The sequence below is a fragment of the Ptychodera flava genome (genome assembly GCF_041260155.1).
Source record: "Ptychodera flava strain L36383 chromosome 3 unlocalized genomic scaffold, AS_Pfla_20210202 Scaffold_26__1_contigs__length_13983176_pilon, whole genome shotgun sequence".
Lineage (NCBI taxonomy): Eukaryota > Metazoa > Hemichordata > Enteropneusta > Ptychoderidae > Ptychodera > Ptychodera flava.
The window spans coordinates 12,793,058-12,937,236 of NW_027248280.1; positions in this window are offsets into that span (position 1 = coordinate 12,793,058).

Genomic DNA, 144,179 nt, shown 5'->3' on the forward strand with positions numbered 1-144,179 from the left:
GTCCTTCGTTATAAAGACCGCGAAAAATATTTCGTTTTAGCCAATGCCGCGGCGCCACCCCACGAACATGCTGTAGAATTTTCCGAACTTAAAGACATTGATGAAACTGTAATTGACGCCACAAAGGCTTCGAATGATCCAACTCCTTTTGCTCTGACATGGGATTCGGATAGTCAGAAATTCATGCCTTATAATGTACCGCGTAACATCTTAGATATATTGGATAGTGAAATTGCAGGAGGTGTTGCTGAACCACCAGGAACTCCGAATGTGATTTATTTTGATAGCAATGTTAACAAGTACAAGTTGTTAGATTTTCGTAGTTGGCTTACTCCTACGAATCCATACATTGCACTTCTTGGTATACCGATTCACCTCAAGATCAAACCTCTTTCAACAATAATGTCATCAGATAATACACTAAGAAGGTGGATAAACGAGGGGGAGAATTATTGCTCGTATACAGCTAGCGGAGTTCCAGTTAGATTATTTTGGGACACAACTTTAAAGAAACTGGGTCTGAAAAGTGTCGGTGATGAGGCAGCTGAATTAACTTTACAGACTGTAAATCAACAGATGACTGATAATATGAAAATACTTCAACATGGTACAGTTCTCATTAGATGTGTAAAGTTAGCTACTGGAGACGAGTTTGACGATTTGGTTGGATATTATGCTATGAAAACAGATAACAGAACAACTTGTGATATTATCATAAGTATTGATAAAGATCGGGGAGGGGAAATGAGTATTGAATGTTTTGTTGGTGGGAATAGAATAGAGAACGACTTAGGAACTACATTTGTACGTAAAGATAAAAGAGTGAACACTTTAGATATCAGTACCATTCACTGAAACGTCTCATATTATTTGAAGTAATGGTCTTCCGTCACATTTTAATTCAGAGGAAATTACTAAAATTTTATCTATCAGGTGAACAAGTTCGCCCCGATAGGAACTCTCGTGTTCAACATCAGCTAGACTCCGCGACCGGCCGACCGGACTGACAACGGGGGTCCTTTATATAGGCTAGTTTGATGGTGATGACTCACACGGAATTTCCCGTACATGTATAAACATGCTCAGCAGGGAATTTCCCCGCTTAGTTCAGGACAATGCACTGCTGCGCGTGCGTGAGTTCATATATAGGTCAGGGTCACACTTTAGTTACATGGATGGTTAATTTTTCCTTCGCTTCATGTAGATAAATGAATAAAATGGGGTGTAAAATTCTTACTTCATCCCAGTTGTCCACGTTTACTTTACTACTCCTGCGATCGTAGAAAGATACCAATATTTATGGACAAGTGTAGAAGGTCCCATTATTACCAATGGGGGACGAGGACCGACGACTTATGCAAATCAGACGGCAGAAAAGTGCATTTAATCTCTTTTTTCTTAATTTTCCAAAACAAAGTCATATTTTTGGACAATCTAGGTGAAACATTTATCCCATAACATATTATGAACAATATGTTGTTCTCATGAAATGTCGCAGACAACTTACCACGGGGATGAAGCTTTGCTAAATTTGGTGTAAAACGAAATTACAGTACAACTTTCAAAAATTAGTCCGTTTAAAATTTTTGTGAAATCAAAGATATTAGATATTAGAACTTATCATTGTACCAGGATCAGAGTAATATTTTGAAAGTTGAACTTGCAGTAATGAGCACATTTCCTCATTACTTAAATAGAAACGTTGTCCCCATGGATATTTAAATGAGATAACCGTAGTGTCCTAATATACATAAAAAGATCGTACTTGTACGATACATAGATACATACATAGATACATACATACATAGATACATACAAACATACATACATACAAACATACATACATACATACATACATACATACATACATACATACATACATACATATATATATATATATATATATATATATATATATATAATATAATATATGTTCTAGCTTTCTGTCTGTCTATACTTTTTATATGTGTGCTGTTTGTGTTGTTTGTACTGCAATAGACCAGAAAGCGTAACCTAGAAATTATTATACTATAACCGATAAATGTGTTAAACATTAAACATTCCACATATGTATTCATCACAGAAATATGCAATACAGAATAAACTCGCCGCCTACCAGGGTGAGATTATGCGGGCATTCAGCAATAGACCTGTAAACCCTAGTGTTGCTCGGTTTTAATACCGTGTAGAAATAGCAATGATTGTGTTTTTAACAGAGGTTTCCTGTTTAGTATTTGAAACGAGAGAGAGAGAGAGAGAGAGAGAGAGAGAGAGAGAGAGAGAGAGAGAGTGCTTAATTGATTAAGGACATACAGAGCATGCGTATGAACCATTTCAATAATATTTGTTGACAAATTTCTCAACTGATTCGTTAATAAATGTATGCATAGGTGGTTACACAGAGAACGCCCTTTAAGAAAACAAAGCAGCCATTGGATTTCTGTTTGCGATAGCACATTTTAAGCAGTTCGTTACTCGTTTTTTTGTTAGGCAGAGTAGGTGTTCATTGGTCAAACAGTAAACAAGGTGTATTGTCGCAATGCTATTTATAAGCACGTTTGTGACCAGCATCTCGAAAATTACCTAATTTGAAATTCTATTCGTTCATAGACGCGGTAAACAATCGCTTTTACGGTTTTATTGAATACATTGACATCGTAAAGTTATATTTATATTATCGTCATTTGAAGTCGGGAAAAGCAGTCAATTGTTCTGCATTTGAAGCGAATTGTCCTCATAAAACCTCGGATGAATTATTTTTCTGGGGCGAAAGTCTTCGAATCATGTAAGCGATAACGTGGAATAGCTTGAAATGTTGTAGTCACATTGTACTACTGCAATGTGAAACAGCAAGAACATTGCAACACACGTTTTGTTCCGCTGTTTCCTATCAACTTGTACGTAGAATATCTAACGATATGAAAGGTAGGAGTGCGGCTGGGGGTGGTGTCTTTCTGCAGAGAAAAAAATCAGAAAATCTTAACAAAAAGCTGTGAAAGCTGGCATTTTGCTGGCCATGATGATACGAGGTGTGTGTAGGCTCAGCGCCCATAAAACTAGTAGGAAACCATTTACTCAATGTGGCTAGCTTGCAAAATTAAAATAAGTATGTAAATATTATGACAGAGTTACATCGTCTACTTGGAACGAGGTGACTACAACGATTATATTCCCTGGCCATAACGTAAACAAACATTGTGCAAATTGGATTTTTCAAAAACAATTCAATGAGAGAGAGAGAGAGAGAGAGAGAGAGAGAGAGAGAGAGAGAGAGAGAGAGAGAGAGAGAGAGAGAGAGAGAGAGAGAGAGAGAGAGAGAGACAGACAGACAGACAGACAGACAGACAGACAGATGGAAGGACGGACAGACTGACAAACAGACAGAGTCAGATAGACATACACTGTGCCAAATGTTCCGTATCTATCAAAATCCACCAGGATATAGTTCGGTTGATTCTATCAGTATACAACGGAATCCATAAGCGAATCCATTGCTATCCAGTTTAGAGAATATAGTTGTAGAATACACAATGGATTCCCTTAGTATCTAGTTAATCATTCTCTAAAGTTGATTTTAGGAATACATTTCGTAATCCTTTATGGATATTGCTGGATTCCCTAACCATAATGCATTGCAGATCTGCGGGGGTGTAAGAAGTGCAGGTATAGAAAATACACCTCTATATCCATTATGGATACTGTTGAATTCTATTATAATGATTAATGCACTGCATATAAAAATATGTTATCGGGTCCCAAACTTGACAAAATGAGAGTGGATGTTGTCAAAGCCAGGAATTGCGACAATCAGAGTGTGAAAAAGCATAGCCTACACAGTTGTTGTATTATAACTACGAGCGTGCACTCTGACAACAATGCAACAAATGCTACTGACTAGGTAACTCCTCATGATATCGATCCCACTAAATACTCCTAATACGTGCCCGGGGACTACGGGGAGACCGCCCGATGCAGAAATAAGCCCAACTGCAACTATTTGAGTATTTCGGCCCAAATCCACTCAATCCGACTGAAGTGAAGCACCACTGGGAAAAATGTGAGATGTTTCATAAGGTAAAACAAACAGCTGTTTGTTATTAAAACATAGGAGAAAGTGCCAGATCGAGATAAAACTATACTGTGAGTTGTCAAAGTGTACCGCGTCACGTCAGGCCCAGACAATTCAGCTAAATCATGGTCATGTTGTTATCGGCTAAATGTCTTCCTCAAATGTGCTGGCTAGCCATTGACTTTTGAGTGTTGACAAAATCTTCCTTACCGTAAACAAAATATATAGATTTATTTCAATTTCAGTAGAATTCCCTATCGAAAATGGCCACTGATCTTATCCTTCGAACGGTTAAAAAAACGTGAGCATGTGGTGCATGGAGACCTGCAAAAGTACAGAACTTGGCTTGTATGATTGTTGGGTACTTTAGAATGGGTATATGGGGTGTCACAACCAATTTCACTTCATTTTTTTCATGTGCTAACTGCGCATTACTTATTATACAACATAACGAGCACTTTTGTCTGCAAAATAGAGGAGTGTTTGGCTTAAAAAATGCTTACTAATGACAGTCGCCTGCAAATTGACATACAGTAAAAATACTAGTGTTTGGAATCCCCCTTTGTGCAACTCATATCCAGAACTGAGCATTTATTATTTCATGGTCATCGCTACGTCCACAAAACTTTCTCACCCCCTTTAAAATTAAAATTTCATTTAATTATTTGCAGCCAACAATTACAAACTCGACAACACTGTAAATATAGAAAAGCCGACCCGGGGCCAGAACTAAGTCCCTGTATCACGTGATACAGCGAATGAAACGTCATGTCATGTGAGTGGCTCGCTCTCCAAATGCTACGGTGTTGTTTACTTTTCCGGTGCTCTCAGAATGTACAGCAAGAGTTATCTGTATCATGCTGTCCCAGTTAAAATAAGAAAAAGCAAGACCTAATATTGTGAATCAGAGCTCCAAAAGGTTTTATCACGGGATTATGTACGCAGGAATGTTTGACATGGCCTTGCCGTGTGTAGTGTTTATGTTTATTTGCATGTACCTTTTACCCGGGGGGTAACTCCATGGCTAATAGTACGGGGGGGGGGCGCTCCTCATGAACATGGAAACCCAAACTGTTGTGATACCAGTTTTGAGCAAAAAACCTACCCTTTCTGATACCATACAATAAAATACAAATGGAACGTTTATCTTACGTATACAGATACGACTTACTCGCATTGCGTACCAGGGGTACCAACAGTCCAACCGACAGATCGGAAATTTTGATAGTATATCTGGGATGTAGATACATGGGTTTCCAGTGTTGACAGCATGATTTTTTAACGTCAGTTTGTGTTTAAAACCGGACCCTTTCTCATACCAGCACCTCGTGAAAAGTATACCCTTTCTGATACCAAACAGTGCAAAAAAAACGACCCCTTTCGCGCGGACCCTCGCCGTATAGCCATCTATGGGAGTTACCCTCCGGGTCCTATTATGGATGAGTGGCCATAAAGTAGCCAAATGTTCGCAAGCCACTTATCTTTAAACTGATTTTTCACCATTAAAATGAATTTATACACCCGACATGCAGTATAGTTTGGTAGCTCATCAATTGAAGACACTAAAATTGTGAGAATGTTTCAAAACTTGCGTGCGTGCGTTTGTTTTGCTCAAAAATGTGTGTTTTGAGATCTTTCACTCAAGTACGAGGGAGTGATGACCATGGGTGAGCTGTTTACGGCAATCGACAGGAGAGTAAAGTGTAAAAAAACGTGTCTTGGATTTTTGATACTTTTTTTGGACAATTAGCCTTGAAAGCGATAATAGGTAGATTCTGAATAAATTAACGGCTTTTGTTTACGTTTTTCACCGTATCTTTTGTTTTCGGAACATTATTGGAATTTTGTTACGCCTTTTTGTAGAAATAGTCACTGAACACTACCTATGCAAAGATAACGCTAATCCGTCAACGTGGCGCCAAGTTACACTCTCCTCGTTTTTTGCGAAGCCCTGTCCCCTGACAATCAACCGATATTTCAGCCTTGCCCGACAAAAAAGACTAAAATTTTCTCCCCTGCAACCTAAAAATATGTCCCCTGCCCATGCAAAATTAATATCTCCCCTGCCCTCGAAAATTGCTCCTGGAATAGCTTTTCAATGAATGGCTCCGTTGGATGCACCTGAATAAACTCTGTTGGGCCAGCTGCAGGTTATAGAGCCCATCGTAAGGCTAAACTACAGGGCTTTGCAGGCTTCCTTCCCGTTTCAATGTCTGGTATGCACACATTGTGTGCACAGAACGCATGGGTTCCCTATGTTACACAAACCACAGGGTACCGTACAAAAAGGTGGTGTATTCACTAGTCCTTACATTTTAGTCACTACCGATTCCATCAACAGCCTACTCGATCAACAAACACAGCCACATACTCTAATGACTCTAATGTAATCTGAGGAGAAATCAGATCCAGAAAAGAGACCCTGTTGTTTGTGTTAGATACAAACATCATGTGCTCTGTGCACACAATGTGTGCATACCTGACATCCAAACGGGAAGGTAAGCTGCAAAGCCCTGTAAATATAACACCAGACAATAGCTAATATGATCTAAAACGATTTTCTACGTAAACAGAATGAGTAGCGGTCGATGAAAAACTGCAATAAACCGATTCAGGCACGAACCTCAAACAATTATGCCTATAAAAGTAATTTGTTTTGGCTTTACAAGTATGTAAAACAGTGATACATTTTTTGTAATAGAATGCGTCGTTCTATACATGTCACGTTCTATACATTGACCGGCTGGAGACCCTTTCAACCCGTGAAAATCTCGGGTAACCAGCTTATTTGATAAGCATTTATGCATGAATTTTTGATGACGTCGTTGAGATTTGATGCAAATAGGCAAACAACAAGCTGTCACTCATGTGAGTGACTATATACTTTGATGACTACAGAAGACAAGTATCAGTGATATCCGAATAGGTAGTTGTATACACATGCAGGGGAATTGTTGACTTATCTATTTCTGATTTGCCCTTGCACACATTATGTTTTTACATCCCTCCCCCCCCCCCCCGTTTCAGATTCGTGATTATTCATCAAAGTTTGGGATGACGTGGGGAATCAATGTGATAAGTAGTTTTCTTTTTGGAGGAGGGATTGCCATGAAAATTGCCGTTCATTCGATCTCAGAGAAAACATTGGAAGTGGACCATACAAATGTATTTGCGATCGGAACTGCCGATTCTTTTTTATCCGTGTCTTAGAAGTCCACGAGGGTGTAGTTGTATTTTGCCAAGGTTGTGCCATTATGAAAACTATATCCGAAAGTGACATAACCATTCAGTCAAATGAGATAAAGTCTTCGACTGCAGCTTGTTTCTTTTGATTTGCAAATTCCTACGTGTGACTACTACATACGTGATTGTGATGTTGGCGACTACAAGATCGTGTTGAAAATGTGCAACAATGGGCGGGGACGTTATGACCGAAATAATGAGAAAACGCAAAATGCCTTCGCTCAAAACTCTATGGCTTGCCTACGAACCGGACATAGTTCGACAACGCTGCGAACCGGACCTAGTTCGACAACGCTGCACGAAAACAACGTTTTCAACGCAAGCCTTTTTTCCGTGATTACCCAACCTTGCCACACCGGGAATGTTTCTCGGTTGATCTTCGGCATTGTTCGGTAATATTCGGTTACCCATAGGCACAAGGTATTATTCATGCTCGAATAGACACGATTCAAACGTCGGGGAAAATCGGACAGGGATCGTGGCTTCTCAGTTACACTGTCACTTGTTAATGCTGGTAAAATTGTTATATCGGATGATATTTCAATTCACAAAAGATGAAACAGCCCTGAAAAACTAGAGTCAAATTTAATAAGTAGCCATAACGGTCAATTTTACTTGTGGTCAGCTAATCATAAGCCTGCCGCGCCGGACACCGTTGTCGGCACGATGGCTTTGCTCCACGTCGTCTATTTTGCATCGGTCGATCTCTCATTCACATTTTAGAAATTGCATAGTCACTGCGTCAATCGCTCAAACAGCGAACACTGGCTGCTCTATTAAAATACAACTCGGATCATGGATGTACCTCCGTGATACGATGTCACTTGTTTTTAGTACAAAAGACACTGACGTTCGAATACAAAAACAAGGACGGACGTACAAACTTGAGTGACTGGAGTTCTTGATAGGCTATCGTATATATTATCGGGTTGATTAATCAAATATCGGCAAAAAGAAAACTGTTTCGGGCCCTATACGCAAAACATTCCTTTCAAAGAACATTGCATACAAACTGTCGGTAGAAGGGCTTCGTATCTTGGCTAATCTAACAACAGGCAAACATTTCAATAAATGCCGGTCCGGGGGGTTTACTGCAAGAAAAAATCGTTTTAACTTTGAATAGTATCCCAGTCTCCCCATCAGCGTGCGAAATTCAGGCTAACCCGATGGCCCGAGATCAACAGTTTTCATGCCAGATCAGTAACTCTTGAAATATGTCCTGCTGTTCCTAAATGTTTTGCTAAGCTAAATACCTGACAAAAAATATTCAAAGATACGAAATTTATTCTGTCAAGAAATTTGCATAACATGAAATTCGCAAATGAAAAGTGAACAGACTGATAGGTACTGCATCAAAGCGAAATACCTCACGTTTCCTCGCGAGAGTAGTGGCACTGTTCAATAATGCTCCCCATTTGTTAATTAGAATTATAGAGATCTCGTGGCTGACTCGCAGCGTGTTTGCAAGGTTTTATCTGATTGGTCGATTGTCACTATTCACAGCAACTTAGGGAATTTATTTGTATTGTTTTAATTATATTGGTAAGATTCAGCCAACCAATAGGATAACAGCTTAGAAATCGCTGCAAGTCGCCCCAGATCTCGTCTTGGTCATGAAAGAGTAATAGTTTAGCGTATCGACAGTATTGCATGTGTCGAGGTAAACTTGCTTTCGAGGACACTTCAACATTGCACTTTTGTATGATATCGGATATGCATAGCTGGACAACACAGTATCGACTCGGAAATTAGAATAGTTTGGTCAGATCATAGACCCTCGACAAAAAATATGGTCAAAAATGTGAGATGGCGAAATCTCCGATATTGGACAGGGGTTTCATAAAGTTTTGAAGTAGGGGCCATGATGGAAAAGTAGGAGGCTTGCAGCGGCCAGACCACAAAGCGGTCGTCGTCGGGGGAGGGTCCGGGAGGGGGTGTTCCCCCTCCCGGCCGAAGGCCAGAAACCCTGATGAATGAACTAAAATTCACTTTTTACAGCTCACAGTCACTTGAATTTCTAGGTTTTTTTCAGGAGAATTATCAGCAGTGTTCCAGGGCAATTTGTGTTCATATCATAAAAGCCATTTTACCTGGGAGATTAGGCCTAAATATGATAATTCATAATTAAAAATGATAAAATGTGGTAATGTTGACGATATTTTGAACAAAGAAAACTGACGTTTTTAGAGCCTCTATGCTTTTAGGACGTAAACTATAATAATTCATAATTATTAATGATATAAATTTGATATGTAAATGATAATACACAGTGTTACATCTAGACAGGGGGATAGGGGATTCCCCCTTGCTCTGTTGAAATGTTGGCACCCCCAACTTATTTGTCAAGGGGGACCACTCCCCCAATGAAATGGTGCCAGTCACACCATAGAGGTACAAGTAGAACACATGAACTGGTGAAATGCCCCCCGAAATTTTCTGGTAAAGGGGGAAAACCCCCCTTGTTGATGCCATCCTGGATGAAAAACTCATATTTTAAGCACAGTAAATAAGAAACTTTTCATTAATGTATAATAATGTTATGCTTAATACCACTTTAATAACCTGGATGTTTGGTATGGAAATCTGCAGATGAAAAACTTTTAATACCACTTTAATACCACTGGGGAGGTAAAAAGGATAATTTATATAACAATAATGATAAAAACGGACAATCATTACCATATTTCGCAAATAGAATCAAAGACTCTCAAGGTTATTTGACTATATGGGTATGCAAAGTAAGAACCTTGATATAGGATATGGAAATTTGGACGTTCAGAAGCTCATATATGGATTTAACCAGACGATCATTTTTGAAGTTAATTTAAAGGTCTGGTCGTATTTTAACCACTCTGGGCGACATTCTTATTGGCATCGATAGACCAAAAAGCAGTACATATCATACATCCAGCTGGTTATATACCTTCACATCTAAGCCTACCGCAGTGCAACGCACGTCGGCTTATTACAATTCGAACTGTCATCGGGAAGTTTTTTCGTGAGAAGAAAATCAGATCATTGCCTTCGAAAACAGTATAAATCCACGTAGTTATCCTTCTCTTGTTTCTTGATCCATTTCAAAACCGAGGATCGTACAGCGAAGCCTGACCTTGCGATCGCTTCTGTCTTCATTTGTTCATCGACCATTTTGAGTTGAGCTAAAAACGGCCGACAGGTGTAGTATGCCCGTTTTCATTGGCGTAGATCAAGGTCACCACATAGCAATCAGCAATTCAGGTAGCCAATAGAATCGTCCGTTGAAATTCCGATTTTTATCGAGGCAGTATACACAAGACCGTGCTGCATCGTAGTACAAGGCGATCGCGGTAGTCGCTCGTCTTCCGATTTTATTTCACATAAAAGCCATTAAAAAGTTTGATTACACAGCCTGTGAAACTTGTCCGTATCATTTCAGAAGGTAAAAATATTTTAGCTATGAAAGAGTTCAAATTTCCGAAAAAGTAGCCGGCGAAATCGTGAGAGTAACCGGTCAATTTCGCCGGCTGCCGGCTTTTAATGAAACCCCTGTTGGATATTTACCCATCGTTTTAGGCAAGTCTAGTATCGTATAATTTAAGTTAGAGTCGAACTACGGAAGTCGGGCTTGGCTAAAGACCGCGTGGCCAAACCTGTAATGTAGTGATCTCCCAGATATACGTCTATATTTGCTCGCGATTTGACAAGTATAGAGTATAGTATCGTCTAGTATCGAAGTTAGAGCCGAAATAATGAAGTCAGGCTTGGCAAGATCTTTGAGGTGGCAAATCTCCGATATTTAAATCAGGCATTTGCCCCGAAATCGCGTTAAACATCGGTGATTTTACATAGATCAGACGTGTCGGGGACACAAGGCGAGTCATTCTAGTGACGATATTAGAGTCCCAATCGCCGATAATATCGAGTAAATATCTGTGATTTCATAGATCCGGCGTGTCGAGACGCAAGGCAAGACATTTGCCTTGTATCGTTTACTATGAAGAGTCCCAAAATCGCCGATATATATATATATATATATATATATATATATATATATATATATATATATATATATATATATATATATAATATAATTATATATATATATATATGTGTGTGTGTCTGTGTATAAATATATATATATATATGTGTGTGTCTGTGTGTGTGTGTCTGTGTGTGTCTGTGTGTGTATGTGTGATTTGTGGATTAGCAGAAATACATGACACAAAAGCTAAAAAGCAAGACTGCCATATGAGGACCCCCAATTCCCTGGAAGCCAATGTTGGATATGCAAAAATTGGTTATGCATAAGTATGAATATATGCGGCAACTGTCACTCCCATTATTATGCAATCAAAGAAGGCAAAAGTATTGGTCTCTTGATTCTCTATAAATTAGAGAATCCAGCAGTATCCTGAAATATATACAGTGGATTACACATGAGAATCCAGCAGTATCCTGAAATATATATATATATATATATATATATATATATATATATATATATATATATATATATAATGGATTACACTGGTATCCATCAGAATCCTTCGATGGATTTAACAATGGATTATGTTCCGTATCCGACAGAATCCATTGCTTGTTGGCCAGTGGATTCCTGTGGAATACATAATGTATATTGTAGTATTCTGGTGGATTCTTGAAGTATCCAGAACAAAATACAGAAGAATCCTCAATGGATTCTCCACTTTTTGCACAGTGTTATAAACGTAAGAGGATGTCGGGATTCTCTGAAGAGATAATAAGTCCTTGAATATCTTAAAAATGAAGTTCGTCAGATATTCATCTCCTTCAAGAAACCCATACCTTGCCTGGTGATGAGAACATTTGGAATCTTCTTTGGAAAGGTTCTTTCCTTCTTTCTCACAATTCTGCTAATCAGGGAGGAGTTGCAATTCTTTTCCCCAACAATCTCAGAGTAGTTGTTCTGTCCAAAAAAGAGTTAGTAAACGGCCACCTTCTTCATACTTACGTTACAATTGATGATTTCCCAGTGCAAATTATCAACGTTTATGCACCTGCTAATGACTCGGATCGCCTTCAGTGCTTTAAAGTTCTTAAAAATCATTTGATTACTCTAAATGAAGATCCCATTTTTCTTGGTGGAGATTTTAATAATACAGTTAACGAGATCGATCGTATTGGTAGTGAACCTGATCCTCGTACTTCTCTCTTTCTTGACAAGATTTTTCACCGTTTTGAACTAGTTGATGCCTGGCGTAATCAATATAAGTCTGAACGTAATTATACCTGGTCTCGTAACAACACACATGTTAGCCTTGATCGCATTTATGTTAACAAACATTTTTCAACTCGTATTCGTTCTTGTGCCATCATAAATTCTTCTCTTTGTTTCTCTGATCATTCAGCTGTCAAATTGGTTATTTCTCAGAGAAACACTGACAATCACAATCCAGTCTGGCACATGAACACTGATGTTCTGAAAGAAGACAATTATATTGAGCTTATCTCGTTATTTTGATCAAAATGGCAACAACAAAAACCAAATTATACAACGATCCAACTCTGGTGGAATGCTGGTAAAAATAAGATCAAACTGTTGACTCAGCAGTATTCCTCCAACAGACAAGCTGAAAAGAATCATGTGAAACGTAGTCTCGAAAAAGCAATTCTTCAGCTTGAAAATAATCTTCATCGAAATCCGTCTCTCGTTGAGATTTACAACACTAAAAAACTCCTTCTAAAAGAAATCATCGATCATGAATCGAAAGGAGCTGCCATTCGTGCAAAACACAAAATTATTAACACGGTCGATGCACCGAATACTTTCTTTACAAATATTGAATCTCGCAATGGAAAAAGAAAGCCTATTATCCATCTTGAAAAAATGAATGGCTCCCTCTCAGAAGATCAAAAGGAAATTCGTAATTTAACCAGTTCTTTCTATCAAAATCTTTTTTCTCCTGACCCAACTGACAACAATGATGAAAGACGTCTTCATTAAAATTTACCACAACTTAAAGATACTGACAGAGAATTCTTAGATAGCCCTCTTACTTTCGATGAAATTTCTTTTACTGTTAAAAATCTCCCGATAGGTCGTTCCCCTGGTATAGACGGTCTCCCAAATGAATTCTATACTACTTTCTGGTCGATCATTGGCAATGATCTGTACGAAGTGCTTCTCAACTCTATCAGTGATGGTGAACTGCCATTGTCCTGTAGACGGGCAGTTGTTTGCCTTTTACCAAAGTCAGGTGATTCTACGAAGTTAAAAAAATGGCGTCCAGTAAGTCTTCTTTGTAGCGACTATAAAATTCTGACCAAAACACTCTCTTTTCGTCTTCGCAATGTTCTTAGTTCTATCATTCACGAAGATCAGACCTGTAGCATTCCTGGTCGGCAGATTCATGATAATATCGGCTTTCTGAGAGATAGTCTTCATTTAGCAAATTCAAATAATATTCCGCTTGCTATCGTTGCTCTTGATCAAGAGAAGGCTTTCGACAGAATTAATCATGGTTATTTGTTAAATACTTTAAAAGCCTTTGGGTTCGGCCATAATTTCATTAATTACATCACTCTTTTGTATTCTAATGTCCAAAGCCTAATTCGTGTTAACAACACTCTCACTTCCCCAGTACCCTTTGGAAGGGGTATTCGTCAAGGCTGTTCTCTGTCTGCTCAGCTGTATGTTATTGCAATTGAACCCTTGCTTCATAAAATACGCACAAAAAGCGGTATCAAAGGCTTAACTATTCCTCACACTAATAAAGCCCACTGTAATCTTTCCGCCTATGCTGATGATGTAGATTTTCTTATTACCCGAGACAAGAATTTCAATAAACTCCGCCATTGGCTGAATATCTACAATGCAGCGTCCAATGCAAAGACGAACTTTGCTAAAACTGATGGTCTTTGGGCAGGTTGCTGGCGAGGCCGTAGGTGTGAACCACTCAACATAAAATGGAACAGTACCGGTCTAAAAAGTCTCGGCGTTTATCTCGGCAATGATGATCTTTTTGTTAAGAAAAACTGGACAGATTTGGTCGATTCTCTTTCAAATAAACTTGAATTTTGGAATCGGTATACTCCAAATATTTCGTATAGGGGTAGAGTTCTTATAATCAACAGCTTATTGACCAGTAAATTCTTATTTTATTTCCTTATGTCCCCCAACTAGTACTATAATGTTCGTCCAGTCACTCATCTTGGATTTCTTTTGGCAAGGCAGGCACTGGATTCCTGCAGAGAAATTATACTTGCCAGTGCACAAAGGTGGTCAAGGACTTGTCCACTTACCATACCGTATTAAATCTTTCCGACTGCAATTTATTCAGAGATATCTTTACTCTGAAAACAAACATCCCGTTTTCAGCTTTGTTGACTATTACTTCAAACAAGTCCATAATCTGTCTTATTCCACTGAGCTCCTCGCTGTCGACATTGACACTCCTTTCATCTGTTCGTCAAAATTTCACAATGATCTGCTTTCATGCTGGCAATCTGTTTCGAAAATTCGCAAAACCAGTTCAAATATTCATGAAATTTTTAATGAACCCCTTTTTTACAACAAGGAAATTCTCCATCCAGTAACGCAAGAGCGGTTGAAAAATAGCTGTTATATAGACGCAGGTTTCACCAAAATCAAAGACCTCATTCACTTTTGCCAAAGTAATCTACAGTGATATTCTCAAAGCAATCCCTGTAAAGTGGACAGATAGTATTAATTCTTATCTTAGAGGTGAAATTTCAAACGATGTTGCTCCTTTTCATTATTCATTTGAATTGCATTTTTCTAATGACCTCAACTTTCCCTTGTACAAATTCGAAAAGGGTGCCATTTACAAATATTTAGTCAATATTCTGCAAAAAGAACGCCTTCCAAATACTGCTGATACTATCTGGCGCTCCATTCTTAATCTTCCAAATTCAATTGTTCCAAATTTTAAAGCCTGTTATAGTCCTCCGTCATCATCGAGAGAAGATGATTATCTGTGGCGGATCATGCATGGCGCGTTCTCCACGGAGAGAGTTTTGTTCAAAATGGGGTTCACTACAAGCTCTTGTTCAAATTTTTCTGGAATGTCATCGACTAACCTCTTTGTTCAAATTACTGCGTAAATTATCTCGTCAAATACTTGGACCCAACTGCAGGATTTTGTACTGGTGGTTTGTAATGGCCCCAACTTTTATTAAAACTGTTATGGATAAAAATATCCACCCCCTTTTAAACTATATTTTCAACACTGCAAAACTTGTAATTCACATGACTCGTCGTAAAGCCATCACTGAAAATGATCCGCACCTGTCTGGTGACCTTATTACCGCCTTTAAATCTCGTCTACGTTCGCGTATACTAAATGAATACGCTTACCATGGTTTCTCCCGCGAGAACACGAATGTTGATAGATTTTGGTGTGTGAACAATGTTTTAGCTTCTGTTAGTGAAGGAAAACTGAGCATGTTACAGAAATGTAAAGAAAAATAGACGTGAGGTTTAGATGAACATTTTACCTTCAATAGATTTTGATATAATCGGAGTGATTCCAACGAGTTGCAAGTAGCGGCGAAACCGCTGATCATTCAAACCTGTCTTCATTTTTTACTGTGATTCAGATTATGATGATGACATGAAATATATCTACTTACCTATGGATGCCACCCTGCCTTCAAGCCTTAAAGATAAGTGGCGCCATACCATATTGCGCCCTTATTTGTATGATAAGAGGGGACACACTAACAATGTACTATGATGTTTACCGACAGTGCTCCATGTAACAAAGAAAAGGTGTACACCATACACATCAAAAACTAATTATAAAATTCTCTCAATTATCATATCTCGATAGAACATGTATTAATGGACAAAATGTTTTGCTCATTGTATTTTCCGTTATAAGTTTTGGACGTTGAAGGGTAAGTATGTGTTGCTTTTGTTCAAATGTGTTCGTAAGGATGATGATGATAGTGGTGATGATGATGATGACTATGATGATGATGATGATGATGATGATGATGATGATGATGATGATTACACTTCATATCTTCACTGAAGCCGAAAAGCCCCTAATTTTTTACAATATAGCTTCCAAACTTTTCACCACACATACGCGAAGTACGCGTACAGAGGGTCAAATCAACCTTCCATGTCATGTTAAAAATTACGCCGAATTTCCTGGCTCCAAAGGTAAATATTTATGAAAAAGTTGCATTTTCCATTTCCCTGACATGTTGCACCTTCCATTATAGTATTTACGCACGAATTTCAAGGGAGAATTCCAAAAATACCCGAGCGATAATAGTCATGTGCAAAAATAGGTGAAAACTCAGTCAACAGCCAAACGATAGTTGACTCGCCATTTCCTAAAAATAAGAGAGAAACTCAAAAAAGTAAAAAGATAGACTTGAGATGTTTAATCTCAAATATTGTAAGAAATAACAGCGATATGAAACAGTTAATTATATTATATCATGCTACCATGCGCCATTCTGATTGGACGAGAGCTCATTCCACCGATGCTAAAATACTGTTTTAGCACTGATAGCAGTGCTAAAACGGGCCCCCTAAATCAGCATTTTCGAAAATTGCCCGGTCGGTGCATTTGAACGTACCTATCTAAACCATAGGCCCTCGAGAAAGACCGAAACAGTCCACTTTGTTTCAAAGACCGAAGACCGAATTTTGATACACAGATAACGTGTGGGTCTGTAACTCACCTCTTGGTGTAAATTAGTTGGGATCAATGATGAAAGACATCTCTGAAGCAGCACGTTTAGGGTATGATGCACACAAATATTAGAGCGACAGCGCACCGTGCACTTTGGTTGATATTGCGGGAGTCGAGACGCGATATATCCCAGTACCGCTCGTTCATACACAAATAAATTGACACTTCTTCACAGTAACGGTATGTCAGATATTATTTACCAAAGTTTGGGCTATAACAGATCGGAAAATCCTAACGATGTAGACCATGAAGTTTAAAATAACCATTGGATGACTCCTGGCGACTGCGACGATATTTGTCATTTGTATGCAACGAGCAGTGTCAGCGTCCGGCTCTCCCTGCATCGGGCAACACACTCAGAATCTACACAAATGTTCATCACAGTTGCAATCATCGCAAGTCTGGATTATGGTACAATTAACGTCCAAATTTTCCATCAAAAATAGATCCTGTAACTTCACTGAGCCACCACTGTATGTCGCGACGGTATGCGGTACAGAATGAGACAAATCTATTTTAGTATGCCAAAAAAGCCAGGACAATTGTTCTTATGTAAATTTACGAAAAAAAAATTTACTTTTTTCTTTTGATTTGAACTCTTGACCCATTTTCTCTGTGAGTGCAGCAGGTAGTTTTGACAATTATCGTTCGTGTTACATGCGAATAAAATGCAATGTCGCGTATTTATCGTAGGATACTGTGTGCCTGTACGGAATCCCAACTTATAAAAACGCTCGGTCTCGGGCGCAGAATTTTCGACGTTCGATCTCTCAGACGTCCGTTTTAGATCTGCATTTGGCGCTTAGAGTGATGAAAATACCCGAGTAAGACAACAAATAGAAGCAAGTTGATATAATATAATGGCAATAACCCCCTTCGCAGTCGGCTATACACTCGATTTTGGTACAATTCGCTCCATATAGCACTCGCCTATCGGCTCGTGCTATATGTCGCGCATTGTACCAAAATCTCGTGTATACCCTCCTGCGGCGGGGGTTATTGCTTAAATCAACGGCATTTTAGATGTATTTTTCATTTTACAATGTTTCGAACAGACTCGATTTCCCATAGAAAACAATAGCGTCTAATGTAACGAACAGGTTGCACACTTCTCGCTGGTTCAAATTTTTCAATTCTGAACCAATGATGGTGAAAAGAGGCACAGCGATCCTTTGATTGATAGACAAAATTCGTTTGGTCATAGGTTTATGAATTTCTTCATGAAACTGGTTTTATTTGCATTTTATTTATTCCGATCACTGATATATACTCTTGCCCGCAATAACATGGCAATCTGACTTCGTTTACATACACAGAACAACGGTCTCAAATTGACAAGTTGTATCAGTAAGCGTCTCTTAAGTTGTACAGACCAAATACCAGTAAAGTTTCGTACTTTACAAACAATTTTGGCTAATAAGAACGATTAAAATTTCAGTAAACGGAAAAAAAAATAACACAGAACGGAGGCAAACGAACGCAGGGTGTCCACTGTAATCGTGCATTGAACTAGTCCTAAACGTTATGAATCGATATTCTACTGTCGGAAACTGATACATTGTTGTGTTGCATTTGCGCAGGTCGTTGCCAACTCATAGAGGCGCTAAACTAGGCCAAAGCGCGCCAAAATATACTAAAACGTTAAATTATCACAAAAACTGAAAAAAAGTGTCATCAATTTAATTAAAGTACCAGAAACCAACAGAAGTCAAAATATACGGGTTATTGAGGAAATATACATGGCAAGACCTGAATAAACGAGCGGCACCCTAGCAGATTTCGACCGATAATCTTTTGAAAATAGATTGATACAATGTTCGCCGTTGTCAATAGCGACTGGCTGATAGTGCTGTGCGGTAGCAATTATGCTTCGCGGAATACTGTACACTCAGGCATGCTTTAGGACCGCAGTGGTAATCGTCATGTGCTAACATTATTCAAGTGACATAGCGATGTTTCCTGCTTTCGACACTTTCGAGCTGTGACGGCACATTTTTGCGCACGTAACACATTGTTTTGGACTGATTGCATTGGCTTGCGCTCCATGAAACTTACTTTCATTAACACCATTGCTTCAGCACGCTATAAATTTAGAGCCAGACCTTCTTACTATGTGGTACTATTTTAAGAGGAACATAAAGGGCGTGTGAAAAAGTATAGTCTGACGTTTTTGGTAAAAACACAGACAAATAGAGAAACAGACTAGCAACGCCGCTTGCCTTTTGTCCCATGGTCGTCTGGGTAGACTATGGCCTTTTCATATTAAAATGAGCTTCAAAGGTGTTATTTTTTGGGAGACTTTGTTTGTGGTTGATACATACACGGGATTATGCGAAAAACACGACGAGATGTCATCGTGCTGCAAGTCACGGGCCAACCATAGTTACTTTGTGAGCTCTTAGGGCAGAAACACTGCTTCACGCCAATCAAAACATAACACGCCAGCAGTTTTCATAAACATGTCCTTTCTTGACGAACATGAAAAAGACGGTATGACTGACCGTAAAACCAGATGAGTAAAACCAGATAGTATCGACAGAAGACTTGCAAATTTGGTCCAAACACACACATTATATATTAATAAAAAATATGAGAGGAATTTTTAAAATTGTAAAACTCACTTTCCTGAAGCTCAAAACCACACGCTCAGCACCACACGACAACAACAACACACACTTTGCCGAACATACATTTGCTTAACAATTGATGAAAATCCGAAAATTGCCTGAGGATGCATGGTCGGCACTCTTCGGAAAAGAGAGGCGAGAGCTACCTGAGGCGAGGCGAACATGGACGGGTTACGTAACTGCTTCACGCCTTCAACAATACCCGTTGCTACTCTTTGTCTGTGGTAAAAATGAGAGGATGTGTGTTCATTTTCATTATGTTTGCCGTAATTCACAGTTTGATGTAATGGACGTAACAAAAAGATTGGTATTGAACTGTGAATAAATTGACTGTGTTATTTAGGTCATTTTCCCCAACACTCATGACATGTGTTTAATTAGTCTAGAAAATTCATAAGGTCACTGTCCTTCACGGCCTCACAACCTTGAATTCAATTAGTCGTGTTTGGAATGTTCTTGAAGTTTAATTAGTGTGTAAGGGAGATACATTTAGAGCAGTAATTAGCATATCAATACAAGTTTTAGATTGTTCTTAACTCTTATGTAACCACATGAATATAAATAGGGGACCGGCACAGCTTGAAGGCAGACATTTTGGGATATTGTCTCTTGCGTATTACTTCAAGTCTTTGAAAACTCCAGCAGTATTATTTTCAAGGATTTTCAAGACCTTTACTGCCACGCTAGATTTATACTGTGGACGTTGTGCAACTTCAAGCTTGCAAGCCAAAGGGCTGTTCATTCACCCGACTGACTGTTACAACTCTGAAACTGAAGCTTTGCCATCCATGCTGAGATAAGTAGCCTGTACACTTTTACAGTTTGTATTCTATCCTTTGACGTAGGATCGTCTATCCTGTCATAGTGGGTTGCATTGTTTTGATGTTAATATAGATTCATACATATATAATTACTGAAACATTATACCGGAAAGCAGGAAGCGAACCAAAGAACACGCTGTGAACCCCAATATTCACTGTATGAAATTTATCCTTACACTTTCAGAACCAGTTTCGTCGTTATATTTTATTACGCACATTAATTTTTGCGATTGCTCTAGACCATCGCATGCAGTCAAAATATTGCTTCATAATTTTTTTCTTATTAGTTGACAATTGTGTCAAGCTGTTCATAGATACGTTTCAAGCAAGCGCATCTCAGCCGTCTTCTTTTAATGTTAATGGTGTCTGAAGTACTGCCATTGCTTGTCCGCTATAATGCCGGACTTGTACCTGGATACGAGAGCTGTGACATCATTCGCAGGTCAGCAATTACCAACGCATGTCCGTTGACCCCAGGAGATGTGGAAGCATCTCTGGAGTACTTGATCTAGTGTTACTGTCAAATTTCCCTACGGGACTCAACGCGTATACTATTGTGAAAAAAACACCACTTATGAGGCGAGCAGACTCATGCCGACAAAGGTGTCTAGAACCAATTGGAGAGAGTGCACTTTAAAGGTATACTGTTACCTGTTTGAATTTCGCTACAGTTATCATGGAAGGAGAACATCTAACCAATCACAGATTTCAAGCGGGTAGCCGCTTATTTAAAACAGCACCCTCCCATGGGCATTTTGAATACCAAGGAACGGGCAAGGAATGGTCATATTTAGATAATAGGTGACTGTATACCTTAAAGGTGGAATGCGCCTTGAGCAAAGCTCTTCAGAGTAGTCTTGGACTTGCTGAGTCCAACTTTAAAGCTCAATTTCCGGAATAAGTACGTCGTTTATGCTCTATTTAAAAAATTACAGCATAATAACAAAGTCTGGCTAACAATTTATTGCGTACCCAAGCAATGGTGTTCATGAAAGTAAGTTTCATGGAGCGCAAGCTAAGGCAACAAGTCCAAGACAATGTGTTACGCGTGCACAAATGTGCCGTCATAGCTCAAAAGGGTCCACAGCGAGAAACATCGCTGTGTCACATGGATAAATGTCAGCAAATGACGAAAACCACATAATATATGAGTGTCATCATCAATATCATCATCATCATCATCATCATCATCATCATCATCAACGTCATCATTATCATCATCATCATCATCATCATCATCATCATCACCATCCCTACAAAAACATTTCAATAACAGGAACACGCACTTATCCTTCAACGTCCAAAACCTACAACGGAGAATACAATGAGCAAAAGAGTTTGTTCATCAATACATGTTATATCAAGATTTAGTCATCAAGAGAAAATTCGTTTTTTGATGTGTATGGTGTACACCTTTTCTTTGTATCATGGTGCATCGTCTTCTCTTATCATACCGAAACGGGCGTCATATGGTATGGCGCCACTTAGCTTTAAGACTGGAAGGCAGGGTGGCATCCATAGATGACTAGATATATTTCATGTCATCATCATAATCTGAATCGCAGGGTTGCATCCACAGATGGGTAGATATCTTTAATGTCGTCATCGTGATGAGAATCACAGTAGAAAATGAAGACAGGCTGGAATGAACAACGTTTTCGCCGCTACCTGCAACTCATTGGAATAACTCTGATCATTTTAGAATTTATTGGAGGTAAAATAGTCATCTAAACCTCGCATCTACTTTTTTACATTTCTTTGACACGCTCATCTCAAAAAGTGGGCATGGGAGTTATTGCTGTACATCTAGTGTGTTCTTAGTCCTCCCTTTCATGACGCCATTTTATTTGTGGCAACGACAAATTTAGGTCCTCCCACTCGTATGTGTCAGTGTGCTTGTTGCATGTCTTAAGTCTAGCTTTCGTTTGAAACCTACGTCTTTCACGTTTAGCGGTCTAACGTCTGTGTGTGGATATTAATTGCCTTGAAAGCAAAATTAGAATGAGTTGATGTTTTGTCTACATTAATTGCAACCTATTCAACAACGAACATCCGATTCGACCCACTATCAATTGTCAAACCATTTCCTGTGCACATCTTCATCTGCTATTGCCTGAAATACAATGCCCTTCTGCGGTTTTCAAACCTGTTGTATGGAAATGAATCCTCGCTAATAATTTTTCCTGGGAAACTAAAATGCATACGTACGTTCTAACGTTTATGTACTAAAGACTATCAATTTACAAAAATATAGTAGTCCCTCTGTGTAACATGTGAAATGAAATAGAGGAACTTTAATAGCGCGTAGCACACAATTTTTTCCTTGAAGATACTAAAGTATTACATCGTTTTCTTGCAACAATTCTAAAAAAGCATACATTATAGTCTGTGTATTTAGCATATCTGTATAACTTGGAAAGTTATTCTATTTTTACTTTTATCTCGACAAAGAACTAACGGCTTTCTCGTACAGCCTTTTTTTTCTCTATGAAGATAACTATTGAGAATTTGAACTTAAATGCAATAATCCTTTTTACTCTCAAGAAGGCCAAAACAAACATATTTATAGAAATAAATCATGCAAAAACTAATAGAGAATTGAAAGACAGTTAAATTATACAAACTATGATAAAACTTTTGATTGAAAAACAATTGCAGATGGTAAATGAAAGTTGTGAGTGTCGACATACTTCTTTATTCATTACATGAACAGGTTTAAAGCTTTAGATTTTATCAGTTGCAGGTAAACAAAGATGGCGGGACGACAATCTTTGTGGAATACGTTCCCCCCTCTCTGATGGTACCATATCACAATGTGATCCTAAGGGGATTAATCCGTGCTGTTCACCAGTTGGTGTATGCGGCGACAGCGAAGCCCATTGTAGATGTAAGAATTGCGTCGACTATAGCGGTGAGTAGGCCATAAAGCATGTAATATTTTAAAAGGGCAAATCAATACATTCTTAAAGGGTGAGCATAAACATCTGACAGGGATAAGACAGAGTAATTTATTCGGGTAAATCTAGAGATTTTGAATAATCCTGCACGAAGGAGATACTTGCTAGGCAATCCTCGGGGACGGATGCCTCTCTTTTAATCAAATACATAAGTATGTCCAAATTGTACTCTAACATTATTATTGTATAATTCATTTCCGAATAATTATACAGAACGTTAAGGGCTGCCCTTATAGTGCCTGTAATGAAGATTTGGAAAAACATTTCAATCGCAAACATTTGAGACATGTACATTTTCTTTGTATTAATGTGAATATACAACATTTGAACATCTGCAAGCACTTTTTGCTTTTAAATTACAAACATTCATAAGTCACTCAATAAATCCCTGAATTACGTTTCACATATCAAAATCATTGTGGCATGTGCACTATACGATATTTTGCAATGAAGTAACTTTCTACAGAAGTCGTTTGCTAAGCGTTGCGAGTAGGTTATGACAGCTATATATACTTACAAGTTTCTTATCAAAGGATCACTAATATCAAACAGCTGGCATTGTAATGTTAATGTATGTTAATCCCGTCATAGACTGGTCAGATTATACTGCAAGTGTCTCTAGTCTTTGCTTGAATCACGTGTGTGATTTGTCTTTGTTTTGAATTTAGGCCTAGGTTAATGAAAAGTCAGTAGTTTTGACTGCTCGGTTTGGCACAAACTTGCGCACCCCCATGCACCCTCTCTGCTACCTCCTGAATAAACTGTTGTAATTCTTCCAGCAGTATTTCTCATCTTTGATTGAATCACTTGTATGATGGCACTGTAGATTGAATATTGGCCTTGACAAGTGAAATGTCTGTCGAAAGGTTGGTAAAAAATAGAAGGCCACAAGAGAGTAGTTTTTATTTGAAGGGGAATTGAATTTTATCGGAGGTACCGTTAGAGACTTTTTTAAAGTGGTACCTTATTGAAAAGAGTAAACTATGGAAAGCCTCTCGCTGGCGTGATTATAACTTGCTGAATTTACAATCTATTCGTGTTGGTCTACCCAGTCTCTTGTGGCAGCTTTGATTGTGTTGGAAGTAAGGTCAGTGTAATGCATATTGCTGCACCAGTGACTTTATCCGTGTGACATAATGCACTATCTTTGTACATGGGTACATATTTCATGTAATTCTTTATTTTTTTTCAGGTAGATTCGTTCGACTTGAGAATGAAAGAGGAACGTACAGACTTTTCTCCTTCCAAACTACTTGGACTCACGCGAAAGAAGTCTGTGAAAGTCATAATGCTCATTTGCCAAGATTTTATGACCAGGAAGTGTTAAGGAGTGTTTCGTCATTAGCATTCAATTTTTATAGTCTAAATCAAGGTGAAAATTTGTAATTTTTTAACAATGATATTATCTATACATTATTGCCACGAACTTTATAAACAATAGGCGATCCAAGCTGCACTTTATACTTATCTAACGTCCTAGGTTTGTGTTGATATTTCCCGCCGTGAATGCGTATGTGAATGTATTCAACAGATTCAGTGTCACTCTCTGATATCAGAGACTAATGTCTCTTTTACTGCTTATACTTCCGACGACTACATGGCCAAAGTTAAAATACATTTATATAATAATATATGGTCAATGATCAACAGAGACACGTGAATCTTAAGTTAGTTTACTTAACCATTATAGAATTTATCAAAATCGATTCGGAAATGCATTTCCCAAAGTAAAGGAAGCTCAAATGATCAATCAATTGAGAGATTACGTCTTCTTTTGAAACCTTATACAAGTTATTCTTGTCCTCCTATTAGCATATGCTAAACATTCTTCGTTTAGGGACTTCTGGGTAAAGAAATTGAGAAAAGGCAGAGAGCTTTGAGTCATAAAATTACCTGAACCTTAAAAGCTCCATAAGCTGTATCCTATCGCTATTTCTTCAGAACCTTTGTTTCGTGGTTTCTCTACACTTTCTGCATTGAATCCCTAAACTGTAGTTTAATGCCAAGTATTTAGCATATCAACACAACATATATGAGCATAATCTACATTGTTATTGTTGAAAATTGTATTCAAGTCCGGACTAGAATTCATTTGTAAACAATAAACAATGATCACTACACACATACAAGCTGTGTTTACGAAAAGAATACTCAAAATTTCAGCACAATAAACGGGTAAGGGTCAGAGACGGTAGTTTACACACAGAGGCAGAATATTGAAAAACTTGCCACAAGTTACAGCTTATGTCCCTTTAATTATTTGGAATACACCTTGGCAGACTGTCGCGTTGCACAGGCTCTTGCAAAGTTGGTGAGCGGGTGGGTGGTTTATGGCCTGCCTGCATTTCAAGCGGCTACCGAAGTCAAGCAATGGGGGGGGAGGGGGAGGGATGGCTCGGTGTATGTCGTAGAGCACATATTCAAGTTACGGGAGGCCTATTACATTGAGATGAAGTGAGGAAGACTCCTAGAGTATGAAAGACAGCTATAAATTATAACATGTTAACAATCCAATATTTACTGCTCTGCATTCTGTCTGAATCACAGCCCGGCTAAGCACAGCAGCTGCTGCAGTACACAGCATCCAATATGGCTTGCGATATTTAGTCTCGAAGCGTAATTACGGTAGAATGTACCTCGAGGGCAGATATTCGGTTTCTCAAACTTAGATTGCCAATAGTCCCTCGAGCATTCAGAGTTTAAAACACTAATATAACGCTTCCGCTGTAGCAAGGGCCGTATAATGCGCTTACCAAAACAACCGCAGTTATATTGGTTATGGAGTGTCACCGAGAGATTGCAATGATAAGCTTACTTGTGTCACTAAAATATGTACGCTTATTTTAAGTATTAAATACAATGTAAATTTACAAAAAGGAATGATAGGGTGTAATCTTTGAAGAGCTCAGATCTAGAATTAAGATGTCTCGATTGGCATGTAGTTCACATACATGTTTTTCTACCGTTTTATTTTCGAAAACGATATCTTAGACTCTGTGTGGATTGATGCCAACGACAGAGAAACCGAAGGTCACTTCAAACATTCCGATGGTTCTGAATTGTGCGTACAACTGTGGATCATTGATGAACCAAACGACTACAAAGGCGGCGAAGACTGTGCAGTATTAACATGGTAAATTTATACTTTTGCCAGCCTGTTAATCAGGGTTGTTTTTTACAATGTCATTATTTAGGGCGGCCAACCTACTTCGCTACATTACATCTATATTTATCTTCGATTTATATATATTTTTGCTCACCGAAATACATCTCGGATATAGTTCTGTTGACGGTTCCAAATAAGCGGCATTTTCACAAGTCATTTTGCCTGAACACTGCAGGCCTACTACCGTCCCTCTATGGACAGTGACTTTACTCATGGTTTTACAAAATATTGCCCGTTCCCCTAAAAGGGTACCGTCTCCGACAAAGTCTCCTCAGAAATGTCGCCATTTAAATGTTTCACTTCTGCATTTTTCGATTTCAATCTGACGCATGACAAATGTACGTCTAAATCACTTTTCTCTTCGTTTGCACGTAGCATTAGACAGTTCCAATTTGATATCACAAATAACTACTATATTTCACAGTTGGAAACATTAAAGCTAAGCTTATCGTTGCATCAGCAAGAAACTGGCATAGTTGGATTTCTCAAATGAAAATGTATTGGCTTTAACATTTTAAATGAATACATCAACATTGACGTCGTCCAATTGAAGATGCAAAGATTCACAATCGATCATATACCCTTTCCAAATTTTATTTAATGAGATAGTTGCTAGAGTGTTACGATAATAGGGGTCTGTGATACGAGCTCTTAAAAAGTATCGAATTGCAGCCATCAAATAAGTACGTAATCACATATTATTTCTATATACTTATATTATAAATTATACAGCAGTTAGCAGAAATTCTCTTTGTAAATCACAAGCAATTATGTGTAGAATGACGCTGATTCAGTGACAATTTACAATCTTTTTTCCGTAGTCAATATTAAGCTCGGCGTGTCTCTTTGTGTACGGTGCTTTTCTTCTCAAATAAGCATTATTCACCGCTTGGGCGTCGTTCAAGATCAATCCAATCTCAATTTTGCAATGAGTTGTGATGTGAAATATCACTTATCAATCTAGGCACGACATAGTGTGTTATTACTGTTATGAGAATGTCTCTCCGTATCAACAAGGGATACTATTGGATAACAGCAGGTATATAACAGCAGGTATATTTAACATGTGTAAAGTCACCATTTTACCCCAGCTATATCTTCTTTCATATAGTTTCTCAAACGATAATGTTAGGCCGGGGTTCTCCCCTTTTTCGGGGAAGTTAACATCGGTGTTTTACACGTAACTGTGCGTGTATTGAAAAGAACACCGTTCCACAAAGTTGATTTTGCGAAGAGCCTCCAGCAGAAGGGCTTTTACGATAACCTCGACTTTTTTTTGTCGTTATGGGCGGTTTTATTAGACCATTTTCGCGTACGCTTAGATTAGTCTCACGTCCTATTCCTAAAGTTGCCCAGTGCGGTCATACGCGTTGTCTCAATCATGTTCAATGCCGCCATTTGACATTGATAGCCAACGTATTGTTAAACATGTTTGCGCAAAAAGTCACTTATCAGCCAGTTTTATACCCAGTCCCGAAAGCAAACGTGATATGTATAAAAGTAAAAATTCCATCTTGATAATAAGGTATGCGCTCAAATGTTAGTACGGCGCATCGTCCTCTTCACGTCGGACAATATGTAGGCTGCGCTAACTTCATAAAATACTACAATATCTAGATAAACCTGTTAATTTTTAATGAATATTAATGAGCAATAACTGGATTAATATTCAGGCATGAAATTATAGGTACAATTTTCTCACATATAATTTGAAATCTATCAAGAAATTTAGCCGGTGTTGATAAATCTGAATCATGATATTCTTAATAAGTAACTCTGTAGGCCGTATCTGATAAACAGTACGTAGAGGACATTATAGATTCTGTAAAACTCGTGGTAATTAGGATCTATCACGTTTACTTTTCGTTCGTTTTATACAGGACCGACCTGGCATGGAACGATATAAGCTGTGAAAGTATATTTCCTTTCTTCTGCCAATACGAAGAAGGTTTTGGCGTACCTAAATGTATGTAAATATTTCAATTTTTTCCTGACGTCCATTCTTTCTATTTTAAGGGATATATTTTGGAAAACCAATGGGTCTTGGGAACAATGATATTCGAATTGAGTCATGTATATCAAATGGCGTCAAGTGACAAAAACGCATTAAGAGTGTGTGATTTGTTGCTGAAGTGGTTAAAAGGCTGGAAATTGTTTATGGCAAAAACCTTATTATTGCAACTGTTACAAGACTTGGTAAAATTGCGTGCAATAGACTGTCGCATTCAGGTTGTAATGCCCATGTTATGTCCTCAATCCCATAGTATCCAGCTGTGATCAAATTGTTAATACTCTAATAAATGTTAATATGAATAACTGTGGAAGGTTTAAACCTTATTTACGTCGAGTTCCTATTAATATTTTGGACAACAGATGACCTGATTGACCTTGGTGGTAACTTGCATTTCTCCGAAACGGTTTCAACTTCAAACTATGCTTATGATTATTGTTCGAGATATGGAGGGGTCCTATTGAGAATACCCGATTATGAGACAGGAATATATGTTTCAAACCTCATGGAAACCTATTTTCTATCTAAGGATGTTAGCAAAGATGGTGAGTAAAGTACTTATTTGCAAAATATAGATGATATAGGAGAATGTTCCGTCATTTATTTGACATTTAGTTACATCGATAATGTCATTTCTATGAACATCTTGACAAAAGGAATAACATCAAGAGATTTATCTATCGCAGCAAGTGATTAAAGAAATTACATAGTTGCCTTCCCGAGCTTCGCCTAGATATTTTAAATCTCTGTTCCTGAAGCATGACAAATGGGATGATTTTATATCGTCGCATATTTTAGAACTCGCCTCGCGGACATATATTCCAACTCTCAAATTTTTACAATCTTTTTCTAATCTACATCTGATTGGCGATTATTTTATAAGCTCATAAAGTAAAAAAAAATCACCATTTTAGCTCTTCGAAAATTCGAAAATGATATTTTCCCGGGGAAAGAGCTCAACAGGAATAATAGGCAATTTTATATTTTAAACACAGGTAGATGTCCAATAATTTTTTTTCTGTGGTGTTACAATTTACATGGTGACCCCTGATGTTTTGAATTCTTGATTTGTCCAGAGTACAGTTAAAAGTTTAATTGAGGAAAATGTAAGCAAATGTTTAAAGAGGCACTCCCACTTGGTAACATTTTAAAAACATATATATTTTTAATGCCAACGGTCGATATTTGACGTGGCGACAGCGCGCGGATCGCGAGATATAGATAAAAAAGTGTCATTTCCCGAGCGTATTTTTCACATCCCGAAGTTTTACGATCGTTCCTGATTTTTGACCCGAAATCCCCCGAAGGTTTGTTGTTGTGCTAATTGACGATATTTTAGGGAGTCTACAATAAGTCCGAACGACGCAATTAATTTACTTCCCACTCAAAAAACTTTATATACAGCATTATGCCTTTACCTCAGGTAAATGTTTGAAAACTCATCCTTAGTTTTTGTAGTTTTCATTATTCTAAATCAGTTGTATCGTATTTTAAACCAATACCACATAAACATTATTTTTTACATGTCAAATATTAGCCGCCTCCGATGACTACATTTTGTCGTCTGCCACACAGTACGCCGTGTGCGTGCACTATAGGGAAAAGGCGCAAGACTAGAGCGAGAAACTGACGCTTTCTCGCAATCGGTGAGAATCTGTTCTTATTCTCACCGCTGTCGATGAGAATTTTAATCTCCACTGGAGATTGGTGACAAATGCACTCCTTGGCGAGAATCAAGTGTGAGAACAAATTCTCACCTGTGAGAATGAAAATTCTCACTAAGTACAGCAAGAATTGAAATTCACTGGCGAGAATGATCAAGACTAGCCGTTCGGAGTCTTTATGATTCTCGCCTATGAACATACATACATGCATACATACATACATACATACATACATACATACATACATACATACATACATACATACATACATACATACATACATACATACATACATACATACATACATACACCCATCCACCCATCCATCCACCCACCCACCCACCCACCCACAAACCCACCCACCCACACAGACATACAGACAACAGCCAGACAGTTGACAGACATGTTTCTAGCCTGTAATGATAGCGTCTATAGGCATAATTACTCGTGCTACTAACACACTAACACAATAATGCAGACCCCACGGTCATAGGATCGCTCAGATTTTCTGTTTGAAAAATTGAAGCTCTGGAACTAAGGAAATTAAGAACGATATTTGGTTACTACGGATGTCTTTCTTTCGGGTAGGTTAAGACTATTTAAGTATACTTATTTTCTAAAACAATAAAGTTAAAGCTATCCCTATCATTTCCGCCGAGTGTCATGGACGTAAATAGGCGAGCGCCCAAGTAATCCGATACTATCATACTCCATTAGATCCTTAAAACATAAAGTAATATTTAAGGCCTAATCACTTCAACTCATTGGTATTGCCTATTTTATGAAGGATTGGATAGGATGCGAGTTTCGTTGCTTCACACCTAACACAACGTATTCCTTTACTAAAACATACTAGTCTACAATAAAATATCAATCTCCAAATCGTTATTCTTCCACTCATCAATTCTCCTCACACTCACATCAATTTAAAAACAAAGAACATGAAAAACCATTTCAAAAAACTTTCAAGAAATTATACTCTACTCCTATTTATATAACCTCCGGTATCAATCTGTCATAGATAGCGGATGGATGAACTTGCCGAATTATTTGCATGACAAATTCTTCTGACGTGTCACAGGAGATGGTGATAGGTGGTTGTAACACTCCCCTCTAAACATGTCCTTGCACAGAGTTCCGTACTCCGATACCTTTACCCCTTCGAAGAGCCAAAGGTAAAATGGGATTACCTGACCGATTTTAAGTCAACAAATGCTAAGCTCTTAATGGTTAGTACTTCTCCTGCAATGAACACTTTTAAGTTAAAGTTAAAATGGTATTACCTGGCAGATTTTCAGTCAACAAATGCTCAGCTGCAAAGGGCTATGTACTTCTCCTGCAATGAACACTTTAAGGTTTCTGAAGGTCAAGTCGTCAGGGGAGACTTACTCCTTCCTGCCAAAAGTGCTTCTATATACGAACACGCGGGTTCGATCCATGTTGTAGGGCGCCCTGTAGCTTACCCAGTTAAAGGTTATCCGACGCTGAACACTGATCAACTGTATAATACATCTTCCTGTTTGGAATGCCAAACTGGGCAAAGAGCCCTTGTAAAATCTACAGAAGGCACCCCAGACAGGATCCTGCAACTGGCAGGCAGCCATAAGGCCAGGGCTTTTGGTAGTTGCCCCCTCCCCCCCTGTCTAAGGGAACCACTGCTGAGAAACGACAACCTATTTTGCATTTACACTTTAATGATTCTCTGCAAACTGAAAGCACAACACAATTCCCTAAGGAATAAACACAACAGATAAAGCACTTGAAAACTGTCTCTTAGATGTACCAGCAGACTTCTCCAACTCGTCGTTTTTTTCTGTAACTCCGACAGTTGCAGCCGCATGTATAAGCACATGCCCAGAAAGGGAATCTCAAAAATAACACACCTCAAATGTCTACGTTTCCTCATGCATAACCTTACTACACATTCAATCCTCACAGGGAGAACTTCGTCCCCATTTAGCCGTGGCCGCGACCACGGTCACTACATTTTCCGTTCTTTCGCAGGGAAGACAGGGTTGGCAACGCATGCAGCCACCTTATTATACATTCCGCCCCCAACAGGGATTACATAATTCACTCACAGGGAAGACAGGGTGGCAACGCATGCAACCAGCTGAATATACATTCCAGTTCTCACGACTAAAAAATTGTGTACGGTGTAAAAAATCATGTAAGAAACGCTTAGACTGTATTAATTAACTTTAATTATATGCATAATCGCAATCATACCAATCCATAATCCAATAACACTAGGTCAAAATTTGTAAGACAATAGTTGTAAACATAGACACAAAACAGCACAGAACAGACAGTAAATAGACGGTACACAAACAAAGTCATATTCATGAAAGAAAGATATATGGACCTCTGGCCAGAAGACCAAGAAGTGATGTCAGGTGTTTCGAAAATAGTAAGCGCATCCTGCCCCACATGTGGCACCCGCCATATATCAATCTGTAAGTCAGATAGGTAGTGGTCACTTACTAAGGCCCCATGTCACCGATGCCATCAGTGATCATTTGTCGAAGAGAGATATCGTATTTATCAACCAGCTTGCGATACCTGCCAAAAAAGCGTTTGAATGTAGAGACAAGTCTTGCTCTGGTGTAACCTTGATTTAACAGTTTGAAGAGAGATGGCCATGTCTCTCTACAAAATCACATATGAACTGCATGCTCTTGCATATCGAATTAGCTGGGAAATGTATACCCCATAAGCAGGTGAGAGTGGAATATTACTGATGAGGTGTGGAAAATCAATTATACGAAAGTTGAAATCATCTCTCTTGTCATATAGCCTAGTAGAAAGGTGACCATTAGAGTCAAATTCAAGTAAAATGTCCAGATATGAAGCAGAAGAGGCCGTTTCTGTAGTCTCTTTAATCTCCAATTCTGGAGGATAAATCATAGCGAGATATTTACTGAATTCAGAGTTATTCAATGAAATAACATCGTCTATGTATCTAAATGTAAGGTTGAAATTACGAGCTACAGAGACCTTTTTCTGCTTGATAAGGTTCTGGATAAATTCTGCCTCGTATGAGAACAGAAATAAGTCGGCAAGTAAGGGAGCACAGTTAGTGCCCATGGGAATTCCTATACACTGTTGGAAAATGTGTCCTCCAAATTCAACAAATATGTTGTCAATGAGGAAATCAAGCATACTGATAATGTCTTTCTCGTATAAAACACTTTAGCGTTAGTTGTATTTTTAATAAAATATGTAGAATTATACCCTAATACCACATATTTGTAACGGCGTGAACCGTTTTTGTAGAAAATGCTTGGTTGATGATGTTTTTCAAGCGCTCTTTCAATTTATCATGTGGTATTGTGGTATACAATGTGCAAAAATCGAAAGTTTTAATAGATGTTATTTTTGAAACAGATCTTGATTTCAAATTTTCAAAGAGTTCTTTCGAATTTTTTAATATCCACATTTGATTTATACCACTCCGAGAAAAGACAACATCACAGTATGATTGAAGTCCCCGTTTAACAGTACAAAGAACAGAAGTCAGTATCTTCGATAACTCTGTTGTTGAACATTTTGAAGATCCTGCGATAAACCTAGCTTTGTAAGGTGTTTTGTGGAGCTTTGGTATCCAGTATAAGTTAGGCAACTTATTATGGTCATCCTTTGTTGTAATATTAAAATTATCCATGAATGACTTATGGTTTGCCAAAATTTCAGATTTGTTGAACATTGATTGTCTGTAAGTGGAGTTGGTGGAGGTCTTAGTTACACCAAGTTCGTCTATAAGACATTCAAAATAATACTTCTTACAGACAAATACAATGTTATAGGCAGCTTTATCAGCAGGGACGACAACATATTTGTCATGGATATCATTCAAACACTTGACAGCATCAGGATCTTTAAATACAGAATAGGGTCTTCTGCAAACATGTGATCTTAGTCGACCAATACGGCCACGCACTATTTTCCTCACAGATTTGACCCATTCTGACAGTGTGCCCAGCTCTACATCCTCCCTTTTAGCCCATTCCTGGCATATTCCTCAACTGAGTCCATAATGATCTTAAAATTATGGTTCCAGTTGATCCTGCGAGGTTCTCTGAACTTGGGTCCACAAGATAATATCTTACGAAGGTGGTGATGTTCAACCAAGTTCAGATCACCAGTGATGACATGGCCAACTGGAGTATATTTGAAGGGAGATGTAGAGCAGTCACAGGATGCTGGTGTTTGAAGGAATTCATCAATTTTTAAGTGCCGCAATGCCTTATTGTAATTGAGTATTTTATTGGAGATTGTCTTGGTGTATTGATATGACAGAATAGGTACAGACTGGTTCTTAAAGTATACAGGTATAGTTGATGTAACCTTTTTGTTGTGAAGTATATTGCTGATATTAATGGCATCAATTCCTTTGTTAGTAAATGGAAGATGTATGAAATGACGATGATCATCAATCATAGGTTCAGCACGAACAGGCTTGTATAGTCTGTATAGTGCAATGTCAGCAATAATACTGACGGTCTGTACGGTTGTTTGTTCGGATCTGTCAAAGACAATCCCAATGCATAGACATGCAACCTTCTCAAGTCCTTGATGGAAAGAGCATATAATGAAGTACGAATGTGATGGAGACCTAAAGGCTTCTGCAATAAAAGAAGCAGTTCATGAAATTTGTCATGGCAATTGAGGTAGCTGATGTATCCAATTTAGGCCGATGGTAACGCCTATGTCCATGACTACGTCTTCTACGGACAGAAGACTCAAATAGGCCCATCACATTCACTTCTGAACAACCAGGACTCGAGAGATTGCCTATATCATTTTCATTTCTGTCACAGAAAAATAATGGGACAATAATGGTGCCCTCTATTGACTAAACATGTAACAGTATAGTTTGCTGTACATCTACAATAAGGAGCCCACTGTCAAACACAAATTGTAATGATGAAGAGCTATGACACTGTCATCATGGATGTACATCGATGCTGTCATGGTGTCTGTTATATCTTACACAAAATCCATCCAAAATACGCAGCTCAGTCTAAAAATAAACGTACCTGAACGCTTTGTTTACCTGAGGGTTGGACATCCCTTTCAATGTAGGTGAACGCCGTACCAGCAAACGCACGTGGCACAGTAGGGGGAGCTGAGTGTCCGGCATGTGCGGCCATAAACGTAGCGACTGCTGGAGCTGGTTGTGGAGTATTGACTTCTGCATTCGCTGAAATGCCTGGGCAGTCGCCGAGGTTGCACTGCTGGTATGAAGGGTGGAAGCTGAAACCTTCCTGTGCTTGTTGTCGTCGGCGCCCTGGCTGTTTTTTTGAGGAATGACACCTTGTGTTCCCTAGGGGACTACTTTATACTTTGTTGTATTCATGAATATTTATGAGTCACACCTGCCGGAATTTTTCGCTATGTGCTTAGGCTTTGAATATTGGCGTAAATATCTATGGCCAATCCATGCCTCCTCATATGAATGTCAAGTCCCAAAGAAGGAGACTGATATAGCCAGTACTTACGCGTTTTTTGTGGAAGTAGCATGGGGTTACGACGAGACAGCAAGTCAGTGAACTGGTCCGGCTTTTGCCGTTTCCAAAGTACAACGATGATACTCCACACTGAAGTACGGCAACATTTGGAACTGTTTGACTGCATAGTCACGCTCATTGCAATCCAATAGGAAAGTACTTCTATTTGCGTTATCGCATGTCATGAACAAGTGCAATTTTGTTAATGTAGATACGAATTTGCAAGCGATAAAGCCAATCGTTTGGGAGCAGCTTTGAAGACTTGCGTCAGGCATCACCGACAAACCTGCTCTCGACTCACTACCTGCTCTCATCTAGCTGGCATACAGGTGCCTGGAAATGCCAGTATACTACACTGACAATTTCAGGCACCTGCGAGCTGTTGTATGAGCTGACGTACGCATAGCTAGTAAGGCCATAAACACATGCGGTGATAGAGACTGCATATCTTTTAACGTATTTTAACGAAACTTTCAATTTGTATAAACAGTTTCCAATCCTCTTCTGTGCAGCTGCTCAGCCCTAATGATATATCAATTGTCTTCATGTATATTAATAATCACCATGAAATGTTCTATTCTATCTTATGCAAACATCAATCAAGACTATCTCATACGCCTTTCAAGGACATGGCTTGATGGGGTTTCGCCGTACCGGGAGAGTTCTTGGACTCACTATGATGGAACACCACTAAGATACCTACCATGGAAAATTGGAAATCCAGCGCACGATGCGACAAATGCACGATGCATAAGGATCAGCTGGTGAGTTGTCCATCAACCCTTGTTTTAACAATTGCTCGATCAATTTCTACAATTGAATACCCATGGAAAATGGAATGTTCGGTGGTTTTCTACTGACTTTCACTGTGTCATGGGGTAACATTATACAATAATTACGGTGAAAATGTGAATATCTTTTGACATCATTTTGGTTAGATTTGTTTTGTGTGACCAACTATTCTGTTGGTCTGCTCACCGAAACATGCCAATTTTCCCTGCCAGGTCTCTACTCTCTCCTTACTTAAATAATATCATATGCTTTGATGATGCAATTGAAAAGTAGATACCACAAAAGTACATCATAAGCATACTTTCAGCTAATTTGTAAATGCAAGCTGTGAGTGGACCCCTTGAGGTTGATAATCATGTTTCAGTAATCATAACAACGTATTAGATGTCTCACATGAAATAGAGATAACCGAAATACAGATGGCGACTTGACCGTGTAGTCAACAATATAACCTATCTTATCAAATAGCCTCTCAGTTTTGCATATGACTCACGACGCCTTATCAGGGCACTGCAAGAAACGGGACCCGTCGAAAATCTACAACGAATTAATATTTTATTATACTGATTTCTATCTAGCAGGCTAACGCCATATGAGTTCGATGATATCTACTGTGGATACCAAACATTTTTCATATGTCAGTTCAGTAAGTGATCAACTTCAAAGTTAGCTATTTCTGACTCACAAGCATTGTCTTGATGTTTTTGTTGCTTCTAACACACAAAAACTGACATGTTCATTTCGCTCTTCAGCACTCGATGACAAGTGTAAGCAGTGTATATGTGCATTTTAGTGGTTGGCTTGTGAAATTCAGAAGTACATCGTAACAACTACAAATCTCCTATTTTCAGACTCATCGTATGAACCTCAAGTGCCTTCACTGAGTTCAGTTGTACACGACTTAGTGCATGCTGATTCCCAAGGATGCCCAAGAGATGTCAATGTGACACACTCTTCAACAGAGAAGACAGAACCTGAAGGAAAGTCATCACTGGCCCAAAAGAACAGTATAGAAATGGTTAAATCAGATGACAGCACTGCGATATTTAATTCGAAAGACAGCACTAGAACAGTTGGTTCGGACGGCGTCACGAGGACAGTTAATTTGGACGACACCACTACAACAGTAAATTTTGACGACACCACTAGAAGGGTACTTGAACTTACGTCAATGGCGAAGACGAAGAGTAATGTAGAAAGTACATTTGACGCAGAAGTTCTATCGAATTTTTCTCTATTCGATGCTGAAGGTGTGTCCAGTACTTTACATTTCATTCACAACCGCACAGAAGGTTTCACATTTGGTATAAGTGATGCTTCAAGCTCCATAAATTGTATCTTTTGGCTATTGTTTTTCAGAACTTTTATTTTATGATTTTCTTACACTTTCTGCATTGAATCCCTAAATTGTAATTTAATGACAAATGTTTAGCATATCAACACAACCTTTATGAGTATAATCTACATTGTTATTGATGAAAATCGTATTAAACTCTGGACTAGAATTCATTTGTAAACAACAAACAATGATCACTACATACATACAAGCTGTTTTGACAAAAAATAATACTCGCAAATTCCAGCATAACAAATGAATTAGGGCCAGACACCGTAGCTGATAAACAAAAGCAGAATACTGAAAAAAAAACTTGCCAGAAGTTACAGCTTATGTCCCTTTTAAAAACGTCCGAGTCATCCTACAAAATTTACCCCAAATCGGAATCATTTTCAGTTTGCAAGCTCTACCATTCAACCTTAATCAGATATTATGACAACTAGTTAGCGCCTCGCTTGTACTTCTTTAGAAGTTCAAGTTACCTTATGGAGAGAGATAAGCATAGAGGATACAACCGAAGACAAGTACCAATCATCCCCGCAGCAGTAAGAATGTTTTTGCAAGCAACATTTACGGGGATCACGATCAATGCTGCCGCGGTAGTCAACGAGTCGATCCCTCGGGTCGAGCAGCGGAATCGAAAAGCGTCCATCATTTCAGACAGCAATGACGATACTCAGGACTTGAGACAAATCAGATGAAATGCTATTCATTTTTTTCAAGAGCAACGAGTTCACAAGGTTATCAGTGCATTAGAAGGTGCAAGTCATTGTTCTGTCCAAGCATTTTGTGCACGTTTCCTGTATTGCACATTGTTGGTGAATTTCCGTCTTCTCGCGTCTAAGCTCAGAAAGACAGGTTTCGTACAGTGTTACCTATGGCGTCTGTGCCGAACATTGTTCTTCATTTTATTCAAACAAGGTCATTTTATTAGTAAAATATTAAACATACAATAGATAATTCCGTAAAACATAATAATTGTACTTTTGAAAATTTCCTACAAACTTTGTAAAGCAGAACTCTTTGAATGATCTTCGATTATTGACAAAAAAAAACCAGTTCTTGATAGCCGCGGCTGAGTGTCGCGATGTCCCGCTTGCACGTCCAATAATTTTGTGAATGAATAATCGCAATCATACCAATCCACAATCCAATAACACTAGATCAGAATTCGTAAGACAATACTTGTAAACAGAGACACAAAACAGCACAGAACAGATTGTAAATAGACGGTACACAAACACAGTCAAATTCATAAAAGATAGATATATGGAACTCTGGCCAAAGGACCAAGATGTGATGTCAGGTGTTTCTAAAATAGTAAGCGCATCCTGCCCCACATGTCGCACCCGCCATATATCAATCTGTAAGTCAGATAGGTAGCGGGCACTAATTAAGGCCGAATGTCACCGATACCATGAGCGATCATTTGTCGAAGAGAGATATTGTATTTATCATTAGGGAAAGACTGCATTAAAATGCATGGTACCTGAAACCCGAGTCGTTGCCTGACCAACTCGGGTGACAAACAGAAGACTTTGAATCCCCCAAGATTTGAATGTTCCATTGCTTTGTTCTAATCAGGCTGGTGCCATTGTAGGACAGGCAGGTCTGTGAAATTGATCCTCTGATAACTAAGTAGGGAAGTAGGGTATACCTGCAAAAAAGCGTTTGAATGTAGAGACAAGTCTTGCTCTGGTGTAACCTTGACTTAACAGTTTGTAAGAGAGATGGCCATGTCTCTCTACAAAATCACCGTATGAACTGCATGCTCTTGCATATCGAATAAGCTGGGAAATATATACCCCATAAGCTGGTGAGAATGGAATATTACTGATGAGGTGTGGAAAGTTGAAATCATCTCTCTTGTCATATAGACCAGTAGAAAGGTGACCATTACAGTCAAATTCAAGAATAAAATGTCCAGATATGAAACAGAAGAGGCCGTTTCTGTAGTTTCTTCAATGTCAAATTCTAGAGGATAAATCATAGCGAGATAGTCACTGAATTCAGATTTATTGATTGAAATAATTAAATTATAACACATGAGAGCGAGGGCATTATCACGATTTATAGCCTTCCCAAGGGATGGTGGTCATGATCGAAATACTGATGATGCCAGAGCCGTAGGCGAGAGCATCATCAGTATTCGATCATGGCCACCGGTCCGAGGGCAGGCAAAAAATCGTGATGTTGCCCAAGCTCTCATGTGTTATTATTTTTATTACACCGAACAAGCAAACATGCAAAGAAACAAAAACACAAAGACTTCGAGTACAGTTCGCCTTCTGAGTCCGGATCTCAGCGTAAAATGTTGTCAGTGCCGAGGTGCCGATCTCCTCGGTGGCGTATCCAAATTTGTTGCTTGTATAGTCGCTGAACACAGAAATTGCACTCCTTGTTGCCATTTTCGTTCGTTTGCTGTTTACTTGCATGAAAATATCGTCTAACTGTGCTGGTGACAGGTCTGCATGACATTTCGCAGCCATGAGCTGCCAACTTCTAAGTACAACAAGCGAACGACAATTTGTTCTGCGCAGAAAGGATGCGCAATATGTTAAATGACGTCATCCATTTAATATCAAATGCACAGGGCATCGTCAAGTTCGCAGAGGGCATCATCACATTCGGAGAGGGCATCATCACGTTCTTTTACATGTCACATGAGTCGTGTTTAACCAATGGCAGTGCACGCTGATGAGTGAGGTGTAATAACATAGTCTATGTATCTAAACGTTCGGTTTAAAGTTCTAGCTACAGAGACCTTTTTCTGTTTTATTACGTTGCGGATAAATTCTGCCTCGTATGAGAACAGAAAAAGGTCGCCAAGCAAGGGAGCACAGTTAGTGCCCATAGGAATCCCTATACACTGTTGGAAAATGTGTCCTCCGAATTTAACAAATATGTTGTCAATGAGGAAATCAAGCATACTGATAATGTCTTTCTCGGTGTTCACTCATGTTGATGTTATAGTAAGTACCAAATAAATAGCTTGCATTACGAATCCACAGTCTCTCTTGTCCATTATTTCTTAAGTTCCATACAAATCTGTATGGAACTTAAGAAATAAGGGACAAGACTTTGACATTTCATGGTCAATCATTGATAAAGCATTGAGCTACTCTAACATGAACAAGCGATGTAATCTTTGTATACCAGAAAAGCTGCACATTATCAATGCTGACAAATCTACACTGTTAAACAAACGCTCTGACTTGGTTTCAAAATGTCGCCACCAAAACAAATGTTATTTATCGAATTTTAACACTACCTACAAATAGAATGGTTCGTCCCAATCATATATGTAAGAGTGTCGAGCTAGTAATCCTTTCACTCTATCTGAAGATTGCAAGATGCATGAAAATTAAGTAATAGATGTCATTACTTTGTACTTGAAGTAATATGTTTATATATATATATATATATATATATATATATATATATATATATATATATATATACAATGACTCATTACTTTATTTGTGGTTTTTCGATACTACAATTTATCTACAAAAAAAAACAAACACACACACTTTTAACATTTTGATTTACTTCTCCGTCATTATAAATGAAACAATTATTCTTTGTATTGCCTTCTTTTTGACAGATGGAGAAAACAACTCATTTGGTAAACAAGAACAGTACGCTCTGATAGGCAGCTTATTAGGAGTTTTAAGTTTAACGGTGGCCATTATCTTAGCACCTTGCAGAAAACGCAGTATACTACATGGTACCCATTCCATCCATGGCACCTTCACTGTGCCTAGTCTTGATTGACTAGTTTTGCTCTCTGAAACAAGCAAAGGGTCGAAGATACCAAGCGGCAAGCTATGTTTGTGATATGTGTTTAGAAAAGCAGTGTAATATAAGAAAAATTGTTGGTTCAATGATTGAATCCCTGCAATGTATTTTTCTTTACAACATAGCATAGCCCTGCTGATCGGAATAAGTCATCATAAATGACACCCTTGACAGTCTCAAAGATGCAATTGTTCGTTGTGTGACAAAGCTTTGTAAAATCGTATCGAAACAAATTGTATAACAGTTTCGCGTACGCTAATGCAAAAGGTCGACTTTCTGTAAGTCAGTATAAAAGCCAAGTAATTCAGTTGTAGTTTTCGAGTATGCTTTTTATTACATTTTGTGGAAATCCTCATTTATGACACACCTTGCTAGACAGTTTTTAAATCTCGTTTTATGTATCGCACAATTGCAAGCCTTACAGTTAATTAGGATTAGACAAACTATATTCTTATTGCTCCTCATGAATACTTTAGTAAAGATGATTTTATTGACATTCACTCATGTAAGATCAGAGAGGAAAATTATGTACATTACCTTACCTTGGAATTCATATAGACCATCACCTATCCTTGAAATTACGTATTAAAAAATTAATTGCAACAAGATTAGTCCTAAAATTGGTCTCTTTTTTAAACTCCTTCTTTTGTCCCTAAACATATTCTTATACTCTCGTTCAACACCCTTATTCTACCTCATTATTCTTACTGTCTCGAGGTTTGAAGTAATGCCTACCCTTCCACTCTTCTTCCTGTTCATAAGCTGTTAAAAAACTTGTTAGAATCGTCACGTTCATCCCCGCGCAAGCCTGAAGTGCACCCCTTTTCGGAGAATATGTTGATCATTTATGAACAAGTTAGTTTCCAGACAGGAAGTATGGCGGACTCCGCACAATTTCTCAGACCACTTTTCCCACATCTGTCATCAGTATTATACCAGATCTTTGGCCATTTCCCTCTTATTTGTTCCAAAAAGAACACTGCGTCTAGGCCAATTTTCATCTAGTTACCAAGGAGCAAAGTTTTGGAACAGTTTACCAGCTACTCTAAAAAAACATAAACGATAGAAATCAGTTTATACAAGCTCTTAAATCTTCGATTTTAAACCATGATTGCTCGTCTTGTTCTTAATTTACCCTCAATCTTCGTATAGTTTAGAGTTCTTGTTTATTTAATTCTCAGTTACAACGCGTCAGAAAGTAGACACTCATTAGCTTTGCATAAGCTATTTTCTAGCTTCTTATCACATTCATTCCTCTTTCAAAAAAGATAACATATTCCTTTTAATAATAGTTAATTTGTAACAGCGTTTCATTATTGACTTATTTATTTATTATATGTAAGTTTTTGTTTCTATTTATTTATATACTAAGATATTTTATGTTATATTTACTTTTGTAATACACAGTGAGAGTTTATAATGAGATCTTTATACCTCATAAGAATAGCAGCCTTTGTAACTTGCAACCATAGATTGTGATGCAATTACAGTTCTTGTAATTATCGAAATGAATGAATGAATGAATAAATAAATAAAATATACCCTCGTAACAGTTCATGGCCGACATGGACCACATCTTCAAAATCGCAGTCAAACAATAAAGCTACGTCTATTTATGCAATAACTGAGTGTGACCGAGAGACAAGACTGGGCCTAGTCGCATGACTTTTCTCGACAATTAATTAAGGCAGTATGCGCCTCTAAAGAGAGAGACTAAATTATTTCATCAAATATCCTAAACGATTTCAACTCTCCGCCACGCTCTTACGAAATCAAGAATAAAAATCAAGGGTCATCGGGCAAAACTCGGTACTAGAATGTAAATTCACAGTGTTGTCGGAATTATAAAATTAACAAAATATAGACCAGTATTACATATATGAGTCAGTAACCTATAAAGTTTCATCGTGTAGTGATTTTTCGGTATCCGGGGACACGGTGTACGGTAACTTTAGGTCTTACTAGACGCCATTTGACCTTCGACCTCATTAAACCTTTACGTCAATACGGAGAAAAAAAATATTTTACATTTTATCAAAACATACACATACAAAAATTTAGAACTTCATAAAGTGAATAATGGTCAGTCCAAAATCTGTTACTTTGAGTTAAATTATGCTATTGAACTACTATTTCTACAATGTACACTGTGCTTCGAGGGTCAAAATTACGTTCTGTGCGCTTAACGGACAACTTGAAGATGAAATCCTTCCCAGTTTGCTTGCGAGCGTTTTGATTTATAAACTGGACTAAAATGGTGTATAATAATTTGTTATTCAAAACTTACCGCGATTTATGTCCCAGTATAAAGTGCACGCCTCTGTACTTTCTGAGGCGTGTTGCGCCAGGGTCATTAACTGCCGGCACTGCACGATAAACCAGGACATAAATATTTCGTTCACAATGATAGCAATATCAGTTATTATATACTTCATATAGAGCATTAAGTTTTTAATGGTGTCATTGGTCAGCTGTTAATGTTCTTGTTTTGTCAACATTTTCTACAAAATGTAAATGTAAAACTGCGACAATGTATGAATATATAGAATAAAATATTATATATGTATCAAGCAATGAAATGTTCGGTTTACTTTTTTCCTTCCCTAATAAGGTTTCAGCAATAAAATAGAGTGGCAATAGTAAAATGTTATAACAAGGTTCCCGATCGGTCAGCCATACTCATTATTCTGTTCAAGTGTACCGCTCAACGAAAGAGTAATGTCACACCTACAGACAAGTACACATCATTAAATAAAGGTGCGACTGAGCTTGCAAGGCACGCATGCACATGCTTTCCACATGACCTTCGCAAATTTCACCATTGATTTACTTCAAATATTGCCTTAAGGGTTTTTGTACGGTCTCTTCTATAACCTAGTCCAAAAATTTCACCGAACGGTGAAAAATGAAAAGTGGAGACAAGCTGCTTGAACAGGATTACGATCTCAATTATCACGACAGATTTCAAAAAGAGACGCTGTTTTTAACTTACCACAAATTATGACTTTTCAATAACCTGCTTGTCAAGATCGATGACGTATATAAAACACATCTTAGTACATGACATTTCAACAAGCACTTGCATGTCAAATCAGGAATCTATTATCAATGAAAGTGACGAGGCGGTGAGAGAAAGGGGTGACTACTTGATAACTTAACAATGAGTTTGTCATCGTGATAAACTACCATGCTTTCAATACACTTCTTGTTCAAACCGATGTGCCTTGTACCAAATGTTTGTAACGTGTTGAACGAATCCCAACTGTATCGTCCAGATTAACGCTGACCATCACCTTGGAACTTATTCGCTATCGTTTCGTTGAATGTCGGTGATCAAATCAACACTCATGATGCACTAATTTTTACAACGATGAGTGTTGACTTCCGATGCTGTGTGCCACGTAAAAACACTGACGCTAGTCAACTAGTCAATAGTCATTCTGCCTGTACTCCGTATAAAGTATAATTCGAAGTCCTAGCTAGAGGTAAGATTGCTAATGGCTGAAGACTGTGACAAAATGAAGTACAATTAGCATGACAAAAAAACTATATTGCCACGGTGGTTTACGGGCAAACAATATTTTAGAGGCGAAAATGATGGTACCTCCATGGTCGTCATCACAAGAAAGGATGTGATGTCATTTTGCGCCCTTCTCTCGTCCAATTTATCCGGCGTCTCGTACTTTGGCATTGGTTACATGAAGGAGATCGGAGACTTTGTAAAATGTTTATATATCGGATATTTACTGTATCGAAGTATTACGTCCAACACATTTCCGCCATTCATCTAATATTGATACTTGGCAATGTAAAAGAAGACTTTTTAGCCAGCAACCTTTTTTAGCCAATTTAGTTAAGCCAACACAACAACTTTTAAGATCAATCTGCATGCCCTGGAAAAAAGTTCTACCTATTTCACACATTGAGTGCTGCATGCTTTAGATGGTTATGAGCACAGTGCCCGTGGTTGAAGGGTGTAGCAAGTAAGCAAGTAAGCAAGTAAAACTTGCAGAAGGGTGCCCCAAATCAAAGTCGGTTGTGACGTGCAGAGAAAACGAACAAAAGGGTGAACTCGGCAGTTTCCGTTTAAACAAAATTTATTACGAAAATAAAACTAATTGCTAAGTCAGGGATAGAGTACAAAATTTAAAAGTGTACAGACTACTTATCTCAGCTGGGATGACAAAGCTCCAGTCTCAGAGTTGTAACAGTCTGTCGGATGAATGAACAGTCCTTTGGCTTGCAGGCTTGAAGTTGCACAAAGTCCACAGTATAAATCCAGCGTTGGCAGTGAAGGTCTTTAAAAGTCTTGAGAATGACTACTGCTGCAGTTTCCAAAGACTTGAAGTAACACACAATCCCAAACGTCTGACTGCGAGCCTGCTGTCTCAGTATTTATACTTGTGTGTTTATGTAAGCATATAAGAACAATTTAGAACTTTTATTGACATGCTAATTACTGTTCTAAAATTCTCTCTTTTACACAGCTAAATTTCCAGAACATTCCAAACATGACTAATTGAATTCAAGGTTGGGAGGTCATTAAGGGAAGTGACCTTGAGAGTGTTCTAGACTAATTGAACTCTAGTCATGATGAGAGTGGGGGAAATGACCTACATAACACACCCCCTCTTCAAAAAAGAACATTTTTCAAAGAAAAATCTTTCTTTTACAAATGTAATCTTAAAAATGTGAACAACAATTAACTCTTAATACGAGAGAGACAGTCTGCAATCAAATTGTCTCTGCCTTTGATATGTCTAATGTCAAGATAAAACTCCTGTAACATTGAACTCCATCTTAGCAATCTCTGATTTTTACCTTTAAATTTCTGCAGAAAAACAAGAGGGTTTTGATCAATATAAACCATTATTGCCTGAGTTGAAGAAGTAACATAAACTTCAAAATGCTGTGACGCTAAGATCAAAAATAAACACTCTTTTTCAATTGTAGAGTAGTTTCTCTGGGATTTGTTAAATTTGTGTGAAAAATAGCAAACAGAATGATCTATCCCGTGACTATCCTCTAGCAATAAAACAGCACCAGCAGCCGTATCACTAGCATCTACAGCTAATTTGAATGGCAAAGTGAAATCTGGTGCAGACAACACTGGAGCACTTTGCAGTATGGCGTTAAGTGTATCAAATGCCTGTTGGCATTGCTCTGACCAAACAGACGTAACTTTCTTTTTAAGTAAGTTTGTCAAAGGCTCAGTAATTGTGGAGAAGTTTGGACAGAATTTTCTGTAGTAACCAGCCATACCTAGAAAGGGCATCAGTTGTCGTTTGCAGTTTGGTATGGGAAAACTTGAAATGGCACTGATTTTGGCATCAACAGGTTTTACCTCACCCTGTCCTGCAGTATGTCCAAGGTAAGTCACCCTCGCCCAACCAAACTCAGATTTGGCAAGGTTCACAGTCAACATTGCTTTACTCAGTCTCTCGAAGAACTTCCGCATGAGCTTGATGTGTTCCTCCCAGGTGTCACTATACAGGACGACGTCGTCGACGTGAGCTCCGCATCTGTCTAGCCCGGATATCACATCGTTGATCATCCGTTGGAATGTTGCCTGAGAGTTCTCCATTCCGAATGGCATCACCTTGTACTGGAACAATCCGTCTGCTGTAACAAAGGCGGATATTTCACGAGCCCGATCCGTCAGAGGGACTTGCCAAAATCCCTTCGGTAAGTCAAATTTCGTCACATACTTTTCCCACTCGATCGATGCAATCATCAATCCTCGGGATTGGGAAAGTGTCTGTCTTTGTTAAAGTGTTCAGTTTCCTGTAGTTCGTGCACATACGATAACTGTGATCTGATTTGGGAACAAGTATGCACGGCCAACTCCGGTTACTTTTACTGGGTCCAATAAAGTCATTGTCCAGCAGGTATTTGACTTCTTCCCATATTTTGCTTTCGTTGGATTCAGTCTGTATGGATGTTGTTTCACAGGCTTACTGTCCCCAACATCAACGCCGTGACAGATAGCGTTTGTCCTCGTTGGAACATCTTGAAACAAGTATTTATATTCATGGAGCAGTTCTTTCACCTGTTGCTGTTGTTCTGGGTGGAGGTGTGCCAACTTTGTGGACTACAGCCTCTCCAGGATGCCTGAGTTCTGAAGCTTGACCTAGCCCAGATTTGAATTTAGAGTATTTTCACTCAAGTCAGTTTCAGTATCACTATCTCTGTAATGGCAAGAACTGACTGCACTGACAGGCTGTGTTCTAGTGGGATAATCCCTATCCAAATATGGCTTAAGCATATTTATATGACATAGCTGTTTTTGTTTTCGCCTGTCAGGTGTTTTTTATGATGTAATTTAAATCGCTCAATTTTTTATCAATTAGGTATGGCCTAAAGTAATGAGCATGGAGTGGTTTGCCAGGAACCGGAAGTAGAACAAGAACTTTCTGACCTGGTTCAAACCTCCGTTTTGAGGTTTTTTATCATATTTGATTCTCATTGACTGCTGAGATGACTCAAGATTTTCTCTGGCTAATTCACATGCTTTAGAGAGTTTTGTACGAACATATGACACATATTGTAAAATATACAGACAATCATCGTCGTCTGATAGGAATTTCTCTTTAACGAGCTTAAGTGGGCCAAGGACTGTATGTCCAAATACAAGCTAAAACGGGCTAAAACCAAGAGACTCCTGAATTGACTCTCTGACAGCAAAGAGCAGAAAATGAATTCCTTCATCCCACTGCTTCTCTGTGTCAAAACAGTAGGTCCTAATCATGTTTTTCAAAGTTTGATGAAATCGCTCAAGAGCAGCCTGACTTTCTTGATGATAGGCGGATGACCTATACTGTTTAATGCCTAGCTGATCCATTACTTGTTGAAAAATACCAGACATAAAGTTGGAGCCTTGATCAGACTGGACACATTTAGGGAGGCCGAATAAGGTGAAAATTTTGACTAAAGCTGTCACTATAGTCTTTGTCTTTATATTTCTCAGTGGTATGGCTTCTGGGAACCTAGTTAATGTACACATTATTGTCAGCATGTACTCATTTCCTGATCTTGTTTTTGGTAGGGGCCCAACACAGGAATTGGCTGTAAAGGGGCCTTTGGAATGGTCTAATTTGGCTTTCCTAACATTTGACATGCGTGACAAGTTTTACAAAAATGTGCTACATCCTGCCTGAGATTCGGCCAAAAAAAGTGACTGAGAATTTTGTGATAAGTTTTCCTTACACCTAAATGACCGACCCAGGGGGTTTCAGGGGCTAGGCGCAATATTTCAGCATGATAGGGCTTTAGAAACACAATTTGGTGTTTTATAGCCCAATTGGCATTAACCAAGACATCTGGAGGTCTCCATTTACGCACGAGAATACCAGATTTTAAATAATATGAAACAGAGCTCTCTGAAGTTTTACCTTCATCATCTACCCTGTCAAACAAACACAAAATATATGGGGTTTTGTGTTGTTCTGCAATGAGATTTGATCTAGAAAATGTCTGACATTGGCCCGCAGAAGTTTTACTGGAAGTTTCAAATCCAGGAGGGATAACGGAATGATCCATGTCATACACCTGACTGAGAAAGGTGTCATTTAAGTCAACATCTGTGACATTATTTTTGAGAATATTTTGTTTCTCAGAAGTTTTCTTTGACATGGCTCGAGTAATAGCATAATGAAGGGACAAGGCGCGGAATTTCATCCTCTATTGGCTCTGGATTCTGATCTAAACTAGGATTATCAGTCACAAGTGGATTTGTAATGACCTTGTCCCCAGCAAGGTCGTTTCCAAGAAGAAGGTGAATCCCTTCAAAAGGCAAAAAAGACCTAATACCTAAAGTCACAGGTCCAGAAACAAAGTCCGAAGACAAATAGACATTATGGAGAGGAACAGAAATGTAGTCATTGCAATCTATCCCCTTAATAAAAACTTTAGAACCTGAAAATGTCTTTTCAGCAAACGGCAGGGTATCTGCCAGACAAAGAGACTGGGACGCCCCTGTATCTCTTAAAATTTTGACAGGGGTAGCAGAAGACAAATCACTTGAAAGTGATATAAAACATGGTGAATAAATGGTTCAAAATACCCATAATGCTATCTTGAGAAGAATTGACCTTGACCTCATTAATTGGGGATAAGAGGGGTTTAATCTAAGAGAATATGTTACACACAATATTAGACTCTTATTGAGTTGATAAAGAAATAAAGCCGGTTGGCTTAGATCCACTTTGACCACTTTGACCTTCACGGTTTCTGTTCAATTTGAAACAATCTGACACTAAATGGCCGTCTTTCTTACAATAATTACAAGAAAGTGTACCAAACTGTTTGTCCGAAGGAGATTGAGACTTGGGATCTGCTGATGTGGGAGTGTTACTTGAATTTTGTGAACTGTTGTCATTTGATTTCCTACTCTCCTTTGAAAAATTCTTGGATGAAAAGGAGGACTTAAATTTACCTGCATTGTTTCTGTATGAAAAGGACTGGGATGGTTTGCTGAGAAATGAAGATTTGTCAGAAGGAGATTGAGACTTGGGATCTGATGATGAGGGAGTGTTACTTAAATTTTGTGAACTGTTGTCATTTGATTTCCTACTCTCCTTTGAAAAATTCTTGGATGAAAAGGAGAAGTTAAATTTACCTGCATTGTTTCTGTATGAAAAGGACTGGGATGGTTTGCTGAGAAATGAAGATTGTGGGTCAATGAATAATCATCGGCCCAACGTGCAGCAATCTCTGATGTATCTGCCTTTTGTTCATTGATAAACGTCTTGATGTCACTTCTGATGCACCTTTCAAATTCCTCAATCAAAACAAGTCGTCGTAATTTGTCATAATTCTGACTGACCTTTTCAGAAGAACACCAACGATGAAACAGTTTTGTTCGAGCAAATTCAACATAAGTTTAATCTTTCATCTTCTCACAATCCCTAAATTTCTGACGGTAAGCTTCAGGCACCAACTCATAGCCCTTGAGCATGAATTCCTTCACAAAATCATAATTTGAAGCCTGCTCTACTGACAACTGATCATAAATTCCTCTGGCTTTACCACCAAAGCACTCTGCAAAAGCATAGACCAGGAATGCCAAGGCGAATTCAGACTTTGAGCAATTTTCTCAAAATGAAGGATATTTATCAATATCCTTTTCTTGGAAAGGGGGAACTAACCTGAAATGCGTAGTGATGTTAAAAACCGTCTGAAGGGAAGAATTTTCCTGACTTTCCAAGCTCTAAACGTCTCATTTCTAACTGCAGTCGGTGTTCTGCTAATTCTCTTTCCTTTTTTCCTCTCTTTCTTTCTTCCTTTTGTCTTTCTTTCATTTGCAATTCTTTTTCATTCATTTCCAATTCCCTCTCTTTCTGTCTTTCTTCCATTTCTAACTGCATTTGTATTTTTTCTTTTTATAATGCCTGTCTCTCTTTTTCCATTTGTAATTCTTTTTGTTTCATTTGTAATTCTTTTTCTTTTTCTAATGCAAATTTTTTTAAGCTCGAAATCTGCCTGTATATCCAATTCCAATTTTCTAAGCTCAAAGGAAGTCTCAGGCTCATAATCATGCAAGACGGATTCCTCAAATTTGCCTACACTGACTAAATATTTGACAATATTGAACTGAATTTCCTTTTTGCGCATATATCTCTTGACTTCTACTTTAAGGCAATCGGCCAGTGCAATTAGGTTGTCTTTTTTGAGGGAATGAAATGCGTCCTGATCAAGGTCCTCCATTAATTCGTCTGGCTTGCATTCCGCCATGATTGAATTTCGCTAAGTTCACAGTATACAGTATTTTTAAAGAGTTGGCAAAATGTTGCCAAAAGGCTCAAAATATTATTCTCCCGGACGAGCCCCCATTTTGTTGCGTGCAGAGAAAACGAACAAAAGGGTGAACTCAGCAGTTTCCATTTAAACAAAATTAATTATGAAAATAAAACTAATTGCTAAGTCAGGGAAAGAGTACAAGCTTTAAAAGTGTACAGACTAATTATCTCAGCTGGGACGGCAAAGCTCCAGTCTCAGAGTTGTAACAGTCTGTCGGATGAATGAACAGTCCTTTGCCTTGCGGGCTTGAAGTTGCACAAAGTCCACAGTATAAATCCAGCATTGGCAGTAAAGGTCTTGAAAAGCCTTGAGAAAGACTACTGCTGCAGTTTCCAAAGACTTGAAGTAACACACAAGAAACACAATCCCAAACGTCTGACTGCTAGCCTGCTGTCCCAGTATTTATACTTGTGTGCTTGTATTAGCATATAAGAACAATCTAGAACTTTTATTGACATGCTAATTACTCTTCTAAAATTATCTCTCTTACACAGCTAACTAAATTTCCAGGACATTCCTAACATGACTAATTAAATTTGAGGTTGGGAGGTCATTTAGGGCAGTGACCTTGAGAGTGTTCTAGACTAATTGAACTCTAGTCATGATAAGTGTGGGGGAAATGACCTACATAACATCGGTCGAATGTTTTTCACTGTTTAATGTTTTTTAATGTTTAATATATTTCTATAGCGCTTTTTCTACAATAAAATATTCAAAAGCGCTTTACATCAAGTAAAACAATAAAAAGTATTGCATTCAATAAAAATACAAAACAAGATTTAAACAAAAATCTCATAAAATGTCCAATAATATTAAAATTAATCAGTGCAGTTGATAAAATTGTTTAAAAAGAAAAGTTTTTAACTTTGATTTAAAAGGTTGAATTTCTGTTATGCACTTTAATTCAAGTGGGAGTGAGTTCCATAACCTTGGACCACAGACTGCAAATGCACGATCATTATACTTGTTGAAAGATCTTGGTACTACAAGATTCATACCGAAATTTATCCGCAGATTATACCTATTAACGCTGACTTTTTATACCAAGTCACAAATATACTGTGGTGCCATACCATTTAGAGCCTTAAAGACCTGCAAGATAATTTTGAAATTAACCCTGGCCTTTACTGGAAGCCAGTGTAGTTGGATCAGTGAGTCAGTCACACCATCATACTTTCTCAGATGCATTACCACTCTTGCTGCATCATTTTGGACACGCTGTAATTTATTAAAATGCTGATTTGGCATGCCATATAAGATTGAATTGGCGTAGTCGAGGTGGGAGCTAATGAGAGCGTGAACAAGAATTTCAGTAGTGTCTTGATTCAAATAATGACGAATACGTCGGAGGTTGTATAAGCTGTGACTGGCTTTTACAAATCTGGTTGACATGGTGCTCCATCGACAAGGTCGAATCAAGATATCCTCCTAAATTACGAACCTTGTTAACAATTTTGATTCTGTCATTACCAATTTGAACATAGTCACAAGTTAATTTGGCGAGCTGTTGTTTGGTACCAAAAATCACAACTTCTGTTTTGTTGTCATTAAGTTTCAACCTATGTTCCAACATCCAATTTTGAATATCACAAACACAGTTTTGTACACATTCAAGTGCTGTGGTCTCATCATCAGCTCTCGGTGCAAACACTTTCAGGAGCTGTGTATCGTCTGCATAACCATGACTGTATAATAAATGTTTGTTAATGACGTGGAACAATGTACTTGAATAAGCTGTAAACAGAACCGGTCCAAGGCAAGATCCCTGTGGAACACCAAATCTGATATTGTTCCTGAGTTGACATGACGGTTTATTGAATATGGAGCTAGAAACAGACTAGCTCCGTGATCTAAGTGTTTCATAGATCTCTACAGTTCTCCTTGAAAATAACAGTGAATTGCTCGAGGAATTATAGGATAGGATAGGATATTTTATTTCCCAATAGAACAGAAAAGAAAAAGAAAAATACAGACACATTAAGGATTAGTAAATTGGGTAGGGACTAGAAAATAGTATCATACCAATCGAGTCGAGCCCCCTACCATTCACAATTGCTGAATCTATCATTTTGCCATAGGGCGTCATGTTGAACATTGTGACCTATCCTCGATATTTGAAATAAATTCTATGTCAATGTAAGTACATAAATTATAAAACTTTGTCGTAGATAAATATACATGAAAGTAAAGAAACCTGTCAGATAAACAAGAGATGACGTTTCAGGTCTCTTTTAACTTTTGACTTAGATCTCAAAGATCTTATACTTTCTGGGATTTGGTTCCAGAGTGTAACACCAGAGTATTTCATTGAACGCTGTCCTATATTAGTGGTACATTTAGGGATGAGAAGTTTCACCTTGTCTTTCGACCGAGTAGGATACAGATGTTGAATGCTTGAAAAGTAACAAGGAATGTCTGAAGGAAAATTTCCACTTATATTATCATAAACAAAAAGTACAGTTTGATAAGTATATTGCTTAAAGACATCAAGAATTTCCAACTCATGAAACAATGGTTGTGTGTGCTCAAATCTGTTGGAGTTTGTAAGAGTACGTACAATTCGTTTTTGGGTAAAATATATCGGCTTAAGGTAAGCTGTGTACGTATTCCCCCATACTTCTAACGAATAAGAGATATGTGGTAAAATGAAACAATTATAAAGTAGTAACAATATTGGTTGGGGGACAATGTACTTAATTTTATATAATATACCTGCCTTAGAACTTATTATTTTGTTAACTTTATTTGTATGTTCTTTCCAGGTAAGTTTATTATCTAGGTCAACCCCAATGTATTGAGTGCTTTGAACTTCATAAATCTGTTCCCCTTTAATACTGATTATGCCTTGTCATTGTAGTAATCTATTTTTACCCCGGAATATTACATACTCAGTCTTTTTTGTATTTATTGTAAGTTTGTTATTACTACACCAGTCAACTACATGCTGTAACTTTTCATTAACATAATGTACATTATGTAACATTATGTTTATACAATGGATGTACCTCCATGGTGAACACATAATGACTATACCGCTGTATCATTTCTCCATGACCATGGTTAAAGCATGGACATGCCAGTATGGCCATGGTTAAAGACTGTGTTTGTTTTGTGGATGCGAGAACAAAGGTGGTTCGGGGATGAATTTTACCGCACTAGCTTTACCTAACTTGATGTCCCCCACAATTGAGAGATTTCTGTCCGGCAGTGATGTAATTTGTTTTTCGAGTCAGATTTACGCTTTTTTCAACTTTCTACCAGGAAGATAAACGTTCCTTACATCCATGCAACTCCATAGTAGGCAACTAGACGCAACGTTCGTCTATGAATACATATATGTTCGTCGAGTAGCAGTAATACACGTGCACATCGTCGTCACCTCATAAACCTTCAACAAGCCCGCCTCCGTTTATTTTCCGGTCAGCCAGATGCAACAACTCGTGAGCAATCTGAACATTTTCAATTTTATCAAATGAATGCGATTTCAAATCGTTTATGTACGTTCCATAATCTAACGTCGACATCTATCTAGTCAACTGCTACTTTATTTCGTTCCTGTGATAAAATATATGAAGGTGCACGTGTTCTTTTCGGAGGATATTAGAGTACGGGCCCTAAACCCTTTAATTTTTGCCGATATCGTATCAACAAACCCGACAACCTATCCGATATCTTATGAAATTGTGCCTTGAAACTGTCACTTGAAAAGGACGAAACATTAAAAATCCTTTTCCCTGAACCCAAAAATAACAACCTACAAAAGGAATAAAAACATAAAAGACACACTTGTCAAAAACAAAATTCGCAAAAAATTCTCAACACAAGATAAAAATATGGAAATATTGACTTTATTTTTTGAAGCCAATAGCATATTAAAACGACAACAAGAACAAACATATATAAATCAAAATATCTAACACAACAACTTATGAAAGGCCGGACTTTGCGACTGAGGAGAAACCACACACTTGGGTTTTGAAACATTAAAATTTTATCAAACACGAATGATGCAACCTTATAATGCAAAGGGATAAAACAGAAAAAAATAACGCCACAGGACATAAATCTTCTCCTTATATACATCACTTTTGACAAAGATCAATAATGGAGCCGACACTACTGCAGTACCGCCATAAACAGTCAGATGTGCAACCTCTTTCCCCCCTTATACACAATAGATGGTGACCAAATACTTAAAAAACTCCAGACACCGACAAATATCACTATGAGTGGCAAGAGGGTATTATTTTATACTCTTCATGACTTTAATTAGACTTCTGATATAGAGAATTTGTGTTTTATATTGTCTGTTAAAACTGATAAGAAGTTGCCCATTTAAGCATTCAAATGTGTAGTGTCCGCGACGCTACTGAAATACATATTACAATAATGTGTCTGACACCAAATGTTCAGTAAATCATTTATTGTTCACTTTATAGTTTTACTAGGGCAGTTTGGCATTTTATAGCATTTTCTAAATACCAGTTGTCATTGTCTACATACCAGTGATCCCAAGAATTTTCGTATTCATTGTTGTATTTCTGATAAAATTTTTGGTTATTGAAAAATACCTGTACTACAAATATTCTTTATGTCAAACTTCTTTAATAATATGTTTTTGATTTATTTGTAATCAATTCTTGTCATAATTTTAATATTTTTACAGGTTTACTGGTTATAATAAACAATAGTTTGTTTCACACACATATATTCCTGAATGTGTAGTGTCCGTGACGCTTTTACCGTACTGCAAAAATGACTAGAGAAATAACAAAAAAAGCAAACTTTTGCTGCAAATACTATTAATGTTTTCCAAAGACTTCAACAATTGCAGTAAAAAATAACTTAAATGTACTAAAGGGCAGATGTGTAAACTAGAGGAATCATAAGCTCATGGGGAGAAAAAAATGAAAAATTTGTACGACCCATTAAGTGCCCAAATATTCACAGGAAGAATTTGCTTAGAAGTTATCATTGATTATGTTCAATTACGACAAAATGCAATTTTTGTCACTCTCGTAAGACAAAAATATTACACAGTGCAACATATATTTGTGATTCAGCAGATTAATTAAGTAACAAGCTCGACCTTATTTACAAGGAAAAGGCTAGTTGGTCATTTTTTATATACAGACATGCCTGTCTCGTCCGTTTAATTACATATTCACTGACTCGTTCTTTCTCTTAGGGTCAATCGATAAAAGTTTTGTTCATCTTCAATATTCCGTGTTAATTTGACCGCTGTAATATCCTAAATTACTGTGGCGGGTTGCTTGTGAAAGTACACAGATGTGTCAGATGCAATAAACCGGAAAGTTGACGAGATCTCTGAAAGAACAACATTGTGTTGGTCTGAGTGAGTAATACGGCGGTGGCTAAAACCTTCATACTGACTGAGAACAGATAATTCACACATTGACATAGAGATGTCAAGGTAAAGCAGAGTTTACTTTTAGAAGAATAAAACGTATATTCCCGTTATGTCAGTCAATAAATCGATATATTTTCGTTCCCTCTTTGATGAAATCCTAGAAGTCTCACGTCTTGGGGCGGCCGATTGTGATTAGATATTTGACACATGCTTTCTTGATGAAAAATATTTTTATCTTCAATATTATATTCTTATTTGACCGGAATAATATCCAAATCTAACATCACAAAAACGTAGCCCGTTCTTCAAAGTTCATAACTGGCAAGATGTTTTGCAAAGCGGCGACGAAATGGTGTATTTGTAAGCACGGTCGCGCCCTGAGCCAGGTCTATCTGTTATGCGTGTGCACAGACAAGGAGAAGTATCTGTGCGTGAGAGAGAAACAGATTTCACGACAAGCATGTGTGTCTCGGCAAATGCTATAAATCAGTTCAGTTGAATAGAACAAAACTGTTTTTGGTCGGGAAAGATGAACTATACATTCATGATTTATGCAATCCATCATCGTGACACAGCCTCGCCTTTACATGAATGAGTAAGCTAGTAATTCTTGACCACTTGACGTGCGATTCGATTGAGAAACTAGTAAAATAAAATGTCTTGCGCCACTGTTGGACTCAGTCGCGATGTCTTTGAGTTTTTTGAATGAACACTTTTACGGTGATAAACGTAGAACCCCTAAGTTTATATGTTTGATTCGACGAACGAGTGCAATTTACACTGTCGGATGAACGGATATATCAGACGTATTATATGTCCTCAAAACCAATATAAAGTCTACCACAGACACGTCACTTGTGTCTCTTCCTGAACGTTCTTCGAATTCGACCCGTGACTGCGACCCTTGTGTTTGATGCATTCGGTAGTTGAGTATTATAACTGATTAATTTACAGACTCACGTGACTGAACGATCCTTTTGATGTGTAGGAGCGAGACGGTAAAAGACCATGCCTAAAGGGGTCAGTAAGTAATACATCGCATGTTTTCTGAGAAAACCACCGGTTTCCATAGCTACCATGCAAAATCAGGGCTTGATCAATGTTACTATCCTGTTTCCGACAACAACTTTCGAGCGTACTGTTGTTAGTTTTGACATAGACACTCGAGAAATGTCAGGAGGGTCTATGGTTTTGAGGACTAAACAAGCCTCAAGGTTGTTAAAATTTCTGCAACTAACTATCGCCTGCTGTTGCAATTTAAAAAAATCGAATTCTACTGGCTTTCAAGACTAAAGACGCAATGTTACCAGCTTTGTTCCTGTTCTGAGTGTCTGATATTGAACACGGCAGGAATACCCGTTCAGTAATGGACATCAACATTGAGTCATGACTGCGAACCCGAAATAAATCAAAACATCTAACGGCTAGACTGAGAGAGAGAGAGAGAGAGAGAGAGAGAGAGAGAGAGATTGAGATTGAGATTTTACGCTTCCACGAAATCGCCGTCGGGTTGCACGATTACGCTGTACGATTACGAAAATGTACGGATACTGTCCTGAATTTTGACTGACATTAAAACATGTAGAACACAGCAAAAGAGTTATAGTCTTGTGTTGTTGGTTTTGCAAGTTTTTGCAAACTTAGAATACTCACAGGAAAATGGTCGCCATTGTCTTTTCAGACTGTTAAAATATTATTTTCTTACGACAGACGATGTCAATTAATATGATTAAATCGACGTAGATAATGCACCATACGTCTCGATCATAATACCTGCCTGCCACAAGTTACTATTTATTTTCTATTTTCTATTTATTTTCAAAGGCCGACAAAACTTACGCGACGTCCATCGATCGGCCAGTCGCAACATGTCTTGAAACAGCGGCCACTTTGATTTTGACATGACCGTGTATCCAAATTGTTTTGGTTTGTGGCGCAGAGCATAGAAATACTGAATGACGACCATTTGCCGATGTCGTGGCACCAAAAAATTAACTCATCCTTTCAAGCAATTTCCATGTAAACACATGTTTCATGTAAATTTCACAATCATCTTGTCTATTAATTCGACCATTTATTTCGGCGGTGTTTACTATGATCCGACGATTTACAATCATAATCATTTTAAAGCTCGAATTACATGGGCTTTTACGGTGATATTAAGATCCCATACACATTGACAATGCTAGGTTTTTACCCGCAATTTGGCAAGTAAGTGAACAACTGAAGTGCATCAAGCACATGCCTAATTTTTAGTCTTAAGACAGGAAGCTGAACAAGCGTACGGTCGGACAAACAAAACTGGCATGAAATGGCTGTGCATGTGGCTTTGAAACCTGCCTTTATCACGACTTCACACTCCCTGCGGACTAACCGCCGTGTGCTAACAACATCGAAACCACAATTTGTATATTGCGTTGATTTGGGTCACCTTAGCCTTAAGAGTGGACGGTGTGAGGGTAATACCACCAAACTCATGACCTGTGACAGTTTTGCCAGGGGCGTTAATATAAGTTTGGTTGGATACTGGTGTCTATGAAGTGGGTTGGTGTTGACCTGGTTTGTTAGGCAAAACAATTAATTGTGCTGTTCCGATAACATGATTTTCAAAAATAGGGTAGGTAGGTCGGCAGGATTTTTTTTCCAAAACATTTTTATTTTTAAATATGCATTTTTCAGGGGTTCGGGACGGTCAAAAACTGGCCACAACATTTCCAGAAAAATGTATCATACATATAAAAAGAAAACGAAACATAAAAACATCTTAGTTCAAGCAAACATCAAATGCCAAGTAACGAATGCGTGATTTTATGGACTTTTTCTTTTCTTTTTTGCTTCCGTGTTTACGTAGCTCTAAAAAGTTTAGGGTCGGCAGGTAAAAAAAAAGTGGGTCGGGTTATCGGAACAGTACACTTTTTGTTTGGCCTCAATCCACTGACAGAGGTTGTTAGTGCGAGGGCCTGTACGGAGGCTGTGGGTTTCTCAAACACCAACTAGTGTCAACAGATCCGTCAATTAGCGGGCGCTTATCTAACAGGTAGCTGTTGAATAAAAAGCAATGCATTGATTATTATAGGAAGAATGGTAAATTAGGTGGCAAGGTGGTTTTCCCACAGAGCACAGACCCGTGATGGAGGGACAATACACTCAGTGCAGACTGCATGTCTGGAGGAATATCAAAATATGGTCTGAGGTTGACATAGTATAAAACACATTACAGCAATAGACGGTACAAATCAGTACTGGGAAATGTGTATTTTGTTTCCAATAAAGCGTTAGAACATTTCTGGTCAGCGTGATCTCTTTTAACCTCCATACACACGGGACCGTGACATACACTCAGTGTATCGTGCCCGGTTGAACAATTTCGCTGGACTGCCAGGTAATATCTGTCCTGCCAAACAAATATATTCACTTCGTTTTTTAATGAAACAATGCTGTCAGTACATGTGGAAATATGGTGAAATAATTTGACAAAGTGAATAGATTGTGGCATAGTCCTAATGGCGTTACATTTCTCATTCATAATACCGACAACGGCTCTGTAAAAATGTAAAAACTATGAAGGTATAAACCTATGAAACTAATATGAAACTATGAAAGCCAATGATGGTCACAGAAGCAAGGCTTGGTTACCGTCCGTTGGTGGATTGACTGTGGCTTGGTACATTGGTTTCGGACAAAGTGACCAAGCCACAGTCATCTCGACCCCAAACATCTCTTCTTTACACCCATGCCCAAGTCAACCCTCATTTATTAAGTCCGTGATCAGATATCCATTCACTGAATAGATTATCTGCTACTCTTTCCATGTTCAAATATACCTCATTCTGCCGATCTATGCCCTAAATTCCGAGACGGACTTGCTCAAAAATAGTATGTGATGATCATGAACTATGCAAGCTATGAGTCTCCATTGTGTAAAAAGACGGCTGGCATGCATCCGGACACAGTTCCTCTATCCACAGTGATAGAGGGACTGTGATCCGGACGTACCCCCAAACAGTGATTACGAGTGAAGCCAATTTATGGCTTCTGTATTGCAGTTTAGCAACACCATGGAGGTCTGCCTATGCCTTGCTGGCTACATTAAGCCTAAGAAAAGTGAATAAAATTGTACATTTCACCAAAACGACAAAGTTTCAAAGAACATAATATATTATACAATTACTGTACATGAAACAATCACTTCCTTGCAGAACACAGATCAAGCTGCATACCAGCAGCACACTAGCATGATTGCCGCTGCTGTTTAAAATGTGATAATAACCAGGAAAAGATAACTGATAACAGAATTTTGATAGTTTACTGACAACTGTAACTAAGGAAAGATTAGTATGATGTAACAAAAAATCACAGTCATTACTCCCGTGTCAGAACACAATAATCGATGTTTACCACGGCAGAAAACACCAACCGTCAACTTCCGATCTATTGCGAACCTTTTGAATTTGAGGTTTAATTCAAAATCAACTAATTAAAATGCTATCTAAAACAAACTTTTGAAAAATTGTTCTCGACAAATTTCATAGATCAAATCACTCACTACAATTGTACATAAGCTTTTTCCAATTTCTTTCGGCAACTCTCCGTTTACGAGAACAGTTCATTCTTCTTCCAGCTATTTTCATATTACAACCTGGCACTTATCTGAAATTAGCTCCATTTATCTGAAACCTACTCCATTCCTAAAAAGACAGCTTGTATTTCCCTTTTCAGCAATTTGATAATCAGTTATCAATTTTATGTTATATATGTTCGTTTTTGTCTCAAGGCTTTTGGCAAGATAAATCTACGCACGCCTTGTGATTGTTCAATTCTGCAATGCGTCAAACCATTTAGCCAAACGGTTCACTCAGGTTCCTTTGAGGCTAAGAAATTCATGGCAAATCTAGGCATAATACATGGTAAATTCAAGTCATGGAAATACATCCCAAATACAGGAATGAATATAGATGAATTTAAAACATACAAATTCTTGGCAAATACATAATTGATACAGACTGTATTTATAATCTGTATTAACCTTTATTTACCTGTTTTTAAAATGTATTTGTAAGAGTGCATATACAGGTAAATACAGGCAAACATACAAGGCCTGTATTTGTGTTTCCTGTTTTACTCTGCATTGCAGTTTATTTACATGCATTTACAATTGAGAGTGGTTCCGATATTTGTTAATTGATCTCTCTGTCAAATGCATGAAAGGGGCAATAGCTGTAACATTTCACAACTTTTTACAGAGTCTATTCATCAAAGCATGTACATGTCTTTATTGTTCCCAATAATTTATGTTGAAGTGACATTTACTAACGCAACGATAACAAGTTGCATGTTATTGCTAATAAAAGAATTCTATTTCAGATTGAATTTCATTTCTTAACCATAAAAATTGATATACATGATGATGTATTGAAAAGTTGAATGCTAAGCATTTCGACGAGACATGTGGTGTATATCACCTTATTGCATTTTTCAGATTAAAAAACTTGAATTTCATCAATGGTCACCGGTAATGCAGCCTCGTATTCATCAGACCAGGCAATTAACCAGGCTATTGCATATTGCTGACAGGGATATGAGTATGTGAAGACCTTCGAATCACTAAGTCAGGTAGAGTTACCATCTAAGATCAAATGCATTTACAAGAGAATAAGTCAATGCTTAATAATCTAGAGATGTATGGTTTCCTAGTTCTGTGACAGACCTTTTCCAAACTTTTACAGAACCATGCTTGTAATACAAATATATGTGATATTACAATAAGGCTGAGCCAGTAATCTTGGTAAGTGTTTTAATTTCAATGAATTTCAATGAACAGTTCATTGTTCGTATTAGATGCCAGGGTTATTGCTTTTTGTGACGTCTCTCAGTCAAAGGTGTCAGTAGCTTCACTGTCTAGGCGTTGGGCAGCTCGCTGCGTACCTTTGCCTGGGTGTTGACCTTAATATTTATTACACATGCCAGCTCCATCGAACTGTGTATTATGTTTCATCGCGAAAGGAAATATATTGATGCGTTTGAATTTCAAATTCAAAACTTTTCTTTGTTCTACACGATTAGTGACATAAGAAGTAAATATATGCTGCTTTGGGGACTTAAGTAAACCGACACACGACCACAGATTAAGAATGTATTATAAATGGTGCGTTCTTTGGTTGGCTAACAAAACGTGTGGAGACTAAGCAAGCATAAGACAGGTCTATCAACAACATAAAGAATAATAATAGACCACGTGTGTATCACAGTCAATATTTATTGTAAGTATATATTTCGGAATATAATATTAGAGTAAAATTACAGAACATTTGCACAAATATTGCTATTCATTTGATTATTCATTCCCTAGTTATTTCTTGTTAGTACAGAACTGATTTCCATCCAAGTGGTCCAGGATTCGGCTTTCCCCAAATGTCCAAAGCCCGTTGGTACAATGAAGCTTAAAAGGTTCCGCAACGAGAAACTAATCAGTTCTTGGAATGGATCAAAGACGATCCCACTCCACATATTCTAGACCAGCTGCTGCCGATACGTATACATTCAGATTTAGGAACAAGACTACTATTTTTTTCCAGAGGGAAAAAAATTACAATTCGATGTTTCTCACATTGTAGTTCTTTTGCAAACTGATGTGACGCCAGACGCTTTTGAGCGACCAACGTCCCATTAACAATGCGCAAACAGAACAAAAAAGCAGAAATAGTTGTCTTGTACTCATGACGTTTATCTATGCACTTTTCTCACAGTTAATCATATAAGTCGATAACTAGAAAAGCTTTACAGGTGGATCACAGATTTTCAAGCATCTCTTATGTACATTTGTTCTAATTGTTACCAGAGAGGTATGCATTGAGAAACCTGAATTTTGCATTCTCCCCTGCTCGACATTATGACCTACCTTTTTTACACCGGGAACATATGATACACTAACTCCAGCTTCTATTTAATATCATAACTTACTCGTAATGTATTTATTTAGTAATATATTTATTTATTTATGTAGTTGTTCTTATTCACTTAGTTAGTTACTTAGCACTTTCAAGTCTTCTCTTACACGATTAGTGTTTAAAGTGCTGAAGTGTTTTATTCAATTTTACATATATGTATATCATATTTAAATATATATATATATATATATATATATATATATATATATATATATATATATATATATATATATATATATATATATACATATACAGACCCGCCAGAAAGTATTTACGCACCTAGCTTCAGCAGTGAAAAAGTTTCGAAAGTAATAAATAGCACACACTGTACAAGGTTTTCAGGAAAAATTAAACTATATTTCGTAAATAGGTGACAAATGAAAGACAAAAATCGTAAAATCTTTGATCTTAGAACAACGCAAGGCAAGAAAATCACGGCATGAAAAGAGCTGTATCTGACAGTCTGAAAATCGTTCGATTCTCTATGGGAACAGCAACGCTAAAGAACACGAATATTAATGAGGTCAATCGAACGTTCGTACCAACTGTCAATAATGGGTATGTCCACCCCTTCGCTGGATGACCTCTCGTAGCTGGCTTTGCATAGTATCGACAAGTTTCCGGCAAATGTCTTGCTGAAAGTGTTCCCACGAAGTGACAATACCGTTATACAGGTCGTCAACGCTGTGTATTGGACTAGAATGCACTTCCAAATCCATCAATTCCCATAGATTTTCGATCGAATTCAAATCTGAGACTGGGCCGGCCAATCCAAAGTTGTAAAATCGCCAAAAGGATAGCCGTAATCCTGGGTTTTTGTAGAAATGCTTTCACATCCAAAGCAGTATGTACGGGAGCATTATCCTGTTGAAATATGAAATCAGGCCCAACAAGTCCGAGTGCCGACGGTAGCATTTCGTTTTGGAGTATGTCTAAATACTTCAAGCGATTCATGGTGTTCTCTACACGAACAACCGAGCCAACACCAGCAGACGAGAAACACCCCCAACCATGACGCTGCCACCACCAAACTTGACAGTTGGACTGATGCAGTTTATTTCATACTCTTCGCCAGGTCGCCGTCGTACGTATACTCTCCCGCGGCTTTGAAATACCGTAAATTTCGACTCGTCGGTCCATATAACACGGGACCACTGAGCCGGTGTCCAGTTCACATGACGTCTGGCGAATCGTAATCGTGCTGCGATGTGCCGGGGTTGCAATTTCGGCTTTTTCTTGGCAACACATCCACGAAGGCTTGCTCCTCTGTAAAGCCGTGATTTCACTGTACTCAAACTCAAGAGTTTCCCGGTGTCCTCATGAAATTTTGCACGGAGTTCGCGGGCCGTCTCGAACCTGTCAGCCAGACTGGACCTCACCAACATTCTGTCTTCCCATTCAGTTTGTTAACCTCGGGAGTCCAGACAGTCGTAGGTTGGCCATGGTACAATGCTGCGAAAGTTTTTTCATGTTGTATCTTACACTGCCTTCGGATATGCCCAGCTGCCTTGCGATTTCCCGGTTTTTGACACCTTGAGTATAAAGTGCCTCTATTTGTCCTTTCATATATTCCGGAAGTTCGCGAACTTTTGGCATGTTTCAGTCACGCAATGTTTACAAACAGAAATTATACAGTAACCTCCGACGACCTCTATCAGAATATTCATAAGCAAGTCTGGCAGATTTTCCCGCCCCAAAATTTAATCAGAATTATATTAAAAAACCCTGATTGGTCGATATTTGAATATGAATAGGAAGAAATTTAACCGCATGGACTTTGGCGCCAAAGTTAATTATATGCAAATGATATGCAAATGAGTACGTCGCCATTGAAATTTCCATAGGAAATTTCGCTATCTTGAAAACACTCGCCGTACGTCTGTATTCAACGTCCAACAACAGGTCTGCATTGATTAAAATGGGTTAAACCTTCTGCAGATCAATTATTTTTGGAAATAAGTCACATTGGTGCGATTTTTTGAGTTATTTTTTTGCCAAATGTTTATTTTTGAGGTGCGTAAATACTTTCTGGCGGGTCTGATATATATATATATATATATATATATATATATATATATATATATATATGTATATATATATATATATATATATATTCTATATGTTCTTTATGTTTTTTGTTTTGTTTTGTTTTGTTTGTTTTTTTCACGTATTTCTACTTACTCGTAACGTATACTTCTCTCGATATACTTCAGATTTTCTTGTTTTTTTTTTCTTTTTCTTGTTTTAAAATCAAGTGGCTTTGGAAACGGACAAGACTAGCATTTTTTTTCTATTTTCCGCTTCCGTTTCCCCTTTATCAAAGCACAACTTAGATATACAGTAATTACTGAATTGTAATAATAATATGATTAAGGGCAATAAAGATAATTATTATTCCTTAAATGCCCCTAATGAACCTTCCTAAACTTAAATAACTTTACTCAATTTCTTCTCAAGTTTAAATCAACATCACTTGTCTCAACGTCATTTGATACACATTATCCCTTTGAAAACCGCTGCTTTGGTGGAAAAACATGTTTGACTTTTGGACTAATAGCTTTCTAACCAGAACTGTAAACACCAAATTCTGGCTTGTCCAGATCCCAGTGAAGATAAGTCGCTGAGCATTTTTTTTCCTTGGGCCAAAACACTAAGGAAGCCGTAACTATTTACGACCTGGTGGTCTACCAAAAAATTAATATCAAAGGTACACGGGGAATCCTCAAAAATGTGGACAGAAAGAAGGGTTTACTCTATTTTTGATGAAAAAATAGATTGCATTTCTCAAAATGTTTGATGCAAGAGGGGGACACCCCCTCTCACTGTGAATCACTTGGGGCGTTCTAACAGTTTTACTTATTTTAAAACAGTAGAAAATACCAATCGGATTGCACAAGCCTGCACCACTGCACTCATCATTTTCTTAAAATTGTCCATGCAAGACAGGGGAATTTTCAAATTTTGCCCTGTTAAATATCCTAGCTGAAATACTGTCACAATACCGATCCGAATTAAACAATACTATATAGTTGGATATTGATTTATATCATGAGATTTTATATCTATATTCTGTTGTGAATTTGAATTTATTTTTTCACCTTTTTCAACCGTCAGGAAAATAACCGATAATACTCTTAGCGTACACCAAGATTTAAAATGTCTGTATTAACATTTTACAAATACATGTATTATATTCAACTTTTCTAAGTGTTGGGGTCCAGTCAAAATTTCTGTGTTTGAGTGGCGAGGGGTTACTAAAATTCATCATGGTTTGTATCAGGGTTACTAGAAATTTCAGGGTTTCTGATGAATTCCTTCAATCCCAAGTCCGTAAATAATGATGGATCCCTTACAGTCTCTGAAAGGACAGCAAGTCGTTTGTCGCATCCCGATATTTATTTAATTTACTTTAAAATTTGCTACGAACATAGAGCTTTAGGTTTAGATTAATTCAATGACTGTGCAAATTTCCAAGTACGAATAGAAATGTGTACAGGAAGTTCTTATAATTTAATCTATTTACGCGCCTACTAGAACTTAGAATTTCCAAATAAGACTGTCATGGTACTATAAGTGTACTTAACAACATTTTCGTAAAATATGCAACTTAGGACACACTGTCAAAGGTAACCTGAATTGCCTTCATTTCTTTGATATGCCACAACCATTAGCACGATTTACAAGATATGAATTTATGAGTAATATTGTCATGTGCCCAACCAAAATTGCCAGGACAATGGTAATTGACAGATAAAGAATGACACCGTCTCCATTACCTGTCAAGAAATAAATAAAATAGAGATTAGACCCAGAAGTATAAAACCTGCTGACAGCACAGAAGTAGATACCTGCACTTTTGTAAGACACCCATAAAATAGAAACTCAAGGGTGTAAGTGACCAGGAACAATAGTTTTATTATATCTACAAGTAATCGACAGAGAACAAGATTTTTATTAATTTTCTACAACTTGTTTGCTGTCTGAGATATGTGGATATCGATTAATATTAGTTGTAGACTACCACTGTGCAACCTCATAAACCATAGTCTAAATGTAACCTTAAGATTTAATTTCAAGAACACTTCTTTCCTGGTCAGGTGTTTGCAATCATACTGAGCAATAAAATAGTACATTGAACATGCTTTTTTTCGATTATGGCGCTTTCAAAGATAGCAAAGGCAGCGAAATTGTTCATAGCTATGGAGTGGCATCAAATATTTTCATCATAATCAGTAATGCTAATGCACTGGAAACATGATTGGAACTAGTTTGGGATAATTAGATCTTCATATTTTGAAGATTTTTTCTCAAAAGCGTTCGGTGCCATACAGTTGAATGTTGCAATATCGCAAAATACTCACAAAAAAAAGTGCGTAATATATAAAGAAAAGCAGATAAGATAACCTTTGTAGATTAATTCGACATTACTTCACCATCAAATTATCGCAAACTAGTACCAATCGTGTTTGGAATAATTCGTGTTTGATGTTGTTGTTATTTTTGTAAATCCATTATTTCCATGATTCAAGAGAGATCTGATATCCCAGCACGGCAATATTCTTGGGGAGTGATTTAATGGGATACTCATATTTATTACAATTTTTATGTTGATGATTTTGTTTCAGTAATTATGAACCATATACTTACAAGGTTTATATCTGGTAACCACAAGCTGCGAGTATAACAGCTTTACATCCACCTTGCTTACATAAGCTTGGGTTCTGTATTTGGTGCTAGCTTCTTTTGTTGTTTCATTGTTATATATTGTGTTTTTCATTCTCCGGCTTTCGTGTTGATTCATCCTGTACCACATTCTTGTCAATGTGTAAGGCTGGTTGGTAACGGTATCATTAGAACCATTGTATATGCCTGTCGCTGATAATGATGTCTTCTGTCGAGCTTTAGAAGAAAAAAGCTGGCTTGTCATATTTCCATCATGCACACCGCGGGTTACATCATCCACAGTGCCAGTAGCATCTTCCTGAAATACTATCTGCTGTTTACTCTCTGTTGAATACTGCCGTCTACTGTCTGTTGAATCCACGGTGTTAGTAGCATCTTCCTGAAATACTGTCTGCTGACCACTGTGTGTTGAATACTGCTGTCTACTATCTGTTGAATCCACGGTGTTAGTAGCATCTCCCGGATATACTGTTTGCTGTATACTGTCTGTTGAATAATTTCTAGATTTGACAGTATCAGTCGGTCTTGTAATACTCTTCCCTCGCAGAACTGCCGGGCACGATGTTCGGTCAGCGTTCTTACATGTCGGAGTATCAGAATAGTACACGCAATCATGCCAAAGTGACGTATCTTGGGGCATTTTCGGCTCATAGGACACATCTAATATACACAAAAGAGCGCAAGATAAATTTTCATTGACGTTAAATGTATGCATCTAAATATCTATTGAAGGGTATGGTAAAGTAAGTCTTGCGAAAGACCCACGGAGAACGTTAACGTCGATTATAATTTTCTTTCATATGGATGAACTATTCCTAAAACTTACACATTTCAAAGTCGATATTGAAATAGACTATTGTATACTAGGAGGCACTTGTTGTCATCAGTTATTCAACAACTGACTGCTGAAGAAAAGGGGCTTCTTTTAAAATTCCATTTTATATAAAAGTGATTAAACATGGCAGCTTCTCTTATGTAACTGAATAGATTCTAGAAGATGATTGTGCAGTTTGCTTGAAAAACGAGACAATTGTTAACTTTTTCAGGTTAAATAATAAGACTCGACGACAGTTGGAATCAATGATAATATTGTTCAAAACATCAAGATGTTACTTAGATTAAACATTATTGACTTGATAGGCGTTAAAGAGTGAAACACAATTTGTTCAATGGGAGTGGAGCCGTTACTTTCGCATTATTTTCATTATTTTTCAATATAATTTCAGTTGATGGGCAAAGGAAAAAAAACCTTTACTATGTTTTATAGGGTGCGCGTCAGAAAATACTGTACTGGCCTAAGAGATGTAAGTCGATACGAAATGCTTCATCCACCGCACCATGTAAAGCGTATGCAGATGAATATATCAATGACAGTAATACTTAAACGCTGATTCAGCTTGGAAAATAAACTGTGGTAGTTCACGTGATAACTGGATATTGTATACGTTTAGTTCATTTTCGCAAAAGAATGATACTTACTGTACTGACACGCGAACCTTGACAGATATCCACAATAGTCATCCCAGAACACATGCGGAGCGTATCTGCAAGGTACAAAGGATAGGAATAGGATATACGTGCAGTAACGAATAATTCCTTCATGGCCAATAATAGGCGAAACGTACTAGCTCTTTGAGCGGTGTTTAAATCGCGCTATCTCAGATGGTCACATGACCACTTGCAACCAATCAGCTGTGTTCTCAGTATCACCACATGGCTTGCCGCCTTTTCAATGACATTCACTCTGTTTTGTCATAGCTGAGACTGCGGGTGTCTTTTGCCGTTTTTCCCTCGCCACAGATCGCCAGATTCAACGCGAACCCTTGAGCCACCTCCACATATCACAGTTGTGGCAAACATGGATAAGCCTGGCGATAACAACACGGCTTCACCGCAAGTTTTACCTGATAAGATGAGCGCTATTGAAGGACTCACACCTAATATGGAAGTCCAACTCTTGGGTGAGAGGAGCGGCTTATCTTTGGATACATTGTCCGTCCTTGGCTTGAACGGGTTTGTCACCATGGCTGCTGTCAAAAGTATGAAATTGGAAGACTTGGTAAGCATGGGAGTCGGTCCTTTAGGCCAATTTAGTCTATTGGAAACTGCCTTAAGTGCGCTTGCACTCAAGCCTGCCCAAACTAATAATGTTCCCGCCAAAATTGGCTCAAAGATGGCGGCCTCCACTACTGCAGATAACGCAATCTCACCGCAGGAGTCTGCTCATACAACTGGCACTACTGACGACCCAGGTCAGAAAGTTGGCAATTCTTTGGGTTCTGCTTCTACCGTATCTTGCGATAAAAAGGACGTGATGTCTCCCACAAGCTTTAACTTGGATTCTCTCTTGAAAGGGCTCTCACCGGATGACGTCAAGCCATCAAGTAATGGTACGACCAGCAGTGACACAAGCAGCGGTTCAACACAATGTTCTACACCCGATCGCATGGATCTAGACCCCTTGATCTACCTCAAACCGAAGACAAAAGGTCAGAAATACTCAGACATAGTCGACTTCGTCCCTGGATCATTCACGACGAGAGTGGAGGAGCAAGTGCTGTCTGTCGGCGATCATGACAGCAAAGTAGTACTTGAGTCCGGCCCTGCTAAACCGAAACTGAACTCCATCACACCACAGCAATGGACAGCTGCTAATGCCCGCATTCTATATGAACTTATTCTTACTCAGTCTTATAGTTTAAGTCAAATTAAGCAGTATCTTGCCTATACAGTCAAAGTTGCTCAAATGGCTGATCGATATGAATGGTCTTCTATTTTGGTGTATGACAGGGAATATCGTATGTTGCAGGCTGCGTATAATTTCCCTTGGGGGACTGAGTCCAAGCATTTATCCACAGTGTATTTGAGAGAAAAAATCCATAAAATTGCCAATAAATGGGGCTCTAATACAAATACAAGTGGCAAGGGTAAACCAAATGTGGCTGCACCAGTTGACGAGAGTTCGAGGAGGCCAATATGCATAGGGTACAACAAGGGCAATTGTACATTTGGTAGTAAGTGCACATATGCTCATGTATGTTTGCAATGCCGTAAGCCGCACCCAAAGCTATCTCATCTATCTGAGAAACCTGGTTCTCTGAATGAAACAAATGAGACAAAAAAGTAACTAAGCCTAGTTCGCTGCCTGACCCGCCACTCTTCCCCCACTCTTTAAATTATGCTGCATGGCTCTCCGAGATTTCGCCTACTGACCCTGACAGGGATTTTGTTCTTGATGGTATCAAGAATGGCTTTCATATAACTGATTGTGATAGGGAGGTTGCCCATGTAGAGGTAGGGAACTATCGTTCCGCCACTAACCATGTAAATAATAAAACAGTTGAGAAACAAACTTTGACTGAAATTCGTGAAGGACGCTATATTGTAACGGCTGATAAATCTCACATTATTAGTGCTTTAGGAGCGGTCCCAAAACCCAACTCTCCTGAGGTCCGTTTAATACATGATTGTAGTAGGCCACCTGGCTCAGCCGTTAATGATTTTGCTGAAGCCCCTTCTTTTACATACCAGACTCTGCAGGACGCCATCAAATTAATAAAACCTGATTCTTTTATGGCCAAAGTTGACTTGAAGTCTGCGTATAGGTCAGTTCGCATCCACCCATCTAGTTTCATGTTTACTGGTCTAAAATGGACCTTTAGCAATTCTAAGGGGCCAACATACATGTATGACACCAGGTTACATTTTGGAGCCAAAAGAGCGCCTATGATTTTTCACTGTATCACTCAAGCAGTTAGGCGGATGCTTGCAAAGAAGGGCATCCGCAGTGTGGTTGTTTACTTAGATGACGTCTTAATTGTTGCAGATTCATATCAGGAGTGTCAGCAGGCTTTGAACATTCTTATAAACCTCCTACGTAAGCTTGGGTTTGCCATTGCATGGCAAAAAGTGGAGGGCCCAACTCAGCTTTAGTCTTTCTTGGAGTATTAATTGACACCACTAATCTTACCCTTTCTCTGCCGCAAGCCAAATTGCATGAATTATTTCACCTGCTCTTGAAGTTTCAGCATAAGAAACGTGCTTCTCGCCGCCAATTGCAATCCCTAGCTTGGAAACTCAACTGGGCCTGCCAAGTTATTTACGGGGGTAGAACTTTCCTCCGGAGAATAATGGACAATATAGGCAAGTTAACCAAGCCAACGCACAAGATTCTATTATCCAGTGAATTTTTTGCCGATGTAAAGTGGTGGATTAAATTCCTTCCACTGTTTAATGGTACAGTGAAGTTTTTAGATTCTGTGCCTATCACTGATGTCCATACTGATTCATCAAACAAAGCTGCTGGTGCCTTCTTTAATAATGACTGGTTCTATTTCCCTTGGTCAGAGTGGCCGGGGTGCTCAAATTTGCATATTAACCACAAAGAAGCACTGGTCCTCATTTTAGCAGCTCACAGATGGGCCCCATACTGGGCCAATCATAAGGTTGTTCTTCACACAGATAATTTGACAGCAATGCATATAATTAATAGAGGCACATCAAAGAATCATGTCATGATTAGCGCACTGCGCTCACTATTTTGGCTGTCTGCTATTTTCAATTTCTCAGTGCAAGCTGTCTACCTGCCAGGTAAATTGAACAATATCGCTGATGCCATTTCTAGGTTACACGAACCTGGCCAACTACTTCGCCTGCATTCCCTTCTTGACCCAGGAGGGCTTTACCATCCCATTTGTACGTACAACTGTTCGTCAGCTCATATGTCTAAGTTTGCTTTGCTGACCCTTATTCCACAGATCCAGAGATCGAACAGTTGGAAACGCAGCTTGACTTGGAAGTTGCCAGGTACCGATCCAGTGCCTTTGCAATTAATACGAAACGTACTTACAGCACTCATTGGAAATCATATTTAGAGTTTTGTATTTTGATGGGTTATCCTCCTGTCCCAGCAAACTCTGTAATGGTGTGTAGATATGCGGCTTACCTTGCTCGCCGCCTTAAGTTTTCTTCTGTTAAACAGTATTTAAATATTGTTCGCATTCTGCATTTAGAGTATGGGTTTGCCAACCCTTTGCAAGACAATTGGGTTTTGACTCTGCTTTTAAAGGGTATTGCTAGAGAGAAAGGCACCGCAGTTTCCAGGAAGCTACCCATTACCCCAAAATTGTTGCTTGCTATTTACCATCAGTTAGATCTTGGCAATGCATGTGATGCAGTGTTTTGGGCAGCATGCTTGGTAGAGTTTTTTGGTCTCCTCAGGCGTTCAAATTTCTTAGCCCCTTCCTTGAAAGGCTTTGATAGCAAAAAAACATCTCACACGTGCAGCTTTTCAAGTTCGCCATTGGGGATTGTTTGTTACCTTGCATTGGACAAAGACAATTCAGACACGTGACCGTGTGTTGGTAATTCCCTTACCTACCATTCCCAAGCACCCCCTTTGCCCTGTTTCTGCTGTATTACGTGCATTTAGCCTTTCACCAAATGCTCCTAGTGATGGGCCCGCCTTTGTTTTGCCCACTTGTGACGGCACATTTGCTCCCTTGTTACCGGCCAAGTTTAATGCAAAACTTCGCCTGCACTTGCAAATTTCAGGGGTTTCACCCAAGCTTTTTTCTGCTCACAGTCTACGTAGAGGGGGAGCTTCCTGGGCTTTGCAGTGTGGTATTCCCAGTGATGTCATTAAAATCATGGGTGTTTGGAAAAGTGATGCTTATTTACAGTACTTGACTTTGCCTTTGACGTTCAAGGTTAACTCTGTACTTTTGTTTGCCAAATTTTTACCTACTGTTTAGACCTACTCTCCTACTGTTTGGAGTTTGGGCCAGTAGATTGTTAGTTTAATAGTAGTTGTAGATTGTTAATAAAGCCTCCTTTGCACCAAACTTGGATATGTCTGTGACTGTGTGATTTAAGTACTAGCTCTTTGAGCGGTGTTTAAATCGCGCTATCTCAGATGGTCACATGACCACTTGCAACCAATCAGCTGTGTTCTCAGTATCACCACATGGCTTGCAGCCTTTTCATTCACTCTGTTTTGTCATAGCTGAGGCTGCGGGTGTCTTTTGCCCTCCCACCCACACTCTGTAATAATGACGTTTTGAGATACTTTGAGCTCTCTTTTGTACTTGTTCTCTGCCTTTACCTGCTATTCCTGTATTGCTTTTAACAGGGGGCCAGTAGATTGTTAGTTTAATAGTAGTTGTAGATTGTTAATAAAGCCTCCTTTGCACCAAACTTGGCTGTCTGTGACTGTGTGATTTAACTATTGATTTAACTAATTTGATTCAAACTAGACAAAACATAACGTACAAGATAAACCCGAGTTCATATTCGGAGTCAAAAGTGCCTGTGAATGCCAGGGAATTTGTAGATGCATGAAATGTTTCAATCCGTACCACAATATTTGATGATCGGGCACATTATCAGTATTTATGTATAGGAGGCTGCAATATGATTTAAGGTACAATATTCGGTATATAGAGGTTTTTCTTTAACCTAACATCTATTTATAATATATGCATGTTACTTAAAATGGCATTGCCCATTGACATTGTAAAATGTCCCGAAAATATCATTGTCTTTCACACATATTATTTCTGTATCCAAGATCTATATTTGAGTTTGTTATTGCAAGAAATTTATCAAAACATCGATTACATATTTAGTAAAATAGGTATTGCTATCGTCCCCACTGTCAATAGCAGAGTTCCAAGCGTAATTGTCGCTCTGAATTTTGCTCATTGAGAGTGCAATTATAATACCAGTGCCAAGAGTGGACAGCCAAGTGACTTTGAAGTTAAATGTCCGAACGTTTGTCATCGGTACTGTAGTGAATGAGCTAGCGCGTTTAGAAGTGTTAATAAATAACTAGACATGCATATCGGACAGTGCAGGGTTGTCTTTTCTACTCCCAATTTTTTTCACAATGAACAAAAACCAGTCTTCCTGATTTTGCTATTTTATGCCTGATCAAACGGTCAATTCAAAATTGCTGGCGCTAAAGTAAGATATTAAATAAAAATTGTACTAAAGCTATCCTCTTTAATGCATACCTCTTTATTCATGAAACTGAGTGCACACTTCGGAACCAATTGTCGTGCGCTTCTCATTATATTAAGTTCGATCCCTCTTACACAAGTAATGAATTATAAATACCTTTGACTGACAACATGTAAGGCACAATGGATTGCAAAGTTACTGTGTTAAGATAAATGATATTCAGTTAAGAGAGACAAAGCAACTTACAAGGTAATTCTAATGCAACGCTTAGCTGACACATCAGACAAGGGTCGACCGTTGTCCCATTGTTGGTAACTCAAAGGTGTCCCGTCGTAGTGAGTCCAACCATTTCCTTGATAAAGCTCAATGCCATCAATCCATAATGTTGATAACACTTTATCTTTATTTAAATGCGACAAAGAGGAAATCCATTCAATTGCTGACCATGTATGAGAACATTATTACACATGTCTGCACGGTGTACAGAAAATTAATGAGTGTTCCCGCCTAGGGGAAACCACCTGAAGTATATTTTAACTAGCGCATTGATGTGGAAGGGTTTAGGGGAACATGCTGTTTACATCAATAAGTACTCTTATTGTAAGTGAGGTAATTAGTTTTAATATTTTTCTAGCAAAGACTATTTTACTTATTTCAGATAGTGCAACCCTTGCAACTTTTTTACAGCTGTTCATAAATGGAACATTTCACCATGCATATTCTCAACTTTGCTACATTGTCGATCAATCACCTTTACCTCAAAACTGTAACTAAAGCTCTATTACCAGCAACTATTGATATTTGTTGACCTCAAAAATTGTTCCTTTACTCCACTGGTCTTCACTGAATTCTACGGTTTTGGAGATATGAGGTCTATAAATGTATAAGGAGCCCATACCTTTGTGGAACGTTTGGAAGTAAATTCAAATTTCGACGGTCATTTGATTTCCCGACATATTGATAAAATTGGTAGTGTTACAAAGGAAACAGAATAGAGAATGTCAAAGCTGAACCATTAAACAACATTCATCACGTTGGACTACTCTGAGCAGTTGATGTGAATATTTCAGTGCAGATATGCAAAGTATCGCCAGTAAGGTAATTGCTCTTCCTCATGGGGGTGTGATTGAATGTTTGAGTAAACATTTAATTGCAGTGTAATCTTTATCTTGATCAGAATTGCATATAGAGTCCCAGGGGGTAGTTAATGGTATGTATATACACACGCCTAAATTAGTAATCATTCTCGCAAATTTACTTTAGCTTGAAAGTAAAACCATAAAACTTGCCAAAAGAAACTGCAAGCGGGGGTTTAACACTCTGATAAGAGAATTATATCAACACGTCTGACCTGCATTGATATTGCCGGAAATAATCTCTTTTTTTCGCACTAAAAGTAAACATTCCATACAATAATGGTACGTTTTGTTACCCCGTTTTCTTCCATTTTGCTTAATCATTTTATTCTTAATTTCCTGTAAAACGTGTAATATCTAAACATTACCAAACGTCATTTATCTTGATCACTGTAATTCTCTGGGAGGTAATACTTACGCTGTGCAAGTTGGGAGTTCCGTGTAAGGCTTTCATACTTCGCCGATATGAACTCCATTTCCTCGTAATTATTTATCCTCAATAAAGTCCCTCCGTCCTCCAAGCAATACTCATATGCATATTGAGAAGTTGCGCCAAAAAGTGGCAATTTCAAATTGTACCCTACGCTGCTCATGCTGATACCTGCATAATGAAGGTATAGCTATTAACCTCAACTTTATAATGTACAACTTATACCTGATAGCAAATATAATTACGTTCCAATTCTGTGCTCGAGGGCAAATGAATCGCAATGCTACTTTATCCGCCTTGATATCCCTCCCTACTAACGACAATACAATTTACATTAATACCGCATTGGCTACATTTATTGAAGTTGTCTTCAATGTATTTGTTCTCTTTGCAAATTATTCTTATTCATCATCCAAAAACATTTTCTAAATTATTTCCTAATCAAGCTCATTTGTTAACGGTAACATTGTAATGAATACATAATGCATTGTCTTGTCAAGCAACAATACTTTACATGTCAACACACTTTGGTAAGAAAATTGTGTCTCGCGTAACAACTTTCTTTAAATAATAAAATTATACTGTATGAATTTTGAGCTTTTGTCCATCGACACAAATATGAATGTTTAAAACCCTGTTTGACGGATATCTATTGATAGTGCCATTAATGACGATAAATTTCGATTAGATGTAGAAACACTATCACACAGTTACTTTTCAGACGTTCGGAAGCTGGTATCTCGACATGCGCATTGTGCATGTTCACAAGGAGAGCGCTATTTCTAGTCGTCCATGTGTTCAAACATGCTATTTGACAGTTGATTGTATTACTGTCACCCTGCAGTCGGTCATTTGCAAAGCTTCCCGAAAATGTCCAACCCTTCCACTGCATGAAAAGCCAATAATACTTACTGTACTTGCATGAATTATTGCTTGTATTTTAGCTTAAGAGTGCATATACAGAATAGTACGGTTAATAATTCATTGTTTGTATTGAGCAAGCCTGTATTCATGTGGAGTCATGTGAATTCACGTGTATTTAAGCAATAATGCACCCCCGGTTCATAATGGACGAAAGCAAACTTTGCACGACATAATGTACGAGTCGAAGCGTCGTACGTTATGTCGTGCAAAGTTTGCTTGAGTCCATAATGGGTCGGGAGGGGTGCATTATTGCTATTATTTTATAGTTTTGGCAATGTCGGTAAATTTTAAGTTGTAGAAAACGAATAAAAAGGAAATTTTAACTAAGTTTGAAGCCAGTGAGCGTTATCAGACATGATCGGCCCTGACTCTGTATAGTGTATACATTTACTAGCACTCCACACTACAATGTACTGAACTCGCTCGTTTAACACAAAAAATGAGGAAGCAGTTTCATGATTCAATTAGGAACTTAAAAAAAAACGATATATTTTGGAAGAAAATGAAAAGGCATTGCATCCCTACCGTCTATATTGAACTTGAAACATCACCTTTAAATATCTTGCCATTCAAAAAGCCGAAAGTGTGAAATGCCAGAAATGAAGAAAAAGCATTGTTCATGCACCAGCATGATCAGCGAGCTGCATGGTATCAGCTGATCAATACCATCATTTTTATGTCGCTAGTAGTACACCATTCATTGAAACAGATATCAACAGAGTTCACCAACGTTATTCAAATGTTCATATTTCATTAATAATTGTGTCTCTAAATGTAAGTTTCGATGGCTTCTTGAGAAAAGCTATTTTATTTCGGCGAACGATAAAACTTGACGTAAACGGATGCTGGAAAAGTACAGTGGACAAATATTAAACATATTGGACGGTCTCCGTCGTGATATCGTAAACAAGGCAAGATGAAACCATAGACAAGGAGAAATAAACGATGAATGGTATTTGTCTCCGATTACAGTCAGTGCATCAGAATTAGGCGGCCAAGATGTTCGATCAACAGAAAGTCCACGGTCGTCATGATTGTTTGCAGTAGCTGACCTTTGACCGAGACATTGAATGGCTCCTATTAATTTCCGTAGACAATTCAGGTCAAGCTTGATGACAGCAAGCTGCCATTATTGTTGGCCCGTTTACGGCTGGTTCGAGTAGCCTTTCACGCTTGCATTGTTTAATGGCCACTGACATACATCATATGTCATAAGTCAAACTCGGTATCGTCTAGGAGTTTGCAAACGTACTGAGTTCCGTAGCAACGAAGCAACCATATTGTAAATAAATGTCGTAGTACAACCAGCTTATCGGTCAGGGACTGCATGCTGAGCGCGAGCCAGCCAGAACAGACGACAAATGCATGCGGGAGGACTAAAAAATGCGACAAATCTTACATTATGACATTATTATCAATATTGTGCACCATTGTCAAGATTTATAGTTTTGTTTATTACATTGTTTATCCGATACTTTCCCTCCTTTCCTGTCTTTTTTCATTCAAAAACTTGAATTGTTATGCTTGCTGTGGTGCCGAAATGCTAAATAAGACCTATATAATTAAATTCTTTGTTTTGCGTCCACTTCAATGGGGAAAAGTATTCGTCTAAGGGAGCATTCGTTATTTACGGGGAGGGGGGTCGGTGGAAATCAGGGGGGGGTTGATTTTTACAAAACCGCTTTTCAGGGGGTCAAATTTTACAATCAATGATTGAAGGGGGGTCAAATTTTACAAAGGTTTGTATTGAGTTACAGAAAAAAAAAATTGACTTTGGAATTTCACCGAAATGTTGCTTGTGTAACCGATGTTTCGAGACGGCAGAACCGACCGAAGCTCAGCCAAATTTATTTCTCTAGCAGGGCCAACAAGTCCGAGACTGGCGTTAACCTCCCTAGAGCAGCAACAGAGCATGTAGCCCTGAGTACAGGTCTGTGTGTTCCTGGCGTATACGGCCTCCACCACAGCCCTGCAACGGTCTGTGGAGATAACTGAGGTCTCTGCAGCTAGATTCAAAATGGGGATCTCCATGGGTAAACAACTTGTCGAGTATGTTATGTTTCAGAAAATGAGCGGTTTTGGACGTTAGGAGAAGTCAATCGCATCTTTGCTGGGATTGGTTAGGAGGTAAAGGTAGGCAGGGAAAGGATTTTGCCCCAATAGAGCAGAGTGTCGGCCAAAAAGACCCTTTAGTCTTCATTGCGGTCCAGATCCAGGCCGCAGAGACCTCAAGTCTGTTCAAAGACCATTGCAGGGCTTTGGTAGAGGCCATATAATGATGGGAACACACGTGCACACACCTCTACGCAGGGCTACACAGCATGGGGCATGAAATGAGGAACCAACACACAGTCATATAATGTAACAAACAACTTCTGTATATTACTATATTGTGTCAAATATCGGGGTCTACATATAAAATGGTAAAACCGTACCCAAAACTATAAATATTACTCCATGGTAACAGTAACCGTACTGATCGACCTCCCGACGGCAGGAGTCGAACACACTTTCAAGAACAAAATCTAACAAAGTTTCAATCTAAAAATTTAAGAAAAAAACTCTGTTCAAACCCTTTCTAAATGCTTAACAATTTCTATGGAAAACTTAACGGTACCGCAGAGGTACCTCAGACTTGACCACACGGCTGGGAAACACAAATAGTTCACACGCGACTTTAACTAATGTTCGATGATGAGCACAATTGTAAGTCCCGTGTAATGTCTGCACATGAAAGTCGGCGACAACACACGCAATTCACTGCTAAGCAGCGTCCAGTTCAGCTACCACGGGAGCAGCCATCTTAGATCTTTTGTTTACTTCCGGTCGGGACATACCGAACTAATCTGAAGTCTTACTCTGCTAACTCCGCGCATCGACAAAAGTTCAGTGGAACGATCATAAATGATGTTCTCATGACATTTTCAGACATCTGACTGAACTCATAAACGGAATAAAGTTCACAGTTAACACACAATTTGCTGCAGAAAGATCAGCTTTGAACTTGTGGTGATATTATCATCTTTTTCTTAGTGTGCAGTGCGTATATTGCAAATATACGGCACGGCTTTCACTTGTGTGAGCAATGTTCGTTCCATCGACTAAAGTAGAGCATGGCCTAGGGTTTAAATAAACAGTCCGATCCGCACAAAATTCGATCTCTGCCACTCACCGGTTTCTTTACATATCTGCTGACTTGAGTAAGACTCAAAATAGAGAAATATCTGACTTAAAAAGCACACGCTGACACTCAAATCTTCCAGTGCCAGTGAAGCATGCAACGTAAAACACTCTCTGGAAAGTTCCCGTCTTGGACTCCCTAGGTATTCAGTGATAACACACAAGAACTCCCTGGCAAAATAGAAAATACACAGGTCCTCCATACATAATCTTTGAGAAGCTATGAATAATTTCTTTCAAATACAAAACTAGCTAAATCTGTGTATTTATAGACTCTTGATTATTGATATTAATGTACTTGATAATACTAGGGTAGTTAGCAGTGCATGTGTGAGCAAGAAATTTGATTTTGGAATTCACCGAATCGTTAATTCACAATCTTGTCAGAGGAAACTATGAATAATTTTTTTCCATTACAAAACTAGTTAAATCTGTGTATTTATGTACGCTTGATTATTGATATTAATTTACTTGATTAGACTAGGATGGTAACAAGTGGATGTTTGTGCAAGAAATTTGATTTTAGAATGTCATCGAAATGTTGATTCACTAGATGGAAACTATGAATAATTTTTTTCCAATATAAAACTAGGTAAATCTGTGTATTTATGTACTCTTGATTATTGATATTAGTGTACTTGATTAGACTACAGCGATTACAAGTTCATGTGTGTGCAAAAATTTGATTTTGGCATTTCACCAAAAATGTTGATTCTCTAGTATGTGAGGAAACTTTTTCAGCCCGGGGCCACAGGGTGCGAAGGGTTAATGAATCAAATCTGATGATTTTTTTTTCATGGGGGGGTCACATTTTACAATTGATGAATTGAGGGGGGGGTTCAAATTTTAGAAATTTGATTTGGAGGGGGGGTCGCTTTTTACGTTTCATTTGTCGCTCAAATTCCACCGCCCCCCCCTCCCCGTAAATAACGAATGCTCCCTAAGGAGCTGAAAAACACAGACAAGAAAATAAATACCATGTAATTTGATTGCAGCAAATAAAAATTGTAACAAAACTTAAGTAGAGAAAAGCTATGTGATGTCCTAAGATTCCCATTCAAATACACTGTGCGTGTTTTTCATGAAAACTTCACAAACCTTGGCGGGTAGGGACGCAAAACAAAGAATGTAATTACTTTGCCCTAACGGAATGCATTATCGTAATAATGTGTCGATATGACGTCACAAATCACTGCTATTGACAAAGCTATAATACAATATTCAATAATACAGTCGACCGATTAAAGGGAGTTAATTTGTATTATTGCATTTTCATGCAGTGTTAATAATAAAAAGGATATAGAGATACCTTCATCAGCGACGCTTTCTCTATACTGACACACGACGCCCATTTCTAAATCACAATCCATGTCATTCAGCAAGTATGACGACCTGAAACAACCAGGTATGAACAAAAAATGCTCACGTGTTTTATTATATATTGCATTGCGTGTATATTTAAACCTTTATCACATGTTTGCAACTTCATTGAAAGTGTTATGATCAACATCATGCATGATACTCAACAAAGAATAGTTATAAAGATCACTCATTATACAAATATGTAATGAGCTACTGCCGCATTGTATCACCACTTTTATATGGCAAGTGTAATTCCCTTTGATTAAGCCCTTAAATTAAGCCATTCTGATTATAAGGATTAAAGTATAATATTTTATAGATATTTTTGACACACATTATTAAAGGACCAAAGTGAAGGATTTTAAAATCATGAAGGCGTCTTATAAGAACAGCACTGCCTACTTGCAAGTGCATAAATAACGAATCTTCCATTCAGGATACATATATCGTGATTTACTGTACCTAATTTGAAATGAATAGCAGGATGACAAGTTTTATCGACGAAATTAATGTAAGAAGACATTTGCAATGTCTTTTGAAGATGTGTTGATATAGTTGTTCGGCATTTTAGATCAGCTAAATGACAATGTACATGTTTGACGAATGTTCTTGATTACAGATATATGGTCAAAATTTAATACTTTAACTTTTCTCATTCCTCATTAAGGAACACATACAGGCACAAGTATATATATATATATATATATATATATATATATATATATATATATATATATATATATATATATATATATATATATATATATAAGTGAATATAATCCACATAAATGACCAAAGCTACGATTTACATTGCAAACAGTATAATATCACTTTAAATGAATAAACTGTCAGTCATTTTGCAATTTTAGCACGTTTTTTCAACTTTGCGTATGAATTGCCTTTACCAATTAATATTATATAGGGCTCAGCCCTTGGTGTCGCGCCAGGGGTTAAGATTGGCAATGTTATTTGTATTGATTCATGATAAACTGTAATTGTTACTTCATAAACGTTTATATGAAAACTATGCCCAGTTTCCCTCTGATGAAAGCAGTTCACGTACTTACACGACGTCAAACCCTGCAGCAGGGCAGGCATAGATTTTCTGTAGCGTGTAAAAATTTTGGACAAAAATTGGCAATTTTTACAATGATAACAGCCTATGGCGTTAAACAAGGGACGTATTATGCAATAATTATCATTGCAATGGTAACCGCACTGCCCATCTTCCACTTGCAAGCTGAAAACTATAGCGTTCCGTCTAAAAACTTGCAATTTTTGAATCTAATTATTGACACAGGGGGCGCTCTTCTATAATTCAATCCCAGCATTCTTTGCATATGCCCCGTTCATATGCACGACAGTTTTCTCCGTTTATCTATATCAACGATACTTTGTATCAGCGACAAGGTGTATAATAACATTTACTGGCTAATAAAAGAGGTATATTTTATAAAAGGCATGTTATATCATAGTAATTTGTTTCGTATTTGTTTATTTACGAGTACTCAAAAAAAAAACATGGCGGCGCCCATCATGAGAAAGAAGGGTACACTTCCGGTTACTCGCATAGTATATTATGAATAAGCGCATGCGTAGTCAGTAAGCCGCTGGCGCGACTATTAAAATTTAAGTGGACGGGATTTGCTACAGTTAATATTATATAGGGCTCATCCCTTTATGTCGCTCCAGGGGTTAAAATTAAAATATTTGTATTGCTGTTAATGATTACTTATGGCAATGGATAAAATTGAAGTAATTTTTAATTGCAATATACGTTTGATCGACAACTATGCCCTGTTTACGTACATGATGTCACACCCTACAGGTATAGAATTTCTGTCCAATGTGTAAAACCATTTGACAAAGATTGGCAATTTTTAACATTTTAATTACCTATTGTGTTTATCAAGGGATATATTGTGCCATCATCATTGTTATAGTAACTGCACTACCCTGCAATTTCGACTTGCAAACTGAAAACTAGCGTTCAGTTCAAAAACTCGAAATTTTGCATCTAGTTATTGACACAGAGGGCGCTTTTCTAAATTCTATCCCTGCATTCTTTGAGTATGCCCTCGTTCACATGCATGACAATTTTCTCTGTCTGTCTCTTATTGGGCGTGATAGTACCAATATTTTGTATCAGTGAAAAGGCGGATAAGAATGCTCACTCCTTAATTAACATATTTTATTTCTGAATGTTATAAATAATACTTAGCACGATTTGTATTTGCTCATTTGCGAGCACTCAAAAAACATGGCGGCGTCAATGAAGGCCGTGATCACTATCGTCTACTCGAATAGTATATTATTAAACTGCGCGTGCGTAGTCAGTAAGCCGCTTGTGCGACTATTCATGCTAAAGTTCCCGGCACAGACGCTGTAGGTTTGAAATCATTTCCATATGAAAAGATACCTTACTTGAGGTGTGAACTGACTGTCAATCGGTGATTGCGCTGCTAATATCACGGGTGATGTCATATTCATAAACACTGTGATCTTTTGTTCTACTTGATCGGTAGTTTATTTACTATCTAGGGCGTCATAAGCCATTAATTCGGTAACGCGGAAATTTTCAGAGTTCATGGGATTAGCCTAGATACATGGTTTGTGCCGGCCAATCCCTAACTTTCGATGTTTTTTGTTCATTATTTTTATTTTATAAATCAATTGCAACTTCTTATTCTACTTCCCAAAGAATGTTGAAACACCCGCTATTAGTTGTCAACTTAGCGTCTATATGTGTCAAATGCATGAATATTGTTTACATTTGAACTCAAGTCCGGACCATAAGTCAGTTTTCAACGATAACAATGTACTTTACAACCATAGGGGTGATTGGACAAGCTGGATACTGTGTATATCAACATTCTTTGGGGAGAATAAAAAGGAATTATGGTACACATTCAAAATAAAAATGGTGAAATTATCATCAAAAGTTAGCAGCACTCGGGTTTTAAGATTTGATGAGCGATCAGAATTGCACATGGAAAAACTTAAGCTGTTGACAACAGGCAATCAAGAGCTGTTATATAGAATTACGGTTCTTTTTATCTAATTACTTGTTTGTGTGCTTGTTTTTTAATTGAAGCATCCACAAAAGAATACTGCTCATGGTGTTGACCCTTACAATTTCACTGAAGTTACAAACCATAGCCAATAATGTTAGAGAAATGTGTCAATGTGACATATATGAAAAAAGGTAAGCACTATATCTGGGTATTCTTGGATTTTAAAGATCGTGGTAGGCAGGTAACTGTTACATGATTCTATTGTGAACAATGATTACAAAATACATTTCCCAATATCTAGGTTATCAGAAAATATATACTGAAATAGGGGTAAGATCTCAGATTTTTTCCAGAGAATTCTGTCTTTGCAAACGCTTAGTTCTTTTCCATGAACTTTCATGATAATAAATCACTATCATGACATACCAATCTCAACAGTTAAGCGTTCCTTGGATCACAAAATCATTTTAAGGCTTACATATAAAACAAGTAAAATACGTTCATAACGATTTTAAAATTAAAGTTGACCAACTGATATCCGTCGCCAAATTACGAGAAAGTGAAGGCATACAGTTAGCAAACTACCATTCAAGAGTTGCCCCTTTTGGGTGAAATACTCGTCATAATAACGAATTAAAAGAGATTAGATAAGAAATGTATGGCTTTATGTCGACAAGATGATGTGATATATCGTACGTCCATATATACCCATTTATTATTGCATCACAAACTAAGAATCCTGAAAAGCTACCTACGATATTAGGCCACAATCTTCTCCACCATCGTCATTTGGCTCTCCCAGATCCCAAGCAATAAAACATTTCAGAACCATCAGAATATTTGAATTGACCTTCTGTTTCTCTGTCACTCGCATCAATCCACACAGGATCTAAAGCATCAAAAAAGATAATTCAGTATATTTTCTATCGGATGTGAACATGCAACGTACGGTACTTACACCTAGAGAGAGCGTCAAGGTCAACATGATATGGCCCAATCCCAACGCTTAATAGAGAGTGATAGAGCGACAGATTGACAGTTACGTACCTGGCCTCGACTCCTCCACTAACTGTTGAGTTCATAGAGTTTTTGCCGATATATTCTCACGTGTGAACAATAAATCGCCCATAAAACATTCCATTACAAATTAGCTGAACGTCGAAAGGGGAACAACAGTAGCCTTGGTAATTTAATAGATCCTACCATCCTAAGGCTAACCAAAACCTCATTAATTAGTGTGTACATTGAACATAAATGGGATATATTGATATTTCCTACCCATCAATGACATTTGGTACTCCTAAAGATTAAGCTCATGCGAAAGCGAACAGAGAGAAAATAAGCTATCTGAACAGCGTAGCATACGTATTTTCTGCGTTTTCCTATAAACCATTGCCTGATAATTTGTCAACTTATTTTTGTATAATATTTCATATATATCAAGTGACTGCACTGCATAAAGGGGTAGAAGTCTCTTATATGATGTCTGGAAAAGATATGTAACACACATTTTATTTCTTTCAGCAGTTATTCATTTAAAATTGTTATCCTCGATTCTCACTGATCGAAAGTTGTGTTTTCAAATCTAACCGATTGATTGTTTCAAGTTGTAACCATCTAATCAGGGACACCAATGTACAACTAGTCTATGCCGACATTGAAAAGAGTGTTTTGACTGCTTTTTTAATTTTGTTAATTTATTTTTTTTCACTTCTTTGTCCATCTGCCAGTGCATCTGATACAGGAGATTATTGTCCTCGAAAGCTCATGGTATAGTAAAACAGTTGATCAATAAGATTCTACCCCAACAAATATTTGTATCAGTCAAGGTCAACATGATTCTACTTAAACGTAATTACCAGGGGAATGATTAAATGCAGCGTGGACTGCTGTACTCTGATACTTGTTTTCAGTCAGATTTCATGGATTCCTTCGTATGAACTTGTGACAGTAGTTCGTACAGATCTCTATCTCACTGAACTATAATCAAAATAGAGTCGATGTTTGTTCAACAAAGGATAATCAATGAATATTGAGCTTATATCTGATCCTGAGTGTACGGTTAGTCAGCAAGTTATCTCTGTGACAACTAGACTCGTGTAATGAAAAAGAGAAGTAATCATGCCTAAATGTGACTTGACACTCGAGGCAGCTGCACGTAAGCTTATTAGCCTAAATCTAGTGCTTATACAAACCTATTACTTTGTTGTTAGAAAAGGTTGTTGAGTTATGTGAGAGATGTAAAAAATATAAAATTTAAGTAGTATTGCTAGACACAGCATGCCCAACAATATGATGTACTTTTGGAGTCTCTACTTGTACAACAGGGATCCACTTGTGACAGTCACTGCAGACAATGGTCAGTTACTATGTTTTTTCAAATGTATTAGCAAATGGTAATGCATAAACGGTTTCTTTCAAAGTGGCTACATTGTGCATACTACACCAACTTGTCGGCAATCTTGTTTTGTCAGAAGGCCATTCAAATCAACTTAATAAGATATTTTAAACACATTACAAAAGAAGGCATTCATCATTGCAGAAAGATAATAGGCGAAAGTATGTATTTTGAAAATTTCAGGGTTTTTCTCTCTTGTGGCAACAAAGCAGGGTTACAATTAAATGTTAAAATACTCAAGAAGATTTTAACAAATTTACCGGGATAAAAATACAATAAGGCCTTTGCTGCAGACGCCATGAAAGTCTCTGGGTCATGAAATCTTGGTAAGTGTCCATTGTCTTGTTCACATATCTGTTTGGCTTGCATCCACGTCGCTTTAGCAGACTTAGCCTTTAAGGCTGGTATGTAGCTGCCATTCGCAACAGTATGTCCTGCAAAACAATATTGCTTAACGCTTCAATCTTATCCTATGAAAACGGCCCTTCGTGAAAACCTGACGAGTTTATATGCGCTGCGTGGTTTTAAAGTTGCCTTTCCTCTTTAGTAGATTAATTTTGACTTTGTGACAAGGTACTTGACCGTCAACATACTTTGCAAAAATCTACTTCTTTGTTCATACAACTTGGTTTCATATCTATGGCGGTATGCTGAATAATGCATATTAACACAATTCTCTCACACAATTGTAATATGTACACCACGCAAGCATTTAAATAATAACATTTTGTCAGCATTAAAAACGTTCGTTTTTTGATAATATGCATGTCTTGATTCAGCAATAAATAAACACCACTTCGTAATTAACCAGACCGACAGGAACAGAAAGAAAGCATCTCGTTGCTCTAAAGATATACCAGAAGTGTACAGGATTATGTCCGGTCATTGTAATTTGTCTTTCGTTGCATGTTAACTTGCACACTCTTAAACAGTACATCAATCTGATATAGTGTGGGATATGATTACTGAACATCGAAAGACTAATCACTGGGCAAAATGCTTGATATACAACAATATATACACACATGCTGATTCTGTACATGAGTCAAATACGTTCAGTATACACGTAAGTATAGCAATAAAATGCAAAACTACAGTGTACACTTAGTTTGCAAATATCTGCATTACGTAGACTCCTGATATGTATAGAAATACTCTACGCATATCAACGTTTTGAATGTTCCTTACACAGGGGTATGTACATTGCATATGCGATTAGTATTGTGTTCCATATACGTCAATATACGCAAATATGCTTAGCGCATATCAAACATTTTGTCCAGTGTAATGTGACACAAATGCGAAATACACCTTTGATTGGCCTTCTGCATTCAAAGCGATGTTCATCAAAGGAAACGAAACCAAACTAAACAATGAAATTTACGCATTACCGTCCTTGAGTAATTCCGTAGTTATCATGACAGCAACAAATCGCATATATAGATGAAACGCAGGCCCACTCCAGCTTTTCATTATGATCTCTCTTGTCGACGACTTTGGCAGGTGAGTTGAAAAGGCTGTAAATTCGAATCTAGTCAAAACATTTCTGTGAGACTTGAGCAGGTGATATCGCTTACATTTTGCGTCTCAATGGCCAATGTATACAAATATAGTCACTACTAGAACGCGGAATCTTGGGACTGCTTTTGAATAGTGATGATTGAACAGTTGCCAGGGTAACCAGCATAATGACACAAAAAACAGAAATGCCTTATCGTTCTTCTGATTAGATAAAGGAGCTGATTCCTTTCTGTAAAAACTATTTCTGGAAATAAATACGCATTATATTCAATCAAACGTAGGTATTATCGGCCAATGAAAACATAAACCAGATATGAACTGAATATGCTCACGTGTTCTACAACAGGTTAATTAATAGTAGTACGCTTCACAGAACAATGAGATATATGTTATCACTATATGTAGCAGGCTTTTTTTAAACTTCGCACATTACTCTCAGAGTTTAATCACTAATTACAAAACTTTATTTAATATGCAAATGAGCTGTCAATTAACTTGACACTGCTCAATGCTTTATGGGACAATTAGATATCCACCTGATCAACATTTGTAGCACGTTTATTTCATTTAATGCTGTAATTTTAGAGTAATGTCACTTATTACAAAGTTCATTAAATATGCAAATAAACCCTACATTAACTTGACACACGGTCCGTCCACAAAAGTGCTTGACACTGTTCAATGATTAATAGCACAATTAAATATTTATCAAATCCACATCTGTAGCAAGTTTCATCAAATTTAACGCTGTAATTTCAGAGTAATAACACTAATTAAAAGTTCATTAAATATGCAAATGAACCCTTAATTAACTCCACACAACTAAATGCTTAACACCACAATTAGATATCTATTGCATCAGTATCTGCAGCAGATTTCATCACATTTGGTGCAGTTAATTACAAAACTTCATAAAATATGCAAATGACCTATTTGTTAACTTGACACTGCCAAATGCTTCTCAGTACAATTAGATATTTATCAAAACAATATCTGTACCAAATTTCACTGACTTGGGTGCCCTAATTTCAGAGTTATATACCTAATTACAAAGTTCATTAAATATGCAAATGAACCCTTAATTAATTTCACACTACTTAATGCTTTACACTTCAGTTAGATATCAGTCGGATCAGTATCTGCAGCAGATTTCATCACATTTGGTGAAGTTATATCGGAGTTATATGACTAATTACAAACCTTCATAAAATATGCAAATGAGCTATTTATTAACTTGACACTGCCCAATGCTGCTAAGTATAATTAGATATATATCAGATCAATATTTGTTGCAAGTATCATCACGTTTGGTGCAGGAATTTCAGAGTTATCTCACTAATAACAAAAGTTCATTATATATGCAAATGAGCAGATAATTGACATGACACTCACAGTATCATCATAATGTTCTGAGATTGTCATCTGAGGAAAAGTTGCATGAAATTTTGTGCAGTATTTCTTGATATATGTCTACACTGTCATTACCGTCTCCATAGGGAAACCATTGTATGGAAAAAAACGATATTGCATAACTTCATTAATATGCAAGCCACACTAACCAAAATCTAATCAGTTCTTGCAAGTAGCACATGGTACCTGTGTACCAAATCTGACTTGAATCCGTTAAGGCGTTTTTGAGTTATCGTGTAAACAGACAGACAGACAGACACACACACACACACACACTAACACACACACACACACACACACACGGACAGACAGACAGACATCGCTATGACAATAGCCCACGTGTTTACACACGTGAGCTAAAAAGATGATTTTTTGTGTGCAGCTTGTGTTGAGAAACGTTATACAAATATGTACAGGTGTCACTAATTTTATTACAAATTTATCATAACTGCACCGCGATTAATTGAAATTAGATGAAACAAGTAATCGCAGATAACATAGTCACTGATGGATCATTCATTCGTCAGTTCCTGCTCGATCAACTGTTTGCAGAATGTGTCGGTCATTGTCTCATATTACATATAATTATTGAATTACTGAAGGTCTATTACCTATTACCAATTGTAGTACGACACTTTATTACTGAATACTTTGAATAAGATCACTTAATAAAACTCAGGAAAATGACTCGAAACACGATTAGAACTTATTTGGCATGATTGGAAAATGAAGTTATAATGATGAAATCTGCAAATTTAAGCGAAAATGTCTTGCAATACTATTGTTTCGATGCGTAATTCGTTATATTGCAACTTTAAGCTATAGGGCAGCTAACACTAATGGGAAATTTAAGGTCTCAAGACAAGAAATCGACCTTTCAAAGCTAACGATTCTCTATTGTTTAATTAGCTCAGAACCCCCGTAAATTACATATTTTCTGAAAGCCTGGATATAGGGGAAGATTTTTGTTACCATAGTATCACCATTGTTTACATAACTATCACGTGATAGGTAATTTACAAAAGCTTTAACAAATCGGTTTTCCCTCTGTTTTATTTCATTGCTTTGAGACATACGGCTGAAATTTTTGTTAGTGCAAGCAGTTCCAGAGATCTTTAAAAGTGTGTCTTAGATTTTTTCAAACCTTCTTAAACAATTTTTATGCCAGAAAAACGTCAAGAGCAGCGAATTTAACCGTAGCTAATTTTATTTAAAATTGTGCTAGAAAAAACTGAGCAAGATATAAAAAATCTGAGACACACTTTAGAAGAGCGTTGTTATAGCTTGTATTGCAGCAAGTTTGTGTCAGATATTTTGAAGTATTGAGACAAAACATAGGGAAAACCGATTTTGAAAGGTTATGCAAATTACCTATCATGTGCTAGTTATGTAAACAATGGTGACACTGTGGTTAGTAAAATGTTTCCCTATATCTAGGCTTTTAGAAAATGTAAAATTTAGTAGGGTTCTGAGCTTATTAACCACCAGAGAATTGTTAGATTAAAAAGGGTCAATTTCTTGTCTTGGAACCTTAAACAAAAGTAGTTCAAATCGTATTTCTTGTAACTTTGATCTTATGGATAACAAACAGGCACATGTATGAACGTCTTTGGATAGAATCCTTATGCTATTTCTAAAACCATTGGGTACACATTTGACAGTTTCGGACGCCTGGTCGGACGGAACGTGTACCCGCTGATAGATGGAGCTAAACCTGACAATAGAACTGTGAACCTTTGTCTCACACAATAGAACTGTGAACCTTTGTCTCACACAGTTTATAAAACAAAAGTGCGAAATAGGCAATGTCTATAACTTCTTTAAATTCACCTATTGTAAACTTGTCTGTGTTGAGTTAGATAAAATGAATATTATAAAAAAAATATTTGCACGACGTTACTGAAATGCAGCCGTGCAGCAAATTGTGCATAGATACCTGTCAGAAGGTACTGTTATTGTGACTCACAACATTATCTGTTATAGATTTTTTCCTGACACATGAATAAGTCCTTCGCAAAACGTGCTGGTAAGCCCAGTGATGTGACGGTGTTTGATTTTTACTGCTTAACTAAGAAATAATATTAATTTCATCTCCAATGTGCAAACTGGACACATTTCTTACTCATTCTCTTCGTCGAGGCAGTTATAATCAATGTAATAAGCCTGAATACGTTCCCTTGCGGTAATGAACCATCTGTCCTCCGAAAATCAAATTAAACAGTTATCTGTTATCATAACTGCATATGACATATCGTAAGGGGAAATCAGTGGGCGCTTCATGCTGCACTTTCTCGTGGCTCTTCAGCTAGCTTCATGTCTCGCTTACACAGCTTACTGTCTCAAACAAACATATTCAAAATGTTACGTGCAGAGAAAACGAACAAAAGGGTGAACTCAGCAGTTAACGTTTAAACAAAATTTATTACGAAAATAAAACTAATTGCTAAGTCAGGGATAGAGTACAAGCTTTAAAAGTGTACAGACTACTTATCTCAGCTGGTACGGCAAAGCTCCAGTCTCAGAGTTGTAACAGTCAGTCGGATGAATGAACAGTCCTTGCAGGCTTGAAACTGCACAAAGTCCACAGTATAAATCCAGCGTTGGCAGTGAAGGTCTTGAAAAGTCTTGAGAATGACTACTGCTGGAGTTTAGTAACACACAAGAGACACGATCCCAAAAGTCTGACTGGAAGCTGAGCACGTCCCTTTTATAAAGGTATATAAGAACAATCTAGAACTTTTATTGACATGCTAATTACTGTTCTAAAATTATCTCTCTTACACAACTAATTAACTTTCCAGAACATTCCAAACATGACTAATTGAATTCAAGGTTGTGAGGTCATTAAGGGCAGTGACCTTGAGAATGTTCTAGACTAATTGATCTCAGGTCATGATGAGAGTGGGGGAAATGACCTACATAACAAAAAGCACGAACTTATTCTGTCCTGTCTCTGGTCAAGCCTCTGGAATAGCTTGTACTTCTGTACGTTTTGCTTATTCAATGTGTAAACATTGATTAATTTCGAATGCCAAAGAAATCTGTCCTCCGAACCCCTTTGCGTTGATAAAAATATATCAAAACTTCATTTATCGTTCATGAAATCAAATTGCAGGGAAAAATCAAAATGCTTGTGAGAGTACATGAATATTGTTAATTGAATTGGTAAATGGAAATCATATTTGTTTTCTTCACCATGTTTAATATTCCATATGAGACCAGCTTCTTTACAGCTTTTGAGGTTTTTGTACTTTGCAACTGAATTTTAATACGTCTTTATCCAATTTTAGCGACTTATCTGGTCAGTTAATTTGAATTCACAAAAAATGTCATTTATTTGGTTACATGAAGATGACATGCTTCCAATATCTTTAAGTATATGGCGGTTTGGTTCTCGCCTTGATGATAATAGGAGAGGTGATGTAGAATTCTAACACACTTTTAGCTTGTTTGCCGATAGATCATCGAGTTTTCCTCTCACGTATAAGTTATCCGCTTTGTGATTATGGTTTGAAATGTTCAAAATAAAGTTTCACAACAAACGTCGATATTATTAGGCTCAAAGTTTTCGTAGAGTAGAATCACTACAGATGTAACTTTAAGTATCCTATCATTCCCAAACACCAGATGTCACAGCATCAATCTTTTACTTATGCAGCTGGGTTGTTGCCGGCATTACCGGAAGTCACAGACTTTGCATTAGCGCGGTGCACGACTAAATCGAAACCAAGCCGACTGATACGCCTTCAAAAATATTCGGCGCCGCTGTCAGTCAAATAGGTTGATTTTCCGTCGTCGTTGTCCGTCATCGTGGTCCGTCGTCGTCCATTGTCTGGCGTTCAGCGTCCGGCATCCTGCAACTTTTGCCTTCTTCTCTGAAACCGCAAGTCCAATTGCTTTGGAATTTTACATGCAGTTCACTTTGGTTGACTGCACTTATTTTTTTTTCAAATCGTGGTGAAATTTGCATATTTATAATTTTGGGCACTTTTTGCTGTTTTTGGTAAAAAAAATCTTCTTCTCTGAAACCGCTGGTTCGATTGCTTTGAAATGTGATATGCAGTTTACTTAGGGTGACTTCAAGTAGATTTCTTCAAATCGTGGTGAAATTTGCATATTTTTATTTTTAATTCAATTCTTTGGCCAGATTATTTAATTTTAAAAAAACTACTCGTCAGATAGCTTTGGTTGACATGTTTTAAGGGATGATCCGATGTGGTATACTCACATTCTGATGAAATCTTCAATTGTGTATTTTTGCAGCTTTTTTTAGCCATATTTTTCTGGCCACTTAAACGAGCTATCAAAGATTTCAACCTTCTTCATCAACATGTGTCAAACATAGTTATTCTCTACATAAACACAGCGGAGCTGTATAGGCCGGTCGGTCGCTTGTTTACTTTTCATATAGTTAATGACTTCACACACAGGAGCTAACGCCACATCGATGTGTGTCTAGTTTTTGCTCACCGTGTGATAGTGGGCGCGATATCCCTAATATGATCGATCGAAATGTAATCAAATTGGTACATACGTTGTGTGAAAATTGAGAAAACTATATAGTATTTTGGTAGGTGTGGCTTGCATAATATACATACTTGTCGGGAAATTAGATTTTCTCAGAATGGCAATATCATATCTAATAAATCCTAAAACAGAAGGTAACGACGGTTAATAAGACAATTTTCAAGGTCGCATAGCAGTTTATGACGATGGCACTAATTCATCCAGAATGAATAATAATGGCATATGTTCATGAGGGATATATTATGTCTAGTGTTGTTGGTATGTCGTTCATCCAGAAGGACATATATAGTTGACGAAAGTCTGAATAATGTTTTCTTTTGATTTGCTGCGAGTACTACACACTTTATCAACGTTAAGATTAGCGGATTTGAATTTTAATGTGATATTTTTTACTGGTCGAAGCGTCAACAATGTTAGTAAAGTCTCAATTTTCACAAGGTTACTCACGCCTGACATGCTATACGCGTGCATGGGACCTTACGTTACTCATAAAATGAAGCTGTTTGGCACACTTTATTTTCAAATTAATTGAGATATTAACTAAATTTCGCGCGTGATACGCTTTTCATTATACAGTCAGGGTTACGTCTCCAAACGACAAAGTATACGTAAGACATCCATCAGTGGTTAACTTAATACATTATTAATCTTGTAAATGCATGCTTGAAGACTTCAATGCGTTTGGAACGTTTTGGCTAGATCAGAATCATTTATTCTCAGTTTTCGACAGGTGAGATGATGACCGACACAAGAACATAAAAAATTGTGATTGTTTTTCTTCTTGGGTCGGCTCCTAGAAATCAGGATTTGACCCTCGTAAATAAACAATAACTTATTTGAAGTCAATATCGCCTACTGTTAGACAAATTGTAAGTTACATTTGCAATCTTTTGAACAACAGTACTTGATTTTTGGCGACAAATAAGTTAGAATAAATTTGCTTGGAAGGGTAAAATTCTGATTTCTAGGACTATCCAACTTCTAAAATGAACTGACTAAATTATCTACTTTCTCGGCATGCCTGTCTCCATAGATTTTGTGTCAATAAGGTTTGTTTCACGCTAAAGTCCTCATATTCATGAACTGGTGTGTCGCAGGATTCTTAGAAAATATAAGCCGAGACTGGAACTAATTGCATTTCTAGTAACGATGCAAGCAATTTCAAAACCAAAACCATCCGTTCTGTCACACAGCTTAGCATTTCACTGATTTCGTCTAATTTCACAAATGGTATCAACGTATATAATGCCGGGTAAAGATGAGATAAACCTCGCCACACATGCCTATGAAGCACCCTCATAATGCATACATAATATTCTCACAACGGATCAAATACAACTTAGTGCAATATTTTATTATTCTTTATTTAGAACATAATGCTTATATACAGCCCATAGGAACATGAGTTGCAGTGTCCGTTTATATCAGATGATAAAACTGCTTCGATTGAGTAATGTTTGTATGTTTTTGTTTTTTTGTTTTTTGGTTTTGTTTTGTTTTTGTTTTGATCAAAGCATAATATATTCATTAACTTCAAATAAATCGATGCAATGGCCGAGAAATGTACCAGATATACTCGATAGGTCTCCTATACGTAAGAAATTTCTTGAAGAATTATTTTATGAAACACTTACAGCATTAATACATTTCTACGTATAAGTACTCCTAACAAATGAACAGTATTAAAGCTAAAAGAACGGAATAATATGCATTTGAAGGCAACACTTTCAACTGAACAAAAACAGTTATAAACATTGCGAACATAAGAGAAGACACTTGCACACAAAATTCTCATCGAAAGCTTAAGTCAATAAAAGAGACATATATCCAAGGTACTAGTAAAACTTTACATAAATTATGTATTTTTTGAGCAATTTAAATATACATGAAGTATACGAATGTTTTGGCATTACCTTGCAAAAATACACTTCGACCTTCTTGAATGAAAGACAATATCATGAGATGAAGCATTATTAGTACAACTTCTTTGCAGTAGTATTCGAATCTTTATCGTAAGGACAAATCAAGTCGATATCGTCTAAATACATCAAATTGTTGAGTCAGTTTCCTAAAATGTAACATCCTGTAACGTTTTCATCAATTTTGAATGAAGCATATCTAAATAACAAGATGACATCAGATACCGTATATACTGGCGTATTCATGAGAGTACCGAGAGCTGAGAGGTACAGCAATTGAAGATCTTTTCATAACACGGCTAGGATTTTTGAAACAAAATCTTTCTTCATTAGTAGCTGCCCTTTATGACTATTACAACATTTCTATTGCACTTCCTTGAGATTATTAAATGTAAAATGAATGAGTATCGACTAGTCTTTTTCACGTCACCCAAGCGTCTGAAGTAGTAGTGTTTTTTTAACTGTATTGCTCAGTATATGGTGACACCGTGCTCATCATGGTCACACTATAACTTTTTATCACAGCAGTTTAGTGAAGTAACACATCTTTGAGGCGCATACTAGCTTAAAATATATTCATTCACAATATCTGAGTCATACTTTGGGACATTTGAATAAATATTGCCTTACATATGGGGACGTATTTTTCTTGCTATTTTGGTAACTACAGAACGGTTTCTCATTTTAACGATCACGGATTCCGCCCTCCCTTTTGGGCAAAAATTATTTGGCGCCATAGAAAATGACTTCAGGCGTGGAGAACGATTTACAAGCAATCCCTCGCTATAGAGAATTTCTTCCGTACGTATTCGAATAATGCTGAGGATAAACTATTTGACATTTTCACATCGTAGATATTGTGTTAGGCAGTGCAATAGGATAACTTCCAAACTTGATAGATCTAATTAAAGATTTATTACAAAGCAAAATCAATGAAATATTTCGATTCCAGCCCCGCGAAGCTATGCTCATCAATGATTGCACAGTTTTTAATGTTAATATCAGTAATCAGTTATTAGTTCAAGATTAAATTTAGATCTCAGTAGATAACATTACTTATTTAAGGATTTCAGATTTTTTAACGAGTCAACCATGCATATACTTCACTCCAATATTTTGTAATTATACTACGTACTAAACTTACGGCGGTCAATTTCTCATTATCAGCTGTGAATTATTGTATAAACTCTAAAAGGGACTATGCAATCTTCAATGAAAATCACTTATGAAAACAAAAAGGTAGTTTTTAACTGTACAATATATATATATATATAATATATATATATATATATATATATATATATATATATATATATATATATATATATATATATATATATATATATATATATATATATATATAAACCGTACTCTCTGTGCCCAAGTTCAGAGGTTGCCATAAAGCCATTATTGTGATAACCGGGAGGGCACATTGTATACATTTTGTGTATATATATATATATATATATATATATATATATATATATATATATATATATATATATATATATATATATATATATATATATAAGAGACTTGCAGAATTCACAGAACATCTCAAGAAATGCGGTTACTCGAGTCACTTGATCAATAACCAGATTTCTCGTACATCAACATTCAATCGCACAGATCTTCTACAATAAAAGCAACATAAACCATCAAACCGTATACCCTGGACAACAACATTTGACCCGCGCCAACCAGATTTAAGGAAAATCAGTCACGAAAACCGAGTCATCTTAAATTCATCACCCGTATGAAAATGGTCATGCCTCTGCCTCGTGTCATCGCATACCGTAGACCAGCTACCATCGGCGACATCTTACACCAGAATAGACTTAAACACGACCATTTCGACAAAGTGACATGGGGTTGTAAACCTTTCAATAAGCCCAGATGTGCATGTTGCCCTGTAAAACAGAACACGAATTTTTTTATATCTACATACACAGGCAAAACTTTCTCAATTAAACATGACCTTGATTGCAAGTCCAGCAATGTCATCTACTCTTTAACTTGTCGCACATGCAATACCCAATACATCGGTAAAACAACCCAACCCTTCCAAAAAAAAGATTGACTGGTCATCGTTCCAACATTAAAACAGATAGAGGGGACAGATCACCATATGTTGTTCCACATTTTCGACAACCAGGACATACCCTCCAAGATAATGCTCTCTCAGCCATACTTTTATGTCATGTCCCTAACACGAATTTGTTCAAAGAGCTCGAAAGTCTCTGGATACATAGGGCCGACACAATGTATCCTAATGAACTGAATGATTACGAGCCGACTTCACATGCCGGAAAATGCCGAGAGAGTTTGACCGGTTAAGAAGGGCTTGACTACGCAGTTTCTGCGTAGTGAAGCTTCATTACGTATTCATGGTGACCCCTGGCCAGCTGTTAATAACTTTGGGGGCTTTTGTCTTTTGGCCTGCTTTGCATATGCGTCGTTGGACACGACCTGCCAATCACCCAGGTAGTCAATTAAACTATTAATTGACTGTTTACCGACCCAATTAACACTATCCAGCAGTATCAGTCATATTTTAATCGCGTGGCCCGGGTGGGCACAACGTAGGAACGCGTGTATTTCTATGTGTACGTTTCACTTGTGGTGTTGTTTGTACCATCGTGTGTTTGAAGTCCTTGTTTCACCCACCGTCCCTCCACCCACGGTGTTTCACCTACAGCATTACCTTCAAGGTGACAGGCTTACTATTAATGTTCAGTATCATTGCACCGAGTTCTGCCCACGGTGAAAACCACCTGTTTTGCCTACTAATTACTGCCCGTCGCTGCCCGTCCTGAATGTAGCCTATCTATAGCTACAGTAATCACATAAATCATTTATCAGTTTTGATATATACTCCTAAATTGTAAGTTTGATCAAAATCGAGACCACATTCGAGGGCTATGCAGACTGTCCATGTACGCACACACAGTGACAAGAAGGCGGCAAACACCTACTCACCAAGCACATCGAATCGGCGAAAAGAAGCATAAAAAAGCTAGGCTCATCGCCAAAACAAACGCGCCAAGCGCTAACAAAAACCCATACCAAGCGGCCCTTTTCAGGGCCACCAAATACTCCAAAAAGGGAACTACAAAAAATACGATAAAATGACATAGAACACACAAACACTTAAAAGAAATAACAAAAATCGTACACATATCAAACAATTGAAACACAACATTAAATACAAAATAAACAATCACAGTAACGTAACAGAAAACATGGCCGTGGAAATAAATCAGCTATTTCAAAGAAAAGCCGACAACAACATGAAATTCAACAACAACCTATCATCGCTCAAACTATGAAACTCCGAAAAATAGTACTAGGCAAAAGCCTTAAAATTCATTTGGACACCAACAAAACCAAACAGAATAAAACCACCTCAGGATTTCAACAAATAAAGTCGTATAATGTGACTACGCTACATCGTGAGACACAAACAATCGCAACAACACCAATTCAAAGAAAAGTCAAATTGGACTCCACGAACAACAAAAAAACAAAAACTTGAAAGCTATCTGAAGCTTCTAAACTCGCACTTCTAGAGATACCCTTTCAAACAAGGAAATAAAACATGTCGCGTGCCAAAAGAATCGCGATAAACCAGCTTGCAAACATTGGACAAATTTTTGGAAATAACCCTTCGACAAGGGTCGGTTTTTCGTTATTGTCAACACAAACGATTACGTACTCGAATGCGAAAGGCAATTACGTAACACTCAGTATTATACACAACAAGCCAGAACAAACAGTAAACAAAGTAAACGAACTATTAATTAAAATGTACGAGAACAAGCACATCAACCAGGATACTTGTAAGTATCTTGATCCAATAAACATAAAATCCGTACCCGCAGTGTTACTTATTGCCTAAAAATTCACAAACCTCCGCAAAAATCTAAAAGACACACCAGTCAAAACAAAATTTACCGAAGTAAAGAAATATAGAACAAACAAACCGAACCACCAAACGGACTCACAACGTGACCAAATTAATATACTTGCCTCGCTAATCGGAAAGCAAGACCACTAAAATACATTAAAATAAATTTTCACAAACACAAACTAAGGAAAGAATCTACACTGCGACTGATAGAGAAACCACACTCGGGTTTCGAAAACGCAAGCGTCAAAGGGCGACTCTATCAACTTTTGTAACAACATAGGTCCGGCTGCGTCTCGCCATAAGCTTTCCCCACACAAACAAAACATTACCGTACACACTAATCCAAACTTCTCTACAAATATCCAAAGCGAAACAAACATTTCATTAACACAAACAATCGGATAAGAATGTAGGAACACATTTTCGAAACGAATCAAACACAAACTCGACACAAAACATTTAGGATAGTTAGGTGGGGAGCCTGTTTCACATTTTTTACATCTCGCTATACTGTCTATGATTCTAAAAATAAAGTCATCTGCCACTTTTTCTGTATACGCGGTTTGGCAAAACTCATCTCTTCAATCGAAAGTCGGGCGATTTCATGGTTCTTTGGGGCACTTAAGTGTACGTCGAGCTTAAGGAATGTAGTTACATTCGCGATGTTTTATTCGAAAATTATTTATTCCTTCAAGGGCAAATGCACATAATTTATGCTGTTGGAATACTGGCCGCTCATAAACAAGACAATAAACTCAATATATGTGCATCTTTACTTATATTGTCAAAGTACCACCGACACCCACAAAAAACCAAATGGTTCAGTCCAGGTATTTGCAACTCTGCCATCCGACTGGCCAACAGGAAATCAACCATAGGTGTCTTTTGGCACGCGTATACGCCAGTCAACTAGGCGACGGTAATCTGCACCACTTATCACCATCGGGAAGGTACTCCTCCCCATATACCACTGGTGATCCCACCCTCAAGGCACTGCGTCATTCGACCAAGCATTGTTATTGTAATTTCCTGCATAAAATTAACAGCGAGGTCAACCGGTCAAACTCTCTCGGCATTTTCTCTCATGAATACACGACTAGTTTCTTATTTTTCAATGTCTCCTCCCCTATAGCTTTTTTGGTTTCACCCTCTTGTTCATCTTGCGCATGCGTGCCTACTTCAGTCACTGGCTTGATAAAGATATGCTAGTCATATCGAAACGTTGCCAATCAGCCTAAAATTTTACTCTCGGATTGGAGGTGAGATCGACTTGGAACAAACACCAGTTCAGCAAGTCACTAGAGTTATATATATATATATATATATATATATATATATATATATATATATATATATATATATATATATATATATATATATATATATATATATATATATATATATATATATATATTCATTTTCAGAAAAGAGTCTAGAACAATCAATATCAGATTTGTCACTTTTAATGTTCATATCTAGGTAATTGCCATACTTTGTCAACATCAATCGATCAGCGGTCCAGATAAGTCATCCTCCAATATCTTTCACGGTTTATCTCACCGTGCAAAAGCTCTTTTCGAGAGCGTTTTGATGATTCCTGATCATTATTCATTGCTATAACATCTGTAGAGACCAATATTTTTGGTGTAAAAAATCATATTTGTCTCCTCGAATTATTGTTTTCTAATCAGAACTGTAAATCCACAATTTTTGCCGAATGGGGCATAACACATTTAATTGCTCGAAAGGACATCGATCTGCATGCACGTACGAGCATAGAACGCTAGGATCACCTTAGTTAAAGTGAGTGGTTCCTGTAACTTTCGAGTAAATACAAATGTGTACAGGTACTTCTTGTCACTTTTTTATCCACATACCTCATACTTGGTAACTGCCAGGGCTATCTGCCAGGGTTGGACTATAGTTACTGGAAACAATTTTGCTAAAACGCAAATTGTTGACTAACTAACACTAGTAAAAAAATTTGCGAGAAATGGACACTTTCTCGCTTTTTGCGAGAAGTAAGCGAGAATACATACTTTCTCGCAATAACTTAGCGAGAATTAAATTTTCTCGCAATCAGCTGGCGAGAACTGTGTTTTCTCGCTCAGTATCTGCAAGAAATTGAATTCTCGCAATCAATCAGAGAGAAATTTGCTTTCTCGCTCTGCATCTGCGAGAAATCGTATTCTTCTGTGTAAGCATTTTACAAAAAATTCACAATTTCTCGCAGATGCAGAGCGAGAAAACATAATTCTCACTGATTGATTGCAAGAATTCAATTTCTAGTACATGCATGCGAGAAAGTACAGGTCTCACAGCTTGTAATAGTGTAAACTAGGGAATTTCCATGATGCAGTTACCTTTATTTACCATTACGATTTCTGATACATGCAATTACAAGTTTGATTGCGAAGGGTACAACTCAAAATACGAGAAAAACAGCAATAAAGATTTAAAATGCAGTTTTTTCTCCATTACCTGTAAAGAAATAAAACAATTGGTGATAAGGGCCAAAATTATTAGGTCGGATGAAAAAAATAATTAACTTGTAAAAAAAAAATTTCTGGCTATTGCTGATTTATCAGTTTTAAAAAATGTATTAATTTTGCCTTTGTCTGTGGTGCGGATTACCGTGAATGCATGCCACTTTGATTTAGCAAGGGACGTTTGTTGTGTTATTGATATAAAGTTGTACCGACATTGGCCCAAATAAAGTCAGTGTAACGATGCGAAATACACCTTATCAGTGGAAATGAACAAGTATATTTCGTATTCAATCTTATTAAGGTATTTGTCAATGAGCAATGGTTTAAATTTTAATGTGTTGTATTAGCTATGACTCAACTACAGTAAAATGATCTACTGTTTAAGTTCGAAAGTAAATGCCTAATTTGCCGCATCAGATAAACCACATATTAGATGTTTAAATGCCATTGGCAAGACAAATAAGTCAGCAAGTCATTCTTGAACACAGAATCATAAATATCTAAATGAAAACAGAAATTGTTTAATATTTTGGATAATTACTCACCTAAAGTTACGGAATCTAATACTACCCACTGTACTGACATGCGAACCTTGCCAAACAAATGTAGTTTTCTTTGTCGTAGATTTTATCGGTTAGGCTATCCATTATGGGGTAACTAATAACTTGCAACAGCGTCCGAACAGATATGAAATCACGCAGACGACGATTTTTGTGCTTACAAACAAAAGTAGTTCCGGGTCAAAATTGGCAAATACTCATTAACATAAACAAATGGCATAATGTTTTTGGTATTGCACTGCAGTGCAAATACTGGTAGTACGTGCGCGCTCCAGTGCAAGTAAACTGCCGTACATATGTAATAATAAGCTTTCAAATGATGTATGATGTGGCTGTATGATGCGTCTGTATGTGTTCAAATTTTTAACATATTTTTATTTAAAAAAGCGAAAATATTTTTTTTTTCAATATAAACATGAAAATATTTCAGTTAAACTTTTAAATATCTCTTTAGTATCAATTTTGTATTCTACATGCAAATACCTTTCATTTGATATCTCACTCGATAGTTTAAAAGTATGTTTAGAGTAGTCAACAATGAATTTCCTAATTTAATATCACAATTATGCAAATTGGGTACCCATGTGAATTATGCAAATGAGGGGGTTATGGCCCTACATGGCAGCTCCACATCGTCAATTTTCTTAAAGTAGAGATAATAAGCTTTCAAATGATGTATGTTGTGGCCGTATGTAAGGTGGGTACATTAAGTGTATGAAATAGGTGAGCCTGCCGCTCGCCTACTACTGTCTATGTACTAAACTCCAAAAAGCTGTTACACTACTAAAACGTTTCGTTTGAGACGCCATGCCAAGTTCGTTCTCAGTGGGTTGTAACATAGGGTGGATTTAGTTCCGACGCTACAAGAGAGAAAACGATAAAGAAATTGTGTGACATACATTAGAACCTTGACTGAACATTCATATACATCGAAACGTTGAATATATTGTACAGTATAGCAGTCGAAAAATCCGAACTTCGGTCATATGTTTTCATCGTGACGTGACGCAACAACAGAGGTAGCTCCATGCAACAAATGACTCCATCGCCACGCAAAAAACCCGGACGATTCGAGACAAGAATATAGAGAAGCCGTCGGGGATGTCGGTGTGGGGGTGGCAAGCACTGCAACATATAGATAAAAATACAACCAAATTCGCAACTCACTTGGTTAGGCCGAAAAAAAGAAAACTAAATTCCAAGGTGTCCCACCAATCCAAAAAGTGGATCCATCTTGTAAAAAACTATCATTTCCCAACATAACGGACAAGGTCTGTGCCGACATGGATTGTTAATACTAGAGGAAACACTTCAGGGTCCGTTTGTGTTCTAAGTTGCCACAAACTTAACTAGTCTCGCATCAGAAGCTAAAATATCTAAAGAACTTTCTAGCAATTTGACGGGTTTATAATGGCAAATTTGAACGCTAACATTTCGGTCACGGTTTTTTCTCGCCATACGAAATCGTTTTCACAATCCAGATCGATATTGTCTCGCTTTATTCGAAAACGCAACTGTCTTACAAAAAGCATGGAGCTAGCTCCATGCTAAGAGTAATCTGTCAGTGAATTCGCTGCCCACTTGTGGGGGTTATCAACCTGATGTAAAAACTATTCCCCAGAATTCCATCGACAAAGTGTGTGCGTAAAAAAGAAAAGTAACCTCATGAATTTTAATAGACGTGGTGGGAATGGCCGATATGACCATAATAGGCGATTATAATCAGACGAGTGAATGACTAGACGATTAAATGATATGCTTATCGACGTAACATTCGAAGTAACATACCACACTTCAAACCAACACTGATTGCGGTCAATCCATGTTCCCGTGATGGAGGGATTGTGGGCCATAGGATCAATGTTATCCCTAGTCTAGTCCCCTGCCTCCTTTCTACTGCTGGCTGCGCTGTTCGTGAAAACAGGGTCTTAGCGCAGCCGGCGGTAGAAATTGGGCAGGGGACACGAATATGTTATCCCGGCTTCTTTCGCACGGTAATGTTTGAGCACAAGTTCGCATTGCGTATCATCTTAATGCGGGACAGGTCCTAGAAATTTAATTCTAATTGGGAGCTGTCATATAGGATGCATATTGAATGATCTTGGAACAACTTTGCAATAGTATAAGCCTGTCTTTTTCACTGACGAAGTGAGCAATAAGATCAAAACTTTCATCTTTTCTTGGAAAATCAAGACAAAATTCATAAATATGTCGGCTCGTTAAGGGTCGGCCGAAATTGTCATTAGCCGAAAAGATGGTACTAGCGGTTACTACCAACAAAGACAGTTACTTTCAATTTGAAAGTCAATACAGCGCTGACAGTTCTTAGTATAAATTATTCTGACCATCTATGCGCCTCGATATTGAAAACTTAAACTTTTGCTCAAACTTTGCCAATGTATGTATGTATGTATGTATGTATGTATGTATGTATGTATGTATGTATGTATGTATGTATGTATGTATGTATGCATGCATGCATCTATCTATCTGTCTATTTATCTATCTATCTATCTATCTATCTATCTATCTATCTATCTATCTATCTATCTATCTGTACTTCAAGTAATATAGCTAATCATTTTTGATGGCAAAGTGCCCTTACAAAAATTCAACATGTATAAAAAATGGCGTCACCTACTGTAAGTATTTTTTCCGATTTGGCGATCAAGTACATTATATCTACGTTGTGTGTAGCATTGAATTATATTCTTTTCAAGAAAGAAAAAGACACATTATTGTTTGCTAACTAAAGCATATTTATTCGTTCATAGAATCTAGAACTATGCAAAGAATTTACTACTTTACAACAACGCAAGATTTAGCGTCTGAACTGAAATATCTAAAGAACTTTATAGCAATTTGACGGTTTTATAGCAGCAAATTTGAAGGCTAAAATTTCGATCAAGATTTTAATTCGCCGCATGAAATCGTTTTCACAATCAATATTGATATTAACCGTAGTAACTGCGTCAGAGTATAATTCTTTGGTTGAAAAGTTCAAACGTCAAATAAAGCTCTACGAACACAATATTAAGCTGTAATTGAAAATACATCTAGTTTGGTTGATTCACGTTCTCCTGGTGGGCTGCAACGGTGGCGAAGTTTCCGGGGGGATCGTACTCGCACGCAACCTGTGTGTTTCCATTGATGTCAACAGTGTGGGCACAACCAAGGTTTACACTGTCAGCCCACATCACCTGGGTAAAATGACCTGATGACGAATTGAAGAAAGTAAAGTATTTTTGGGAGTTGATTTATACTTTAGTGTCAACATTGTCGAATGAATTTAATTGTAAAATATTTGTGTTGTGATGTCGCCTGTCGATACATTTTATTGCTTCTTTTGATGGCGCAGTCATCAGTACAGTTGTCGTAACACAGGGGGAAAATGAGGACAATTTCTTCAAGTCCAATCAAAAGATTAGTAGTAAATAGTCGATGAATTTTCATAAGAATTATGGAGCAATTAAATAATCAGACGACAATCTGTATCAATAAACAATTACTACAAAAGGAGTGACCTCTGCAAAAATGTCAGCATCTTTCATCGTGTTTACCGGGTTTTGGCTGCAGCTCATGACGTACATACCGACGAGATGGGTTCAGTTTTGAACCTTACATCACGCCGTATGGGCGGCAACAATGTTATGGTCATATAGTAGTATGACAGAAAATCGAATTATAACGTAGAAATTATGTGTTTTACTTTATTAATAGGAGGTAACACAAACTCACCAACAGTTCCTGTGCTCAGTGTGTAGTTGTTGTAATTGTAGTCGACGATCTCATCATACCACATCTTGGTCAGGCCAAACCCTTCAAAGACAATTTGACGCCGACGCTGAGTATCAGTCATAAAATTGTGTGTTTCTCTGTGGAAACAAACAATTGAGCATTTTTCTGTGGTTTGACTTGTAAAGAAGCAAAGACCAGATAGTAGAACAAATTAGTCACAAATGTTCCAAGACGTGACAGACGTAATCATCGAATAATTTGTTGATAGTTTACTTAAAGGCACTGTTGGCGATCCCTGGAATTGCCGTTTCTCTAATATGTAAGGAGATTATGACAGTGTGATAGCCTTGACTTTTCTATTTAATATGAATTAAATATGAATTAAAAGTAAAATTTTCTAAGTCAGTACCAGGAGATCATATGACCAATCAAAACAGGCATCCGTCTCTGTGCAGTACCTGTAGCGTCAGCTATGGGCATTGACATCAGGGCCAAATTCTCTCCTGAAAAGGTGTGTTGGAGTCCGCTGGTGGCAGCGCTGTTTCCAACAGCAGTTGTCGCTCGTGTTTTCATGGCTGCACTTGTCGTCATCGAAGGAGAGCCATGAAGACATCTGAAGTAGTTGTGAGCCGCCAGCATCTGCGAGTCGAAAGAGGGGGCGTTCTCGCAGAGTTTACTTTCAGAAGGGACTGGGCATTGGCCATTGGCTGTGCCGTACGGTTCGCTGTAGTCTGTAACAAAACAAAAAGAAGTTGAAGAAAGATTGAGACATGCTAGTGGTTTTTTATAGATGTTTTCGTTAAAACACAGTCATCTTATACTTTTATAAAGCAAACAACGACGACTCTAACCTACTAGAGTAGCCATTAACAAACAATAAGTTGCAAGTTTGGTTGCCAGTTGGAACAGTAAAAGCTTAACTAGGTGTACTGTGTTGTTTTAGGACCTGGTCCCGAATTTACGATGCCATAATATTAAACTCTCATGTGTCTTTCAGACGAAAGTGTCCTGTTCTTCTATACTTCAAAGACGTTAACTTTTTGAGAGGTAGAGAAAGCTGAAAGCTGTTACATTTCCACCTATTCTTCAACAAGATGTCTCTAAACTCTCTACATATCCCGACTTCTTGCAAAACCCTTAAGCATGACAAGAACTCCTAACTGATCTCTCGCCATGTCAGAATAGATTGCCGCCGTCCCAAAGCAATATGATTATAAAAGTTGCCCGTTGAATTATTAAACTCCACGCGTCCCCACCTGTTGATGACAAATATTGCCTGTGTATATTTCTCCACTCTTAGCTTATATTAAACGGTAATAATCTTAAGGGCCCTGATACAGTTTTTTGATGGTAGGGCCCGAGCGCGTGTAGGCCAGTATGCCGTACAACCGAAGTCTGAAAAACATCATGGCGAGCAAAATTATGATCGATATAAGAGTCCATTTTTTTCAGGAAAAGCGCTGGCAGCATCCCATCGTGGAGTTGCATATACGTAATGACGTCATTTGTTTACCTGTAGAACTCGCAAAGTATCGTTCATGCACATCGAGTTGCTACAAGAAGTATGGCGTTATGTAGTAAATCGTCGTAAATTATCTGAAATAGGCAGTGAGATATGATCACCAGAAAACTAAAGTTTGATTGAAAGAAATATTATGACCTTAGGAGAAGATTGTAGGAATTTCGCGGTGAAATCTATATCACCGGTACGTGAACCTGAGCGAAGGGTGACTTGGCTCATGTAACATAGCTAGACAGCACTCGACTTGATTGCAATTTTAAAAAGAACGGACATCATCAGTTACGCACTTAATTTACATTGGATTTCACTCGAAAGAAAAGCCAACAATGAATAATTTAATGCTTTGATTTGATCGGTCAGGTGATTTGGACAGGCCTAAGTAAGTGCAATGACGTCACCGGTCAAGGTATGGACGGGAAGACTGCTGTGGATGGTTTTACTTTGGGACGGACGGTAGTGCTGTCAGGGGGCAACGAATTAGTCAAACTCAAATGTATGATCAAAATACATGTATGTGCACCCGGCAGGGGCATAATATGTAAACAATGCATGGTTGTGATACCGTTCCACCCCCTCCAACTGTACACGATTAAGTGAATGTAGGTATAAGATAAAACATGAACGTACTCTGCAGCTCACAACATAGGAACCTTCTGCGTAGCAAGCCTTCTTTGCTGGCTTTTTAATTTGTTGACTAACGATGAAACGGCTCACCATGTGTTGTGTGCTGCGCCCACTTAAACGTCAAAGGTGTGCTAACTGGCCTCATCAAAAAGAGTCCTCTCTCGTGATCAAATTCGATAGAACAAAATATCAATAAGCCCTAAACGTGCGATAAAATATCAAAATACTACCCACGATAAAAACTTGTTCGTTGTCCCTGTAACCTGGACAGCGCGTGTAGGTGGGGTTCATTATACCGCCTCCGAGGGCAGCCGAATAGGAGCCCCAAGTGCAGTCTCGGAAATCAAGATTAGCTTTATGGGAAACCTTACCACAGCCACTTTCATCACTGCCGTCTTCACAGTGCCACAAGCCGTCACAGATCTGACTCTCCTGCAGACACTTGGTGACACCCGACGATCCAACGGTTGCACAGCTGTACGGGAAGTCGCGGTTTGAATTTGAACACAGAGGATTCAAATATGGCTCTGTCTCAACTGAAAGAAAATAATACTAAGCAGGTAAGTACAGATATCGGGAATTGGTCAGATCTGTTTGACGTTGTTTCTAAATGATGCGACTTTATTGGTTATATGTTGGTTTTGTTAATCTCAAAAATGCATTTACATTTCATGTAAACACTTATGACTCGTACGTACATCTTTCATTATTTCTCTCGTTGAAGTAGGTGAATGTCTCAGATTTAGTAGCAAAATTCCAATTGAAAGGATCACGGTTTTACATTCATTCATTCGTTTATTCTTTCTTTCACTAATTCATACCCGTATAATTCATTCAATCAGCCAGTCCATTCATCATTCCTTACACCATTCTGTTTACACTCCTTCCCTCCATCCATCAACCCAGCAATCAACCACTCATCTTTTCATTTATTGACTTTTCATTCACTTATTCTCTGAAACAATAATTTACTCTTAAAACGTTTCTTCCGTTATCAAACTCATTTATTAATATGTTTATTTATTTACTCACTTATTCATTATTGGTCCATTGATTCATTCATTGTAGCGTTTGTTGATTTATAAATTAATTCATTTATCATTTATTGAGTCATTCATTTGTCACTGAATCCATTCATTCGAGCTGATATATTCATCCATCGATCCAATTCATTCATTCATTCATTCATTCATTGACTCGTTCCTTCATTAGTTGACTCATTCATGTTTGACATTGACAATTGAAAGAATACGTTTTACGCGATTTACATAAAATAGCTTTTTTTCCTATCACAATTGCCCAAGCTCAGTCAACGTAAGGAAAACAAATGAAATAATTCACAAGGTAAATTATACTCAAGAATCAAGAGACGTTCTTGAAAAATTACGGTTTTTTTTGTAGACCAGTCTTCTAACTTCACAGGTAAACTATTTCCGAACTAAGAAAAAACATTGGCATAATGTCCTCTTGTATCCAAGGATGAGTTCTCGGCAAACGTCACTTCAAACCAACTTGCATATTCAAAAAGCGCATACGTAGACACAAGTACATATATGAAAATACGAAAATACAAATTCACAAACACATGTGGCGAGATTTATGCAACACGTAAACGTACATACATAAATACAGACATGCATGCATACATACATACATACATACATACATACATACATACATACATACATACAAATACATACATACATACAAACATACATACATACATACATTCATGTATGTACATATACATACATACATACATAAATACATACATACATACATACATACATACATACATACATACATACATACATACATACATACATACATACATACACAAACACAAACGCACTCACACACACACATATACATACATACATACATACATACATACATACATACATACATACATACATACATACATACATACATACATACATACATACATACATACATACATACATACATACATACATACATACATACATACATACATACATACATACATACATACATACATACATACATACATACATACATACATACATACATACATACATACATACATACATACACACACAAATACACACACACATACAAACATACATACATACATACATACATACATACATACATACATACATACATACATACATACATACATACATACATACATACATACATACATACATACATACATACATACATACATACATACATACATACATACATACATACATACATACATACATACATACATACATACATACATACATACATACATACATACATACATACATACATACATACAATTTTTTTAGCCAGTAGGCCATCGGATCTCTGTGTACGCTAAGGTTAGGATTATTGAAATTCTACTTAAATGACTAAAATGTCTAGCTTTATAAGACTTTGCGAAATTCAAGGGTTGACGCTTTTAACAATCTTTGCACGTCATACGAGTCGCTGTAACAGTTACTCTTGATGCTCTTGACGATATACACCTCTAAAAATCCCTGTTTGTGCCTGTGAATAACGATTATCAACCAATCAACTGCGCAATCAATGCATTTGACAAATAAGCATCATTAGATGCTTCCTTAAGGTAAAGGGCGACGAATTTGGACGCGCACACGCTTTAGAACGTTTCTACACAGATTTAACTCCAGCCTGTCGCAAATGGGTTACTTTGTAGCGCATGTATTTAACATCACCTTTCATTGTTGAAATTGCGCTTTTACCTAATTTTTTGACCCAGTCTCTTAGAAATACATGTGACCTATAACCTTGTCATATTTTGACCCCCTAGGAAGCTGGTTTTTATTTAATATGAGCGAAAAATTAAGATTTCTCTCCCATTTACATGGCGCATATTACCCATTCACCTGGAGATATTGTAAAAAGTAGCGTGGTGACACCCTTTTATTAAAAGTGTAAACTAAATGGTATTATGTCAGGATTTTATTCGCCAAGTTTGGTCAAAATTACACCATTCAAAGCGACAGGAAGAAAGTTCGAAAATTATGTAGTGATATAATTTCGATATCGTCATTTTGTAATCGATACTTATGTAAAAATTTCTTTACAAACATCATGAAAACTATACATTCGATAGATATGGATCTTAAGTCTTGGTATCTATTAAAATTAACTCATTTGCTAAGCTTTTTATAATTGCTTTCTTTAGTTTAAGTGAATTATATCATTTTTATTTATTTCTAACTACGCCATTTTAACGTCCGTTTCCATGGAAACGAGCGTGGTGACCTCCATTTTTTATTTTATTTTTGCACTTTCACAACTTCCAAGAATGTTTGTGCAAAGTTTCAAGAAAATGACACCACAACTTAATTTTGACGTAATTCGTAGTACTTCACCTTAAAATGTGAGAAAAATAAGTCCCGTACGGTTGCATATAAGATATTCTCCGTAGTTAGAACAGCATTAAATGAGCTTAGAACAGGTAGCCGTAACCAGCGGGTTCGTTCGGCAGATCGCCGTCAGCGTACAGCATTATTTTAGGTATGCTGTACGCGCAAACAATGTGAAAGACTTAACTTTTTGCTGAAACTCTTCCAAAGAAAATGACAGATCATTCCCTTTCGAAATCAAAAATAGGCGGCAAGGTACCAAATTTAGTAACCAGAGAAACTATAGAGTGTCTCTATAACGACACGTATAACTGAAATTATTGTCATCTTTCTGATAGCTATAGTTATATAGCTCGCCAGGGAAAATTAATTTTCTCGCTTTTTTATGACGGTGAAAATAAATCAGTTTTACTCCTTGAGCTTCAAGTTGAGCAAAAAAAAGCCGATAGAAGTAAGAGAGATCGAATATACCGTTACCGAGGTAAATTTCCTTGGTAAAGTAATTACCTGTGCAACCCTCTTCATCTTCCCCGTCGGAGCATTCGTTATTCCCGTTACAGACCTGGCAGGTACCGTCCCCGACAGTCTTGCCGGGGCAGTACAGGCACAACTGGTTGTTGATGCAGATGTACGGATAGTCGGCGCCGAAGAACTGTTCACAGAGAGAACTCTCCTGCACACCAAGGACGCGTCGTGCATACACTCTAACGCCTTAAGTTTCCTGTAGTAAGAATAATAATTCAGCTTAGAACTTCTTTCCACATTTTGTTATATTTATGTCAGATGCTAGTCCCCGAGTCTTTTAGACTTGGTGCAATACATGGCACTGTTCAGGTGGCCCTTACTCAAGTTAGTAAACGTCCATACATAGTAATTTAACTTATCGTGCACATAGACTGGCATTTTAAATAATTGTTCCTGTCAATAATATGATTAATTTCATAAAAGTAACTGAGCTTGGTAATTTATACACCGCAAATATATCGAAGGCACTGCGACCTATGAGGTTATGTTGTTTTGTCACGTTTATTTATATTAATGCAACTGTCCCGATCTCAACCCGTCGACAGAAGAAACCTATTTCTCGACACCTCCCTCTGTATCTGCCTCTCTCTCGTAGTAATAAGAAGATAATTCAAGATTGAAAAAAACGTATCGTAATATAGTTAAAATTTTAATTTAAAAGATCTAATTAAAAGTGTTGCTAAAACGTACCTGTTTGATTACAGCCCCTCGAACAACGCTTGCTACAAGCGAAAGTGTAAAAATGTGCAGCAGTTTCATCATGAGGTGAGTTACAGCACTTCCTGATACGAAGTGTGAGCCTGCGATCGTAGAAAAAAACACCAACATTTATGGGCAAGTGTAAAAGGTCTCATTTGTCCTGTTTCATAAGTCAGGTCCATGACATGTGTACCAACATCAGTGATTGGTTCATCTGGTAATTTAAGGTCCACTTTCGTTACGCTGATTGGTGGGACCATATGCGTTAGGTCTCATTACTATGTATTATTCACTTTACAGCTCCCTTATTGGTTAATGTGTAGGTCCGGTCCTCCAGTGTTCACTGCCTCATTATGCATGTCCCACGTGCTTCATGGCTACCGCTGAAGTAATACGTTATTCATGATGTTCACGGATCAGCAGAAAGTTACTACGAAAAATGCCCGACAAACCTTCATGCGTTAAATTTCCATGTTTTTACTTATCCCTATCCCTTTATGTATTACAGGCATGTTGGCTCGTTGTTTTCCAATTGTTGTTTACGTACAAAGTTCACGCTTTCCATTTTCATTTTGATTTGACGGGGGCATTGGCCGCATCGACAACAGTGAGACCTGTGAATGACCAATGGAAACAATAGAGCTTCAAGGGAAACAAATGGGGTTCATTATATAATTCAGTAAGCCGTTTACCATGTTCGAAAGATCGAAATTTGTGACCGTGTGAGAATAGTTGTTCGCAGTCAACTGATTGAGTTGGTGCCAGCCGTCATATATTCTTGTGGGTCAGTCGTACCACTCTTAACCTACATATACCGATCTTTGGACAGACATGTATTAATAAGTTTCACGCAAACTCTTTCTTCATATACTGGGATCAAGCTGCGACCACGTGCAGGCATCATCCGAAAGTACATGGGATATTGCATATGTAATGAGGCAGTACACACTGGAGGACCGGACCTTCACATTAACCAATCAGGAAGCTGTAAATTGAAAAATACATAATAATGAGACCTTACACATGAGGTCCCTCCAATGACTGCTCCGAAAGTGGACCTCAGAGAAGCGCATTAACCAATCAGAGCACGCAGTACATGTGTGTAGGACGTGTAATGTAGGTCATTTTGAAACAGGACTATTATGCAATGTCCTACGTGCTTCATGGCTACCGCTGAAGTAATGCGTTATTCGTGATGTTCACGGATCGGCAGAAAGTTACAACGAAAAATGCCCGACAAACCTTCATGCGTTAAATTTCTATGTTTTTACTTATCCCTGTCCCTTTATGCATTGAGTAGACTCGGTTCAAGTCTTTGATTTGTTAATGTATGAGTCGAGTGAACGAAATGATATGTATTTTGCTTTCATGTGAAACGCGCGCTTGAGTGGAGTGGACGCGATGTGTCGGGTGAACGCTATACAGGAGAGTTTCATCCGGAGGTGAATCCGGCAGAAACTAACTCACTATACTGCGCAGACTCAAAGGTAACCAATTCAATCGCTGGGAAAAACATGGCCAGGGCTACCAAATTCCGAATAGTTTGTACGAAATTGGAGAGACACAAGAGAAACTATTATAAATGATTTTTTTTAATTCATCGACTTGAACCAAATATAGCATTACGGGCATGTTGACTCTTTGTTTTCCAATTGTTTGTTACGTACAAAGTTCATGCTTTTCGTTTTCATTTTGATTTGACGGGGACATTGGCCGCATCCACAACAATGGGGCTTGTGAATGACAAGAGGAAACCAGAGAGCTTCAAGGCATTACGTAACAAAAAGTACATAACAGTTCCAGGGGTCAGTAGCTCATTGCAACCAACTCGTGCAGGGAAAAGGACAAAATTTCTCCTGGCAATATTTAATTCATGTATAATTCACAGTATCACATAAAATGCCATCAATACTGAAGGAACTCTCGAACAAAGTCAAATCTAACTAGATATTTTGACAAATACTCGGCATGAGTACATTTCTTCATATACTGGGATCAAGCTGCGACCAAGTGCAGGCATCATCCAAAAGTGCATGCCACTCAACGAAAAGTCAAATTTGTCATATACTTTACCTGGGTGGTCACAGTTGACAAAGTACCACCTTTTTACCACATTTGCCAAGTTACCTTGGCAAACATGGTACAGATGTAGGGGAGGACCGGAATTATACATTAACCAATCAGGAAGCTGTAAATTGAATAATACATAATAATGAGACCTAACAAATGAGGTCCCTCCAATGACTGCTCCGAAAGTGGACCTTAGAGATGCGGATTAACCAATCACAGCATGCAGTTCTTGTGTGTAGGACGTGTAATGTACGTCATTTTGAAACAGGACTAGTATTACCAATTGGGGACGAGGACCGAAGACTTATGCAAATCAGACGGCAGAAAAGTGCATTTAATCTCTATTTTCCTTAAACTCCTAACACAAAGTCATATTTTTGGACAATCTAGGTGAAACATTTATCCTATGACATATCATAAACGATATGCCGTTCTCATAAAATATCGCCGAAAAATATTACCACGCGTACGGCGATAACGCTTTGCTAAATTTGGTGTAAAATGGAATTTCCAGACAACTTTCAAAAATAAAATTAGTCCGTTTACGATTTTTGTCAAATCCGAAATATATAAGAAGTTATCATTGGGAAATATTATGAAAGTTGAACTTGCGGTAATGAGCACATTTTCGCATTACTTAAATGGAAACTTAGTCCCCATGGATATTTAAATGAGATTACCTTACTTTCCTTACAATATACATATTAAAAGTTTACTTATACGATACATACATACATACATACATACATACATACATACATACATACATACATACATACATACTTTACATTTACGCAATATATAGAATATATATATATATATATATATATATATATCCCTCTTCTCTCTCTCTCTATATATATATATATATATATATATATATATATATATATATATATATATATATATATATATATATATATATATATATATATATATATATATATATATATATATATATATATATATATATAAAGTAGCTGAATCAGAAGACAGCAATACAGTACAAGCCCACTAGTTGCACCTCATTATAATAGTCCTGGACACTAAGAAGATGACTTTACAGTTGTAGCGATCGAACAAATGACCAACAAAAACCCGGCCAACTTAGTTGCCAGAGAAACGTTTTGGATCAAGACACTACGCACTTTGTTCCCTGATGAACTAAACACAGAAACACCTCTAACCGTGTAATTGACACGTTCGAGTTCCAACGATCCCAGTTGAATCTCATTTTACTATTGTTCCTGTCATCTGCTCATAACATTGAACTCCGTTAACACCCTATTGTCCTTTTTTCACACCTGTACTTTCCCGTTGGTTGTACTATACCCCTGGATTCTGTTCATAAGTTGGACCAATATATATATATATATATATATATATATATATATATATATATATATATATATATATATATATATATATATATATATATATTTAAAAACTATCTACTGTTGATTGACCAATCAGAGTGCTCAATTCAGGGTGTTTTATTTACTCGTAAAGCCTTGGTCACCAAATTCCAGAAACGAATGACAGCGCCGTAGTAAAGTACTGTCCAATCAAAAGTGAACATGTCATATTCTGTAGACATCTGGTAAGGTTTAACCCCTTGACTACCTATGGCGCCGGATATTTCCGGCGCCATATTGAATTACCATATACCTTGAGTGCCGGAAATATCCGGCACAGTTAAATAGGCGTATTTGCTTCGTTTTTGTCGCTAAAAATCCTGTAATTTCGGCACCGGCATGCAGCACAACTAAGATTGATGTATTCCGATCTGGCCAGAATGTGATAGCGCCCCCGTAAGTCCGAGTATGGCCAAAATCCGGAAGCAAATGTCGTGACCCATGACCTCGACCCTGAAAGGTCAGGCTGATCACTGAAGGGTCGAGCTGATTGTTTACAGTTTTCAGAAGTACAGACGATCGCGAAGATGTTTATTGGGGTTTTTTTAATGATATGAAATGTTTATTTATTGGAAACAAATGATTTATATGTAAATATGTTCTATTAACAGCAATATTCGTGAATGAAACTAGAGGAAATACAGTTTTTTTACTATAAGCCAGTGAAATTTTATAGCAGCCATATTACCAATATGACTGGTCACATGACGGGTCATGTCATGTGATATGTTGTTCCCTAAAATTTATTTTTAAATATTGTGAAATATTTTTTGATAAATCATAACCATTTTCGATGCAAGTTTCTGCAAGGAAGACATAAAGCAGGTGTTTACAAATATAAAATGTGTTGATTTTCAAATACAGAATCATGTCAGATGCTGATGTTTATGGTTCATTTACTCTGCCTTTTGTGAGAAAAATCTTAAATAGGAACATCTATAAATAAAGTAAAGGGTAGTTATTATTACATATATGTAAAAACAATGCCATGAAAATTGCAACTATTCAAATTTGCATCATTTTATGGATTCAAAACATGTCCTGATGCTTCAAATATTCATATTCTTTGCCAACTCTGGTCACATGACGTGTCATGTGATCAGTCACGTGACCTGGAAATACGAAATTTATGTATGAAAAAATGGGAAATTTCATGCTAATTCAGAAAATATATGGTTTATTGGTACTTACTTAATTTTTACTCTAAGCAGTGTTCATGCAATGACCACACCCAGATTTATCAATATTTACATAAGGGGCCTGGTATATAGGATACATTGGCCTTGGTAGTCAAGGGGTTAATATTCAAATTTGGTAACACAGCGAAAACCAGCTGCAACACAAAATCTGCTGTGCCCAATGGCATTTATATAATGTGCCCTAGGGCATTTATAGGATGTTCCATTGCATTGGAAGGCTATTTCACAAATAAAAGTTTTAATTCATATCCTAAACATGTTCAATCGACAAAGGGGACGGTTGACGTAAACACATTGAAAACGAAAATATATCAGTTAGGGGCGATAGTTTTTAAGTCGAATAAAACCCTCGTACTCGGGATCTGCTTGTATATAAAGTCCAACCCTACGATAACATGTCTCGGCCTGCGGCCTCGACATTTTATCGTTGGGTTGGACTTTATATACCAGAAGTGTGTATAAAAATAGACAGCTTATATAGAGTACACTGATTTTCAGTTGCCAAGAGAGCACAAAACTTATCGTAAGTAGGATATTAGTCGAAATCTTTCTGGAATTAAATCCATTCTACAATGCTCGTATAAAGGACAGAACAGTACAAAGTGACATTCGTCTTCTACAACTGACAAATTTTTACTTAAACAAAATTGATTAAGGACATACGGAACATGCATTTGAACCATTTCAATGATTTTTTTTTCGACAAATTTCTTAACTGCTTCGTCAATAAATGTGTGCATAGGTGGTTATACAGAAAACGCCCTTTAAGAAAACATAGCAGCCATTGGATTTCTGTTTGCGACAGTATATTTTAAGCAGTTCGTTACTCGTTTTTTATTTGGCAGAGTAGGTGTTAATTGGACAAATGTTAAACAAGGTGTATGGTCGCAATGCTATTTATAAGCACGTCTGTGACCAGCATCTCTAAAATTACCTAATTTGAAATTCTATTCGTTCATAAACGCGGCAAACAATCGCTTTTACGGTTTTATTAAAGACATTTACATCGTAAAGTTATATTTATATTATCGTCACTTGAAGTCGAAAAAAGCACTCAATTGTTCTGCATTTGAAGCGAATAGTGCTCATAAAACCTCGGGTGAATTACTTCCTGGGGCGAAAGTCTTTGAATCGTTTAAGCGATAACGTGAAAAAGCTTGAAATGTTGTAGTCACATTGTCCTACTGTAATGTGAAACAGCAAGAACATTTTGACACACGTTTTGTTCCACTTCTTCAGTTCAGCATGTACGTAGAATAGTTAACGCTATGAAAAGTAGGGGTTGGGGTGGGGGTGGTGTCCTTTTGCAGAGAAAAAAATCAGAAAATCTTAACAAAAAGCTTTGAAAGCTGGCATTTTGCTGGCCATGATGATATGAGCTGTGTGTCGGCGCAGCGCCCATAAAACGAGAATGAAGCCATTTACTGCTAAAATAAGTATGTAAATATTGTGACAGAATTACATTGTCTACTTGGAACTAGGTTACTGCAGCGAATATATTCCCTGGCTATAACGTAAACAACATTGTGCAAATTGGGTTGTATAAAAACAATTCAATGAGAGAGAGAGGAGGGTGAGACAGATACACAGACAGACAGACGGAAGGACGAACAGACAGACAAACACACTGAGTTAGATAGTCAGACAGATAAACAGGCAGACAGGCGGGCAGACAGATGTCAGTGGGAAGGTTACAGTTATATTTACAATTTTGAATTTGAATGAGTATGAAACAGACTGATTGTATCCAAGCCTTAAGTGTATACGTGGCAAGTGGAGATTACACGTCTACTCTTGACACATTTGATTTTGATTCCCGTATTGAGGCAATGACATACATGATAGACGTGGTTGATGGAATGACGATCTAAGACATACACCAACCATTTTCTCTGGCCACTGAACTCAATCTCACGAATACGCATTTATCAGCGTAGAATTCACAGCCGTCGATGTCCTATTTTTTATGTGAAAATGATGTATTTTGAACAATTTCGTTAAATAAACCATTCAGGGCCCAAACATTACAACATTTCCCACACAGAAACTGGCAAGCTTTGGATTATAACAGATGCATAATACTATTGTTCTCGATGTCTATCTACAAATGTTAGTTCAACCAATGTTTTGACACTTTTCACGAAACGCGTATGAAATGACATAAAGTGGCTGTTCAGAGCATTTGTAATTACCCCTAGGCCTATGTACTGGTCAGACATCATGTTGCCTTTATAAAAGTAATTCTAAACATAAACAGTAGAGGGAGAAGTCCTCTACAGTCTATGTTCTGAACTAAACTACAAAAAGCTGTTGCACTACTAAAAAGTTTCGTTTGAGACGCCATGCCGACTACCTTCTCAGAGGGTTCTAACATAGGGGTAGATTAAGACATTGACCCTCGAGAAATTCTCGAGGGTCAATGATTTAGATCAGACGCTACAAGACAGCAAACGATACAGAAATTGTGTCTACATTGAAACTTTAAGTTAGTAATTGAAAAATTCGAACTTCGGTCATATGTTTTTACCGTAACGTGACGCAACAAACATGGAGGTATCGATCGCACTCGGGTCAAGGGTCATCACCGCAAAACTGTGGCGATGACCCTTGACCCGAGTGCGATCGATATGCCACACACCGCTGCGTAATCACAGCTAACACATGTATTTTAGTAATCACAATCGCATATAAAAAATTAGTTAAACATCGCAGAGTTTACACTCTATTATTTCAGCATATGAGAGTTGGCTTTTTTACTTTTCATTAGTTGATTCCAAGAAGAAGCCAATATTTTGTAACAGTATCGAAAAGAGGCACTGTATACCAAAGTACCCCTTTACCTTAACCTAATAAGGCCACCTTGTCTTTTATTTAAAGTCTCATGTCGTTATATTACCTATAATTGCATTATTTTCAGGATATGAAAAGTTCGATTTACCTGGTAATCGAAGAGTTATTACAGAAGCTGATGGTACAGAAATTGAATATGATGAGTGTACAGGTAGCTGTCTGGAAACAAGCTTGAGAACCTCAGTTCATCTTTAGTGTAGATTTGAACTTTGGAGGGTCAGTAACTGAATTTTGATAAGTTTCTGTATTTTTGTTCTGAATTTATCAAAACTTTGGTAGCATGCTATGATCAACTAAATGTTACTGGAGGAAAAGCTTTCAAATACGTGTAGTCTCCCTTATCAGATGCAAGAATGGAATGAAGAATTAATCTAGAAACCGACAGAAATTCAGAGAGAAAAATGTACACTCTGAATTTCTGAATTTTATGAAATTTTCACTCAGAATTTTCTGTCGCTCTCTGCTTCAATTCTTCGTTCCATCCTTGCATCTGATGAAGGAGACTTCACGTCTACAAAGACTTATGCTCCAGTTAAATTTAGTTGATTATAGCTTACCAAATCTTAGATTATTTTGTAGTGTAGATCAACACGCCTTTTGTTCTCGCTTTGTTACTTGTTTTAGCTTTGCTGTAAGCGACGCAGAGCTAATCTAATAGGTGAATATGTGGCATCGTCCTAAAATTTTTACATCCAAAGCTGTTTCTTCAAAACGGCCGGTATGATTTCTTTAATATTTATCTTTATTTAAAGATATTGCAAACAAACAAACCTTTTCGTTCGTGAATTACTTTGTTGGACAAGGAAATAGGTTTTACACTGCAAAGGACCCACTTTACCCACTTTCTAATGTTGTGCCTTACTGTGACATGTTGTGTGTATTTTAGTATGGACAACTATGTAACATGTGCATCAGAGAAGCTTTGACTAACGTTTTTCAAAATTTACAATTGTCTATCCAAAATGAAATTTCTGTTCGAAACCGTCTTACAAAAATGTAGTATGCAATTCATACGTATACGTGTTTTCAAAACAATAAGCCAAATTTTTCAAAACAGATATTTTTGTACGGTTTTACAAGTATGAACATATGACGTAATCCACAATATTCAAGTAAAACCTGTTTTGTCATTACTTTGTTCATATTGTTTGAAAACAATCTACAGTGTGTTATTTGGATTTTCTTTTGTTAATGTTTAAGATAAGAAGGTGTTTACACCGTTGATGTTTCCCTATGACAAACTTTACAAAGTGGCCATGTTTATTTGCCCATTTTATACTAAATTATTGTATTTTACGCAAGAAATGTTTTGTGTATTTTTAGAATAAACTAATTTTACTTAATATCAATGGTCTGATTTGTTATTTCAAAGGTTGAACACCCCCTGAACGCCCAAAATTAAAGGTGTTCAACAAGTGCATATCATGTGTTCTAGCCTTTAACACACTCATCGTTGAACGGCGTCCATGCGTTCAAAAAGTGTTACAGGCCTTTGAACGCGTAAATGCGTTCAATTTTTTGAACACATTTCATGTGCAATGTATGTTCAGTCATAGAACACTATGGGGTTCAATATATGTCTGATGAACACGTAATGTTCAAAATGTGAACACGTGTGTTCAAAATTGAACGTTGGTTGAACACGTAGTGTTAAATTTCTGAACGTCTAGACGCGTTCAAAAAGTGTTACAAAAAGGCGTTTAATTGGTGTTCTATCCCTAAACACTTAACTTTACAGTGTGGGTACATGTATGGGACCTTCTTGCGCTTGTTTATTTGTTGGTTATATCGAACAACAGATAATACAAACATATACCGGTCACATTTCTGAGCTCTTTAAATAGATAGATAGATATTTATTATAGTGACTAGTGACATTACACCAAGCCTCAACGGGCTTATTAGTCACTTTTAGAAAGTGGTACAATTTCATATGAGGGACTGTGCCCAAATACATGAGAAAAGAAAACATTACAAAGATTTCTTGTCTTATATTATTATAGTGGGAAAAAGGTCAATGACAAAGGTTAATTCTTATCGTTTTTCGTATAATATGAGTTGTCTTTTCCCATAAGCCCTGGCGATAAATTTCGCCGTGCTTCGACTAATGTTTTTAATTAAGTGTTCCAGTTTCTGTGTATCAGTAAGATCTTGGAAGCCATCGATATGATTTCTAGCAATACCAAATAAATTCTCACGATATCCATTGTATAAAGAACAATGTATGAGAAAATGAATTTCATCTTCAACAGCATTTTGTTCACAAAACATACACTTTCTGTCCTGTAAAGCTTCCCCTCTGAATCTTCCTGTTTCTACCCGTAATGGTAAAATTCCAAATCTAAATTGAGCCAAGAAAGAACGTGTACTACGATCCAAGTTACATGACAAATATGACTCCCTTCCATAAAGTGATTTGAATTGTCTGTAGGTACGTAATTTTGGTATATTACTTATATTGTTTGACCACGAGTCTGCTGCTTCAACAAGGAGTTTCTCTTTTAAAGTACGAATATCACAAAGACCTCCATTGTCTAGAACATCAATGTCTACAGAATCAAAAATTTCATTCATTTCGAAACTCCAATTATTTACACATAACGAGTTGTCCCACATGAAAACACGCTTACATAATCTATTGTCATCCATTTTTACAAATCTATTCCAAAGTCTAGCCATATTTACGTAATGCCTAGTTTTCGAAGAAACCCAACCAGTGTCTCCAATTACAGCTGCAGTTGGTGCAAATCTATGTACACCGAGAAAAAATCGCAGTGCTCTGATTTGTACTTTGTTACAATATTTGTCATTGTTAAAGCCCCAAACACTTGAGCAGTAATCCATTATCGGAACCACACAACTATCAAAGAGTTTTGTAAATGTTTGGAATCCCATGTTTTTTATGACTTTAAATTTCGAACAAATGTAACCAAGAGCTCTATTAGCAGATTCTGATAACGACTCTGACATTGCTTTGAAATCAAGAACCTCATTAAAGATAACACCAAGATATTTACAGTTGTCAATATAATCTAGCTGTGCTCCGGAAAGATGAAATTTGAAAACACTTCTCTCGGCCAATCTTTTCCGAAAGTGCACAACATGAGTTTTCTTGATGTTTATCAAAAGTCTCCACTTTTTACACCACTCAGTAATGAAATCTAACATATGTTGCATATTTTCTCATTATCTGAAATGATTGTAATGTCATCGGCGTATAGTAGGATTGACACATTATCGTCACCTATCTGTGTGCCTTTTTTAAGATCTTTTAAACCCTTCGCCATATCATTAATAAACAATGCAAATAATGTTGGCGATAAGTTGTCACCTTGTCTGACTCCGGTTTCTGTATTAAACCAGCCAGAGTAAGAATTGTTCACTTTCACTCTTGCTAAAGTATTTGAGTACATTGCAGAAATCGAGTTGTACATCTTTCCGTCAACATTGTTGATTAAGAGTTTGTAAAGAAGTAACTTTCTGTCTACAAAATCGAATGCTTTTTGTATGTCTATGAAAGTTACAAAAGTCGGGAGATTATTATTCAGTCTATTTCTGATAATTGAAGTCAAAGTAAAGACATGATCTTCACAAGATCTGTCCTTGCGGAAACCATTCTGTTCATCCACTAACATATTGTTATTATCAAGGAAAGAAATCAACCTATTATTTAGTACGGCACTATATATTTTTGAGATAACCGATAATAAGCTTATACCCCTATAATTGAGTGGAACTCTAGTGTCACTTGTTTTACATTTCAAAATAGGTAAAATAATACTCTTTCTCCATACACTAGGTATCATACCGGAGTCAAAGCACAATTGAAAAAGATGTACTAATACTTCAATGACATTGTCTTGTCTTAATACCTCATATGGTATTTTGTCAATACCAGGAGCTTTTTTGTTTTTACCTTTCAGAACAACGTTTTTCACTTCCAAAAAAGTAAAATTCCTGTTAATCTCTTGGTTTTCTTCAAACATGGGGTCTGATAAACCATTTTCCAGGACAGTCTTATGATGTACAACAGTCCTATAAAAGTGATCATCAAATTGACCTTGGTCATTTCTGTTTCCATTGTATAAAGAAGAAAAATCCTGTTGCCAGGTGTTCAAGACCAACTTGGAATCAGAAATAATATCATTCATCTCATTGTACACTTCCATTGGAATATTTTTTCTGTTCTTCTTACCAGGACCAATGCACCTCACTTGATCCCAAAATTTTCTTGGATTATCTGTACAAATACTCTCAATTTCTAACTGAAAACCTTTCATAAAGTTTCGTTCATGGAAACGTAAACGTTTGTCAAATAAATGCTGGGCATTTTTAAAGTGTGTTCTTAATAAATGATAACCCATATCAGATTTGTTACATTTCAAAAACTCTCTCTCTTTCCTTCTCATATCCTGCCATAGGGACCTTAACTCGTCATTCCAAAAGGGCTTGTTAGACTTAAATCGCTTTCTGGTTTGTTTTGTACAATCGAAGTACGGAATAGATTCGTTCATATTAGTAACTATGCAATCACAGAGACTAGCATACATAGCATCAATATTGGTTTGGCTTTCAGCATTATTTTCTATCTGATCTATCAAAATCAAAAGCGCTCTTTTAGTAGTCTCCGATTGCATAAAATCAATAGGAATAGTCTAACCTGTACTTTCTATACAGAGATTCGCCTTCAGTTCGATTAGTAGGCTCAACCGTACAAACATTTATAGCTGGCCTGGCCAAAAACTTAAAACCCAGTAAAGAATGGTCTGGTATTTTACAGCGCTCATGAAGATAGTGAAGTAAATTATGTTTCTCTGCAAAATCTGACATTTTCTGGACTTCAAACTCTGTGCAGAGACTTACTGAATCATGTGGAATAGCAATATAATCAACTACAGCTTTGCCACGAGCAGACACTGAGGTGAAATCATTATGCTCATTTGAATATCGACCGTTCATTACATGCAACTTGGCGTCATTCAGAAATTCTACAAAAGAGTGACCATGTTGATTAACATATCTGTCTATCACCTGTCTAGTTGGAATATTCTCATCGACCCCGTTTATTGTGTCATGTAAAGCGCCAATACGTGCATTGAAGTCTCCACATATTATTACAGAGTCAACATCATCTAGAACGTACAACTTATTCAATAAGTGACCAAAAAGGCCTGTGGCGTCTCTTCCCCAAGGTGAATTTTCTGGAGGCAAATAGCATGTGAAAACCACAAATGTAAAATCTGATACTCTATGTATAAATTTCAAGCCAAGAATTCCATCATAATCACAACTCACGACAGAGATAAAAAATTCATGTTCAAGCGTGTTATTAATGAGAAAACCGACACCCCCAAAAGTTCTTGGAGAATTGACATGAGTTCGTCTTCTGTTATTCCCGAACCAACGATAGCCATCAACTTGTATGGTGTTATTAGCTGATAAGTGAGTTTCATTTACACTGAAGATGTCAGGCTTGTACGCTTTAACAATAGCAGACCTAAGACCAGAGTTCGCATCAGTCCACCCACTGACATTCAGATGGGCTATTTTCAAATATGAATTCGAAACGGGAATCCGTTGGGCTTGGGGTAATACCTAGTCATGGCTATCTTCATGACCAAAATTTTCGGCGTTTGCGAGGATTCTCTCAGGGACTTTCTTACAATGCGACCGCTGCCCGTTATGCGGAAATCACCTCCATTTGGTAGCTCATTCAATAGAGTGCGTGCGTTCAGCTCTAGCATACGGTCTGTATGGGACTTACTGGCTCGCATGAAAACTCTTTTGTAGTCATCCGTATTTCTTAGCATTTGTTTAGCTCTCAGAACTTGTATCTTCTGCTCTACATTTTCTACTGCAAACTTAATCAGTCCCGGTGTTCCTTGGCGTCGTGAACGTAAACGTATCGCTTTTACAATCTTTGCGTGTTTTGCGGGTTCACTAAGCTTATCAATGATGTCTGATATTTTGAGCTGTAAGTTTTCTTCTTCCGTTTCAGGAACATTTGACGCAATTATACACAGCTCATCATTATTCAGAGGGTTGGTACTTACAGATGGAATATCATCTCGGTTCAGTACCCTTGTCTCCAACACAGAAATTTTGGCATCTAGCCTACCTATTTCCAGCACAAATTCATCCCGTAGGTTTTTCATCTGTTTCTCCATTGACTCCGTCAGTTCATTTCGGAGTTTGTCAACTTTGCTTTCAAGACCACGTTGGCCAGCCTCCAGCTTACGTAATAGCTGAAGAATCTCATTGTTCTCACCTTCCACGTTGCCCATTTCACTTGAACTTTTGCGTGGACGTTTTCCACCTTTTTCTCTGCTTTCATTTACCGCCATCCGTCCATAAACCAACCAATCCTTGTCCAAAGTAGCTTATCTTATAGCATTGAAGTTCCATAGACCATAGGGTGTTGTTTTGACGTAAAATTCTGGGATTTTTGAAGAGTCGATGTAATGAATATGTTGCTACTGGGAAACAGCGCCCTCCTCCTCCCCTTTAAATGGTATATTGATGACTGCTTTGGTGCAGCACCTTGTTTACGCACTAAGTCGGATAATTTTATTGAATTCATTCACATTTTCACCCTGCATTTGAATTTACTTCAACTGTTAAAGATACATCGGTTGAACTTCTTGACATATCAGCATCTATCAATGGGGACTCGCTGTCTACCTCCATGCATTATAAATCCACAGACTCCCATGCATGTCATGCATACGTTCTATTCAGCTCATCCAACCCCTGTCTGTGAAAGGAATCCCTTCCATGTTTACAGTTTCTACGCAGCAGTTACATAATATAGGCACTTGGTTCTCGGCTAAGTGTTATATCCAATGTGCAGTGGACAAAGCAAAACAGCGCGTCGAACCACTATTACAGGAGGATGCGTTGATGTCAACCGACCGTTCTCAATGCGATCGCATTTCTCTTGTGTTAACATACCATCCTTTTAACCATAGATTCCCAAAAAATTATCTTAGAGGAGTTTTCCATATTAACCAACTCCCAGCATTTATTTCCCATCATGACATTTTGACGTGTCTCTCATATCAAAGACCGGCTCGTACGTTCCAGTTTACCGAATCGCGACTGCAAAACTGGAACATCATCATGTGGCCGTCGAGTGTGCAACACCTGCCCGCATATTTTTACTACCAATTTCATTCAGGGTCCTCGTTGTAGAGTCAATGTTTCCTGCATGTTCACATGCACGTCGGCTAATATCATTCACTGCATCAAATTCAAACGCGGCAGCATTTTATATATTGGTGAAGCAAAGCGGCGACTACGCGATCGCTTGGCATCATTTTATAAGTGGTGTAGCCACAAAATGATGACGTCAAAGAGGTGCGTAGTTATGGACATGAGGTCAGAAGTTACGTTCTAAAAAGGGCGATAAATTATTTTGGGGGTAAGGGTTAGGAATGGCTTGGAAACTTAAGGGGGAATGATTGAAAGGAAGGGTCCCGATTTGTTTTCTATCTTCACTCCTTTTCCTCTTGTTGTTTCCTATATCTCTCGCCACGCGTGCTGTATTCAAGTCCGGACTAGAATTCATTTATCAACAATAACAAGGTCATTACACATGTACTGGGTATGTTGACAAGCCTAGTAAAGGGCACTAGTCCAGTCAAAATATGAAATGACCCACCACAAATTGCAACAGAATTTATTTTTTCACTACTCACCTCAGAAAAACCCATAGAAAAACATATCAAAAGTCTTCCAAAATCCAAGGAGTGGAAAAGTGCCTAATTTGCATAAATCCAAAATGGCCGCCCTGGTATTATAGGTTCAATGCTTTTGGCCACTTACTGCCCAATATTGGTCCGATTTTGGTAATTTTTTTTATTTCCATGTACCTTGTACATTTTCATCATATTTTAGACATGTTTACAAAAATTCCATTGTTTTTATTTACAAAACAGGAACATAATTGTAAAACAATGGTATTCTCACACACTATGTCTTCTAATCAATACTTGTTTCATGATTTTATAAGGTGCAAATGTCTGTAATGTTAAATAAATAAATAAATAAGTAAATAAGTAAATAAATAAATACACAAGGAGTGGAACAATGCCTAATTTGCATAAATCCAAAATGGCCGCCCCCGGTATTATGGAATCAACACTTATGACCACATATTGCGCGATATCAGTCCGATTTGGACAATATTTTTTTATTTTCTTATAAATTGTACATTCTCTTCTAATTTCCAACATTTTTAGGGCATTTCCAATTGTAGTTATTAATAAAATAGGCACACAAGTCTGAATTTCAGGGTAAAACAATGGTACACAAACACACTTCACCTTCCAATCAATACTGGTCTAATTTTGCAAGATGCTAACATATATGGTGTGAAATATATAAATAAAATTGAAAGCAATCTCAGTATAACTAATACAGAATATGTATCCATTTTGTTTTTGGCTATTAATTTGCCAATAACCTATTCCCTATTTCACATTAAAAGCCACTGGCTGAACTTACGCATTGTTTAGAACATTCGTCCTATAAAAAGTGGGCGGTTTATTCATATCAACCTGGTTTGAAGTCTAGTTATATCTAGTGCGATGATATTGTGTTACCAGGGTACACTGGTTATCACCATAGTTGTGAAACTCAACATGAGGTTCAATACTAGCTGGTAATTGTAAAATTACCAGTTTACCAAATGCTGTTTATTTTACCAGAATTGTAGATAAACAGCCGCGCCTGAATTTACAAAGTGTGCCAGCGCGGGAGAGCCGAGCAAAGGGAGAGGGGGTTTAAAGTCTCCTGGAAGGTGTACAGATCACATGGGAATTAAATAGTATTGGTAGTAAAGGGAAAGCAACTCCACACATCGTTCATATTTGGGTTGTTTGCGTTTTGTGAATGATATTGTGTATAATATAAGTGTATATCATGTTTGGCTGTTTTATGTAAAATGTTGCTTAGCCATGGCGAGACGTACCCGTAATCTACGTGTCTTGTGTTAATCCGCACTGGCGCAGAGAGATTGCTGTGACACTACGATCCTTTGGCGCTACGTTTCGAAAACAGAGTTTTCTTCATCAGCCACTTAAAATTCATTTTTGATTGGTGAGCACAATTGATTGATTGTTGAGATTTTTAATTTGGTATATGTTGTTCCACTTACGTTTGTTGTTCACAATAGGGAAGCTAGAATGTCTACAGTTTGATCTCTTTGTGTTTGTGTAGGTTCGTGTGACCCTGAGTTTGAGCTATTGTAGTTTTTGTGAAGTCTGGCGCTTATAAGTGTGTCACCTATATTCTGTTCTTCTAATAAATATATGCGATTATAGGTTGGTTTTGGAACAATGTTTTAGTGTTTCGTCTTTTCAAGTTCACCCCAGTTTTCTGTTAGGGCTTGCTTGATTTTTGTCGTTTCTATGAACGGGCTATATGTTGGTATTGTTGGTGGCGTTATTTCTTTCTTTTGTTGTTCAAGCAGTCTTTTTTTGCTTTTATGATCTGTTTCTCTGATAATGCTTTCTATTTCATTTTTTGTATTGTCGGTCTTGAAATTTTCACTAAATTGTGTGACTTTTTGTGTAAAATCGATTTCGTTCTTACATGTTCTGATGTATCGTAATGATTCACCTTTGATCAGACCTTTGAATGTTGCTGCCGGATGGCATAAGTTTCTTTGTAAGAATTGAAATGTATCTGTTGGCTTTGTGTGTGTGTTGATGTCGAGAATATTCTCTTTGTTGTATCGACGACCTTTGTAGATAGGTCTAAATATGTGATTTCTTGAGAGGAGCTTTCAAACGAAAAATTGAAAGTAGGATGCATTTTGTTGATGTTTGATATGAATTCATTGAGTTCGTGTTGTGTTCCGATGAAAATCAGAAAAACATCGTCCCTGAACCTCAGCCAGGTCGATATTTGTTGTTTGTGTTTCTGTATTATTCTCGTTTCTGTCTCATGAAATGTAATATCTGCTATTTCTGGAGAAGACGGGGACCCCATCGAGCATCCCAATATTTACCAGTAGAATTCATCGTTGAATTCCAATGTGGCGGTTTTTTTTAAGATTACTTCTAGCAGAGCTATCATGTGTTTCATTGGTGGTTGCTTGATTATGTAACTGTTTGATGATCTTTCCTGATTTAATGCTCTGCCGATTGATTCAATTACCTCATCATGTGGTGTATTCGTGTACATTGAAATTACATCCAGTGTTACTAGTGTCACTTTGGCTGGAACTTTGATTGTCTCAATTTCCGTATAAAGTCTGTTGTCTTTGATGTATGTTGGTTCTTTCTTGACGATTTGTTTGAGAAAATGGTCAATGAATTCTGATATGTGAAATGTTGGACTGGAGCATCCACTTATGATTGGCCGTACTACAAACATAGCTCCTGGTGGCGGCACTTTGTGTATTTTCGGTAGAAGGTACCAAAGTGGCGTTCTTATTTTTCTATCGACTGGATTCAAATATTCATATGTGTGATGGTCAATGTGTTTTTCATTGTACATTTCTGTTATGAGATTGTGTACCGGTATGTCTTCTATTGTATTTTTTGCGTCATCTGTTGCCAATTTTGTGTAGTATTGTTGATCGTTAAGTTGACATTCTCTTATGTAATCATCAGTGTTTAAAATTGCTGTCCCCCGTCCTTTATCAAACGGTTTGATGGTTATCTTCTTGTTTTTTGATAGCGTTTTGAACACTATTTGTTCTGCACGTGTCATGTTGTTTTTTTTGTGTGTTTCGAATAGGTGTGTTAACAATAGCCAATTTTGTTGCTTCCAAATAATTTTCTAGTTTTGTGTTCTCGGTTGTAAGTAGGATCCATTTCGAGTTCATTTGACTGGGTGTTGTACGGTCTGTGTCTCATGATATATCGGAGTCTCATTTTTGGAATGTATATTTCATGTCCCCTAACAGGTGGATTCTGTTAGGACGATTTGTTGTGGGAATAAATTTTAAGCCTTTGCTAAGTACGTTGATTTCAATGTTGGTGAGTTTGTGTGTTGATAGTTTCTTAATGAATCTGAGTTGTTTGATGCAGTGCTCAATTTTGTTCTATTGTGACTTTTCGTTATTTTTGTCATTCTATGATTCTTGTTTATGTGTTTCCTTTTTTTATCTTTGAACTTGGTCATACTAAGACACAATACAAAGCTCTCTCCGGCCATTCTGTCTCTCTCTAATCCGAACCTATCTCCAAGTGTGTACCCAAGAAAACTCTGTTTTCGAAACGTAGCGCCAAAGTATCGTAGTGTCACAGCAATCTCTCCGCTCCAGTGCGGATAAACACAATACACGTAGATTACGGGTATGTCTCGCCATGGCTGAGTAACATTTTACACAAAACAGCCAAACATGATATACACTTATATTAAACACAATATCACACACAAAACGCAAACAACCCAAATAGAAGTGGAATTGCTTTCCCTTTACTAGCAAAGACGAACAACAACTGATGAATAATTTTGTCTTTCTTGTCTTTCTTTCTTTCTTATTTATTTATTTATTTATTTTTTATTTATCTATCTATTTATCTATTATTATCTATCTATTTATCTATTTATTTATTTATTATGTCACATTACAGACATTTGTATCGTATAAAATAAAACAAGTATTGATAACAAGACATAGTGTGTGAGAATACTATTGTTTTACAGTAAAATTTCCCCCCCCCCCGCCTCATGTTCCTGTTTTGTAAATAATAACGATGGAATTATTGTAAAAATGTCTAAAATATGAAGGGAATGTACAAGGTATATGGAAATAAAAAAAAATTATTAAAATCGGACCAATATTGGGCAGTAAGTGGCCAAAAGCGTTGAAACTATAATACCGGGCGGCCATTTTGGATTTATGCAAATTAGGCGGTTTTCCACTCCTCGGATTTGGAAGACTTTTGATATGTTTTTATATGGGTTTTTCTGAGATGAATGGTGAAAAAATAAATTCTGTTGCAATTTGTGGTGGGTTACCCCCTTTTTTGGCCTAAAATGACTGGACTAACTTGAAATGAGCATAGCACAGGTATTAGGATGAGAAACTATGGTAGATTTACAGAACTAAAATACTGACATGAATGAACTTGATTCAGAACAGTTAATATTAATGAGAATTGAGGACATATAGGCAGCCAATAAATGAACGCAGATGGGACATAGGGACATAGGACCTACCAATCAACGTAAGGGACGCTGGGGTTTAGGACACAAACTTATGTCCTACATGGTATACGTCTAATTCAAGTATACATGAAATCCCCAGCCAGGCAACTCCGAGACAGTTTTCTAAAATAGTGTTAGTTATCTCTGTAAATGTGCTTCCTTAATGGGATAATGACAAATCTAAATCCATTATTAGCAAGATAAACAAGCTGAAGAACATGGGTTGCCGTCTTAGGTTCTCTCCCCCCTAAAGAGGAAGGCAATATCGGTGATATAAAAATATTTCCATTAAAGTACAATTTTGTACTCACTTCCAATCTGTTTTACGGAAATGTTCTGCTGTTACAGGAAATGTTTCCAGACTAACCAAGCGGCTTAAAAGATACAAACTAATGTTATAAACGACCTCAAAATAGGGATAAAACTGCAGGAAGTGAAAATGAATACAGTTAAAAAATGGCCGACCAGCGGGAGACACAATACTCGTAAAAAGGCAGAGGATAAAAATGCAATAGTTGAAACAAATACAGTGAAATTCTGACAGACTAGCTGGAAATAAAACACTCGCAAATTGCAGAGACTAAAAACGCGCAGACGTGTAACAACGTGTAACAAAGAAGTTTCATAATGTTGACGAAGCAATCGCGTTGTCGTCATTTGTTCCCTTCTGCTCGACTAAGTCTCCCCTAAAATATTTTAGCTTCTTTGAGAATTTCGCAGATATGAAACAATGAACACTGTGCTTTATGTAGCTGACACTTAATCAAGGGAAAAAACCAGCGGAAGTGTAGCTGATCACTCCGTCGCAGAAATGGCCAGCTGAGCCGCGCGGCCTCGGGTGCAAGTGACACATTGTGCCCGATATTTACATCATGTCAATTTTAATTTCTCTCTTCCCCAACATTTGGCTAGTCATGTCTTCACGGTCACATATTTTTAAAAGTGCCAATGTTCATGTGAGGTTTTATATTGCCAAACCTAAGATTTTGCGGCGAGAATACTACTTTGGTGTTTATGCTAACATGAGCCCCACTTCCAGCTGTTGATAGGAAAGATGTGTGTTATAATAAACGTTGGACAATTTTCAACCTGATCTCTACTACATTTATCTACAAGCGTCATGGTGTAATTCACATTGTTATTTAAAGATTTTGAACAAGGCAATTTATGTTGAGAAGTAATAATGAGGTGCGATGGCAACTCCCGACTTTTAGTCATATTTTGGTAGCTTGCGGGTGTGTGTACGGTAGTGCACTGTGTGTTTGACTGTGGTCACGGTGAGCTTGTCATAGACGCGACGGTCAACAAGAGTTCCGCTCTTGTTCTTGTTTAGGTTAAGGTCCCGACTGTTAAAATATGCAGGCCTGTAAATTCTGAACAGCTTTGTCATATCTTCTGTGACGATGACATTCTCAGTTGCACTATCTTCACTCATGAAATTATCACTATCTCCATAGTCAATTCACGAAGTGACCATCATGCGTTCTATTAGTTACGTCACACAGTACAATAAATTACCCACAATTCTCTTTGATTTGTATCCATGAAGGTTACTTTTCTAAAAAATTTTTAAGTTCTGCATGTAAGCACTAATGTTCAGCATCAGAATAATTGTTAAATAATATCCAGTAGAAATTTCAGCAAAAGTTTCAAAATAACCATTAAACAACCATGGAAGTCATGTTCTGTAGGTACTACAAATGCCATACTTTTTAGGCAGCAAGTTATGACGAACTGAAGGGGTCATTCTTTGAGCAAACTTAGAATGCAAATTTCTTTTGTCATTTCCATTGGAAAAAATCGATATCCTTTTGTTCCAAAAAACAGGTGCAACTGGTCTCCCTACTTTCCATCACATTATTCTGTATGGCTGAAGACACAATCAGTGGAAAATTTTACAAAAATGCTATCTCCTCTCTCAATCTTGCATAATTTTCCAAAACATTTAAAGTGAGAATTGAGAAGAATGGTGTTCTTAAAAGTACGTTTTCAGAATTTCTACAACTAGTCTATGAATTTGTCTACACATGGGAGACCTGGTAGACTTCTCTGGGGAACCTCTGAGGATACAAATCGCAATGAATTATGGGAAATTTACAGTACTGTGCGTCACAGCTACTTACGTCAAAACGGGGCGAGCTCGGCAATTTCCGGAAAATTTCGCCATGATTGAAGTCAAAACGTGCAACTTTTCCCGTGTTTTCGTCGAAATAACACAATACAACCGTCTAAAAACCGCTCAAATAAGCTTCAGTTTGTGTGTAAATGTTTTATTAATACCAGTTTCATTGACAACCAGAACTAGAGTATACGCCTCAAGTCAAACGAAAAAACCTCAAAATGTGGTGGAACTCACACTTTAACTGACCTCATTGTCGGTACGGAGCGAGCGAAGAGACCGGAGTTCCGACAATTTGGTCAACTAACCCCAATTTTTGGCTCCCACTATGTTTCACCTGTCACAAAATCAAGCAAATAAAGACCATCACAGACTTTTTAGGGTTATGGTTAGTTTGTTCATGTGATCGCGGCAATAATTCTGTCTCATTCCGGGTAAAATATGTCCCCTGTCACGTTTCATTAATCAAATTTTTTGTCATGTACAAATTGATTCCGGCGGCAACGGCCATATTATTCCCTTTTCAATATAGCCGTTGCCACAGACGGCACACAGTAATTACATAACGAAATTCAGGGTTCATTCAAATGCAAATTATTATCAATACGATGGCCAAAAAATCTTTGTGTGTTTTCATTTGCGTTATGTATTTTATGTATTTATTTATTTACCTTTGAAACGATTTAAAAAGCAAAAACTGCAGAAAAAGCAGAGTCGTTAAGAACAAACCAAACACACACAAACAAGAAGACGCAAAGTAAAAGAGTCTATCTTTCAACACAAACCAATGTTGAGTCTTTAAGGACAATGTTCCTCATATTCCAGAGAGTTTTTATGTATGTATTGGTCAATTTTGAGACATTTTCTCCCATGTTGTGGTTTATCTCCCACAAGGTCATTGCTACGTAAAATATTGAACCTAAAATTCATGCTTCCAGAGTGGAGTGCAGTGCTGTTACCACATTCTGAAAAAAACTCGTTAAATGCTGGTAACAAGAATATCTTTTATCGTTGAAGTAATTACATGTAAAAAAAACGTGGTAAGTGTCTTCTTTTTCATCAAAACAAAGTTTACATTTTCCATTACCTTTGTAATTTGCCTAGTTTAATTTATATCCCTCAAGGTCGATAGAGTGTGTTCTAATTTTAAAAAATAAAGAAACACCATGATGATCTTGAGGATCATTCACATAATTTTCTCGTGCATTATCTTTCTGGACCAAAGAATAGTGTTGCAAAGATTTCATATTCCCAATGGTTCGTTTGAATGAAACCAAAGCATTATGGTTATTAATAGTTCTGAAACTAGTCAGCCATCTTGCATTCATGGGAGGGTCCATTGTCAATGAGAATATCATGTAATACTTTGGCCAATTCCAAACCAATTTATTATTACTTTGATATGTTTCATTGAGAGCAATAAAGACTACTTTGGTCCATCTATCATTGTCCATCTTTTGTAATCTATCTAGGTAATTTACACGTAATATATCAAGCAAAATGTGATGCATTACTTATTCTACAGACCAAAAATCACACCTGTACATCAGTTCAATCTCTGTTATTGATTGGTTTAATTTTTGTACACATATTTTTTTCTCTATCTTTGCTATCATACCTCCCACTAGATTTTTGGCCAGGCTTTAGTATGGAAATTTATGAATCTACGGATGTAAAAAAATCATCTATAATGAATTCAAGTTCCGGAAATCAAAATACAGCTTAGGTCAACACATTGAAATACATTTGGTGATTGGAGTCATTGTATTTGTGCTTGCTTTTTAATTTCTGTTGACCGGCGTACGTAATATCATTGCTTTATCGAGTTGTTCCTCCAGGTTCCAGTATTATTCTGATGAGTTGTGGGGGGGGGGGGGGGGGCTTATACTTCGTAGTCCAAGTCTCCTCAGTTCAGAGTCTAATTTCACCGCTAATCATTGTCTTGTTTTTGTGGATCCTCAAACCTTCACCCACACCAACACCTTTAAAGGCATGTGGATAATGCCGAGCGAACTTTGATGGGCTTCACATCTTCAGACTTATTTCCAACTTATCTTTATGAGTTCATGTGGCGGAGGAGTTTCGGCGATAAAACTAAGGCGTAGATGTCACTTTATCGATTCAACACTGCACATAACACTATATTGTGCCAAATGTTTTGAGATTGTCTAAAAACTAAAATCACGCCTAAGTTTACAGCTCAGGAGGCCATTACCGCTGATGTGTGACATTGGGAACGCACAAACCAGACGAAGTTCGTGCTTGTGAAAGTATATGGACCCTAAATCATTATATTGGCAGCAAATTTCGATTGCTTCTGTACTTAATTCACTTCGTCGATCGGTGGAATTTTATAATGTAATTTTCGTATCATATAAAACGAATTGTTGTTCACGTTTTCATCTACAGTAGCAATGAAATATTGTATTTCATACGTGTTTGGTGATGAGCCACTTTTATATAAAAGTGTATCCAGCTAAAATCGGAACACACTTTCGTATTGTAAAAAGGGCAGCAAATGACAAATTTAATAAAAAATGCAAAACACAAAGTTTTCAACATATCAAACATCTTAAACAAGCGACAGTTTTGAGTAACTGTGCAAATACAACAAATAATATGGAAATTATTCAAACAAAAACAAATCTGCACAAAAAAACACGACAATGCAAAGAAAAAAACAAATACAGGCACTAAATCAATCGATACAGAGGCATTAAATCAACAAAAGAAGGAAAGCGCGTAGAAGACTTTCAAGTCATTACAAGTGAGCGAGAGAGAGAGAGAGAGAGAGAGAGAGAGAGAGAGAGAGAGAGAGAGAGAAGAGGAGGAGGAGAGAGAGAGAGAGAGAGAGAGAGAGAGAGAGAGAGAGAGAGAGAGAGAGAGAGATTGGACCAAAAATTCATACTGTAGGCTGGTCATTTTTCTCCAAATACAGTACTCCAAGCAAGATTGCCATTTTGGCAGCTTCACATAATCTGAACTCAATGCGGGGATAAAATATATTTATCACAAGAAGTATTTGTGATTCATTCATGACAATAAGAACAATGGACGGTACTATAGAAAACATGGGTATCATAACCGTTATACGAAGAGTCAGCAATTATGGAGTACCACTGAAGACTCTACGCTAGACGTGTCTTGTTGATTTGTTAATCCTTTGTGAGTGAAATAAACTGTTTAAGCTGATTTGTGGCTCCCATCTGACAGCAACAATCATCGGTCAAATCTTTGTAAAAGGAATAGTAAGCAGGTACCTAAGAATACATATCATCATTAAATGGGGACACGGAGGTTGGCAGGCCTCGCTATTCCTAACTAGACTACGGTACGGTACACGAAGACATTAAGTGCTCGGGTTTCGTGGGTTTACAGCTTTTTATCACAACAACGCCCCTGTCTTTAAAATGGCAACCAAACAATTGAATCGCAGCGATATTCAGTTGTCTGTATAGTCACTTTTTTTTTCGCCGACTGTGGATGTTTATGCAGAGATGTCTAGATACGAAGCTATTTATTGCATTGAGTACTTATTCGCATTTACAATTGATCTCATGAACTTTTGACTGTCTTGTCCTTGTAAACTATGTAATTTGTTATGTAGCCTGTGGATGGACTGGCTCGTAAAATAATACACGTATTCACTAAATTCAAAAGAGTTTCGCGTACCTGTTAGGCTTTTAAGCTACGGCACTTGAAAACAGTCCTATTGTTACGGCTTTTATCGACAAAGAACACTAGTTGTTGTAGTAGTGGATGAACGGAGCCAATAGGTATCCAGTGTCTGTGTTTCATCTCGTACTTTAGGGTACAAGCGAGACTCAATGGCTTGGGGAAGACATTCGTTATTTTTTCCAGCGTCCTTCATTAATTAAGAAACCATAGCCCCCTTAATATTCCAAGAAACTTCTTTGACCCCACAACACATACAGAGGCATACACACACACACACACACACACACACAAATGCAAGCGCCGGCGAACACACACAAAAACAATATGTGTATAGGAGAGAGAGAGAGAGAGAGAAGAGAGAGAGAGAGAGAGAGAGAGAGAGAGAGATTAGGCCAAGAGTTCATACTGTAGGCTGGTCATTTTTCTCCAAATACAGTACTCCAAACAAGATTGCCATTTTGGCAGCTTCACATAATCTTAACTCAATGCGGGGATAAAATATATTTATCACAAGAAGTATTTGTGATTCATTCATGACAATAAGAACAATGGACGGTACTAGAAAACATGGGTATCATAACCGTTATACGAAGAGTCAGCAATTATCGAGTACCACTGAAGACTCTACGCTAGACGTGTCTTGTTGATTTATTAATTCTTTCTGAGTGGAAAAAAACTGGCGATGTTTAAGCTGAATTGAAGCTCGAATCTGACAGCAACAATCATCGGTCAAATCTTTGTAAAAGGAATTGTAAGCAGGTTTCTACGAATAGTTATCATCATTGAATGGGGACACAGAGGTTGCCAGGCCTCGTTATTCCTAACTAGACTACGGTACTAGTTATTTTTTTTTTTCACCAAACGCTATTGTTCTTGAAATGGCAAACAATCAATTGAATCGCAGCGGATATTCAATTTTCAAGTCTCTTTTTGGCCGACTGTGGATGTTTATGCAGAGATGTCTAGATAAGAAGCTATTTATTGATCGCATGAACTTTTGACTGCCTTGTCTTTGTAAATTACATAATTTGTTATGTAGCGTGTGGGTGGACCGGCCTTGAAAACAATAAACGTATTTACTAAATTCAAAAGAGTCTTGCGTAGATGTTAGGCTCTTAAGCTACGGTCCTACTGTTTTGGCTTTGTTGTCAAAGAACACTAGTTGTTGTTGTAGTGGATGAGCCATTGGTATCCAGTGTCTGTGTTTCATTTCGCACTTTAGGGTACAAACGACAAACAGTGGCTTTGGGGGAAAACATTCGTTACTTTTTCCCAGCGTTTGAAAAAACAATAGTCCCTTTAATATTGCAAGAAAAAAAATGAGCCCATCACACATACACACGCACACGCACACACACACACACACACGTGTGTTTGTGTGTGTGTGGGGGGGTGTGCGTGTGTGTATACGCAAATTGAAGAACTGAGCACCACAACTTGTTGCACTTATTTTGGATGGTCGAGTATAGGATGAGAACAGTACAGCCTGCCAGAAATGTGTTGCAATTCTTTATGAATCACTCACGGAACATTAAATGCGATACCACAGTAACAAACCTCCAGGGGAATTTTATAAAATTATAACATAGCAGAAGCTATGAGAGTAGAAGCTGTTTTCATTTTTAGCATGTCATGTTGAAGATGTTGGGTTCATGATGTTTTTTACTTGGCGATGTGTGTCTTTGAAACGGGGCTTTAATAATTGTTGCAATGCGTCATACTGGTCTTGGTTCTGTTATACTAGTAAGGAATTAATGTGTCAAAAAAGAGACTTTTTTAGGTTTATAGAACATAAGGATACTCATTTCTCTAGGTAACGGTATGGTCTATGGTGGTTTGGCTTTTTCATATAGTTTAACATATGGTTGTCTATTAACTAAAACGGTCAATAACTCCGAAATGTTTGCATTAGATTACAAATGAGCTTAGTCATTTTTCTTCTTTCTTAAAATAATCACAGGTTCAGACATGGTATGTATAGGCACACCAGGTAACACTCATGCAACAACCAGTATAAGCATATTTATGTCTACAATTATAAGAATTTAAAACGAGAATCAATTTAGTCTAAATATTAGAGACATTCTCACCTATCCCTACATTTGCGTCGACAGCCGACGTATACATAATGTCAGTATATCCGTCGCATTGAAATTGTTCACCTCCGTACAATGCACTGTGGACTTGAATAGCTGTAGGTTTCAATTTTTCAGGCAGCCTAATGCCATTCGTAACGTTTTATTGGCGATGCAATCTAATAGGAAGTCAAGATGCTTCGTGCATGTGAAAACGGTGAAAACACCTATTACAAATCAAAAATGACTGTAACCTGTTTTGTCAGACGTTCTGATGTCATATTTAGGTCAGACGTGATGTGGCAATATCTGCAATATCTGCACCTTTTTAATTCGTCTTTTTTGAGGTGATGTGTGTATTTTGAAGCCATTTGTAACCACATCGTCACGTATATGTAAAAGCACAGAGATTAACCGCTCTGCATCAACTCTGGTCTTCCTGAACCTGCACATAATAGTCCAGATAGTCCACGTCCTCAATAGTAGCTAATTTTCAGCGTGTAAAAAGCGCAAAAATAGCATAATTGTAGAAAAACGAGGAAATGCTATATTTTGTTCATGTTTCCTACGGCAACTTTATCCAGCTATAATCAACAACTTGTTTTAAGCTTCCCGTAGGAAAGGTTGAATAGACTTTAAAAGCATTCTATTTCAAGACACGTTTTTATTTAAAGACAGAGGGATTGTACAGCTCACACGTTGGAATCCGTTTACTCCGCACACTACCAGTAATACGCGTGCCATATTTCTGACTGCCATTTGTTATGTAGCGCGAACCATTCACGATCTTGATGCAAACTAAATAAATAAGTAGTTTATTTTAACATCAATATTATCAGTCACTAGATGACCCGCTGGGCTCTCCATTCGTGGAACGTCAGAACAAAGTTCATACAATATACGCTAAGCATAATGGATGATTAAAATATGGCATTTCCCGTCAGTGTGACTAGGACGGCCTTTAGAAATTCTTTAGAAAAGCCAATTCGCTGGCTGACCTGAACCGACCTTAAGAGTGCACATTGCAGATTTTTCTGATATCTATTGGTTTCCTTGATTAAATAAACAATCTCTCGGTTAGAATACATAATCACAACATGAAAATATTGTGATCAATATCTTATAGCTTTGCTGATATTTTTTTTGCAAAATCAATGGTATTTTCATTTTTTGTTGATATTAAAGACAAGGCTACGATTAGAACACACTATTCGTCACAGCCGGTTTAAGCGTGTCTCACTCACGAAATATATGCATTTGCAATGAACTGAATCAAAAAAAAACTTTTCAAAAATCCCTCGACCGTTCTTCAATTTGTGTCGTATGTGTACATATGCTTCATGAGAGAGTCCACGTCGCATTTAAAACATCCCATACTAGTAGGTTTCGGACAGGAATTGCTGTAAGATTATGTTTGTCTTGCGAGCTAATGCGCCATTCACGATATTTTATGGAAGATTATGTCCAACAAAGAAGTCGAGACCTTTCACGCATCGAAAACATCGGAAAGATCTCTTACAGTTACATTTCCATTATTTTAGCAATCGCGTACAACAAAGTTAGGTGCTTCTTGCTTTTTGTATCATACATATACTGTGGTTTAAAGGTCGAATGAGATGCCGCCACGCATGCGCCTGTCGTACCTTGTTTCCTGAGGTGAGATACTTTATTTTGAAATCTCTTTGACCACGTCGCCACCCAAAGACAAAAAAGCACAAAGACTAGCCGCTCTTTATCAACGCCGATGAATTATAGGCCAGATGGTACACGTCCTCAATAGTTGCTAATCTTCAGCGAGCAAAAAAAGGCAAACATAACATTCATTTAGTCTTTAGTCTTCATTCTGATCACAATTTTCTGATAACATGCTTGTTCACTTAAAATCAATCACGGCCGATTATGACCAT